The sequence below is a fragment of the Balaenoptera borealis genome, assembly GCF_965194805.1.
Source record: "Balaenoptera borealis genome assembly, chromosome: 2".
Classification (NCBI taxonomy): domain Eukaryota; kingdom Metazoa; phylum Chordata; class Mammalia; order Artiodactyla; family Balaenopteridae; genus Balaenoptera; species Balaenoptera borealis.
The window spans coordinates 72,167,121-72,311,299 of record NC_138867.1 but is presented as its reverse complement, the minus strand read 5'-3'; the positions used below and the strand labels follow the sequence as shown (position 1 = coordinate 72,311,299).

Sequence of the window (144,179 nt, the reverse complement as noted above, 5' to 3'; positions counted from 1 at the left end):
CATTTTTAAAATGATTTGTTACAGACTTCCTTTAATCACTCACCCCTACTCTATGTTAAATATGTAATTTAATCAGTAATTCCATTTTACATGAATTTTTAGGATCTCGCTGCTTTTTGAAATCATGATAGCATAAAATGTTTTCCTGTAATTAAAATGAACAAATTAGAAATATTGATGAATTCCTGTGGCTGAAGCCCCACAGGTAATCTCTGAGTTGCAAAGTCTGCCCTGGTGACGCTTATGTACGAAGTAAGGTAGAAGACAGATGGGACTGATGATGTCAGTGAAATATCTGTGGAGGAACTGGTACCCCAGTGAGATACTGAAGGCAAAGAGGATGAGAAAGGAGAGGGTAATGGCCTGTGTAAAGAAGGAGAACTGGGGTGACAAGGCATTTTCAGAGACTCAGACCGTGGTGATGAGAAGAAATAGGAAATCAGTTGCTTGTGGGAGTCACTGTTTCCCAGGCTTAGGAGGGAGTGAACAGACATTGAGGGTTTTTAGCAAAAGAGTTGCCTACTAAAAGTGAAGTTCTGGGGGATTAACTTGTCAGTGAAGTCTTGAGCTCAATAGAGCGGAGAAAGACAGAAAAACTTCTCAGAAGAATATCAACAGTTTGGGTATGACTTGAGTATAATGGCAGTCATGGATAAAAGGTTAGAAAGTGAGTTATTACGAAAAATTAAAAACAGATTGTACTTGTCAGCTGATCCAACTGGAATACAGGGAAGTCAGAAAGGGAAGGAGTTTGGATTTTCTTTTTTGGGGTCAGGGGAGGGACTCGTGGATGGTATGGTCCACTCAGGTATAGAAATGTTGTGTTTAATCTGATGTGGCATCCAATTAGACTAGTCTTGTAGCAGACTAGGGCTGGAGTCTTGAAAGTGGCCTAGTTCTATGAAGGAGAAAGTGTGGGCTTGTATAACTAACCCTGATCTCAGATGCAGAGCTCAGGAAGTAGACTCGTGTGCCATAAATCTTCCATTGCTATTGTAGTTCCATTGTATCGAAGACTTTTCTCTAAGAGGCCCTTTTGTTCAAATTATCAGGTAAACTTTCTAGTTATGAAAGTCGTTTCAACCTTCACACTGTCAACCAACATACTTATATTCTGTTAAGTTCAACACCAAGAAAAGCTGTAGGTTTTCACATTTATTGTAATGGAATGTTCTTTGCAAAGCTTTAGCTTTGGCCACTTAAATGTCAACATTGTTAACAATACTGTCTCTAAATTAGATACCTACAGGAAAGCTCTTTTAGTTGGAAGACCTTGCATGTTATAATGTTCCTATACTTGAATGTATTAGTAATAAGAGGTAGATTCCAAAGTATATGTGCGTCTAGCCCACTATTCTAATCAGCTGGGTTTAAATTCAGTTTTGTACTTAAAAACTTTATGATTGGTTAGGAAAATCACCCCAAAAATGAACACATCCAAAGAGAATCTTAGGATTTTAGGCATTTAAAATATCTTTCATTAATCTTGGAATTGATTTTAATGAAAACACTGCTTGAGATAATTCTCTATGTTAAAAACATTCAGCTACCTCCAGCCACTTTGTCAGTTTAGCAAGGGATCAAGATTTCTCCTTCCCTGCCAAAAATGGAGCTCTGGGTTTGTGGCTTTTTCCTGATATGATCCTGTTGTGTCTCTTTCTTGGGGCCATGTGTTTGTGTGATGGAAGATAATTAAGAATATAGGCTCCTTTCTCCCTCTGCTTTACACAAGTCACATATCACGCTCCCACGCTCATCTCCATTAGTCGTCCTGGTTTCCTCCAGGTAGATTCTTGGGTCACTGAGAAAGGTACCTCCTATCAGTTGGGGTGTTCCCTTTTCAGACATCCAAAACCTACCAGACAGTAGGCACAGTTCTTCTAACTATTGAATTTCTTTTTTTTTTTTTTTCATATTTATTTATTTATTTGGCTGCACTGGGTCTTAGTTGCGGCACGCGGGGATTTAGTTCCCTGACCAGGGATCGAACCTGGGCCCCCTGCATTGGGAGCGCGGAGTCTTAACCACTGGGCAACCAGGGAAGTCCCTAACTATTGAATTTCTTAAAAACAAAACAAAACAAAAGCAAAAAAAAACTTCTACCTTTCTTTGTCATCAAGCTAGAAAGGGCCAAGAAAAATTTATATTCTCAAAGTCACATCCTTTAAAATTATGATTTTTTAAAGTTATATACCTCCTCAAATAGCAGGAAGTTTACATTTATAGATCCTAGTATTATTGTTATCCCAATGCCAGAATCGTAATAAACATTTGTACATCTAAAACCTAATATATTTTAATTGTTCTGGCATTAGTCAGAATAGGATTTCTCACCAATGCTCACACAAACTAAATAAAAATAATCAGTGGTTGCTGATTTTCTTCCTTTTTACACACTTGGACACGCTTTAAAACACATAGTTGAAGTAGAATCTCTGGTTATTTAAAGTTTACGTGTAACAAAAAACTACCTACATCTCTACTATCTGCATATCTATTTCTACATATCTGAATATACATATACATTGACCTATATCCATATCTATATACTATATATGTGTGTGTATGCATGAGTGTCCACACATATCACATTTATTTATTTTTTTATATCTTAAAATTTGCTCTTTATTTTTATCCAAGTTATACATGCACACATACCACATTTAGCAGCACTGAATTTATTCTTCCAGTCTTCCCAATGTTCAGGCAGCAACATATTTTAAAGATTGGATAATTTATGGTTTTCTTAATACGAAAACTGAAACTTCAACTGGAGTTTAAAATTGGAGTTACATCTAGAGTCTTCACTGTTGCCTCCTTTTTAATTATGGTAAAATGTAAATTGAAAAATAATGACTGAATATTTCATCCTGTCATATTTCACATGGCCTCAAGAGTGTGTGTGCAGAGTTGGTATAGGAATGTTGATAAATAAGTGCCAAGGATTAGCCAATAGCTTGTCCACTTGCTAATGTAAAGCATCTGCTCGGTTGCAAACCTTCCTGGAGGTCAAGGCACACGGGCAGGCTTGGAGGTGGAATTCCTGCAGGAGCCGCCTGGCCCAGGCTGCAGACGAACTCTTCTTGCAGAGGGACCTTACTTTCCCAATAGACGTGCTTTGGAGCTTATCCAAAAATGAGTCCAATTGAGCAATATTGACCTAAACAATTCTTTTTAGCAATACTTGTAAGAAGTTTTCAATCTAAAAATGACGTGTAAAGTAGAAATCTGCATTCTTATTCTCCTCAAGCATTCGCACTCACTACTGGCTTCAACAAGGAAGAAAGAGGAACTGCTCAGTGTATCACTGTATATTGGGGCAGCCAGCCCCCAAAAGCAGTTGCTGAACTCAGTCTCAAATTAAATTGATAGGACGTTTTTCCTAAAGTACCTGCTTTATCGCTCAAGATTTCACCCATGTGCGTGAGATCACTCTCGTGATTGAAGTCCTTCCCTTTCACTTCAACTGGAGAAGCTCTGCAGGAATTTTCACTAGCCCCAAAAGGTTTGCAGTTTTTCAGCACAAGGCTACAGGATGTCTCCTCCTCCACCACCTCTACTAATCACTGTTATTTTCAAGCTATTGTAAATTGAGCACAGCATCCTTTATTCAGGAAAGCTCTCCTGGCTTGTGTCAATTCAGCCACATTGTTCTCTCTGGCAGGTAAGACTAATCCTATAGCTTTTTAACTTCAAACCTAAAAGAGGAAAGCAGCATCGCCAAGACACACGTGAATATCGTTCATCTAAGTCAAAGGGCTATGTTGCCATTAGTGTAATCCAGTCACGAATGCTACCTCGAATTCCTGGGCTTCCCTTCTATTTAGAATGACTTCTATTTTCACACGCTAACACTCTGTGCCAAAATGCAGCCTGCGACTGGCCCTCTGACAGAATCGTGGAGAAGTTGTAATTATTGCTTAGTTAGGTGTCTGCTCCATTAGACCTGCATGAGTCACTTTTGTCCTTTTCTCTTTTTTTTGTCACAAGCCTCCTATCCCTTCAGATTCCTTTTCTCTGTGTAAAGGGTGAAGTCTCTGTTCCCACAGTGTCCTCAGTCCAATAGGTTACAAAGGTACTAACACACTAAATAGAAGTGGTACCCTTGGGAAAATCCATTTCTTCTGAGCTTGTTCCTGTTCCAATGAATGAGGACCTCTTTGAGGTTACAAATATGTTTAGCAACATCTCCATACACATGATTACAGGTTATTTCATTCAGACTCCAAGGAGAAAGGCTTCCTATCCTGGACATGCATGAGGTGATGAATACACTCTCTTGGAACAAGGAAGCCTTATTTAAAGGACTCTTTGTATTCTGCTGAGTACCCTAATGAGCTATCCAGGGTGGCACATCAACGTGGGAGCAGGCAGAGAAGGCCTGTTACCCTCTTTTCATTAGTCCTGCTCTCCTTTGTAACTCTGCTTGTTGTTGTCTCACAGGACTTCTCATTCCCCTGACTGAACAGAAGAAAAAACATGACTTTCATTTTATGGCCCAAACCACCAAAACCATCAGCTTTTATATATGGCACACAGGACATAAGAACCTGATCTCTTGCCTCTCGGCCTATATGAGAGAGTCTCTCCTGGCAGGGATTTTGCTGCTTCAAAGATGGATGCAGAAAATACCAATCTGAAAGCTTGAGGGATATGCTTGTTTGTTACGTTCGCCATATTTAATGATCCTCAAACCACGGGTGAATCAATTCAGATACAGTCAGTCAGGTTGGATCTATATAAAGAAAGTGAATCATTAAGATACTTATCCAGGTAACTTGGGCCCAGTGCATATTTCAAGAGTAACTGTTTGGAGTTTGCATTGTTCAGATAATGCCTCGATTCTTCATTTCATGTAATATTTGTAGACTTGCCCTTAATGAGAATGTTTTCTTATCCTAATAGTCATGGACTTGAATTCACACTGCAGTTCATTTATTTGAGACAAAATTTATAATTACACATCTACAAATTTGTCATATTTTAGTAACATAGAGCCTGTGGAGAAATAAAATCCAGAATTAAATCCACTTTCAGATAAAGGTGAAATAAGTTTCTTGCTTAAAATAGGCAGATATTTAAGGCCAGATGTAAGATTTCCCACATGATTTATGCTGATCTTTGCCTCGAGTCTCCATTTTCCTTTGTATGTGTAAAAACCTAAACTATACACTGGCATGATACTCAGAAACACTGCTACATCTACAGAGATCCAAGAAATAGACATTTAGACCACACGAGTATAGATAATTTATTTTTGTAGAGTGTCATTTGTGCCAAAATATGAAACACCTCATGGTTGATTTGATTACAAGAAAAAGAAGTAAGCGTGTCGCACTATTTCATTCAGCTGGTCGCCACAGACAGATGTAGGCAATTCAACGTGGAGCGCATCCTCAGCCCTTGAATACAATTTTACTCAAGGAACTGAGAAGCTCAGTGACTTTTTATGGCATTTAGCTATACCTTCATTTTTTTTGTGCTTGCCCTGCCTATTTAATACTTTTCCTTTTGAATGACAGGCTGAAAACTTTTGGCAGAGAATATAAACAAATTAGAAAAGTTGTGCACAGGCAAACTCAAAACCTCAAAACACCATTCTCATACTTCTCGAAAAAAGAAAACTGTAATTCTTACCTCAGAATTAGTCAGTCAGTGTAAATTACAGGATGTATTATAACATACACCTCAAACCTGTACCTCTTGAGGCAAGAACACAAAAGCCTTGTTTCCTCCCGCCCATCAGCAGCCCCTCAAACGTTTTGGCATTCCGTTCTATTTGTTTTTTTGTTGCAACCTCAGTTAGAATGAAACCCTTGTGAATGAGGGTAAGCTGCCACTACCTGAGCCCAGATCAGTTTGCCTGGAGTTGGTGTGCAGGAATGTATCATGAAAGATCAAATACCACACGCAGCTGACACATTCTGTGCTAGTCCCTAGCAACTATGTGTCCACTGTATAAAACCTGAGCTAGTAATTTAAACCTCTGTACTTAAAAAGGCAGCTCCCAAAGCAAATGAAAATGGTGTTTGAGGGTGAAGTGATAGGAGCCCTACCAAAATAGGCGATGAAATCCCAAATCCCGTTGTGTATTCCTGTGTTTGTGACCAACGTGCTAATTACACTAAAGAATTAACAGGGAGAAAATGGAAGATTCAGAGCTCTGAGTGAGGCCTGATTTGTATTTACAAGGATAAAGAGACATGAGATGGGAGAAGAGAAACAATGGGTAAAAACTTCTCCATTTAGTCTTGATAATTAGTTAAGAAACATTTAAATTAATAACACAATCTGAGTAATGCAGCATGTGTGGCATATATCACATTTTAAATTAATTCTTGAAATAGTTACTGGTGTCCTACTTTATTTCACTTTTGATAAATTAGCTTACAGTCACTTTTTGATGTGTGTCCCATAAAGTAAAAATTAGTATCTCATCTGCCATTAACTACTCTTCTTGTAGCAAACTAATGTTAACATATATAAAGGGGAAGATTTAAAATAGATATTGAAAGTTGACCCTATTAATTTATAGGTTTAACAATGGCATTTGAGGGGAAGAAAGGGGGAACAACTTTTATTAGCTCTCTCGTATAGCTCTTTAGCAGAAAATCCCCTTGATTGTCCATGTTTGATATAAAATTGGTCACTTGCCTTCCTTATTCTTCATTGATATGATATAATAGTCATCTCTGGTATTTTGGAACTTGGAGAAAAGGCCTGAACTTATAGGACTGCCTTTAAATGGCTAGCTTTTGTACTAGAATTGTGCAAAAAATTTACAATCTGCTGATTACACCGTTAGGGAGCTGCAGCCTCATTGACCTGATGTCATAGTTACCTTTGGAATCCTTAATGTCTCAAGGTAGACTTTCACATGATCAAGGGTTGTGCTTCTAAAAATTCTCTAATTTGATTTTGTCTGGATCTATCTGTGTATACGCATGTGTGTGTGCATGCATGTATTTAAGTTTGAGGAATTAGAAAAAAAACACTTTTGTGTGACCCACTTTTAAAAGCTGTGATCTTTCAGCCTAGTAGTGAATCCAGCTACTTTTCTTTGTGTTTATTATTTTATTTTGTATGCTTTCCCATCAAAAGATGCAACCAAATCAAACATAGGTAACAACTGTAGAGGACCCAGTATAAACTAAATAGTGATCATACATAAAGCTCAGACAAATGATCTAGGCACAATCAAGTGAATTTAAGAAGTAGCTGGAAGAATCATCAGCTTTATTTCTAAGTTTTCTAATTTTTGTCCCTAAAGGAAAGTGTTACAACTCAAGAGTATATAAGCACATTTTCATTAAATTGGTGGGAAAAAAATCAGAAATGTTTCATTTGATTTACAACTCTGTCATCAGTGCCTGCATGTTCATGAGTACGTTCTTTTTAAAATATTTCTTTAAGGACTAGTTAATTATCTCTCACGTCCCCACACCCAGCTCCCCATCTTTGCATTAATTTGTCCATTCTAACAATATATATGTATGTTTTAATCATATATATTTAACCTACTCAGCCTTTCTTAAAGGACATATTTATGCATCAGAAAACCAAATAATTCCACTTTGTTCTGACAGAACAACTTACATTTCATTCAAGTGTCTCTTTTTCGGTGATATTCTTAGCAAGGGATTTTATTTACTAAATGACATTTCTGCTAACCTGGAGAGGAAGATATCCATTCTTCAAATACTGTCATTACCCAGCTTTAAAAAGACTTGATTGTACCATATTAGGGAAACAGTGTCAGATTTTCCATCAAACTTTCTGCCACTGTAATAACTGAGCATAAAAATGATCTTCCAGTGATGCAATGACTACAAAGCAAATTAATGCAATCAAGTCTTTAGTAACAACTCTGTCCATATCTGTTAAATATTTTCAAACTATTCTAAAAAAACACACCCAGAAGGCAAACTAACAGTGAATAGAAACAAAATGGTCAGCAGCGTGTGTCGCATGTTATTTGAATGGAAAGTAATTTATCGCGTCTGAAATAAAAGCTGTTTATTCTTGTGTTTCACTGTCTGTAACAATCTTTACCATTTATCTGTGAAAAAGTGAGAAACTGTACCACCATTAGCATATGAATACTTGACACATCAAATTGGCTGTACAATAACAGAAGGACATTTGCTATTGGTGTATGCACACAGACAAAGCAGCCATTTTGAAAAAAATGAAATGGGGTGGGTGGTTTAACCCTTTACTTATCTTTTAGGTTTCCCACTCCTGATTTTGACCGGAACAGTTTGGCAGTTAGAATCAGAATATTTTTTATAACAAAAAAAGAAATCAGGGGCCATTATGCTTATGATAATTATATTGATACATTCACTCTACTAGAAAAATAGAAGCAGAATGACAATAAAGGAGTTTGTGTGAGTGTCTGCGTGTACATGCATGCGCAGGGTGGGGGGAGGGAGTGGAGCCTGGCGGTGAGTAGACGGTACAGAAATGAAACAATGCCCACGTACAGTTTTATTTCATGGCAACAACATAGTGGGCCTTGGGTCAGATGTGTGAAACTATTTCTCAAAGAAGCTGCATACATAATTGAGGCCCTCGAAGGGTTCCCAGTTGAAGTTGCCAGGCTACGTTCATTTCAAAAGCAGAGCCATTTGTTATCAAATTTAAATTAACTCTCTGCACACTGAACTTGAATTTTAGAGCCCTGCTTACTCACAATTCTTGAAATAGTCGAAAAAGGAGGAAACGTATCTGGAGAGTGGAAATAAGATAGTCGCCACAAGGAACTGCAGTGATTCCTACGTAGGCCTGCAGTGTAACAGTCTTTTACAGATTAAATTGAGAAAGATCTATTTGGAATGACTAGAAACAGATCTGAATTTTCCCATGTGATTTTTGTAGATCCAGATTTATTGCAAAATCTTTTTATTTGTACATCTATATTTCAACTACATTTTTACCTTCATCAAGGGTACTAACTACATTCCCTCCCCCGATTAATTACCCTTTGCTGTGAAACTTAAAGACAATTTATAAAGTTGTACGATAGTTATACTATTTTAATCTAATATGTCAATTTCAGTTCTTCACTGTAATGGAATTCAGACTTTTTCCTAATCTGCATTGCTTTATGCATTATTTTAAGCAAACTTTATGTAACTCACTAGATAATTTTTTTGGTAACTTTGGCAATTGTACATCCATTCATTCAAACAAACAAACAAACAAACAAAAACAAACCTAGTGGAATGTGTAAAATGTCTTGTGTTGGGACCTCTCTACAGCTACACAGAGGAGAAACTTTCTCAGCAAAGAATGGTGTGCATGTTTTTTCACAGGACGCACCGGACATAATTGCACATAATTCTCTGTGTCTGGTAAATATTTAAAGTTGAAGCTATCTCGATTATCAGAATTTTTTCATCACATATAAGTTGCAAAAGTTAATTAAAGGATGGACTTTTATTCCTAAATTTAATACACAAAACTAAATAGTCCATTCTAAATAATCCATGTATTTTTCCTCTCTTTTGAAAAACAAATTTAAAGGTTTTAATCACCATTCCTTCATCCTTATAAGATACTGATTTGCTATAATCAGGCAAACCGGTTTTCATTGTTGTAATGAAATTTTAACTTTCCAGTCTGAAATGCATAGTAAACTTTGCTTTTAAGGAACTAAAAAGCAAACAAACAAACAAAAAACAAAGGAAAGCAAAAAAAAAAACCCACACAAACATGAAATATTATTAAAGACTGTGATGTTAAGTGCAATCTTCCAAATATCTGCTGAAAGACCCCCATAGAACATGAAGAACATTTATTGTTCTCTTTAGAAATAATTAGTACTTGTAGAAGTACTATTATAGCCATAGAAAACAGGAACTGATAATTCTAATGGCAATTTCTGTTAATGATACAAGAATAATTGATATGCAGTGTGAAAGTAGAGAAGAAAAAGATTTATGCAGTTTTAAATTCCTCTAAAATTGCTGAATGAACACATAGAAGTGGCTATTAATCTAATTTCCTTTTCTTCTACTAGTATGTGTTATATTAAAACCACAAACCATTTGGTTATTTAAAGCTCTCTACAGCTAACAATGCTAACGCTCTCTACAGCTAACAATGCTATAAGGTTAGTATGTCCTCCCAAGTGCTCTTTGAGAATCTTGTTTACTTACTGGTGGAAGTGGTGTCCCATACTTGTGAATCCTTGACAACATCAAAACATGGTGGAGAGTGCTAGATCTTCCTTCCTTCCATCCTTCCTTCCTTTTTTTTTTTTGGCAAGACACCAAATCTTATTAAATAGTAAAAGCTTTTCAAAAGATGAAACATAAACTTGATGGGAATTTGTGTGCTTGTGGTGACACATTTCTGCTATTCCACAGCTATACCCCAGTTTATCTATTGACTGTAAAGAGGCTGAATGGTAGAAAAATTAGAATAGATAAAACTTTGTAAATTCTCTTAGTTTTTTTCATCATAGAAGTAATGTGATTTGGCTGCGCAAGATTGAATAATTAACAATATTAGTTTTATATCTAATACTTATATTAGACTTTTGTCCTTTTGAATGTTTCAAATTACTTTTCATATGTAAAATTGTTTTAAATAACTTATCTTTTCTAGGGGATTATCAATATATTTGATTATTAACATTTAGAAGCGATTTCCTACCAATGGTTTGCTCCCATTTATATCTTATATTTTTGTTAGAATATTTTAATTAGTGTGCAGAATAGAAACTTTCAAAAAAGTATAAATTTTCCTTTTCAGCCTTGTTTTTGCTTGCCAAAATGATGTTTTTATTATTCTGCAGAATTATTTTAAAATTTAGAGTTATTTCAGTGAATCTAAGTACTATGTAAGCAACCTCTTTATCCTCCCATTTGATGGCTAGAATTGCTCATTTGGTCCAGCAAGCTTATTTTGCATTTGAGGTTTTCTATTTTGGAATTTGTCAAAATATGCTAACTTTTTCTAAGTCCAAAATTAAAATTTAAACTCAAGTGGTTATTAATGTTTGTTTTATTTGGTAATTTTATCACATATCATAGAAATAAAGTTGGAGATGACTAGATATCAAACTATCTCGAGTGTTTTGGCACATCCATATGATACCCTCATTATTCTGGCGTTCAATATCTTTGGAAATTACCTAGTAGTAGAAAACCGACTACAATATGACTGGAAATTTTCTTATTAACATTCACTGCAAACGGAAGAACTTAAGTTTTAAAAGGACAATGAAAAAAATTCTCATTTCCTTCCCCTTTCTCGTCTTCTCTCTCTCTCTCCCTCTCTCCCCATCTTTTACTTCTTTCTCAATCCGTTTCCTGCTTCTTTTCCTTCTCTGAGTCTCTTAAGCTAAGCCAATCAGCTCACGTGCGTCATGCTCTGGAGAAACTGTGGGACACATATGGCAGGGAACTGGTTTGGTAAACATATGTCTTCTCAGGCATTAGATGTCTTGCCAGGAATGAGATATTCCATTTTGGGGAATGAGGGTGGGAAATGCTTAACCACCTACAGATGTTTTGCAGCAAAAGCGAAAGAATTGCAGTCAAAGAGCTGCAAAATGTGTAATTTGGAGTTTTTCCAGGCTTCTTTTTTTAATAAGAAAAAAGTTAACAGCTTTCCTATTCATCTCTTTTGAGAAAATTTACAGTCGTTTCCCAGTTCTGCCCCATTCTGAAATAAGGACAAAAGGCTGAAACCGAAGCTGCCCATCTGCTCCATAACAGTAATGTTATAATGGGTGCTGTCCATTTTTATGCTATTGCTCCTGTGTGCCCAGGGGACTGGAACTGTTTAATTCACTGATTTCACAGCTCTGTTGTGTGTCACAAAAGGTTAAAAAAAATCCAACACACTTTTTAGCACCCTGTTTACAAGGACTCCCTGTAAATCTAACTGAAGTAACAGATTCCCACCCTACCCCCCATGCCAACCTCTATTTTTCCTCCTGATTTGGTGCATTCAGATAACAGGTAATAGATGGAACTCACACCACGAACTTGGCCTTTACCAAAAGTGGATATTTCAGCTCTGCTGTGACTGTTACTTTCCGAAGCTCACAAATTCCAGGAGTAGATTTGAAAAGAAGGATGTTTGCCTTTAAGATCTCAGGATTAAACAACTCTGTTTTCCCAGAAGTCCAAGAATTAATGCTCTAGATTAGCAGAGAGTTGATGAAAATCTGCAGAGGAAGACTGACCCGGTCTCTTCCTCTCCGCTGGGCAGGAGGCTGAGCAGTGCCACGCACAGCTGGTGTGAGCTGGTGTTTTGCCAATGCCGTAATGAATCCTCTGCTCTCGAGGGCATTTTCCTAGGGAGACAGAGGTAGCCAGGAAATACCCACTTGGGTCTATTCTGTGGTCTTCTCAAAGCAGTGATGTGGGGTGTTGAAGCTGGCACTATATTTGCCACCAGAGAGAGAAGGTGGACCTGGAGTCAAGGATGCTTCTCTCTCTTCCCACCAAAAAGAGCCTCCACGAGAATGTCTCAGGGCATCATATCCTTCCTGCAGCCCACATGTCATAATATGCTTCTCTAATATTTCGGATAGTTAAACTATTAGCCATAGATAATGTGCTATCTTGGTGCAGTTATCACTTACATTTTTATAACATTAACCCAACTCACATCCACCTATGTTGGCTATAAAGATACCTATATATTCCCTTGAAAACTAGTTCATGAGCGAACAAGTGTAAAAGGGAGTGGGGCTCTCTTCATATGCCACTTTAAGAAATATGAGTGTTAAAAAGTCAAACGTTTTCATTTCTTTTTTAGGTAATGATAGCAAATATTTATTTTGTGTTCATAGGTTACGTGAAGCTATTGGATGCTGCAGGCATCGGGAAAATATAAATTAGAAATGCTCTCTGACCTTAGAAGAGTTCCATAAAGTCGTATGTTTGTCTGTAAATACTTCTCAAACTCAATTTGTTCATTTGTTTGTTCATTTATTCATTCATTTATACATTCATCCAAACATTTCTTGAGCATCTACTGTATGCTAAGCCTACTATATTTTCCTTCTTTGAGCTCTCTTAAGTATCTTTATGTACCAGGCAGACCTGTTCCACTCTATTAGATCTGAGAAATCCTTTATTTCATTCAAACTTTCATTCCATAATTATTGGAACCTTTGTTTCCTCCAAACCCCCTTTCCCCAAAACAAAGCAATGTCATAATACCTGGTATCCCAGAGTACTGAAAGATGAAGTTTGGCAAGCATCAGTGTAATATGGAGAAAAGAGGGGCAGTTAGGACTATTCTTGTTGCGTTCATTTCTAGGGGTAATTCTAGTGGACTTGTTAACCAGAATAACATTAATAGGAAAGCAAGTGTGTTATACTTCTTGAACATGGATTCCTTACAGAATCAAAGTTCTGGATCACCAAGTTAGAAGCCTAGAATCCTAGAACTACTGGGCACATTGAGAGAGAGAGAGTAGTGGAGATGAGTAAACTGATTTTTGCATATAAATTCATCAACTGTTTCAACCAGGTAGACAAGGATAGAATTTATTTCTTGAAAAAATTGTTATGATGTTTTCTTTTAAGACATATTCTTTCAACAACATATTAAACCTCTCTTAAAAATGCAGAGGTGTGTTAAATTTTTAGAACTTGAGGTTTGGACAATGAATAAAAAAAAAAATTGGTCTAGCCAATATGCCTGGATACAGGGCAAAATAATGGTATATTCCTGGTCTTTTATTTTTAAATTTGAAAGTTTTGTTTTTACTCTATCAGAGCTAATGTTACAATGAAATATGTCTTTGTGAATAGCTACTTTTTCTGGACCACACAAATTTTTTTGGTGCTCAGGATAAATGATAGTTTGAGCTGTCAATTCAACTTAGGATGCTACGCTGAAAGGAAATTAAAGTATGTACTTAACAGATCATGACAGTAACAATGATATTCTACAGATCTATGTCATTTATGAAGAAAAGGGATCCAACTGGAGAAGTTTATGAATCTCCAAAAAAAATAAAGATCTCAACATAGAACTATTGCTATTATCCTTCTGATATTTTACTGAAAGTGAAACACATTCACCAATTCTCCAAAGGCAATTTCTCTTCACCTCAAATAAATCTTCCTTGTAGGCCATATAAATAGAATTAAGCTAGTTTGTAATGTTTCCAGAATAAACTCATTAACATTAGTCTATTAGAAAATGATATTAAAGGATTTAATTGCCTGTGCATATTAAATATGCTTAAAATTTATGAAAATAAACATTTTGAAATTGAATAGATATTCTGCAATAATAGAAATGTGAATGTGGACTTAATACAAATCCATAAGGTGGTGTGGACACACAGTGCTACAATATATAATGTGTACCGCTAGGAAGCACACGGAAATTCCAGGGTATAGAATCTAGACCAAACTAGGGCAAAACTCTATTTTGAGTAGCATGTGTGGAATTGCTAATAGATTATAAATGGCAATTTAGTTTATTTAGACAATGTCTTTGGATGAATTATAACATTTATGATAATGATATATTTATGATAAAATAATTTACAGCAATAGGCATGGTGTTCTGTTGGCCGGGCACTTACCCCCAAGAGAGAATGTGTATTTGAACATGTGTCTTCACACTTTCAGAATAACATTTCAAACTTGCCTGACAGCTGCCAATTATCAAAAGTTTCTGTGAAATGAAGAATCAGTTAACAATTTAACACTAATTAGGAGCATAAACAAAACTAATGATCAAGAAAACTTAAGTCCCAAAGTCCTGGAACCTATCCTTGACTTTTGTTTTCTCCAAAGCTTCTGGGAGGATTCTTTTATGTTTTAGATTTGACGGCTAGGCAATAGTAAGAAGGAAAACTTGAAACTATTTTGGAAGTCAGGTAAGCATTTTTATATAAATCTTGCCTTTATTCTCACACAACATCTATGCAAGACTGTCTAATACATTTGTGAGAATGGAACAAAATTGCCGGAATAAAATCGGTCCAATTCAGAAAACTGAATCCAGGCTTAACTTTGTAAGGTAATTTTTTTCAAAACAGGGTTCCTCAGGACAGTTTGAGTGGGAACATGAATGATTAGTTGAATTCTAATTTTCTATGTGTTCTGTACTAGGGGCAAAAAATTGAAGAAAGAAACCATGAAAAATATATACATACTTGGGGAAATTTTGGATTACAAATACAAATAGGTTTTTCCAGAAAAACATTAAACCACAGAGACATAAAACTTTGAAGATGCGGTTTGTTTTAAAAAAGCCATTGTGCTTTCTCTCTTCAGTTATTCTAAAAAACAAGACAAAACAAGCTTCATGAAGTAAGATGGGCCAGTTTCTGTGACTCTAACATCTAGTCTAATTTAGAAGGCAGAAGTTTCTGTTGCATAAGTGGTGCTGGGTCTAGTGTTCCTTTGATTTACATATTGCTGGATTGGTTTTTGTCCTTTTTTGACACCATTTTTCCTGTATTTCACTTCCCGGAGAACACCTATGTTCTGCTTGAAGCTGCATAAATAGAACCAGAGCCAAGATTCCATCATGTGATGGGCTATGACCGTTTTACTTTCTGTCTGTGATTCAGCTACAGGACTGCTCGAGATGGCACGCTCTTTGAAGGCAGAAATCGTGCCTTGTCCATTTCTGATTTCCCAGTAACTCATACGTAGCCCATGGAACACAGTGGATGCTCAATCAATATTTTCTGAAGAAATTGAGTTGGTTTCACAAAGCTTATAGAAGACGTCACTTAAACCTGGGCAAGAGGTTTCAAGGGCCCATGCTTGAGAGCAGTGCTGTCTACTGGAAATTTCTGCGATTATGGAAAGGCTGTATATCTGCAGAGTGACTAATCTGGTCACCACTAGCCATATGTGGCTGCGGAACATTTGAAATGTAACTCGTACAACTGAGGAACTGAAGGGTTAATTTCACTAAATTTTTATTAATTCAAAATTTACTTTAAATAGCACCAAGTGACTAGTGGCTAGATAGTTTTAAAGGATCCTGCTCCATTTGTCCCTCAGCTATGCCCCTGCCACCGCGGGACGACACGTCCACTATAGCCCGTTTTCTCCCTTAGAGACCCTGCTTCAGACGCCCAGAACGCCAGTGTTCCCCACCCAAACAGTGTGTTCCCAGCAGGGTAGGCCTGCTGCTGGTGTACGTGCCCTGTGCCAAAGGAGTTTCCAGAGGGTGGCAGTTTGCTGTAAGGGGTGGCTGGGTGGAAGCAGTGTGACCAGGGCTTAGACAAGCAGCTGGACTGTCCCATATGTATGCATGCGGCCCCTTGCAGCAGGGGAGGCTGGGACAGGAAGCTAGGCGTGGAGCGGGAAAGGGTGCAGCTCTCCCTAAACTACCATGTTCCAGCATCTATATTTAGCAGTTTAGTGATTTTATTACAAAATATATGCAAGAGATAAATTAACTCTTAGTACGTCATAGGCATTATGATCCAAATGACCATTCATTTGTTCAGGCCCCAAAATATTTATTGAGCACCTACTGTGTTCCAGGCACTTATTCTAGGCACAAGAGATACAGCAGTGAACAAAACAAAGTCTTTGGCTTTCATGGGGCTTATATTCTTGTGAGGAAGATAGAAAGCAAATAAGCTAAATAAATGTGGATGTGCGTGTGTGCAGGAAAATTAAGGCATCCTGCCTTAAGGATAGAGAGTGACAGAGGTGTTCTTTTAAATAAGTTGTGCAGAGAACACCTTTCTGAAGAAAGATCTGCATGAAAGGAAGAAGCAATGAAATATCTGGGAGAAAGACTTTCTCAAGCAAGGGAATAGCAAATGCAAAGGCCCTGAGGTGGGGACATCCCTACCATGTTCCAGAAATAGCAAGATCAGTCTGCTTGGAGCACAGGGAAGCTGACTGACAGGAGGCAGGGCAGGTGGCTCGAGTTCAGATCACGCCGGGTTGTATAGGCTGAACCAGGAACTTGGATTTATTCTAAGTTTGATGGGAAGACACTGGAGGTTGCCGTCAGAGTTATGACATCTGCGTTTTAAAGAATCGCTCTGGCTGCTTTTTGGAGAACAGGTGGTAGAGGTGCAAGGGTGGAGGTAAGGAGATAATTCCCGTGGCTCTTGCAATAATTCAGGTGGGAGATGCCGGGACTTTGAGCTGTCACAGTGATGTCTCAGTGGCAAGACACTAGTTTAAAATGACACAATGAACTTCTTTCAATCCTGGCAGTATGGCTCTGCAGCTGCATGTGTGACCTCATTTGGAAATAATGTCAAAAGTCTAAATTTGAGATCTTCGTGACTGTGATTGCGGGGTTGAAAGGACCTTTTACTTACCCCTCTGAAGACTCTGGAACTGGCTATATTAGCCTCATAGGAGTGGTCGTACCTCTGTCTACATACCACGGCTGTTTTGTAGACGCCAGTGGAGCCTGGACCCCCTACATTCCAACACTCAGTGGTCTGCTCACAACACTGCTGTTTCCAGTGCAAAGGCCCTGTGGATCTTTCTTGGGGTGACATGAATCTCTTGGTTTAGACATGGGTACAAAACCAGTCTCAAGCACTTTTCATGCCTTCCTGTCCCATCGCCTCTTCCTCTGCTCAGGCTTTCGGGTCAAGTAGAAAGATGTGGTCACACTTTGTGGAGAGAGGGGAGGATTAAACTATGCCAAGGCCCATATTTTCCCACTACAAAGTCAGTCTCCTCTAAACAACCAGCTTGAAGTAGCTTTCCCTAAGTTTTTCAAAATCTCCTGTAAAAGACAAGTAAAACTCTTTTTTTAAAAAAAGGAAAAGAACAGTTTTGTACATACATTTCTATGCCTTTTCTGAAGGTTTTTTATATTAATTTTTGTATTTTTTGAGTCACCCACTGTGATGTGAAATTTTTTTCCCTTCCTACTTTTCTCCAAGGACATAATATTATTGCAGCCTTTCTACTAAAAGATAAAATTACTGCCACAAGTAGCACGAAGTCACAGAGAGATCATATTCCAGATTGAATAGTTTCTGAACAAAGAGGATGCTTTTTAAAGATTCTACTAAATGTGACTTTTCAAGGGCCAGTGTAGGCAGTCTAGACACTAAAATTACTTAGCCCATCTGCAGATGGGAGGGGCCATGGCTCTCTGGGATGACCCCTAGCTATACACAGGGCAGTGGGCTGACAGTAGGAAAGAGCTTACTGAGAGCTAAACTTCAGAAACATTAGTTCTCTTTCCTGTCCTATCACCTTGATTCTCAGTGACTTTCATATATGAAATATTACGTGGAAACATTTTTTAAGTGTTCTATTTATCTTGTAGTTTCGGTGTTTCAAAGTACTCTCACATTCATTGCAAAGAAACATATATGAAAGCATCTTGTAATTTGCAAAGCACTATGCAAATGGAAGTTGTTAGAATTGTTACTGCCTCATTTTTTTTTCTCATAAAATCCTAGGAAAGGCAGGTGTTAATACAACCCTCATCATATAAAAAAGAAATTGGGACAAGATCAGAAGATGTTAGCTCTGTGTCCTTTTAGTGAATGATTTGGGGCTTACAGAGAGCCAGTTAAACATTCTTTGTATCAACTTTCTTCTAACCATAAAACAGGTTTGATGGTAAATCTGTTTATGAATAGAAGAAGGATACTGTGAAGCCAGGAGGGAAGTGACATAATCCAATTTGCATTTGCAAAGACACAGAGAAGACATTGCAAAAGAAAAAAGCTGGAGGCAGAACCAGTTAGTAGGCGTTTGCAGTAGGTCGAGAGAGAGAAAAAGGTGGAGCTTGGTGAGGTTGGTAGACACTGGGGTGCAAAGAAATGTAGGTATTGAAAAGACATTTTGAAGGTAGCATTCACAATTCTTGTGATGGATAGGAGAGGTTTCTGGACATGAAAGGAGAGGTTTCTGGACATAATAGGATTGTTGGTGGTGCCACGTCCTAAGATATAAAACAAAAGAGGAGTTACGGTTTAGGGAAAGAAGATGATAAGTTATAGTTTGGACATGTTGGGTTTTAGGTGTTTGGGGGGCATGTGATAGAAGTCCAATAAGCAGTTGGATATAAGAGTCTGACATAGAGGACAACAGATCTTTGCTGAAAATCTAAATTTGGGAATTAGCACGTTGATGGTAAGTGAAGATTATACTACCAAATTGTGTGGAGCAGGAGAGGGTCTCTTATCTTGTGAACCAACTTAAATAATGCACAAAACCTTTTTGTATGCATCTATGTTCATTTTTCTGGAGAATGAGTGCATCGCTTTTTTTTAGATTCTCAAAGGCATCAGTGACTCCAAAAAAGAAAAAAAGTTGAGAACTTCCAGTATAAAGTGAGAAGAGAGGAGGGCCTGGGACCAATCACTGAAACACACCCATTTGAAAGAAATAGTATTACAAGTATGTTTTGAAGGAGTGGCCAAATAGGTGAAAGGAAATTGAGAATCATGTAAGTCAAGGGGTGACAATGTTTCAAGAACACAGGTGTTGCCAATGAGGTCAAAAATTGCCAAAAGCTCAAATAAAAGAAGGATGGAAGGGATCCATTGGGTTTATCTTCAAGGTACTTATTGTGACCTTGTCAAGAGCGATTTAAAATGAAATGGTGGGAACAGAACTCTTTATGTTGAGGGGCAGATGAGAAGTGAGAAAGGGGACTCTCAAATTTTAAAATAAGAAAAGCCTAGAGCTTAGCTAATTTCAAGATTAATAACCAGGATTGATTTTTGTATTTTTCAAAAGCGGTAAATCAACATTCAACCTTTCTTGTACTCATTCTCCTTTCATTTTTCTTGGAACTCCTGCTTATTTCCCCTTATTATTTAGTGACATTCTGTTTCCTCTCTGAAAGAAAAGTCAAAGAAAAAAATCTGCAAGCAAAACCTTGTCCTTAGGCCTATATATAAACTAAAAACAGTAGAATTTATATTGGGTCCTAAAAACAGACAGACAGATGTATGTTTTCATAGCTACAAGACAGTACTCAAATGATAATTGAACTGAATTCAGTTATATTGAGAGAATCACCTGGCTGGATAACGGGAACAAACTCAGTAACTTCAGAGTTTGGGGTTTTCAGGCAAGAATCTAGACTAAGTCTAAATCATGCCCAAACGACTTATTGTAATTATCAACCAAATGGTTTGAAAAAGAACATCCTGGTAAACCAAAAAATGAGTTGTTCAAATTTTTATTTTTTTAAAAGATTGCTTTGGCATCATAGAGGCAAAACACTGTTAAAGATAGCTTTTTAAAAATAAAACTATTCAGTGAAAAGGATGAGGATTATGCTGAAAATGTGGTTTGTTTTCCTTGATAACACAAAGCTTTAAGACACTTTTTCTATGAAGTCTATTAGGACGGAATTGAAAATTCTTCCCTCCCTTCCTCCGCATACTACCATCTTAGTTCATGAAATACTTTCGTGTGCTTACTCTTTCATATGTCTGTTTCACTCGACTACATCTTAAGCCTCTTGGGAGCAGGCAGTGTGTCATATCATCTTTATATTCCCAATCACTAGCACATGGGACATAATAAATGCATCGAATAAATAAATGATTTTTTTACCCAAGTTTATGAGTCTCATTTTGAATTTCCACTTGTGCAATAAGAATTGGAGTTTTTCTATTGCCTTGTAGTTAGAGATGACTATTTTTCCCACAATGCATTTGGATCATTATTAATAAGACAATGGAAAAGAAAATGTCACAATTCACTTGAAAGGCAAAGAGCAAATAAACAGCAGTTAAATAACAGACATTAAATGTTGCACATATGTCAAGTAATAACAAGAATACTTTTCCTAGAATTTGAAACACTGATGAGTGAGATTGTTATGGCATTAGAATTTTTTTAGGCTAAAAAGGAGCCTGATGCAGATTAATAGTTATGTGCATTAAAAGAAAGAAGAGAACAGTGAATTGGTAGAATTAGTTCTACTGACAGAAGACTCCATGACTTCAAAGCTTGTTATTTGACATTGTACAAGAGTGATTGGAATGCATATGGCTGGGAAAGAGAATAAGGAGTTTTCTTTAGTTGCAGTAGCTACACTTTTATAACATCCTACGTCCTTGGGGATCACAAGTGGACCCCTTCAGGAAGGACTTACTACAACACTAAAACAAAACATAATTCAACAAAGAACAAGATATGTACCCACCACTGGGTAATTCACTGAATTGGACATTTATTTATTTGTCCAACTCTATCTTTGGTCATAATGAAAGGGGCAATGAAAATTTTCAAGTGATTCTGATCTAATTATAATTAGCAATGACGCATGGAAATACAAAACCTCTTTTTCACATTCTAAAAAACTTTAATGTGGCAAGATGCACTTGGTTAACATTAAAAAACCAAAATTTGTATAACATGCACCCAAAAATTCTTGTCGAATTTTAAAATATGGAATGATGGTTTTAGCATAATCATGTAGGGTCACCAAGTTATACATCTCTGCAATACTTAAGAGAATTTACTAAAAAGTGTCAAGAAATGACAGTGGTCTTTTGTCTATTATGTCATCATACATCTTTTGGGTGCCAGGCCCTGATATCACTCCTCTAGCGATAACAAGCAAAGAAGCACTTTTAAAGATGTAAAATGTGGGGGTTTTTTTTCTCTATAGAAAACCATGCAAATATTCATCTGCTTATTGGAATTCTGAGTGCACTTTTCTATCTATAACATCTGCCAGGAAATCTTACAAGAACAAGTTTGCTTGTGGAATTTCTGACCCTTGTTCTTGGATGATATACTGTGATGTCAATAATATTTGCAGCTACTGTGTGAACAGCTTTTCCTACGGAGATTCTTAAGTCAGAATCTGAGAGTGAGGAGAAGGTTCTCTTTCCCCTGATCACCTAAGCACTTCAAAATGAAGTTGCTATGATGGATTTTCCATCGTTAAAATTAAAGTACTTGGCAAAGAGTTACCTCAAGAGGATGGCTTTCTGCATGCACCTCTACTTTCGGAGTGAAATGGTTAGACTCTCTCCCCAATCCTCCCACCCACAAAAGAGAAAACAGATCCTATTGAGTGCTGTCTTTAAAAATGAAGATTTGAATGTATTGTTTTATTTTATCTCAGTTATCCTTCCATATTTATATAGCTAGCCCTGACCTCACCTGACCTCCAACTCAAAGGCCAACCGCCTGCTTGATAGCTCCACTGGAAGTTTCACAGGCGTCTCAAACTTAACAAGTCCAAACCTTGATGCTTGGCCTGCCCCTTCCAACCACTTCCTTTCCCATAGCCATCTCCCTTGTAGCCAACTGCACCACCATCGACACAGGAGTCCAGGCAGAAAATCTAGGAATCATTCCTCACTAAATAATTCCTTTATGTGCAGTTAACCCTTCGGAAATCTTATTAGTGGCGCCTTCAAAACATATCCTGAATATGTCCGTTTGTCAGCGTCTTCATAGCTACCACCTCAGTCTACACCACCATCTCTCACTTGAGCGATGGCAAAAACTGATCTTCTCTCTTCCACCTTGGCTGTTGTATAGTTTAATCTATGCTCAGTAAAGAGTCTTTTACAAATATGAATTAGAGCGGACATTTAAATAAAACCCTCGAATGGCTTCCCACTGCTGTCGCCTTCCACAGCCTGTGTGCCCTACAGGATTTGTCCCTCACCTGCCTCTCAGACCCCGATTCATTCCCCTCTTCCTCTCCACTCACTGTGTTCCAACCAGAGGGCCCTCCTGTGAACACACCAAGCTCACAGCTCCTCAAGGCAATTGGATTCCCTCGAATGCCCCAGATGTCCACATTTGGCTGCTTTTTTGGGGGGTGGTACAGGGGGTTGGTCATTTGGGGGTCAACTCAAATGTCACCTCCTCAGATGTCTTCCATGACCACGTAATCTAAATCTTAACCTGAAAACTTTCTATCCATTACCCTGTTGTTGTTATTTTTCTTCTTAGCTTTATCATAATCTGATATTTTCTTTTTTATTTCATTGTCCAACTCTCTTAGCTGAAAAATATCCTCCATGAGCACAGGCATTTGATCTGCTTAACCCGAGTAGCCATAGCAGCTGGAACAGCTTTGTCCCATAGTAAACGCTCGTTAATATTTGCTGAATTTATAAATAAATGGATGGAGCCCCAGAAGTTTTAAATAAGTGTATTTAGAAATTTAGCAATGAATAACACTATACTAAAAGTAACGTGAGGCTGAGCCCTTGTGGAATAATTAATGTTTCAACTGCAAATGGCCTGATAAATCCAGGTGACAGTATTTCGGTGGTCAAAATACATTGTACTAGCTCTGGGAAATGGATCCTGGAAGTATCATCATACACAAAATCAAAACTTTTGAGGTTGTTGGTTGAGATGAACCATTTAAAATTTAAAAATCTGGGAATGGGATAAAAGAGACTGACCAGAGAACAGATACATAGAATAGAGTGAGAACTGTTCAAAGTTCTGACAGTGAATGATAACCAGGGAAGTAGAAATTCACCAGGTGAAAAGAGCAGCCTTTAAGAGAATCTGTATCGAGGCTGACTTGAATTGGGTTGTGATTATGATGAAGGTTTAGGAGGAAGATCAAGAATTATTCTTATGTAATAATGTCTTATAAATACAGTAAGTATTAGAAAGAATTCTCTTTTTAAAAGGATCTCTCACTTTTGATCATGATCGGTAACTCTCACAGAAGCAGAGAAGATAATACTCTCAGAGTATGAAAAACAAAGCCTCCAAAAGCAAAACACATAGTGTATAAAATTTGTGAAAGGAAGGGTGATATCCTGACAAGGTCCAAAAAAGGATATAAAACATTAGATGGTGACCTGGACTCATAAGAGTCGATACCAAATTCAGAGTTAAAGACACACACAGACAGTCCTAATTACCCGTGGCAGCATGGCCAGTGTTAACCCTCGATGCTTCTCATCACCCAGCAGTCAGAATTCAATGTGTGAATTTGGAATAGAAACTCATTTCGCTCCCACACAACATAATTATGAGGTAAATTTTCTGGAAAAACAATGCATGTAATAGATTCCAAAGTCGAGTGGAAGTGATTTTTAAATTATTTGCTGTTTTGGGGTTATTCAAAACAACCAAACGTTGATTTCATAGCTATAGCATCACATATTTGAAATGAATGAAAGAATAAATGAATTTATATACAGTGAAACATTAGATTGGGTGGTAATTGGCTGCAAATAGAAAGATGAGGCAGTACGATATATAAGTTCTCATTGCTAGTATAACCGCGTTTTAAAATTTATGAATGTTATATATAACATATGTATACATATATAAAATCAAATGAATTTCAGGCTAGAATGCACCTAATACGTTATCTGTCCAATCCTTCATCATTGTGGGCTTAAATATTCAGTTTTATCATTAAACATGTACTCAAACATGTGATCAAAATTACTGTGTAAAGTGTGACTAAGGAACCTTAACCTGGAGAGGTTCTGGGTTTTGCTCAAGGTCACACTGTTGGTTTAGGGTGGAGCTGGCATGGCTCTTGACTCCTATGGGAATAGTCTCCTAAGAAAAGTACATCATCATATCTATCATTAGATAATCCAAACCTATTTAGTTAGAACTATTTGAATACATTATTTCTCTATCAGGTGATTATTTTTAATTACATTTGAATTACCTTTTCATTGTCTTCTAAAAGCACCTGTTAGGGGAAAAAACAAGAAGTTTAGGCCATGTTTCCCAACATTCTATTTACAATAATTCAATAAAACCCTAATATTTGAAGGGAGTATTTTTTATTTTTATTTTATTGAAATACAGTTGATTAATAATGTGTTAATATCTACTGTACAGCAAAGTGATTCAGTTATACATATATAAACATTCTTTTTCATGTTCTTTTCCATTATCACAAGATACTGAATATAGCTGAATATAGTTCCATGTGCTATACAGTAGGACCTTCTTTTTTATCCATTCTATGTATAATAGTTTGCATCTGCTAATCCCAAACTCCCAATCCATCCCTTCCCCACGACTCCTTCTTGGAAACCACAAGTCTGTTCTCTACATCTGTGAGTCTGTTTCTGTTTCATAGATAAATTCATTTGTGTTATATTTTAGATTCCATATATGTGATATCATATGGTATTTGTCTTTTTCTTTCTGGCTTACTTCACTTAGTATGATAATCTCTAGGTCCATCCATGTTGCTAAAATGGCATAATTGGTGAATAGTATTCCATTGTATATATGTACCACATCTTCTTTATCCATTGACGGACACAAGTTGTTTCCATGTCTTGGCTATTGTAAATAGTGCTGCAATGAACACTGGGGTGCCTGTATCTTTTTGAATTATAGTTTCCTCTGAATATAAGCCCAGGAGTGGGATTGCAGGATCATATGGCAACTCTACTTTTAGCTTTTGGAGGAACCTCCATACTATTTTCCATAGTGGCTGCACCAATTTACATTCCCACCAACAGTGTAGGATGGTTCCCTTTTCTCCACACCCTCTCCAGCATTTTATATTTGTAGACTTTTTAATGATGGCCATTCTGACCGGTGTGAGGTGGTACCTCATTGTAATTTTGATTTGCATTTCTCTAATAATTAGAGATGTTGAGCATGTTTTCATGTGCTTGTTGGCCATCTGTATGTCTTCTTTGGAGAAATGTCTGTTTAGGGCTTCTGCCCATTTTTTGATTAGGTTGTTTGTTTTTTTGTTATTGAGTTGTATGAGCTGTTTGTATATTTTGGAAATTAAGCCCTTTTCGGTCGTATCATTTGCAAATATATTCTCCCAGTCTGTAGATTGTCTTTTCATTTTGTTTATGGTTTCCTTTGCTGTGCAAAAGCTTGTAAGTTTGATTAGGTCCCATTTGTTTATTTTGCTTTTATTTCTATTGCCTTAGAAGACTGACCTAAGGAAACATTTTTTAAAAATAAATTTATTTATTTATTTATTTATTGGCTGCATTAGGGCTTCGTTGCTGAGCGTGGACTTTTCTCTAGTTGCGGCGAGCAGGGGCTACTCTTCATTGTGGTGCGCGGGCTTTTCATTGTAGTGGCTTGTCGTTGCGGAGCACAGGCTCTAGGCGCGCGGGCTTCAGTAGTTGTGTCATGCAGGCTTCAGTAGTTGTGGCATGTGGGCTCTAGAGCGCAGGCTCAGTAGTTGTGGCTCACAGGCTTAGTTGCCCATGGCATGTGGGATCCTCCTGGACCAGGGCTCAAACCCGTGTCCCCTGCATTGGCAGGTGGATTTTTAACCACTGCACCACCAGGGCAGTCCCAACCTAAGGAAACATTGGTACAATTTATGTCAGAGAATGTTTTGCTTATGTTCTCTTCAAAGAATTTTATGGTGTCATGTCTTATATTTAAGTCTTTAAGCCATTTTGAGTTTATTTTTGTGTATGGTGAAAGGATGTGTTCTAACTTCATTGATTTCATTGATTTACATATGGCTGTCCAACTTTCCCAACACCTTTGTGAAGAGACTGTCTTTTCTCCATTGTATATTCTTGCCTCCTTTGTCGAAGATTAATTGACATATAAGTATTAAGTTCCATATAAATTTTAGGATTATTTGTTCTAGTTCTGTGAAAAATATCATGGGTAATTTGATAGGGATTACATTACATCTGTAGATTGCTTTAGATAGTATGGCCATTTTAACAATATTAATTTTTGAAGGGAGTATTCTTAAGTTCCAGACGTATCTTTATTCTCTGGCTCACCTAACTATGGAAGAACTTGTATACTTAACAAAGTTATACTGTAAATTCAGCATCCTTAAGGTAAAAAAATATGTTTTAAATATGCTATAAGAATTTGTCACTTTATCACAGATTTTTTTGAACCAAAGGTATATGTCTTTATTTCTTTTAGGAACTCTGGAACACAGAAGCGACTGTTGACACCTGATGTCCTTTTGGCAGATGACCAGATAGAATCAGCATTAACAACGTGCAGAAAATGCCAAATCCAGGGGAAATGACAGATGTGCCAGATGATTTAATATGGAGTAAAGATAAAGGTTAACAGAAATGGTCTTTCCCTCTTAGTTTGCAAAATAAGTTGAAAGTGCTTTTTGCCTTTGCAAAATACTTTACAAAGCATGGCTTTAAAATGAAGATAGTGGTTTTTATACATGTTCTGTAAAAGCACTGTTATATACCTGATAGTCACACAGCAGTTTCTATTGGTATATGTTTAATAGTGAAAAAGGATATTTAAACCCAGTGTTTGGGAAAAAGCTAAATAATGATAATCAGAAAATAAATTTCTTCCACTAGGTTGAGCAATCTTAATCAAACCTGAGAATGTTTCAGGGATAGGCTCATAGCCAGTCCTCTTTTCTCACTTGTCACCAAGGGAGCTTGGTGGCAGAAGAGGTAGGATGAGCATGAACCCAGCATCAGGCCGACTGACAAAGTACCGGTTGTTGCCTCTGTACTCAATTATTCCTCTTCCCTTTAATGAGGTGGTCTTAATAACTTTCCTTCAATTTGAAAACTACTAAACAGCCAATGCAGAGAACTTTAAAAATGCAGAAAAGCACAAAGGAAAAATGGAATTGAAAAAGTCATCATCAAAATCTTCCTACCCAGATATAATTCCTGTTAAGATCTTGGTATATCATCACCATTAAGTTATACCATATATTCTGCTTTTACTTTTCTTATCAATTACGCTGTAACCAATTTCCCATCTCAATAAATATTCTTCCACAACATCCCTTAACGTGGCTGCATGCTATTCCATTATATGGGTCTACTCTAACTTACTTAACCAGTCTCCAATAATTAGAGATCTGGAAATTTATTTGGGGGTATTATTAATAATGTCAGCACATTAATTTTTATACTTTGGTATTCTAACTTTTTTCAAATAAGGATACCAAGTAAAGGAAGAATAATTAAGGAAGGAGCATCTATTCTGTTTTTATGAATAAATGCACTCATTGGAATGAGTGGTTACAGAAGTTATGAAAAGTGTCTTTTGTCATTCAGCACAGCTTGATATAATATTGAAATAATCATTAAATTAGTTCTAGTTTACTAAAAGAGACCGGACTGGATTTTTTCAACTCTGAGTTATGGCTCTACCATGTAATCACAGTATTAGAAAAATCAGCACAATTATTTGTTGCTAAAGTTTTTATTCTCAATAATAAATGTAAAGTTTGTACAAGAATCTTCTTTAGAAGCCTATTAAATACAGAGGCACTGGGGTTGGCCTTTGAATTAAAGTGAAGTTGGAAAAAAGTTATGGATCCCTATGATCTCCTAATGACAAAGGGAACCAGTAGGAATCATATTTTGATGCCATTCTTGTATCAAACCATATATTTTTAAATGATATTGCAGTTTTTCGTAAAAAGGAAGGAGTTGGAAAATTTTAACAGGAAAAGGAATAAAGACTGTTCAACTACAACACCTGTTAATGGTGGCTAAATACAGTGATACAGTAGAGCTCTATTCAAAGGTGGATATAGGGAGTAAGGATAAAACCCAAGTAAATACATTTTCCGAAATATAATGATTTTAACCATAAGATAACTGAATTTGTTAGCAAACAAGGTTCTCTCCGAGTTTATTATTTGTAAAACTACAATATTCTTTCCCCCCAAAACAAGACTGACTTTGCACCTTACTAAACTATTATATGTGAACTCGAACACACACACACACGCGCACACACACACACACACGCAAAGAATGTCTGCAAATCTGTAAAATCTTTCTTTACTGCCTTGACGAGTTCCACTGTAGTCAATTATCTTTATAAACTAGAACATTATGAGTAGGGAAGTTCCCATATTAGAGTGATGAAACTGTTAATAATTTCATATTGGATGCTATCGCTCTTCCAGGCACATGTATTTCATAGCCAATAACACAAAATCAAGAAGTGCATCCACACCAGGAACACATTTTGTTGCTATCTTCTAAGAAAGGAGAAATTATTTCTTTTCCTGGAATTAATTTCTTAACTCACAGCTATAGTAACTTCCATTTTCTTTCACCAGACCTAATACAAATTCCACACATATTATGGATCAGAACATAAGCTTTTTGAAAAGTCTATATGAACCAGCTGTTTGCAAGTTTCCTTTTTTGTTTTATTGGTTAGCTGCAAACAGGTTTTTACATAGACCCAGAAATTCAGAGAGAACTCTCTGTAGCCACGTCTAGCCCACGGTGTGGTATGATATTGGAAGAAGAGTACATATTGTTTGCAAGACCAGATTCTTTAAAGCAGATGCACAGTACAATAATCTGATAATAAATACCCAAAAGAAGCTGTACATTATCCCGTCTTTGAACACCTTTTTCATTATACAGAGCATGCAAATACTGTGTGCATTTTGAGACTATCATGACCAGTGGATAATGATGTCAGCAGCACTACAGTATTAAAAATATGAAAAAATATTCCCATTGCTTTTACTCTCTATTTGGAGTTAAAATGTTAGTATCAACTTGAAAATGCTATATTCTTTGTTACCAGAATATATCTCCATAAGCAACCACTGTTTAAGACACTAAAACACCAGCATATATATATGTGTATATATATATATATATGTTATGTATTTATATAAAGAAAGTTACATGCTATTTATATCACAAGTTAAACTCATACTTACTGCTTTTGCAAAGGATTTTTGAATTATAATGACAATTTCTTGGTTTATATGCAAGGTGATTTTTTTCCCTGCGTCTGTTCCCAATCTTTATATTCTCTAATCATACAAGCAGAAGTGCATGTGATGCACAATAAAATGTTAGCCATAAAATCTGAAATAATTCTTGCATCTTGATAATACTGTAGTTTAACACAAAAGCAATGCATTCAGCCTTTTCCATTCCCTGAAAACCACAAACCCCTATTAGCCCTCTCAGTACACCTGCAGGAAACAAGGTTGGTAATTTTAAAGAAGTAGTACAAAATTCTAATAACATAATTGGAGGGATTCCAATTGAATCCCTGAAAACAGTAAAAACAACAACAACAACAACAACTGTTTTTCCTTACTGAAAAACAGTAAGGAACTTAATTTCTACAAAGTAAGTCTCTTGGATAATCATTAAACAAAAACTTACATAGATTAGAAAATGAATAAATGAGTAAATAACCACAGCAGCCGTGCGCTTTATAACTATCAACCTGGAGTCAGATAACCTGAATATGAGTTCTAGGTGGAGAAGAGGAGAAAAGGGAGTTTATGGATGTTGATTGTCTCTGCTCTGCTCTCTCCTAGGTGTTTGTACGTCTCATCTCACGTCTCTATAAGGCAGACACTGTGTGTTCCATTCAACAGTCATGCAAATGGAGGCTCGGTGATTTGATGTAACTTGCTCCTAAGTGGCAGTGCTAGGACGGGCACCTGAATTTGCAGGCAAGAGCCATCCTTGGTCCATTACAATATACTTAAAATTGAACTTTTTGTATTTTGTTTCCTCAGGTGCGAAAGAGGGACAGGAATGCTGCATTACCTACCTCCTAAGGTATTTTAAGGATCAAATGCAACATGCAACAACTTTCAAAACGCTGTGGAGCTCTACAGAAATAAGAATGAGCGGAATAAACAGCTAGGTTTTATTAGCAATAAAAGCCACAGCCCATACTCCACAGCACTTCCTTCTCCCTTTACTTTTTCCATTTGTTCTTCTAACACCTCTCCTCTGATTCACCACTTCCCTCCATGGTTAAAATCCTTCTTTTTGGCAGCTTAAATTTGCCCACTAGGAATACTGAGCTTGGACCCTAGAATGTACCATTTTTCTCTCTTCCTGCTTAGTCTGCAACTCACTGTGATAGGGCTTTGCCCCCCACACCCCCCGACTCTACTGAAACCCTCAGTTTCTTCATAAGCGCATTTGGTGCCTTTGTCCCAATTAGGAAAAATGCATCCCCTCCTCTGGGGGATGATTTCATGAGCAGAATGAAGGCTGGTATCCTGGTTCAGTCAACAACTTGTACAACTATCTTTGGCCAGTGAACAGTGCTTTGGCAAGGTCATCAACGACCTCTTACTGGCAAAATCCAATGGACATGTTTCAAACTTCATCTTACTTCTTTGTGACACTTGACACTGTGGAGAATTCCCTCCTAGAACCAATCTCCCTTCCAAGTGAAGCTGATATCAATGTTTCCTGATTTTCATCCTAAAGTTCTGGCAGTTTCTTAGTCTTCTTCACGGGTTCTTTTTCTCTAGCTCAGTGGTCCTAGACCTTTTTGGCACCAGGGGCCAGTTTCGTAGAAGGCAATTTTTCCAGGGCTGGGGTAGGAGTGGGGGGGGATGATTCAGGCGGTAATGCGAGTGATGGGGAAAGGCAGATGAAGCTTCGCTCGCTCACCCGCCGCTTACCTTCTGCTGTGCGGCCCGGTCCCCAACAGGCCACGGACCGGTAGCTTCGGTGGCCTGGGGACTGGGGACCCCTGCTCTAGCTGCTTCTAGGTTCTATCTGTCTTGAGCCTCTTGTTTCTCACTCCATGCCAATAATGAGCTATCAAAAGGTGACACTATATGGGGTTTGGGCTAAGTTTTGCAGCAGGCTGTAATCTTTGGATGCAAGGAACCACCCAAACCCGGCCCTTGGTGGAAGAGTCGGCGTGCTCTGAAATACAGCATTGGTGTCACTCCCATTTACATGGTTCACCCCACCTCCCTTGTATCACTCCACCCAGTAGGGTCCTAGAGGATGTCCTATGGCCATAGTGTGGGGAGAACTAGTGGTGACCAGGACCATCCCATTCATCTTCATAACTAGCACTTGTCACAAGGCCTGGTACACAATAGGTAAGGGGAAAGTTTCATTGACCTGAATGAATGATTCTAGCCATACCACTGGGAGGTGCTGAGTGACCTAGGAAAGGCCACTTCAAACCCTCTGGATTTCAGATTCCTCAGGTGTAAGATGGGGAAAATAGTAATAACAATGCTTTCCTGGGGTTTGTGATTTTGAGAATGAACAAATATTTTTGAACTTTGAATTGTTATACAAATGGAAAGGTTAAAAGATTAGGAAATTGCCTCTGTTTTGTTTGTTAACAAACGTGCCTAGAGTGTAATCATTTAATGACTAAAAGAAAAGATTCAGTTTTCTCGTTGACAATTTTTTGTTCAATAAAGTGGATAACCTAAATGGTAGGAATTCATATTATTTTCTATGGAATTCAATTAAGTTACTTTCAGCTTGAATCAAGCAATGATAACCTTTTAACAATTCTATGTTTCCTGAATTCATCCTGAGGTTGAATAATGTACTCACCTCTGCTCTGTCATTTCCCTGAGTGGCGCATGAACTTGTGGCTTCTGCTGTCACCTCTGTGCCGCTGACTGTACCTATTGCCATCTGGCTTTTGTTCCCACGAATTCTCGAAATTGTTCTCATCAAGGTGACCAAAACATCCTTTCTGCTAAATCCAGTGGACACCTTGAGCCTGCACCTTCCTTGACCATCTTAGCAGCGTCTGACGCAGTTGACCAGCCCTCTTCATTGAACTTTTGCTTAGCTTGGCGTCTGTGATGTTGCACTCTCCTGATTTTCCTTCACATTTAAAAAAATTTCCCCTGTTTCCTTTTCTGCATTAGTTTTCTCTAGGGGTTATATCCTGGGTTTATTGGTTTTTACTCTACATCCGTTACGCATGCAGTCTCATGCATTTTTAGGCTTTTACTTATGATCTACATTGGCTATTCTCAAATCTCTTCTCCAGTCCAGACCAGTCTTCAGAGTTTCACAACCAAATAACTGTCTTCTCGACAAAGCCAGTTGTCCACAGACAGTTTAAATTCAACGTGTTCAAAATGGAACCCTGAATTCCTGGTGTAATGAATGGGCTCATGTAGAAGTTCAGGTTCCCTGCAGGGAGAAGACACCAGCTTAAGTGTCTTGTCAGCAGAAGGAACAGAATTCAGAGCGGCTGCACATGCCATTCCTCCCACCCGGAATCCTTCCTCCATGCCCCATCCTCTGGTACCCTGCCATCTTTGTTCAGTTCATTCCTACTAATCCGAAATTTCTAATTTCGATGTTACCTAGTCCTGGAAAATGTCCCTGACCCTCAAAATCTGAGTAAAGTGCCTTTCCTATGTGTTTTGTCAGAAATCAGTCATTGATACTTTTCCGTCATTGATGTTTGTCACATTTTATTGAAATCATAAGCATTTCTGTCTCCCTCATTAGGTTTTAAGCTCCCTGAAGGCTGGGACCAAATCTGTTGTGCTGTCTCTGCAACCACAACTCCTAACACGGTGCCTGGAGTGGGGAGTTCTCAGGAAGAGGGGGTGGACTAAGCACTCAACCAAAAGACATCCTCTACACACTCCTGAACTCTACCCAGGCTGCTATCGTATAGCCTAAAACACTTTTTTACACTTATTTTTTTTTAATTTTTTTTTAAACTTTATTCTATAAATTTATTTATTCATTTATGGCTGCGTTGGGTCTTCGTTGCTGTGCACAGGCTTTCTCTAGTTGTGGTGAATGGGGGCTACTCTTCACTGAGGTGCGTGGGCTTCTCATTGCGGTGGCTTCTCTTGCTGTGGAGCACAGGCTCTAGGCACACGAGCTTCAGTAGTTGTGGCACACAGGCTCAGTTGCTCCGCGGCATGTGGGATCTTCCCAGACCACGGCTCGAACCCATGTCCCCTGCATTGGCAGGCGGATTCTTAACCACTGCACCACCAGGGAACTCCTACACTTATTTTTTTATATATCTTTCTAATGGACTGTAAGCGGTTTGAGGGCAGAGGCTATGACTGATTCATATTTTTATGTCGCAGGGCCTAGGACAGCACCTAAGACAAATGAGTGCTCAGTGAAATGTTCATTTACTGCATGAATAAAATGATAGAGGGGAAAAGAACTGGAGTAATCATCTAGCCTATTATCTAGCCTATTATCCTTACGTGTGTTCCAAGGAGCACTAATCCTATAACACATTTTACATGAGGGGTTGGCAAAACTTTTCTGTAAAGAGCCAGATAGTAAGTATTTCAGGCATTGTAGGCCCTCCATTGTTGATTTTTTTCTAACTCCCTGACTTTGTAGAGGAAACCAGACCCAAGGAAGAAAAATAATTTCCCCAAGGTCACAAAACTGTTCATTTCAGAAGCAGCAGTGAACCTCCAGATTCCAAACTCTCACGGCAATGTTTATCCATATGAAAACTTTCATCTTCTTTATAGATGTCCCACTTCCCCTACGATGGCGAACCTCAACACCTCCTATGAAGACATGCCCAGTCCTTATCTGTGCCCTGCAGGCTGCCATCTGGATTTTATTCCCAGTTGCAACTACTGCTTTTCTGTCTAGCTAGAGGAAGTCAATTGACTACTTGACTGTTGAACTGATTATTTATTTGCTCATTTATTAATTTTTTCTTTTAACAGAAGTATTTAGCTGGCACTAACAAACCAAATTGCCATCTCATATTTGTTAAATATTCATTAAATCTCCACATATTACTATGCCTTTTCTTTTTAAAGAAATGTTAGAAATCTTTGATGATAGCAATATTATCATCTTGCTGTAGACAAGTGTCTGTTACTGTTTTAGATCCTGACAACCTGGGCCAAGGTGACCGTGTTCAGTTCCTAGTGGGGAAATGTATCCATTCTCTTGGCAAGGATGTAAGAATGCACAATGGAGAAGGATTTCTAATTTTTCGGACTGAGAACAACTTAGTCTCCTAGCTACTCGTGACTTTCTCCAGAGGTGTCTGTGGTGTTTGATTCTGTTCCCAGCTATCAACAATGGATTAAAGAAATGAAGTAATAACATTAGGATTAAGTGACTTTTCACTGAGTTAAATTCTCTGTAAAGCATTACACCTACAAATTTCACTTTAGACATGTTGTCAATTATTTTTTGAAAGGACAGAAGGAAATATGTGCCACTTGGTGTTTTTCTAGCTTCCTAACCTTTTCTTTGCTCCTTACATTGTCCTCTTAAGTGTATCCTGACCCTAGGTTCCCTCCCCACCCAGCAAACTCAGAACCCCAAAGCCCCCTTGGCATCCTCCCCAGCGATGGTTGAAGGCTGCTTCAGGGTAAGTTCTGTGGGGACCGGTGGTCCCGCAGTGAAGGGAGAAGGAAGGGTCGCTCCCTTCAACCTCTCCAACAAACTGCTGTGCTTGCCACACCCGGGCCAGAACCCACTGTCAGAGTGCATTCATTTCTTTCCTTGCCTACCCAGAGCTATTGCCTCTGTTCCAAAAAGTTGTGTTTTTTTTTTTTTGAAATGGAGATGAAATGTAGAAGTTATTGCTGACTTCTGAAGTTTTGCTTTTCCCATTGCTGCTAAATTTTTAAAAATAAGGTAGATGTAGTTTTATTTCCATCTGTTTTTAATTTTAGTAGAGGTAAATTGTGTGCCTATCTATCTATCTATATCTATCTATCTTCTCATGGTTAACAAGAGGTGAGATCCAGAGTCAAACTCCTTAAGTTTAACTTCTTATCCCAGCACCTTCTGGCTCCATGATTTTAAGCAGGTTATTCAACTTCTATACTTCTCAGTTATCTCATCCTTAAAATGGGGATAATATTAATGCCTTACATCTAGGGCTGTTATAAGATTAAGTGAGATAATACTCACAGAATGCTTGGACCAGCATGTAATTTGCAGTAGTAAGTGTTAGTTATTTTTATTATTGTTATTATTATGATTACTGGTACTTTATTATTATTTAAGAAGTAAGTTCTGGGTCTATTGTGAAACAAAGAAGGAGATAAATTCTAGCAGAAGCAAAGGGAACAGTAGTAGGAAGAAAAAGGTAGATATGTCTAAGTCACCAGGAAGTGAACAAAAGGAAAAAGATATAGACCACTTTTTTTTTTTTTCTCCAATCAAACCACAAGAGACTGTAGCACATCCTTCAACCAAGCCCCATCTTTAGGTTTTCCCACACAAGGGGATTAGATTCTGTAGATGGAGAATACTCAGTTGAGGAATTCTATGGTTAAGAAGGCTTCTGAGGACTAATTTAGTTAACTCACTATTATGCTTACCATTACTTCTATGGAGAAATGCATTCCAGATTATAAACAAACCAAACTAGAAAAAAACTTTTGAAATGAGACCCATCAGTAAACTAGGACAGCCAATAAAATACATTTCTGATTGAGAAGTAGAAAGGAACATTGGTGCCATTTAGATGGTTATGGTCTTGTCACCATCATGTTAGATGTTTTCTTCAGCTTTTTTTATAAAAGGGAAATCAACATGAATTTTAGAATGTTAATTCAATTTCAAACAAGGGTAGAAATAATGTCTTTGCTAAAAATTTATAATTGAAATACTTCATTATATTTGTCTTTCTAATGGAATAATAAAAACTTTAAACTTTTATTCAAATGAAAATTCTTGAAGTATATAATGAATTTGTCATTATAATGAAAATCAAGAAATATTTCCAATTTTAAAGACATGAGAAAAGGAGCAAAATCAAAATGATGATTATCAATCTTTGCAGAATAATCTGAGGAAATAATTATTCCAAAAGTGTACAGTTGCTGCTGACATTGAGTGCTGTACAATGTAAATGTACAATGTTCTTCTTAATTTTTTTTCAAATTTTACTTTTAGAAAAATTATAATTTAACTTTTCTTGGTCAATATATCTTGATATTTACATGATAGAAAAATAATATACTTAAGGAAAGATTTAGTTGAGATTTCAAAAGTTCAATCTTTTCAATTATTTTCAATTTTATGCAGATAATAATAAAATACTATGGAACATTGGGGTAGAATATCTTTTTTTAAGCTAATAGTAGCTCATGAGGTATCTCAATCATTTTTTTTGGTATTGAAATTTGTTAATTATATTCCATTGGGTAGATGCAGATGGGATGGAATAGATTGTGTTTCTAGAATGGGAACACTACATCTACAAACAGCAAGGCCATTATAGCAGAATCACCTTTGGAGATACAATCCCTGAGTTACACTTTGCCAAGGGCTCTTCTAGTGTGGTAGTCAGCCCCTAAGATGGCCACGAATGATCCTTGTCTCTTGGTATTTATGCCCTTATGTTAATTCCTTACATAATGAATAGAGTCAACTTGTGTAGCAAGTAGGATACAGGCATACCTCAGAGACATTGCAGGTTTGGTTCCAGCAAATAAAGGAACCACCTAATATTGCAGGTTTATTCCACCGCAATAAAGTAAATATATCAATAAAGTGAGTCACACAAATTTTTTGGTTTCCCAGTGCATATAAAAGTTATATTTATACTATACTGTAGTCTATTAAGTGTGCAATAGCATCTAAAAGAACAATGTGTATAATTTACAAATACTTTATTGCTAAAAAATGCTAACCATCATCTGGCAATGCAGGATTGCCACAAACCTTCAATTTGTAAAAACAATATCTGTGAAGTGCAATAAAGCAAAGCACAGTAAAATGAGGTATGCCTGTACTGTGGAAATGACAGAATGTAACTTCTGAGTCAAGGTCAGAAACATTGAAGCTTCTATCCTGTTCTCTTGTATCACTTGCTCTAGAAGAAGTTAGCTGTTATGTTGTGCAGACACTCAAGCAGCCCTATGATGAGACCCATGTTCCAAGGCACACCTCACACTTGAAGGACCCTGAACCAGAACCACTTCTGAATTCCTGCTAAGTTTGAGGAAATTTGTTATGCAGCAAAAGATAACTAACATCCTCTATCTTCAAAACACCTGTGGGAATTCCCTGGCAGTCCAGTGGTTAGGACTCTACACTCTTACTGCCAAGGGCCTGGGTTTGATCCCTGGTTGGGGAACTAGGATCCACATGCCGTACAACATGGCCAAAAACAAAACAAAAACAAACAAACACCTGAATTGTGGCCTGTCTTTGGCCATGGTTTCTTCTGGCTACTATTTATACAATTAATAACATCTTTCAGGTTGCAGTGATGCTTGCCCTTCGTCATGTCAAATGTCTTCCACCAATCTCTACATGTTGCCCTTTAGCCTCTGTTTCCTGCATTTCCTTGAAAGTTTACATTTTAACATCTAGCCTATTAGGGAGTTTAGGTGAAACCTCCAGAACAACCATTTCCAACATTTGGTTTGTCATAATTACTCAAAATTCTTCACCAGAAATAAAGGCAGAACTAAAAGCAACTAAGGGAAGTACCATTAAAGAAAACACAGAATGGCATGTGAATGTTCACTGGCTGAAAGCTTAAAGTGGCACTCATCATATGTATTGGCTGACTGGTGGTGAGAAAAGACTATATATTCTTTTTTTTTTTTTTTTAATTTATTTATTTTTATTTTTATGGCTGTGTTGGGTCTTCGTTTCTGTGCGAGGGCTTTCTCTAGTTGTGGCAAGCGGGGGCCACTCTTCATTGCGGTGCGCGGGCCTCTCACTATTGCGGCCTCTGTTGTTGCGGAGCACAGGCTCCAGACGCGCAGGCTCAGTAATTGTGGCTCACGGGCCCAGTTGCTCCGCGGCATGTGGGATCTTCCCAGACCAGGGCTCGAACCCACGTCCCCTGCATTGGCAGGCAGATTCTCAACCACTGCGCCAACAGGGAAGCCCAAGACTATATATTCTTTATATTATATTTGTATCAGTCAGAATAGGTTAGATTTTGCTGTAATATAAACAATCTGCAAATCTCAGAGATTTTATAAACCAGATTCTTTCTTTCTTTCTTTTTTTTTATACAGCAGGTTCTTATTAGTCACCAGTTTTATACACATCAGTGTATACATGTCAATCCCAATCGCCCAATTCATCACACCACCACCCCACCCCCCCCGTGGCTTTCCCCCCTTGATGTCCATACGTTTGTTCTCTACATCTGTGTCTCAGTTTCTGCCCTGCAATTAATTATTATTAATAATAATGAGATTATTTCTTGCTCACTCTATTTTTCCATGGGTTGACTTGGAATTTTGCTCTGTATCATCCTCACTTGAGTCGAACAGAAAAGTAGTTGGAACATTTCCAGTCACCATGGCAGAAGGAAAAAGCTATAGCAATTTATATTCACTTTTACTCAAATTCTATTGACCAAGTAGTCACATGGCCATGCCTAATTTCAGTGAAGAGGAAATACAATCCTATTGTGTCCACAAGGAAAATATTTTATTAACAGCACATATGCCACAATATGTATACAAATTAATATCAAATATTTCTGAGATGACTATATGGGCAGTGCTGCATGAGACAGACTTATAATGTGACTTTTTTCAGGCAGAGGGGAGGAGGGGTTGAGATGGAGACGAAATGCAGTAGAGAGAGTACAAAAGAATCAGAAAAGGTTACAAGGACAATTAACTGCGTTTATTTGTTATTTTGTGTATTAAAGACCAAATGTCTTAGGGCACAGGGAAGAGGAAAGGATGATAGTAACTAAATGTTTGAAGAATCAATGGATGAATGAATGAAGCCCTAGAATTCTGCGTATTTCATTAATGGCTCCAGGACCCTATAGTTGACCCAGTCCTTGTAATGGTCTCTTTATTGACTGGCTACCAACCCTAGGGTGCTCAGTACTAGCAGTGACCTCGGTCAGTCTTGAATCCTTGAATCCACAGAAGATTGTGTTTATTCAAGTCTGGACCATACTGACTTTGGCACCTAGTCAGCTTGGCCATTTCTCAACACTCTGAAGACCTTTCCCAATAAAGTTGTGGCATTTTCTTCCATTGCAAAATTCATGAGAGCCATAACACCAGCCACATGGAATATCTACCATTAACTTACGAACACGATTACAAAAGGAATATATTTTCTTTGTATAGTCATTATATTGAGATAGATGATAATTCTGCTCATATCTTTTCTCTCTTATTTTCCAATTCTTTGACGTACTCTACTTTCTGAATCATTTTCTTAACTTTACCTTTTTACTTTTCTGTTGAATTTTTAATTAACACTGTATTTTTCATATTCAAAAGTTATTTCTTTTATTTCTTTTTCATAACGTTCTGTTCTTGCTTCTTGGACACAATTTTTTTCTCATATATCTGAAGATACTGACTATAATAATTTTGAATTATTTTTCTCTGTCCTTTCGGTCACTATCTTTCCCTCTGTCTTTAGATTTTCTGTCTCTGTCTTTCACATGGAAGACTTTGCTTATGTGTCTGGTGGTCCTTAGTTGCCTAGTCATATTTTAAACATAGAACATTATAAAGCTGAGGGAAAACTCTGCATGTACAGTGAGAGCTTACTGATGACTAGACTTCACTGTAGGACTAAACCAGCATTTTCTTGGGAGAACCCAAATTTCAGTTTGTATAGGTCTTTTCTTGGGGACCATGCAATTTCTCTAGAGACTTCTCTTGAAGTCTCCTACCTAGGAAAGCATGTTTCTGGTTGCAAGCATTTTGAGAGCAGAGCCAGAGAAGGGGATAGAAGTTTTACAATTTAGTATGAAACTTTGATTTATTTCAGTCCTGTGTGTTAGCCTCAGTCTCTGCTATGCCTGGGATCCTTGAAACCAGAGCCAGTATAGTTCATTTGCTTTGGAGAATAACCCCCTCTCTCCTGCTGGGGAGAGAGTGAAAGTAGTGTGTGTGTGTGTGTGTGTGTGTGTGTGTGTGTGTGTGTGTGTAGGGAGGCAGGAGATCTGGGAGTTCACCCTGTCTGTATTCAAGCTTTCCACCCCTCTAGTTTCCAGCCCTGCACTCCACCCTCCCTTCTGCATTCAGTCTCTCAGGGCTTTTGGGCACACTCCTGGCTCCGTTCCTCTGATCTGTTTATACTTCTCTATCTGCTTTTCTTCCAAATAGTTATTGAAATCCCATGTTCACTATTTTTTTCTTTCTCATTTTCTTTTCTTAGAGGCAAATACCTTTGCTATTCTTTTACTATCATTTTGGCAGAGGTTGTGAAAGGAGAAGAGATAAGTGCATGTAATTAGTTCACCATTTTTTAACGAAGAGCCCTTTTGGTTTTTTCTCCACAAGCGTCAAGACAGTCAGAACTTTTCACAAGAGCCCTTGATCCTTAAATTCCTTTGCCTCCACCATTTTGCAAAGTAGAAAAACAAATTTACTCTTTGACCTAGTAACATGGATGAAAAATCTACATAAATAATTGTCCATGATAAAGGGCTTTCCTCTTCAGCTGTTTAATAGTACACCCTATGCACACCCACCACAATATTATTTTACGATTACATAGTTTAAGATTATCAAATAGGTTAAAAGTGCTATTAGCCTCTGAATAAATGTCATACTGTTTTGCACTATTTTTTTTTTTAATGGACCACAAAAAGGTAAAGATAGAAAAGAATTCTGTAAGTAATTTAATTTTTTTCTCCCAATCTTTTCCAATCTCTCTGGAACCATTTAAAACAATTAGTATTTCAAGATCTCAAATTTCAGCATTTCATATATATATATTATAGTATATATATAATTTTCATTTAATAATGTAATAATATAATTAATAATTATATATTAGCATAATATACAGTTATAATTATTAATTGTTACTATATTAATTATAATTATTAATAAATAATAATCTCTTTGCTTATCATCTTGCTTTGTACCCAAGGTTAAAGCACTGCATGTAAGTAAATGTTGATTGCTCAGTACTTGCTTTGTTATAGAAAGGTATTTCAGTAGAATGTTTAGAAATATTCCTGATGTATATGTAAATTTAGACTATTTTCTGATCACAACTGCCAGACTGACACCCTTTCAAAGTCAGTAACTTACCTATAAATACAAATTTCCCAGTAGAAGCAGTCTCACAGTTTTCAGTAATTTATCATTATTAATATCATTGCAAAATATTTTTAGAACATATTCTAGAGCATAAGCAAGTTTTCATCTTAGGGAAATTATAATTTGAAGTATGATAAGACAAATAAACATAAAACAATATAAATAATTGCTAGGATGAGGAACAAATATTCTCCCAAAAAAAACCAATTAAAGATGTGAAAAGGGGTTGACCCAGCTGGTAGGCACTCCTCTCACAGATGAGAGCATCACTGGAGAAAATACCAAGGATGAAAAGCTGAATATCTCCCGTTTCAATAGTTGATCATTTTCCCCACCCTTTGTCTGACCCAGAAAAGCAAATTAAAGCAGGCAGGAAATGAAAAGGTGTGGGTTCTAATAGTGGGCCTGCTTTACTTGGGCAAAGCACCTAGGTAAACTATCACTCATTTTTCTCCATCTCTAAAGTAAGTTTATCACTTTCTTTATCACTTTTAGCACACCAGTAACAGCGAATAGTGTTACATGAGTCAGGTAAAAGAAAACCTTAGCCAAAACAAAATGAAAATATTTTGAGATTAAAAAAAAAAAAAATAGGCTTTTCATTTCAAATAAACCTAAGGCACTACAAAAGGACCAGATAACATTATCAGCATCCAGCTGGAGCACCCGTTGTTCTAGAGTCTGAATTGAGCATATCCAGAAGGTCCCCAGGCTCTTAGTTCAAGCTGCTTCAGATTTAACAACAAATAAGAGCTTCAGATTTCAAGATGCTAAAGAAAGTGTGTTCTAATAAATGACTGATTATAAGATTGGGAAAAGAAAAAGTTTGTTCTGATTAGTAACTATTTTCACTCTTTTATTTCTATCGTAGAATGCTGGTTGTTTATAATATTTTACCTAAAGTTTTGCTTCCAAAGTTGTGTCAAAGACCAAAAACATAGGATCATATGAGTATGTAAAAGGAAACAAACCAAAGGGTGACAAAGAGTAAAAATACAGTCAGCCATTGTGAAAGGCAGTGTCTCATCTCTAGATTAATAATGTCATGAGTTTAGGACTTTAGGGGCAAGATAAATAAATTTTGAGACTCCATTCCAGAATATATAGACACAGTTACACTGAAGTACAGAACTCAAAGATTCTCAATCTTTTTCTCCTCAAAGTATTAGGCAACTACCTGACCGCAGATCCGCTCCCCTGCCCCACTCACGGAGACACACACAAAGGAACACTTGGAAACAGAGCAGGGCTGCCTTCATCCCATAAAGATGATGGCAGTTTTCCCAAGAATGGCACTTAGGGTTAGAAAAACCAATGATGAAGAATGCCTTAAAAAGAAAATCCACAAAGAGATATCTGACCCTCACCTCAGCTGTGGGCGCTAGAGAGAAGAGAAACAAAGATCTAGTTATTCAGACAACATTAAAACAAACACATGTACAACACTGATAAGCGTTTTGCTTGAAGAGAGAAAAGAACAGGAAGGGCTGAAAGTCTCCACACAGACCAATCTGTTTGATGAAAACATATTTCGTTTTTTCTTCTGGTCTCCTCTATAAGACAGTGTACAAAGTGCTCATTTATATATTCTTTGTTTTCATCCCAAAGCTGGAAGATCAAAGAGTTAATAAAACCTCCTTGCTATAGAAGGTCATTACAAAACTAAATGCAGCAATTCAAAGTGGAAAATAGAATGAATGCCAAGGAGATGTTTAGAGAAGTAACATTCTAGATGTATTCTTTGAAGAACATTTGCAGACTCGTTTGATTGCTTTAAAGCACGCAGGGCACAATGCGCGCTGCGCGGAGCTAGCATTGGCTGGCGGTTGCGTGCTTCGGCACCCCGGCCAGGCCACTTGGAATCACAAGCGTATTTGATCGGGAATTACCTAATATGGTGGAAACATTCATGAGTATTTTACACAGCAGAATGGTATTAAAAAACTTCCGTGTTTTTTCCCTTAAGCCTAATTAAATGTCCAAACATAAGACATGAATCTAATCATTTGAAAAGTAATTCGAAGCACTATTTTTCCAAGAACTGAGTTGGATGCCAAGATAAGAGATTAGCTTGATGTTTTCCATTCACTATTGAGATCCTTCTTCTTTTTCTTTATTTCTTCTTTTTTGTCCTTCTTTAGTTCTGACATGCTTAGAATGGGAGGAAATACAGAATAATAGAGAGGTAGGCTTGAAAATTGTCAGTATTGCCATATTGATTTATTCAAAAGAGACAGGCTGGTACACTGGCTTTGCATTTCAGTGTGACATGTCAGAATTTGCCATTCACTGTAGCCCTTGAATCTCAGCATTAGGACCCATTAGGTTTCTTCCTAAAAAAGAAGAGCAGAACCGTCTAGAACATCAGAAATGACCATCCTGCTTGTGGAGCCATGGCTATGTGGCAACATGCAGGCTGATGACTGAGGTTATTTAGAGTCTCTGACTGAGGTATAATCAAACAATTATTTTTTCACTATTTAAAAACTTGGCAGATACAGGTTGTTTTCATTTTGAGGAAGAGGGAGGTCTTTCCCAAGATAATTTGGGGGTGGATTGGAAAACTGGCAAAGCTAGGTGTTCAGATAATGATTCCACTCAGAAGAGGAGTATAATTAAATAACAACATAGGAACATAAAGATATGAGATTAAGTTTAAGCAATGAAACTTTTTAATTATTTGGGGCAAATAATTGACCTATTCTATCATAAAATGAAACTGTTTGGAAGTACCGTTGGATGTTGTGCTGATGCCAATAGTATTTTATTTTTCTTTTTGCATCAGTGGTGCATGTCACCTTCCTGCAAGGCAACCAGTTTGCAGATCTGGCCAGAGGGAAAATTACTGAACAACAAAATGAAAAGGAGGCGTAAGTCAGCCCAGATCTCTGAACCCTAGGAAAGGCAACTTCCCTCCCGCTCATGAAAGAGGACGATTGTGCTCAGTACCACTTATCCGGTGCCAACAATCTGGTAAGCCCTCTATTCAGCACTACACCAAGGCTACAGCAAGGTGACCTGGAATTTGGGGCCGAGGTCAGGGAAAGGTCACTGCCTGAAAAATGGAACTAGTCAAATGGAAAGAATCCTAGGAATGGGTGAGGTTAGTTACCCACAAAAGTAGCCCAATCCAAGAAATGGCATAGAAAACTATTTTTTATGACTCCAAAGTTCTAATTCTTTTAAATAATCTTGCTGCCCCTTGCAAGCTGGTGCTAGGATGCTCTGAAACATGGTCATAGGAATCAGCATTTTGTCACTAAAATTCCTACAGATTTCTTCAACTCTTCAGGTTCCCCAATTCTCTCCTCCCTTTCTTTCCCTTATTTCTGCCACCACCCCAACTTTAAAACTAAAAACCAGACACCATCACCCTGTTATCTGAAACTCTCTCTGCAAGCTGGTCACTTTTCCCTTCCCCAACATCTTCCTGGTGCCTCCCTGCAAAGGCAGAATGTCAAATACACTGATATGTACTTGATAACGTTAGGGGGTCACGGTATGCCATGAGTGCCCATTTGAAATAAACCCTTTCAAGGTTAAAGGAACCTTAATGCTTGGAATATTTGTTTGTCCTTTCATCGCTTTTCTTATCTCTTGTGATGCATATGAGTGCTTACAAGGTGCCTTTTAGGCTCAGGGTTACTTATTTTAAGCCTTCCGAATTAAAAAGCAAAAAAACAAGACAAAAAAACCCAAAGATATTTCTTCCCCTGGATGGCAATGTGAAAACATTTCACAAATAAATCCACAGATAAAACTATATCACTTTAAATGTGAAAAGACTAGTACTTTGAAAGGAGTACTTTGAAAAGGATTTTTATTTTAAATAGGTAGCCAGAGCTGGTATGTGCAACTGAAATGTTTACTATTCATCTGGTTTCTTTTTCTAAGAAACCCCAAAATCATAAAGTTAGAAAGTATTCAATTACTTCTCTTCAATGTGTAAAAGGACAGAGAGGGAGATTTCAAGTTCTTTTTGTTTTATATTTGTTGTCAAGAATTCATATAAGAAAGTCAATTTTATATAAAATAATTTCACAAAATTACTTTTAAGAGAGTCAGTTTCCATAGATCAATTTCAGTAGGTCATATAATTCTTTTAATATGAGCTCCTTACTTTTATTAGTGTGTTATAAATTATTTATCTTGGAAAAATACATTAAAAACAGAATTAGAATGTCTTTGGTTTATATAGCTCACAGCATTAAGTTAAAATAGTATAATACATGTTATACAGAGAGAAATGTAAATGTGGCCTAAAAGAACATTTTGAGTCAGTTTCACATTAAACATTGAATAGAAAAGTTGACTTATCTTAAAATAAAGCAAGTCACTACATCACTCTGCTACAGGCAAACGTTTTGTTTGTAAATAAAGGTGAACTGACAGTGCTTGAAAGTGTAGTTCATCAAAATCACAACAAGAAACCAAATATTATGAACATGTAAAATTCCATGTTTATTTAATATCCATTACATAACTGGTTCATTGAAACCAGACTTTGTAAAGACAAATAACATTTCTGATGAACATGAACAATATCATATAGTTGAAATTCATCCTGTATTTTCACATGCATAAAGATGTCATGATGCAAGAGTTTCAACAATAAAGACCTTGCCGTGAATTGGCATGGCATCTCTCAGCGCTTCAAGGCAGCACCAGCCCCATCAGCTTGAGAGGAGAGCTTAGCAGCTTTTCATTCATCAAGGGGTTCAGTGGTCAGCATGTCCGCACTCAGCTGTCGTGGAACCTTCCCCCAATATCTGAGTTGGTGTCCAGTGTGGTCTGTGTCATGGGTACCTTCTCAGAGGACACATCCAGAGCTTAGGAAGGGTATTCCTAGGACAGAAAAATAACAAACAAAGCAAGAAACTAAAGGGAATATGCAGTTAATGTAAAAAGGCTCACTTTAGTCAAGGAGAAGTATGGTATGCTTTACAATATCAATGATTGTATTTTTATAGTTGCTCATATTTATTAACATTTACTATGTGCCAGGCATGATGTTAAGCACTTTTTTTCATTCACCATCTTATAAAATACTTTGAAATAAGCACTATAAGGGTACTTTAAAATAAGCATTATAATTATCTCTGTTTTTTAAATAGGCAGATGAGCTTGACAGAGGTCAAGAAACATGAATGTGATTCACGGTATGTAGTAGAACCAGAATGCCCTTTGTGGTATTAAACACAGTCCAGGGAAGGCCAGTTAGCTTCCTGTGCCCAACATTGTGGGTGAGCTGATAGCTTCCTCAAAGCCTTTCGTAGCCCTTTTCTGCCTTGCTTTTCTTTACTATGGAGGCTGGAAAACTAAAATTCTTGATATTCTAAAAAGACCTCTTTCTGTCTCTCTGATTATATTTCTCTTTTTCTTCCAATTTAAATAATTCAAACCACAACACAGCTTTCCTTGCTCCTAGGAGTAACCATGTGATAGACTTCAACCAAGGAGAAGGTGAAATTGGTAGCTGGGGCTTCCCAGAATTTTTTTTTTTTAAAGAGACAGACTTGGTTGTACAGCAGGTCTCTAGTTATGAGGGTAAATCTCATGTTAAGTGTTCTAACAGGAAGGAAGGAAGGAAAAAAGAGAGAGAGAGAGAGGAAGAAAGGGAGGAAGGGAGAAAGAAAAAACAAAAGAAGAGAAAAAGAAAAAAAAAAAGAAAGAGACATACTCCTGGTCTCTTTGCCCCTCCATCCTTCTTCTTTATCTATCCTGGGTTATCCATCTTCATATTTGTTAATACATAAGGGGAAAAAAATCCTTTCTGCTAAGCCATGTTAATTTGGTACTTGTGGCTGACTATACTGATTACCTAAAACTACTTTTTAAAGTTTTGTGACTTATTGAGGGGGTGGGAGCAATAATCACTAGTATTTGTTAAATAAAAGGATAAACGATTGAGTCATATATCTTAATTGTGGTGTATTCTATACCATATTTATACAATTAAATTAATGTTGGGTGACTTTCATATGAATGCTAAACAGTAGCACATCTGAAATAGCTATCAGTTCTTCTTGCTGTAAGTACGCAGGTTAAAAAAATAAGATAAGCCCTCCTGGGTTATGTGCACAGAAAGATGACTATAGACTTGATCAGAGGGCTCCAAAATCCAGAATTGAACTCATTATCAGGCCCAACAGAGAAAGGAAGGAGAAGAATCCAGGAGGGAAAATAAGAAATCTTTGCAGAAGGTGAGATACTCAGATTAAAAATTTTTTTCAATTAAATTGAACAACACCCACTTTCTAATCCACTCCCCGTGTTAATGATTGAAATCCCATCTCCAGCGCTCATTGGGTGTGTGATCTTAGACAAGCTTGTTTCACCTCTCTGAGTTACCAACTGTTTTCAACCATAAAGTCAACGTTTTGCAACCCATCTCATAGGATTGCTTTTAGGATTAACTAAAGCAGTGAATGTGACTTGCCTAGTACTGTGCCTGACAGTAGAATACAAGTAACAGACTTTAATTCCCCTCACCCCACCCCGGCCCCGCCAATCCAGTTCCACATCACTCATCCCCTTTGACAGAAGTTTGACTTCAAAGACTGCTGTCTAATCTCTGAAAGCATTTTTCCTTTTCTTACTTAATAGCCCAGTCACCATAAAAAGACCACATTCTGTTGGACACAGATTTTAGTGAAAGAAATGCCTCCTACGAAGATGTAAGCTTCCTGAAGGTAATAACCATGTCTTATCAATGTTCACATTCCTCAGAAACTTGAGTTTCTGAAGAATTTCCAGTTAGGATATCTGAACCAAAAAGAATGTTTGAGCCCACTATATCAACATTTAATGTTTTATCAATCCAAATGACACCTTTTTAAGGTACAATCTTGTCAGCACTTACTGTTCATTAAGCACAATGCTTGAGGACTCATAAAGCAACAGTAAACAAAAGCAGCCCCATAGTATGGATGATAATATGAAGGAATAACAAAGCAAAAAAAAAAAAAACCCAAAATATTTTATAATATAATAGTTGTTTACTGTGAACTATTCACTGTGCTAGGTGCCATCATACATTAGAAAGGAAAACCAAGGGTCAGAGACTTGACTGGCCCTGACTAAAAGTGCCTTACCCGAGTTCGTCTTCAGACCTCTCATTTCCTAATGTCTGAGACCTGTGCACTTCACATACTGCATCCCAGAAGACATGCCAATTATGAATTTATGGACAAAAAATGGTTTGGTTTGAGGACCTTAATTATTCAGATCTATAACATCAAAATTATTCATTGCTAGTAAAAAACAATAATAATGTCTAATATTACTATTGCAACATACAAAAGTCTCATTTAATCTTCACAACATTTCTGTGAGGTACATATCATTACCTTCTCATATGAATAGATGTTGAAATTCAGGCAGAGGAATGGCCTTTCCCAAGTGACAGACCTTAGACCCACACACTGACCCCATCACCCAGTCCAGAGTTCTTTCTACCATACTGCCATATTCTGCTCTCCATGCTACTTTGCCTGAACTTCAGTGAAAAAAGGGCAAAGGAAGGGATGAGGATGTGGAATTATTACCATTTTGGTCCTTCCTCCTTCCATTATCTCAAGTGCTTTCTGCTGAACAAGGATTTTTTAAAAACTGGGTGTCTTCTGAGAAGGCATTCTGATCAAGTATGGATTCAGTAAAGCAAGTCTTCCCACTGAGCATGGTTGGGCAAATATTAGAGTGATTTTCCAAAGGTCCTTAGTTCAAGCTTGGTTTTCAGTGCGTCCTTTTTCTCTTCCTTAACATCTGTTTTCAAACCAATAGTGAGTAATCACTTTATAAGCTAGCATAGCTCTGGGGTATTTAACAGGTGCTGGAACTCATGTCTAGGTCACCAGTTCAGATCCAAAGATATATGGTTCCCTCTTCTTCTAACCTATGACTTCAAGCAGTAAGACCCGACCAATATCTTTCAACTAGTATATTGTACCACAAAACCATTCTTCCCTACTTTGATTTAGAGGTGCTGGTGAGGAATCAACTAGGATTGTTACCACTGAGAACTAGCAGGGCAGTAACCATCATACAGTCCATTGACACATAGCATGTCTTTTATGCTGTTAGAGGCAGGACAGCTGGATATAAGCAACCAGGTAAAGTAGGATAGCATATATTCCTTAAAAAAAATTCGTTTTGAGTTTGGGAAAGGTGAAATTAGGGTGAGAAGCAGAAAGAGAAGCAAGGAGTAGTTGACAAAGAAAGATAATGATGATCCAAATTTGAACTAAATCAGAAAGAATGACAAAATGAGTCAATAGCGAAACATGGAAAGGAGAAAGAGTCAAATGCCAAATGTATCAACTTTGAAGAATAGAGAACCCGGGACAATAAAGCAGAAGGTCAGCTAATTCAGCACTCAATTATTCTTAATTAGCTTTTTGATGATCTTTAAGTATTTAACAACTTTGTCTTCAGGTATTATTAAGGAAAGACGCCTGAATCAGGAAGACTCAATAATATTTACAGATAATATCCTGGTTCCTGGAGTGGACAAAAGATGTAAAGGTGTCGTTCACAGCCTAGCACTTGCAAAGGCTTGTTTCTGTTCGATTGTGCCATACCTTACATATTTCTTATTTTACTCCTTCTTGAACCCCTGTTTACAATTGTGAAATGCCATATTAGCAAGAGTGAACACTTCTATTTCACTGTTCTCACTAACAAATATTTACTAATTTAATCTTTGCAACAAACCTCTAAGATAGGATCTATTATTATCCCCATTTTACAGATGAGGAAACTGGCATAGAGAGATCCGGCAACTCTCCAAGGTCATGGAGAGTGAAGCTAAGATTCAAACTCAGGCAGTTTTCTCCAAGTCGTTGCTCTTAACCATTACACCATATTTAACGCAGTTAAAATATTTTATAGTTTTCTAAGTATAAAACTTTAGTTACAAACAAAGCTATAGGTGTGTTTCCAAATATTTAGTGGTTCTGTAACTTTCCTGAAAAATACAAGTTTTTTATTCAGAAACTATGATTTAATTCCTAATCTATTTAGGTATGCAAATTATATTTTTAGAAATAAAAAGGATAATATTATTTTATCTACATAATTATAATAATTACTATATAAATATGAAAATTTCATGAAGAACCTAAAAATTGTAATATTTTAACTGGCTTTGTTCAAAAGCTAAGCCAGAGCTAATGGAGCACCTCTTTGAGGCATGCCTAATTTACAAATAACAAAAGACTCCTATATTCCTATCATCATTTCTGGACACTGTAAACATTGTTTGTATTAATGAAAACGCTAGTTCAGTTGGTGGCATTTCAAACAAGGAAGCAGAGGCTGTACTCTGGAGCTGAACATAAACATAATTGGAAAAGGTGATGATGAACTAAACCATATTTACACAAGCATTTGAAATTATGGCTCGTGAGTCCTGTAGAATAATTTTCCCCTTTAAAGACAATCACACACAGTACCCTATTGGTTCATTTCTTGGCATCTTATTCATGCTATAAATCTCCCAGTTGGGTAGGAAATCTAGTCCATATATCACCACCATTTTTCAAATTAAGCTCATTTCCCTTGCTGAGTGCTTAGACGAAGTAAAATCTCAGGATTTCTCAATTTGTTTCATTATGTTTTTGAAATCAGAATTTCAACCACTGGCAATTAGAATGACAAACTCCTAGACTTTATATCATGGTAGGGGAGGAATGTGCATGGGAGTGTGTGTGTGTGTGTGTGTGTGTGTGTTTCATTCATGTGCCCAAAAAGAGACTATTGCAACGATGACAAAAATTTAGGACTAGAGACTGGTAAATTAAGTATTCTCTGAGAAAATGCAAATTTAAAATGAGGTGGACTTTACCTCAGTTGCATATTTATTTACCAGTCAAAGTCATAGAAAACCCAACCTCATTTCAGGCTTCTTGAAAGGTAAACCAAAAAAGGATTAAGCATCTCTGATAAAAGTGTGCAGATATGGCTGGAATGCTGAATATTACAGATAAAAAAAAAGAAACTTTCTACACTTAAAAAAAAAACAAAAAAAAAATACCAAAACTTATTCTGACCAAAAATCATTTCGAGGCAATCTAATGAGTAAATTGTGAACATATCAGCCTGAAGCTTTCCTGAAAGTTGCACACTTGGAGTTTCCATCTCTGGCCTTACTAGAAGCATGAACTTTCCATCTATATATCCCAGACATATACTCTCCAAGAAGACACCAGCATAAAGTACACTAGGGTAGTGGTTCTCAAAATGTGATCCAAGAACTCCTGGAGTTCCATGGAAATCCTATATATGGCTTATGATTTAAGCCAATCAGTGGCAATGGCCATCCTCTTTGTTTTGGCATAAGCTAATATTTACTTATGATCTACAGTAAAATTAGACATCAGCTCCTACTGCCTCATCAAAGAGAGCATTAATTCTGATGAATTACTCTGAAGGGTATGGCTGGAGTAGGAGTAGGCAGTGGATTCTTGGCTTTATCCAAGTGGCCTGAAGATTGAAGTATTTTTCCAGGCATGTTCTTGGACACCCACTTCTATGGCATCCTGAGATTTCCAGACTACTATATTCTTTGAGAAAAAGTTTATCCATTCTAAAGGAGGTAGGTTTCAAATGACTATATGGGGTGTAGTTTCCATTGGAATGATTTCTCTTAATCTTGAGCTTTTACCATTCCCATTGCTGCAGTGCCTGCCCAAAGGGACCGTGGTTCCTAAAGTCTTCAGACTGCCTTTCAGCACATTAACATATTCTTCCCAATCTCACAATGGTAGCACCTTAAGGGAAGGAGTTATGGACTTTTTTCTTTCTTTTTATCTTTCTTTTGTTGTATGCCTAGCACCTAAGAGTCTGCTCCATAGAATGATCTTAAATGAATACATGAAGATACCTAAAGTAGATGATTTGCTATAGAGTGATACTTGATTACCTAAATGTAAAATTATTATCACAAGGAAAGTAAAAAACATAATCCTAATGTTTTTTAGAAATGTCTAACCACCTCACGCCCTGCCAAAATGTTTCCTGATACAAAGGGCACTTCTGTGACAACCTCACTCCCCTGCATAGTCATTTGAGAAAGAACATGGGCTACCACTTTCACATCATTGTCTCCCTGCCTCAGATATATGACACTACATGAATCTAAAAACCTTCTCTCAACCCCAAGCTTTAGACCCACTAAGCTTAGGCGTCATTACCAATTCCATGCCATTTTATGATAGCATCTAGACCACAGTGCTTAAGCATCTTACAACAGGCTCTTTCATGGGCACTCGTGTTTTGGAGAAGGTGACCAGTCTGTCACCATTCAGGGCTCCCAATGTCAACTCACTTTTCTGCTGACACCTTTCTGGCCCATCAGAGATTGTAGAGGAGAGATAACTGTGAAAAGACTATTTAAGTCTGATCATTGAAGCAATTAAACAATGCATCAGATTAAAATGGTATCACTATCATCTTAACAACTTAGACTTCTTAAAGGACTGAAGGAGAGAAAGAAATTTGATAAACTTTGACTTCAAATTTGAGTTTTTGAGCTATTTACCTCCTGAACTTAAAATTTCCAACTTGCATCTGTCCGTACATCTGCATAATTATTCCCTCTATGTGGAATTTTCTTCTTGGCCCCTCCAAGACAGCAAACTCTGTCTTCTGGGACCATGTTCAATGTGATCTCCTCTGTGAAATCTTTCCCAGTTTCATCATTAAAACACACTCTTATAATTAATTTCTTTTTTTTAAATTTATTTTTATTATTTTTTTTGAATTTTATTTTATTTATTTTTTTATACAGCAGGTTATTAGTTATCCATTTTATATATATTAGTGTATATATGTCAACCCCAATCTCCCAATTCATCATAATTAATTTCTTACACACATTTCTCCTTGGTCAAATTCTAAGGCCTGTGTCTTGTTCATCCACATTTATCTACATGTCTACATAACATTGAGTGTTAGATATATTAGATACTAAGCAAACATTACGTTCAATGTAAATAATTAATGAGTGCAACCACCCGTCAGAGATTTCAACTCCTTCTCCCTAAAATGGATGTAGAATTAAGCCATGAAAAAGCAAACCACCTTAAAACTTGATAATTTTTTATTATTATTAAAGAAACCATTCATCAAGGAGGGATGAAAGATAAATTTCCCCTTTGGCCTTACATCCTTGTCCTTTCAGACTGGGCAAAAACCAAACACATTATTATTCAGGATAATTTAATTCTCATGGTTCTGGGCTACTTGATTATAATTATCTGCTGTAGCACTAATAAAGAAGAGAAAAACATATAAAAGGTAAAGCCATCTGCCTTGACAAAACCAAGTTCCAAACAATTCCAAGGTCTTCACTTTTTCATGATGATTATATATCCGAGGGGTCAACATTAGAACAGATTTCAAACTCCTGCTCATTTCCTCAAGCAAGTATGATGAAACCAAAAGATCAAATAACGTTTTCAATTGATAATATCTCACTACAAATTCTTAATTTTTTACAAATGAATTATTAAAGTTGCAAACGGTAGTGGCTTTCTTTAAAGAATTAGTTAAAGCTCTCTTTAAGTAGTTAAAGCTCTCTTTAAGTACTTAAAGGATAATAGAGAACAAGAAAACTCTTCTGTAATTGGTTAAAGGGCAAAGGTATGTGTGCTGTTCACAGGGGGTGGGGGGTAGTGGTGGAAAAAATCCAGGTGACTTCAATTCAACTAAATAACATGACCCCTATTTGCTGAGTAGAAGAACCAAGCAGTAGGCCAGTGAAGGAGGTCTGACATGAAAGATGGATGACTGCTGAGTCAGAAACCCTGGAAACAAAAGTAAGTGATTTTTTTTTTACCAAAAAGAATCAATACTTTATATAGCTAACTAAGCTGCCTTCTCCTCCATCAGCTAGGGTACAGGTAAACATTGAAGATATTGCAGGTTTGGTTCCACACTGTTGCAATAAAGTGAGTATTTCAATAAAGTGAGTCAAAAATTTTTTGGTTTCCCAGTGCATATAAGAGTTATGTTTACACTATACTGTAGTCTATCGGGTATACAATAGCATGTATAAAAAAATAATGTACATACCTTCTTTATTGCTGAAAAAATGCTAACCATCATGCGAGGCTTCTGCGAGTCATAATCTTTTTGCTGATGGAGGATTTTGCCTCGATGTTGATGGCTGCTAACTGATCAGGGTGGTGGTTGCAGAGGGTTAGGGTAGCTGTAGCAATTTCTTAAAATAAGACAATGATGAAGTTTGCCTTGTTGATTCTTCCTCTCACAAATGATTTCTCTGTAGCATGAAATGTTTTTTGATAGCATTTTCCCCACAGTAGAACTTCTTTCAAAATTGGAGTCAGTCCTCTCAAACCCTGTCACTGCTTTATCAACTAAGTTTATGTAGTATTCTAAGTCCTTTGTTGTCATTTCAGTAATCTTCACAGCATCTTCATCAGGAGTAGATTTCATCTACTTTGTTTTCTCATCCATAAGAAGCAACCCCCCACCTGTTAAAGTTTGATTATGAGATTGCAGCAATTCAGTCACATCTTCAGGCTCCACTTCTAATTCTAGTTCTCGTGCTATTTCCACATCTGTAGCTCTTCCTCCACTGAAGTCTTGAGACCCTCAAAGTGATCCATGAGGGTTGGAGTCAACTTCTTCCAAACTCCTGTTAATGTTGATAATTTGATCTCTTCCCATGAATCACGAATGTTCTTAATGGCATCTAGAATGGTGAATTCTTTCTAGAAAATTTTCAATTTACTTTTCCCAGAGCCATTAGAGGAGTCACTATCTATGGCAGCTATAGGCTCATGAAATGTATTTCCTTAATAAGACTTGAAAGTTTAAATTACTCCTTGATCCATGGGCTGCACAGTGGGTGTTGTGTTGGCAGTCATGAAAATAACATTAACCTTGTACATCGTTCTCAGAGCTCTTGGGTGAGCAGGTGCATTGTCAATGAGCAGTAATATTTTGGAAGAAGTCTTGTTTTCTGAGCAGCAGGTCTCAACAGTGGCTTCAAATATCCAGTAAACCATGTTGTCAAAAGATATGCTGTCATCCAGGCTTTGTTGTGCCATTTAGAGAGCACAGGCAGAGTAGATTTAACATAATTCTTAAGGGCCCTAGGATTTTCAGAATGGTAAATGAGCATTGGCTTCAACTTCAAGTCACCAGCTGCATTAGCCCCTAATTAGAGAGTCAGCTTGTCCTGTGAAGCTTTGAAGCCAGGCCTTGACTTATCCTCTCTAGCTACGAAAATCCTAGGTGGCATCTTCCAGTAGAAGATTGTTTCATCTACCTTAAAAATCTGTTGTTTAGTGAAGCCACCTTCATTAATGATCTTAGCTAGATCTTCTGGATAACTTGCTGCAGCTTCTATATCAGCACTTGCTGCTTCACCTTGTATTTTGGTGTTATGGAGGTGTTATGGTTTCAACCTCATGAGCCAACCTCTGCTACCTTCAAGTTTTTCTTCTGCAGCTTCCTTACCTCTCAGCCTTCACAGAATTGAAGAGAGTTAGGGCCTTGCTCTGGATTAGGCTTTGGTTTAAGGGAATATTGTGGCTGGTTTGATCTTCTATCCAGACCATTAAAACTTTCTCTATATCAGCAGTAAGGCTGTTTCACTTTCTTATCATTCATGTGTTCACTGGAGTAGTGCTTTTAATTTCCTTCAAAATTTCCAATTTTCCTTTGGATTTAAAACTTGGTTAACTGTTTGGCACAAGAGCCCTAGCTTTTAGCCTATCTCAGCTTTCAACATGCCTTCCTCACTAAGTTTAATTATTTCTAGCTTTTGATTTAAAGTGAGAAACGTGTGACTCTTTCTTTTCAATTGAACACTTAGAGGCCATCGTAGGGTTATTAACTGGCCTAATTTCAATATTGTTGTGTCTCAGGGATTAGAGAGCTCCGAGGAGAGGGAGAGAGACAGGGGAACGGCGGGTCAGGGGAGCCGTCAGAACACACATGACATTTATCAATTAAGTTTGCTGTCTCATGTGGGTGTGGTTTGTGGCACCCTGAAATAAATGTAAGAGCAACATCAAAGATCACAGACCAGAGATCACCATAACAAATATAATAATAATGAAAAAATTTGAAATATTGTGATAATTATGGAGATGTGACAGAGACATAAAGTGAGCAAATACTGTTGGAAAAATTATGCCGATAGACTTGCTCCATGCAGGGTTGCCACAAACCTTCAATCTGTAAAACAAAACAAAACACAGAGTCAGTGAAGTGCAATAAAGCAAAATGCAATAAAATGAGATATGCCTGTATATACTTTACTCTCCTTGAGACTCAGCTGCCTCATCTGTAAATGGGACCACTGTAACATCCTTCACAAATGATAAGGATAGGTAGACCTGAGATAACAATTCTTTCTGAACTCACCTGGAAAGGGTGAACACTAAGATAGAGGATGCTAGTGGGAATTGCATTATAGAAGAAACGTCTGAATGGAAGGCTGAGTATTGGAGTCTATTCCAATTACAATAAAACTATGGGATGACCTGGTGTTGATAAATAAGTAAATAGCTCTTTGTGTCTGAATCCTCACAGATGGACCAGGGGATATTTTCAGGACATATAAAGCAGTTGAACCTCCTAAGCAAGAGCAAAGATATAAAAGTCATTTGTGGGTCACAGAAACTAAACTGGCTCCTACTGACACACATTGCTAAAGAGGCATTATGGAGTCTTCACAATGGTGTTATTTAGGCATTAACAGAATCAGCCTAATTACTTCCCATTTCAACACTTGGACTTTATACTTCATTACTAGCTGTTAGTTATCCCTTTAGACAACTTAGTGACACAGATGCCTATTAGTCCCATTGTTGCAATAAAAGAAACTGAGGCAGAGAAAAGTTAAGGAATTAGCTCCCACCTGGCTGGAATTTTTAAGCATATTAAATGCTTACTCTGTTTCACCTCTTTCCAGATACTGTATAGACAGATCATAACACCCAGTTGACTGATGAGCCAGCTGGATCCTGCTGCCCACCTCTTCTCTTCCTCCACTCCCCCAGCGAGAGACAGTCTTCAGTTAACAGAAAATAAGTGGACAAGACGATAAGAGGAAACCTTTTATTTATTTATTTTTAAAGTCAATAGTCCAGTGACCACTCTGTCATTCTGAAATTTTGTTCCTCATCCTCTAGACTATATACTCAGCTGAGTGGCCAGTACCTTTGGAGGCCTTGACTCTCTGTTAGTAGAAGGAAATTGTGCCTACATTCCTCTCAGGCCTTGCAGAAATACTTTTTATCAAGAATCTTTGGATTTCACAAAAATCTCTAGAATTCTTTTCTCAGACTGCAAGTTTAATTATAATTTAAGATTTGCAAGACACATAATTTCCCCTTAATTTAAATTTCTTCTTATTCTAGTAGCATTTTAGTTTTGTATATCAGTGAAAGCTTGTACATGTTTAAAAAAATGATTGTTTAGAAAATTAGGCTTGCTATGTTTCCAAGTATTCAAGACTTATAAATTTAAAACTAAAACAAAACACATTTTATTTTCAAAAGAGAAAAAAACTACTTGTTTAGTTTTGAATTTAAACTTTAAAGTTTTATGCTGGGGAATTTTTTTTCCCACTTTTCTTTTTAACTAACTCATGTCTCACGAATCTAGTTTAATTTTCCTAATATTTATAGTTCCTGTTCAATAACCTTATCTAGTCATGGGAGTGAAGAAATATGTTTTATTGTTTTGCAAGTTCAGACTTAATGTGCATTGTTCACAAAGTGATGGGGAAAAGGCCATTTTGTGGAAAATGATTCAAACTATCACTTTGCAGAAATGATTCAAATAAAGAGGTGATATCCACTTGGTGAGTAGCCTGTGGACTGCACTCGTGACTTTGGGATTTTCTGCCCTCTCAAGGCTTTGGGTTTCCCACCTGTCCAGTGAGGGAGTTGTTCTTCAGCCCCCTCAGAAGCTTTATGATTTTTACCACATAAGTGACTATAGCCTTTATTTAATATTTGGGCTACTGTGCAAATATCACTGCAGTAATTTTTACTTAGTTTTTATCTTTTAATTAACTTATTTTATTTTAACTTAAATGTGTTTTGAAAGGAAGTTTTGTTTCCCTGTCATACATAGAGGGTAACCTGAAAAAATTAATTTAATGAAAACCATACAGTATTAAGTTCTAGCTCCACATAGTTGCCTGAGGCTTGCCTTCTATTTCTTAAAAAGAAAGGGAAAACTGTTAGATAGTTCTTTGTCAGCACCAGCCTGAGACTTTCTTCTTGATATAATTAGAAGTCTCCAAAAACCTGAAATGCAGTGAATTTCTCATTGTGTCATCCAGTATTGATATGTCTCCTAAAATTATCTTGTACACACTAGTGGTACACATCCCTCCACCTGGGAAACACTGGGTTGCATGTTGTCCAAGGCCTCGGCCAGTTCTAACAATTTATTATACTGCAAATCAGTAGTTTCTGTTTACAGGCACACAAAAGACATAGAGGTGCATTCCTCTTCTGGTGCTTTGAACAGCTAAGATGCAAACATCTCGTAGGAAGAGCTGACTTGTCTCTACTCCATGACTCTGGGTAACTTGTTCAGACACGAAAAGGTAATGAGGAAGTGTGCATAAGAAGTGGTCAACTTGATTTGGTTGTTACAAAAGACCTTTATCTAACCATCAAATTGGAAAATGTCATTAAATCAGTCAAACTATTTTTGACAGAGCCGAAAAGCAAATGCTGTGATCAGTTTAACAGAGTAGCTGTATTTTGTTTGTTTTTGTTTTATTTTTTAGAGCTAATGCTTTTTCTTTTTTGTATTTTGATAGCAAATTGATGCAGTTTGATAATACTGCAAAACTTAAGCATCTTTAACATTGTCTAACTGCCCAGTGACCATTTATGTGATGAAAGTAAATGTCTTAAAAACTGAAATGAATGGCTATTTCCACTTATAACTTTGTGTTTGTTTTTTTGCTATAAGCTTGTACAGTAAGAGCAAAAGCCTCAGTTCAAAACCTTTGCTTCCTCCTTTGTAGAGTGCTGCTAGAGTTACACAAGTGACCAAAGCTTAGAATCTTTTTGTTACCCAGCATGAAGTAAAACGAGTGATTAAAGCTGACTCACATAGAAAGTAGCAGTGGAAAATTAGTGGGGAAATTCATTGTTAGTTTTTTACTTCTACTGCCTACATAAAAAACACCATACTGACAACTGAGATATCAGTATTTTTCAGTAACCCATTTTACTTGGCAGACGCCCCAAAGAGTTCCATCCATCTGCCTGTGACTTGGAGGTGATACTTTTCATAGTATTAAAGCTGGTGCTAGTCACTTCAGATACTCACTTCTGAGTGAGGGAGAGGTAGCTCACCCTCACCAATAGCAGCCTCAAAAAATCCCCCTGGCACCTGCCACTATGAGATTGCATTTTCAGTTAGTGCAAACTTCTGCTGCTCCCTTATGCCTTCACCTACTTAATTCCTACTTCACTCTGCTTAGAAAACAGTGAACACAGCCCAGACCCACAAGTGGCAAGGCAAATTACCCACAGTATCTGCAAAACCAGACCCTGGGGTGGAATCTTGAAATTCAGTAGCTTGGTGTTTTGGAGAGCAAGGGCCTGGGAACCAGGAGACTGGATTCCAGGTCCAGCTCCATGACTGACTCTGTGACAGTGAGCAACTCAATTATCTTCACTGATTTTCAGTGTCCCATGCTCTAAAAGAAAGGGTGGGAAGGGATCTGGATAGCCATTTCTTACTTTAACATCCGATGATTCTGTCTACTTCCTATGGTATTACACTGATATCTAGCATTAAAAATATTGTTCAATAACCTTGGACTTTAAAGTAGCAACCCAGTCTGGCAGAAGGTTTTAAAAAGAATAGGCAGCATAAACTCTCATCAAGTCATGCACTTTATTAAGGACTTAATAATAGACCCACAATAATAGACCCACAATTAGACAGACAGGTATTTCTGGTTTACTGGTTAACTCATTGACTCTGCTAGGTATTGACCTTCAGAAAACTAAAGAATGATAGATATCGACTTAGCCATTAAGTAGTTGATCTGCAAACATACCTGCATTAATATTTTATTGATTGCATTTCATTTTAATTGTAGTGTGGTTAAAATTCCAATGAGATAAGTATCTTCCTTTACTGTGAAAACCCCAGAGAACAGTAGCTTCGAAACATTTATCATAACAATAAACATAGACTATTACCCAACAGTTATGCTTAAAGATGCCTGTGAGTGACTAGACTAATATAGGCTTTCATGTGAAACCAATGATTTGCATGGCACTTCACTGGGACGTCATGTTTCCACAGATGAGCAGAATATTCCTAACCCAGAGGGCTAGCTGGGAAAATACACCTAAACTATGATTTACTTTTCTACAGCAGCTCCATCCTACAACCTAAAACTCAAAGCCAAAGACTATGTTTTCCAAACATGTTGTCAAAACCAAAGGAATATATTTATTTATTTTAAATTTGAGCCAAAATATGATCATTTGTAATCACACAATTTTAAACTCTGATATTCTTTTTTCCAAGAGCAGTGGTCGATTTTTCGAAAGGTAGCAGGGAATAGTAATTTCAATCAGCCAACACCTGTTGATATTTGGCTCTTCTAAATAAATAAGTGGTAAACTTCAATAGGAGTTTGGCTCAGCTTATTATTAAAGTTGCTCCAGAAAAATGATCTTCAGTTTGCTGGAGTTGCCTTCCTCTGGTCATTCAATCAGCACACTATTGAGAGCCTACTATGTGTCAGGCAGGTAGTAATCTTCTCATGTGCATTCCTTATCACACTATATTTTTCCAATGAAATCAAATAAAAAGCATCTGGTGACTCAAGCTTAGAACCATATTTCAGAGGCCAAATATCAACCCACTCCTGCAAATGGAAAAGAAAAGGAAGTCGGAGCTAGTAACCATGAAAAAGTATTCTGTCCGAGATCCCAAGATCTCCTTCAGCTCTGCCATCACTTTCCTGAATTCTATACTTTCCACGCCTCATTTTCTTCAGAGAGAGGAGGCAACCTAGCAAAGAGGAAGAACACTGCCTCCGTGGCCAGACACATTTGCTTTTGAAGCCTCACTTCTCCATTAACCAGATGTGGAACCTGGCAAGTTTTTAAAACTTTTTTAAGCCTAAGTTTCTTCTCTAAGTTGGAAATAATAATATCCTACTCAAGGTTGCTGCAGGGATAAGATGAGATAATGTGAGTAAAGCTCTTAGTACTGCATTTGCAAATGATAAGCACTCAGGAGAGTGTAGCTTCAATTTAATCTTGTCATTAGCAGAGCATAGAGATGACAGATGAACTAAGATTTATTAAGTTCCTAGTACTCCTTGGGCAAAAAAAAGGTTCTGGAAATTACCCTGTCCCCATTCTTTCCCCACCCTCACCTCACCCCGGTTTCTTCTTTATGAATTTGAGAGCTAATTCTCTAGCTTATTACCATCACTCCCTTCATCTCCTCTTTCTAATTCTTCATAATTCGTTTTAGAAATATCACTGTACATCAGCATAACCATCAGCAGAGAAAAACAGCAAAAGAAAAACAGTAAAAATTCAAATCACTAGCTAAAAGTTATTTAGTAGTAGTTACTTCCAGGTGGTGGAATTAATGATAATTTTTATCTTCTTGACTTATGCTTTTTTTTATGTTTTCCAAACTTCTACATTGACATAAGAAAAGAAAAAAGAAAAACTATATTTTAAAAAGTGTGTGTGTGTCTGTGTTTTGTAGCTGAGGGAAGTTGCTTATAAAGCTCAGTAAAGAGTGGTTGTAGGGGATTGTCTGAAATAACTGGAGCATGCATGAGCATCAAAAGAGAATTATTTTTTAGCCAAAAGCCCAGGACTTAGGGTTCAAAGACGTTGATTTCAATCCTAGCACAATGATTTAGTAGCTGTATGACCTTAGTCACTTAACATTTCTAAGCTTCATTTCTCTCATCCATAAAATGGGGTGGTAATATCATTCTCCAGTAATTCCTTAAAGATCAAGCAACATTGCATGTGAAAAACGTATGATATATGACACAGAGTTAGAGCTCAAGTGTGTTAGTTGACTTATAACCCGAAGAGTATCTAAATGCTTTAAAAAAAAGTTAACCGGAAAATTTAGACAAAACTCCTGCACTCATTAAAATTACCTCATGCATTTGGATGTTCCATCCATACCTGAAGTGTGACATAGTAAAAACTAAACTTAATATTCTTCCACATAATCCCTTCCCAAAGTAGCTCCCTTTCTTGTATTTATTAGCACTGTTGATGATAAGATCCACTTTATAGTTCCCCAAGCTAATAACATCAATTCGTTCCAACTTCTGATTTTGCAATATTTGATCTGTTGCTTCTTCCAGTTGAGGTTTCCTCTGAAATATTGGTTTGATTTCACTCTTTTTCTCTCCTTCAGCGTTTCTCAACCTTAGCTCTATTGACATTTGGGGCTGGATTATTTTTGTTGTGGGGGTCTGTTCTGTGCATTGTAGGATGTTTAACAGCATCTCTTAACCTTTTGATTTGTGGACCATCCTGGACCACATATTTTGTGACCACCAAATATGTCCCTAGACATTGCCAAATGTCTCCTGGGAGGAGAATCCACTCCCAGTTAAGAACCACTGCTCTTCTTGGCTCATATCCCATAACAATAGCACTCTTGAGTTACACCATAGGTCCACATAATACTAACAGTAGTGATAGCGACTTTAAAAAATATTTACCCCAAATTTAGTGTTTGAATCTATTTGCTATAATGAATCTCCATGTAATTTCCAGAGAGTGTACAAGAAGATGCAGAGTATGCTGCATTCACATCTCAGCTATTCTCTGAATAAGACAGCGCTTTGTGTTTGCCTGTTTTGAAGGTGTTATGCATTATTAAGTGAAAACGTCTCCCACATCACTAAACCTCACTCTGGAAAGTAACCATTTTTTTTAAAATGGCCTCATTTGTTTATTTTATTTTGTTAATTGCATTCAATATGTATTTTTCCATATTATCTTCTTGTCTATTTACACTAGAACACATATTCATTGTGGTGTAGAATGAAAATGCAATATGTACCTGATACTATCTGTGATCCACACCAACACATTCACTAATGTGCTCATTAAATGTTAAGTAAGCAAGTATTATGTGGTTTTTATAATGCATAAATCCTTAGTAGATTATTATATACATGTTTAAGTATGTTAATGATGTTTAGAGGAACTGGTGGGTTTTCTACATGTACTAAGAATGCATTATTATTATTATTCCCATTTAAAATAATTAAATATTTGCTTTTGCTACACACAAATTTGCCTTCCCACATGTTTTTCAGAAGTAGCTTACATTCAGATAATTACGAATGCCTGTAGTTATATCCCTGGAGTATTTACTATGTTACACTTTGTGCTACGTATTTTATATACATTATCTCTTTAAAATAAACTGCCTCAGCAGAGACACCTAGAAGAAAGAATAGAGAATAGATGTGGAAGAGGGGTAGAAGACTTCATTTTAAATTTTTTTAGAAAATATGTATGTAATTCTGGTTCTTAGTCCTGACTGAGATAAAAAACCAGCTGTCCTCATTGTAAGGATAAGACATTCCTGTCCCTCACTTTGCATTTACTCCTCTGTCCTCCAAAGTCTGGCTTATGTTCCACCATTTAATTAAAACTCTACCAGCCATATTCATCAACAGCCTCTGTGGTAAACCCGGTGGGTTTCAGTCCTTATCCTAGTGACTTCCTGACTTTTTGTTTTTAAGATCACTTAGTCTTTTTAAAATACTCTATTCTCTAATATGTATCCTCAAGCTAGATTTCTTGCCTGATCTGCAGACCCTAAATTTATCTGCACACCGGACATGACAACTTAGATGTCTTAGGAACACGCTTATAATTCGGTTATTAGAAACTGAATTCATCACATCTCACTACCCCAAATCTGCTTTTCCTCCTGTGTTTCCCATTTCAAGAAATGTGTTCATGATTACCTCCATTTCTTGAGCCAAAATTAAGGCATGATCCATGGCTTTTCCCTCTGCCTTAGCTCTATTATTCAATTCAGTCATCAAATCCTGTTAATTCTATCTCTTCAGTAGCTCTTAAACCCATCATGTTTTCACACTCCTGCTACCATCTTAGTTCTGAATCTCATAATCTTTTGACTATTTTATGCAGCAGTTTCCTAATTGGCCTTCCAGGTGGACAAGTACATATTAAAATAAACTGTTTATTTTCCTGAATTGACCAAGTACGTATGCTTACATAGGGAAAAGAAGACGCTTGACATAGCTGTCAGACCATGCATGACATGGACTGGTACAGCAAGACTGCAGTTTGCTGGAGTTGCCTTCCTCTGGTCATTCATTCAGCACACTATTGAGAGCCTACTATGTGTCAGGCAGGTAGTAATCTTCTCATGTGCATTGCTTATCACACTATATTTTTCCAATGGAAAGAAGGAAAAGACATCTGCAGGAAGAAGGCAGTGAGAGTACCAGTAAAGAACAAGCAGACATTAGGTTCAGGGGGGTGGTGAAGAGTAGCTAAATACGATTACCAGGAGTCATACAGGAAATGCCAAGCACTGAGGTAAGAACAAGAACCAAGGATCAGTGACTATTGAAACAAACCAAGGTAACAGACAGATAGAAACCAGGGGGCAGCAGTAGCAGGGTTTATAGGATTCTGCAGAATATCTTATTTTTCATACAGGCCATTTTTAATGGACCAGATGCATACTTGCTGGTTCTTGTACGATGGCATCTTAAAAGATGTCATGTAGTATCTTTCTTGAGATACATGGTCTCAAGAAGTGGGGGTAAAACATTTCAACTGTGTATCAGATTAGGAGATTAGTGAATTGAGCCATAAATGGTCAGTAGAAGAGAATAACTGAGTTAGTTCATTTGAGGGTAAAAGTAACATTTATGTCTAATTATATGTCTTTTGTATCTCCTCTACCTCAGCTTCGTTCTAGGATCTCTTAAGGCAAAGAATTTTGCCTTTAACCCATATCTATCTGTCTCTGCTTATAATTCCTGCTTGGGCTACATCAGGCTTCTCCATAGTTTAATTTTGCTTACTTTGAAAGAGGATTCTGTACAATTTGTTCCTGCCACTTGCCATCGTATTAGAGAAAGTGTTGACATGATATGTTGATCTTTGGATAGAATATTAAACAACCTGTAAAAAGAATTAGGTACAGATAAATAATGTATATAGCAAAGGATGTCATTTTAGGTAAAATAAATACATGGAATTTGGAATTTTCTAAAATACTCCAGTAACTTTCCTTGGACATCGATTGAAGTAATATTTTGTTTTCCAATCAATATTACTTTCTTACTAGTAATTCTCATGTTCTAGGTTAAAAAATTACCGTCTCTTGATTTTGTATTTTTAAAAATTTTAGTGAAAGCAGATAAAATTTTTCACTGTCTATCCAAATGTTACAGATCTATATAAATAAAAATTTGAGATCATATTCCTTGGATAGTTGATAGATAAAAGCAATGAATGAAGTGTAATTTGGAAATTGTATTGATTTTTCCAATTTAATGAAGCCTAATGCACATAAAATAAACATGGAGATTTGCAAGGTCTGTTTAGCTCTTCATTTTGAAGTGCTGAATATTTTTATTACTTTTTTCTAACTATAGCCTCTAACTGATTTTGTGGGTTCCATTGTCCTCAGGGGTAACTCTGAATGCTATCTTTTAAAAGATGAGGAGTTATGGAATGGATTATATGAAATGCTATATAGTGAAGAGTAATTCATAATGATTATGATAGCCATTAATTAATAAATCCATTCTAATTATAATTACTTATGTTAATGGATCAATAAGAGAAAAAGGAGGGTCTTTAAGTTGCAGGAGAGTGGGCATGTGGGAAGTTAACAGAGGATAGACCTTGATAAAGCTATCAGTTACATGGCTTGTCCATAAACATTTGTCACATGTCCTTTGAGAAGACAAGATTCTTTTTTCTGATGAGACTACCCATGTCCAAATGGTTCAATGCCGACAAACTCTTGCAATATTTCCTCCAGACTACATGGCGAAACATCTCAAGGAACAGCTGGTTGACCTTACTAATGATCTGATTTCCTGTGAACTAAAAAAAGAGTATCGCACAAGCAAGGTGGCTGTGTCAGGACCTAAAAAAATGAAGGGTCTGAATTAACCAATATGTGTCTGGCTGATATTGCTATACCATATCAGTTTCTAGTGTTCTGTTGTCTCCAGGAAAACTGTCTTACATTTTAATCATACTTCATAGTTTGCAAAGGATTTAATATATATTATAACACTGGACCCTGAAGAAAATCCAATGAGATGGGTAGGGTAGATTTTTGCCAAGATATATAGATAAAAAACAGACATCTGGAAGTATCATAAAAATGACGCCAAATTAAATCTCCCTTCAGGTAAGGAGTGTGGCCCGGATGAGAAGTTGATTGAGCATCTCAACCAGAGGAAGCCACAGCTGAACACCAAGAGATGATTCCACACAGAGAAGAAATCAGCTTTTTCAGCGATCTTCATCTCAATATCAAAAGATCCTTCGTGCTTTTCCAGCAAGAGTTCCCAGTTCCAGGAACCTAGGTACGGGTTTGCTGTCTAGGTATTGGCTTCTAAACAGCTTGATTTAGATGCCTTTCCCAACAGTCTGAAGGGGAAGGAGATGTATTCATCTCATTAGATTACATGGAACATGAGAAATCAGGTGGAGGGAGGCTGTGGTGGGGCCTCTTCAAAACCTTTCCAATTCCTCTATCACTGAACTGGTCCTGGTTAAAGGCAACATTTTGTACTAAGAGGTAACAAGAGAAAATAATCTCACAGACACTGTAGAAAGAGAGATAGTTAACGTTGTACCTAAAGAGCTCTTTAACCCTAAACACAGTCAAGAAATAGTGAGGGGACTTGCCTAAAGCAACTGTATCTTCAGGGTTAAGACAAGGTCTTGGTCACTGACTGACAGTAGCAACAGCAAAAAAAAAATCATTGGCTAAATAATGAAGTGAGAGCAGAGAACGAAAGAGGGAGGAAAGAATACACGAAAAAGAAAAATAGGAGACATGGAAAAGTACAAAGTTGAACTTTAATTTTTTTTTCCATTTTGAAAAAGTACCCAGAAAAAAAATCATAACCATAGCTATTATATATAGGTTTAAAATTCAGGAGTTAGCTACATACCAACATAAGTTATAAATTTATGTCCAAGATCAATGGCACATTTTTCTTTCTGCAAATCTTATTTCGGAATCCCAACCATGCGGCGTGAGGATTGACCCTGGCAAAAAGATGGACATTGTTAAAAACTAAAATGTACCTAAGACTCTAAATAGAAATGTCTTCATTAACACATTTTTAATATTATATCTCTAAAATCAGAATAATAAATCATAATATGACAGGATGGAAAAACGTTTGCATTTCAGGTCCTGTAAAACACGTGTATTTCTGCTTTCAGTAATACATTCTACTTGCTGAATAGATTTCAGTTTCAATTTCATTGACATATGTTTGATAAACCTAAAGTTTTAAGCATGTTCTTTTAGTAAAATGTCAATTTGCACATATATTCAATTTGCTTCCAGTCTTTTTGCCATGCATTTATTGACTTTTAGCTCAGTTCCTGAGGTTCTTAAAAATTATGTAGGGCTATTTTTCCTTCGTCCCTGATATGGGCACTGATCTAACTCAAGTTATGCACCTAGAAATTTAGTTGTAAGTAAATAAACATAATATTCACTGTAATAAAAATAGAACAATAAAAATAAGAACCTGGAGTTATCTCAGTCCTTTATACTGTACAAGGCACCTTGACAGGTGACTCAGTCATCCTCTATTCCAGAATAGAGTTGCAATATGGTGATTTTGCCCCTTATTGTATATTTTAATAAATTTTTTGCTGTAGCAAATTGAAATCAATCAGCTCACATAATGAGATCTACTTGAGACAAATATATTCAGGTAATTTTGTTATTTTGCTAACAGTATCCCCCCATTTACCTCCTTACTCCATTTTTATCACACTCAGTAATAAAGGGAAGAGAAAACCTTTGGACATTTTATGACAAAACACACAATTGTTAAATGGAAATGTTTGCTGGATGGATCCTATTTTCTCTAGAAAGAAGTATCTTTCATTTTACCTCTACCTTGAACAATTGTCTGGAAGTATTCTGATGTTGGTTTAGTCACCTGCCCTAAGTCACATGGTTTGTAGCACAGGTAGAGACAAAATCTAAAATTTGTGGTGTTCACCTCATTCAGGACTGTATCGATTTTTAACAGGGAAAAGTGGAAAATTATTTTGAATTAAACCAGGGATCATAAACATCAGCAAGGAGATGAAGAGGACATTCTCAATCCCCAAAATCTTTATGGTCAACTGTACATGGTCCCAATTACCTAGAGAATTCTGAAACCCACTGTCTGAATTTTCTTTTTTTTTGATAATGTCTAGCATCCCTTCTGATTGATTCCTATATCCATTTTAATTGGTCCATTTATTGTTAACAGCTTTAGTGAAGTAAAATTGATATATAACACACTCTTCATATTTAACTGTATATTTTTTAAAGTTTGCCGATGTGTATTCACCTGTGAAAACCATCACCACCATCAAGACAACAAACATATCCGTCACCCCCAAAAGTGTCCTCATGCTTCTGTAATTCCTGCCTCCTGATCCTTCCCCTTGGCAACTACTGATCTGTCTTCTGTCACTATACATTAGTCTGAATTTCCTAGACTATTATATAAATGATTTTGGTCTTGCTTCTTTCACTCAGCATTATTTTATTGAGATTCTTCCATGTTGTAAAATGTACCAATGGTTTGTTTTTTGTATTGCTGAGTAGTATTCCATTATTTGAATATACTACAGTTTGTATATTCATTTACTTGTTGATGGACAATTGTATAAATTTTTAGGGTTATTAGAGATATGCAGGTTTGGGCTTTAGATAGATGTACAGTTATGATTGCATTCTGTCTCTTCATTGCATTCATACTCTTCTAAGCCTAATTAGCAGTTCATCATAGTGTAAATTTTGAAAGAAGTATTTCTTTTTCACAAATGACAAAACATCAACATCTCAGGATTGGTAAGCTATTACATTTCTTTTGTTTAATTTAGGCTGGGTCTATATATTAAAGAAATTGATCATCTCCATCAGTCAGCAAGGTGTTTGATTGACCTGAGTATTCAAATTAGTGAAAATGGCTGATCTGAGAGCTTTGAGAATAAATATAGCTTTCTGCTGAGTTTCATTGATTCTTTCCCTACTTGTTCTTTTGTTTCTATTTGTTGGAGGAAATTATGTAAAACTTAAGCATTGCTAACCTTTTTTTAATAAAAATTAATTATAGCCTTATATCTATAACAAAGAGTGAGAGATATATATCATCAGGGAAAAAACTTCCATTTTTATTTTATAATTTTAAGAAGTATTTTAAAAAACTAAGAATGGAATTTTTTGAAATTTGAAAAATCTCTTGAAGTTATTTTTTCATTTGGTTGAAGGGTATAGGACAAAAATGGGGCAGTATACTAATTTCATTCATTGGCACTATAGGAATATACTCATATTTCACAGGTATACCATTATTAATGCCCAATCCTGTAGTCCTTTTTCATGCAGAACTCCCACTGGAAGTACCACATGAGAAAGAAATGTAGGATGAAACCTGATTATTATAATTCACAAGACTAATTATGACTTTGAGTTTTCCTGGATAAGCTAATTCCTTCTGCACCCTGGGATCAGTAAGCACAAAAGTAGTCTCACAAGGATTTCACTGCATTTAACATTACATATATTTATAAATAAACCCAGAGACATTAAAGAGTACTTTGGCTCTCTGCTCTTTTCTTTGTGTTTTGTTTTTAAAGTTATAAAAAGTTTAAGTAAGAGAATGCCACAGGTGTAGTTTCACTGAAAGATAAAATTAAAAAATAAGGCACACACCAATCACGTATTTTTTTTGGCACTGACTCATTTGTTTTAAATAGACTGTTTATTTTTATTGGCATCACTGATGAATAAGACTAAAGAGGAACATGGGAAAGCAAGGATTAAAGAGAACTTGAAAGAAAGGAGAACCACAAACAAGAGTTGGAAGGAAAATAGAGAAAGAGGAGGACTGCTGTAAGATAAAAGAAGGCTGGCAGGAGGGGCTCTGCTTAATTTTCCTTCTTTTAATTTTTTGTGGAGAGCTTTGTGAGTGACAGAAAATGATTAGATATTCTTGAATGATCTGAAATCTGTGTTTGATTTTTTGGTGTGACAAATCTCACTAACAGTGATTCCAGAGTTTTTTATGATGCCACTATAAACACATCCCTCCAACAGCCTTTTTTATTCAGTCACCCATTGTACATCTATCTGAGAGGGAGTTTCTTTGTGTACTGAGTAATTTCCATGTTGTGAGGTTTCTTGTCTTCAGTTACCTCCAGTTTTATGCTTTAGTCAGAAAACTCACATAGCATTCAAAAAGGAAAACTCAAAGCAATATAGACTTTTGTGCCTTTTACAAAGAATTAGAGCTGTGTGCCCCTACCAATATAGCAATATATTATATAAGGTCAATACTCCTTTTCACACGCCTCTAATACAGATGCATTTTATGAGGTGGAACAGCAAACACTGAATCACTCTAGTAGAGATACACAAAACAAGTAATTATCGCTAGTTGCAGAAAAATAATTATGCAGTTGTGTGATGAAAACCAGTTTTTAACTGGGAGGAGAAATTCTACCAAAAAAGCATGTGGAAAGGCTAAATGTTGTGCTCTGGAAAATAAGCCATTCTATAAAATCTCCTAATGCAGCTGTATCATCCAGAAGAGGTACCATACTTTTTTTTATAATAGCACATTGCACACTGGATGTAATACACTATGCTCCTATACAAGGCACATATTATTACTGCTATTTTCTGTTGACTTTTCTGTCAAAGTGACCATTTTCTCTATTATTAATTTATCTAATATTTTAGCAAGAATACCCTTTATTGTCACTTAATGCTTACCAGGTAGTCCTTGATTATGATTCAGGAGACACCTAGGATCACTAGCAGTTCTTATTTGGAGTCAGCTATTACTATCATAAATGTTACTGCATATTATCTGTGTCTAAGATATATAAAATAGCATTTAGTTTAGGCAAAAAAAGCTAACAGGGCTTTGTTTGTAACGCAGCATACTTTTCTTTACATGATATAGGACACCAGTGAGATGTGTACATTTTTGCAGAAGGTATTTATCTCAGATATCTACAGTGAGTTCCCTCTGCCCTGACATAGACCTAGCCCCCATTGAAGCCAAGAGGATTTTGTTTCCTTACAGTTAAGCATGGCTGTTCTGGGCCCTTTAACTAAATCCACCACCATGAATGAACTTAGAGCAGAAACAGCAAGTACAGCTACATTTAGGCTTATATCAGCATTTCTGTTTAATACATTTTAAAACTATATTTTAAGTAATGTGGAGGTTATGACATGAAGTGACAAAACCCAAGCATGTGAGCTGTGTGAAACTATCTTTAGCCAGGATTCCTGGGCCAACGTAATAAAGTATATGGGCTAAAGAAAGAGGCTCAGCTTTGCCTGCGAATTTTCAGGAGTGTGAAGGCTCTTTTTAAAGTCTTAATATTAAATATATCTTATCTATACACCTTAATGGCATCTGTGACCAGCAAACACGCCTGTGAAGCTTGAGGAAGTTTCCATCCTAATCCTTTCAATTGCTTCTTGCTGCTTTGTCCCCTGTCCCCAGCCCCACAGTTGCAAACTGGCCTCTATACCACTAAAAATGAAAAGAACAAACCAACGAGACTTCCTTTGGGGCAATTTCTATGGTTGGGTTCAAGTAAAATGTAACTTTTCTGACCAAGATATTTGGTCAAGATAGAACCCTTAAAAATCCATTTTATAATATGATGACCAATACAAACAAAGGACAAATATATCTACATCTAGCATATCTGTATACATATATCTATATACTCTTGTAAAATATAGACCTTGCTATTGGTAATATCTTCGGGGCATTTATTAATTGTAAATCTATCTTTATCTATCTCCTCATTTCCTAATCCATTCTAGAGCTTGATAGTATTAACAAATACATATGTTGATGTGATATATTTCACTACTGTTAATAATAAATTATTATCTACTATATTTAAATGTTTTGGTAGACTAATAGTTTCCCTCAACAACTTTAATGATACAGCATAAGCATAAATTCTCAAATTGTGTACATTGGGTTTTTAATAGACATTAAATATTACTAAATATTTTCCTATTTTGCAAATTATTTTATTTTAAAAGAGGTAAAGTTTTCTTTTAAAACTTGGAAAAATAAATATTTATTGCTAATCTCATATACTTATTTCAGCTTAGAATATATTAGTGATTATTCTGGTTATTTAATATTAATAATTGCTCTTTTAAAAAAGTTGATCTCTCATTTGGGGATTGGGTTTTAAATGTAATGTTAAGATTAGCATGATTAAGTACTTTGAATTCTTAAATACTCATTTTAACCATTTTTAACAAAATCTAAGTTGAATGCTTTTAAAAGTTCTTCTAAAACCATTGTCAGTTTTATTTTGTAAAATCTGCTTCAATAATTAGTCTAGCCCTGTGAATGAACTGCTTTTAATAGAGTGATGGAAAAAGGGGGGAGGGGAGATGCAGGAGGAGAAAAATGTCAAGTGAATCAATATGATTAATTAAATTAAATGTGGATTCATAAAACTCATATTCATAGATTTACACAGTATATTCACAGTGACATTTAAAACATGTTTTAAAAATCCCTAAATAAAGTCCCATGTACATGAAGACATTTTCCATCTTTAAGAAAATTTTTTAAAAACTTAACTACATAATAGAATCATACAACTTTACTGCCAACTACTGTACATTTTAATAGTTTTTTGACAGAGAAACAGGAAGAATTTTAATATGTAAAAGTTTTAAAGGAAATTAGATGTATTTTTGCTACTTTCAAAGATGTTTATGCTTAAGCCAATAGATAATCTTGACTGCTAATGTAACATAGGTTTCCTTGTTTTAAATGTGTACGAAGGTCATTTTCGTGTTAACCCATTAAGCTTATGACTCTATGCTGTTCTTCTATTGGATAACTACATTGTTAAACTTAGCAGGTCAAATATTTATAAAAACAAAAGTTAATTTTCACTTTTGTTTAAAAAAGTGACATACCATGTAGAGGAAAGGAAATGGTTCTTAGGTTTCTGAAATATATATATATATTTTAAAATTCAAGTAATACAAAAATAAAATACCTGAAGCCTACTTGTAGAACTACCGTCTATCTATGAATGATAAAAAATGACAACAGGGTCTTTAACATGGCACAACACTTAAAACAAGAGATTTGGAGAGAATATTCAGGTTCAGACGGTACTTAATGGTGTGAATTGTATGTAAGTCAATTTAACTTAAGAAAATCAATAGTCTTTAGGTATTAATTCTGAGTTGTTTATGATTACTTCCTCCCCAAAGTCTGTTAATGTTAGTGAGTTTCTCCCCCAATACTGTGTTTCAAATTAGTATAAAGCTTTCTATTTCTGCTTTCGTGAGGGGTATATTATATCGCTTTCACAAAAATCCAGTCATAGCTTAGATATTTTAACAAACGACAATTTTTTTTCCCTGTAAAAAAGGTTCCAAGATAAAGATTTTACATCACTGAGAAAATGGAAGAAAATTGAGAGAATTCTTTATTTCCTTTAGTAGCCTGCTGTTGATAATGAAAAACAAGACAACAAATGCAATTGGTAAAACAAACCCCAAAGGAAGTTTCAAGTATCTCTAACAGGGGAATATTCATAGTTGTAAATAGCTCAATTTTATCTCTAGAACCTAAAATATGTATCCCTACCCCCCCCCCCAACCCAATCTTGCATCCAATTTCAATACTTCAGCCTTATCAAAGTAAACAAGCTATTGTAAGAATAGAAAATCCAGCTAGGTTGGAGGGCTGCTGCCACTTCCCTCTCTTCCTAGCACAGTTTGGTGCCAATAGCTTTTGGAAAGGGGAAGAAAGAAAGGTCCGCTACTGCGCTGTGTGGAAGTAAAGGGGCAGAGGGGCATCACTTCAATCTCTTGGCTCTGGTCCTTTCTCACTCTCGCATCCCCAGAGAAAAGAGATGCTCTTCATTCACAAAACAAAACAAGAAAATCTCTATAATTATTTTTGGCTCAGCTCCATTGAAATTCATTCTCCTGGAAGCATCTCTGTTTTAGATTAAAACAATGCTTAGAATATTCATTCTCTTCTCTCTCTCTCTTTCTTTCTCACTCACCACTCCTGCCTAACACCCACCCCCAAGCACCACTCCCCGCACCCCCCTTCCCACCATTTTTCTCTTGCTTTCTTATTTCTCAGTCTTGGTTTCTCTTGCTCTCTGTCCCTGCCTTTGGTTGAATTTTTTTCTCAGTCATGCCAAAGTTATATCTCAGAGGTTTTTAATATCAATGCCTACAAGTGCCTACTCAAGGTCATCATGTTTAATGTCAGTTGTTCAAGTCTCATACCTTCTTCCAACCTGGAAATTTCCCCAACCTTATGTCCCCAATAATATCTTATGGTTGTTGATTTGTGATCTGATGTTTCAAGCCAAAAAACAGATCACTTCTAGTCTTATCTTGTTCAGTAAAATTGGGAACAAAATTTACTTTCTCTTTCCTCCAGCCTTCTCTTCAATACCCAATCCTCAAAAGATGGACAAAATCTTCATTGCCCATAGGACATGGTAGTTACTGAATTCCAGTGGTAAAGCATGGAAAATTATTATTTTAAAACTCCATTAGTTAGTTACGGACAAAATTTAGTGCCCCAAACCATATAACTATTAAAAATGTTTTTTTCTATCACTAACTTTAACTTTTATTTTGTTTTCCTTAAGGGCAAAACATTTTTACCATTTTCCTTTTTGTTAAGGCACACACACACACACAAAATTCAGCAAATGGAAAGTAGAATTCCTGCTCCAAATAGTTTGTGTGTACATATTAATAAAAGTTATTAATGTGCTGTGAAACATGGGATTCTCTTTCCTGAAACAGTGGATTCATTTGGGCTACTACTACAAGGCAAGAATTATACTTATGATGTTTTACATTTTGTGGAATTCCAATTTCTTATACCTTTTCATTCTTGGTGACAAAAATTTTTGATAAACCTTTCATAGACAGAGGTAGATCTGATACCTACTTTCATTAGCATTAATGTGTCTTTCTATTTCTCACTTTCTAATTTGAATAATTAATTTGTGCTTGTTTCAAATTCTTGGTTGTTAGCAAAGGCATCCAACCTTAGTACCTATCACCCGTGGAGTGTGCATCATATTTAGGGGTGCATTTCTGCTCCTTTGAACACTGAATATTTTGTGTGGATACTGTAATCACATATAACTAAGTCCTAGCCTTCCTGCACTATCTTGACAAACAAAACAAAATTCTGACAGTTGCCCAGATGTGAAATGTCTCTGGGATTTCCAACCTGACCAATAACAGAACAGCAATCTTGTAAGCATTTATTTAAGAGTTTGGGAATCTACTTCTAAGACCTCTCAAGAACCCTGATTACTGAACTCTATTTGGTTTACCGAATAAAGAGAGGGAAAGAAAAAAAAAAAAAAGGAAAACCACACACACTGCCATTAATTACACTGTAAACATTTAATAAATATTCTTTCTTTCTATCCTTTGCCCTTTGCAAAAGGAAAGGTGGTAATTTACATGTACTATGCCTCTTTCCTCTCATTGTTCTGTTTCTTTTCCTTCTGGCTTTCTTTTACTTCTGTAGAAAAGAGGTGGACATGTTTGAGAAGATAGAAATGTTTACCTAGTACATTTTTTTTCTTCATATAAAAAAACAGCCTAGGCACTTTCTACTTTGTCTTATGACCTTTGTTAAACCTCTAATTCTGGAAGCTGCATTTTAATTACAAAATATTGTAAAGGGAATATAGTAAGTATACACCGCCCTTGATTCTTAGCCAAATGAGAGAAAATTTAACAGCAATGTATGGTTGCAGGAATGGTTATGTTTGGGATCCATATGCATGTTCAACTCACACATTCAGGCAGTGCAATAAAGCAGGGAAAAAACAGCTGATACACAAAAGGGACCGTCTAGACAGTACCCCATCAGTCTGGCTAAATTTGGTGCTGGCATTCCCAATGGGATTGTAATATAATTGTTCTGGTGTCTGCGTTCATTCCCCCTGTCAAACACCATTCCAAATATACATCCTTCTCCCCCCAACCCTATTTCTTCCATAAATATGAAGCCCAAACTCTGCCATGCTAGAAAGAGGGTTAGATGGCCCAACCTTAAGAAAACATTATAATTAAGCAAAATAATGTTATTTAATTCCTTTTAAAAAAATCCTCCTGTTACTTCCTAACTCCAAATAGAATTAATTTCAGGCCAATTTAAATAATTTAAATTAGAACATGGAAAAATTTTAATGCAAATACAAATAACCTTGAAATATTGAGCACTTTAGATGAAAGCAAATAGGTCTTTTTACCCCTTTATATTTATTAACCTCTGTTAGAAAATTTAACAGAAATCAGAGATGTGAAAGTATAATGATGGACATGGATCATAAATTCTAATGAAGAAAAAGCTAATGAAAACAATGTTAAGTGAAAGCACTGAAAAATGCAAATTGTGTATTTTTTTTCTTTCTTGGGTTTAAAAGCCATAATATTTTTTTCTCTCTAAACATCTTTTGAAGGTTAAATTTCTGTTAATTTATATAGGAATTATTTAATATATTTGGTTTTTTACAAAGAGAAACCAGAAATATTTATACACTGATTTGTAGTAACTATCAATTAATATTTTTAGAAATGTTCTGGTTTAAGACATTGGGAAAGTGAAAAGCACTACTTACAGAATAAAGTAAATGAAAAAGCCCAACATTAAAATGAATAAAGCACAGATTATTGACAAAAATGCTTATAATCTAAGCACTTTCAAACACTGAAATGAAAGCTGTCAGAATCCTTTTTTTTTTTTTAAGGAAAATGCAGATTTTAGGATTGCCACATAATATATTAACCAGATATACTTATTTTATTTTATGTTCTAAAGTGTCACCTCTGGGTATTGTTTAGATATTAAAATTGACCAGGAAAACTTTTTCAAAAACCTTTTATTCTTTTAACTCCAGGAAAAATTATCTTGGGAAAGAGGTTGGGATGTTTGTTTTGTTTTGTTTTGTTTTATTAATTGTGGGCCTATATTTGTACTTCTATTTTGGAGGTTAATAATCCTTTCCCTGATCCTGTATACAGAAATTTGTCTCCCATCTCTGCGATTCTGAGATGCTAGATTACAATCCCAAATGAGCGAAGACAGTCTCCCCACCCCCACCGGGGACCTCTCTAGCTAGAGCAAATTCAAAGAAAATACTTCAGGCACTAGATCCTGGCTTTATGCAACTTCAGGAGGCTGAGGCCAGCCCACCAACCAAAACAGGGCACACTAGAAATGGCTGTTCCAGGAAGGAGCAAGACACAGGGCCTCAACTCGCACAAAGACAGAGCACAAATGCCCAGAAAATCACCACCAAAGGGATCAGGAAATATTCAGATACATTTTACAGATGTCTTAAAATTCTCAGGTGGAAATGAAAGATTAAAGATTATAAATGTCTTAAAATTCTCACGTGGAAAAATGAGATTAAGAGATGGTATCCTTACATTTTTAATTTAAAAAAAATAGTGATTTTATATTTTTTCCTTCTTTGTATGAAATTATTCTTCTGACTTTGCACGTGGGTACAAGAAACACAGCCGTTAAAAAAGGCAACATATTAATATTTGAGCAGCGTCTGCCTGAAGCTGGGTGGTTTGCTTGTGACTGTTTTTTATTCACTTTATTTTATATTTTTACAATATATACTGGTAGAAAGTGAAAGAAAGGCACGCCGTGGGCCTCTCTGAGATGAAACAGTGTAGCAGAATCTTGAGTTTTATACTTGGTTTTCAAACTATCGAAGAACATCCTATGAGACCTCTTAGGTCTTAACTGGATTAAAATGAATATATTTGTGCTCCGGCTCTTTTCAGCTAACTAATGTGCATGTGAATTGAGAGTGTGCGAGGGAGCGGGTGAGAGCAAGTGTATGTGACACTGGGAGAGGCTGCGGGCTCGGGCTGAGGTTGCCTGTGTGAAGGAGCGTGCAGGATATTGTGGGCTGCCTCCAAAGAGGGAGACGAATGAGAATTAGCAGGCCTTGGGCTCTGGTGCGTTTTGTCTTGACGGGAGCCAGAAGAGAAGCTTAGTTAGGAGACGAGGAGGGAGGAGAAGGGTGGGGGGGAGAGGGTGGAGAAGGGGGTGTGGCGTGTGTGTGTGTGTGTGTGTGTGTGTGTGTGTGTGTGTGTAAGCGCTGAGGTTTCAGTTATGCTGAGCTCTGGGTTTTTGTTTTGTCGGTTCCTAGCCTAAACAGACTGGAATTTCAGGTTCAGGTTGGAGTGCATGCATGCGGAGGGATGGTCGTTCGAGTTTCTTTTTCTGGCCCTTCCCCATGGTTCCTGCTCCGAATGTTACTGCGGCTCCAGGGGGGGTGTTGGGGGGAGCAGCAAGGGATGGGGGTCTGTCTGCAGCTGCCCCTCTCACACTTGAATAAAAGAACTTTTTTTTTCAGGGGTAGAGGAGCTGTGAATACCTTTCCCAATAAGAGATGAGGCATATTGAAAACTATATTAAATTACCCTGATTAACAATTTAGCCACGAACAGGGGAGCTTTGGGAGATCTCTATAGGCAGGACTGGGGGCTATTCATGCCAGCAGCTAAGAGGTCGAAAGGTTTCTGAAGTTCACAGGCTCAGAGCCTTTGTTATGCTAACAGACAATCTCAAATCAGCTGCCTAGTGGAGTGTGAAATATAAATGATTCCTTGAGAACTTCCAATAAGTTGTCACTCTTGCTCTCCAAATACCAGGACAGGCTGCTAATTTCTAGCAGGCCCTTTTGCAACATCGCTAGCCCTAAATGAATGCCTTTGTAGTTCAAATATTCTTTTCAAGGGAGCTGTCCTATCATCATAGCCCAAATGCATCTTGGTTTTGACTATTAAATGAAAATCAAGGCTCAGCAGTGCTTGACTTTTCCAAGCAGCCCGACGTTTGGGAAGGGTAGTGGCAGCTCTCATGCACAAGTTAGCACCCACTGCAGGAGGGCCAGGGCATTAATAGCAGCCAAGACCCCAGGAGTTACCCCAGCTCGCATCCCCACTCTCTATCAGGAACAATGCTCCGGGAGAGATTTACGTGGCTTCCCTCAGGCTGGACTACCTTCTTCTTTCAACCACACCAACGTTTCTCTGATTTATGAACCCTAGAGTGTTCAAGAGGACAGCCAGCTGACCTGCCAGCATCTGACTGGTCACTTGGAAGCATCAACTTTGGAGAGGGATGTATTCATTCATCAGGGCAGGAGAGGCCAAGGGGAAGAGGGCAAGGTGTGTGTCCAGGCCATGCCCCTAGTATCAGATGCCTGTGGATATTATTTTATCATTTGCCCATAAGAAGGATATAAACATGGCTTATGATCTTGGGTATGACCTTTGAGCATGTCCAGATGGATAGAAAAAAGGTCCAGGCTCTCGGAGTCTGAATTACAAAGCTTTTTAAATAAGAAAAACCACTCCCCATCCTAAACCCCAGACAAGTTGGGGGGAGTGAGACTGAGAATCTATCTTGGAGAGTGTGCCCAAATCAAACATTCTAGTGAGAAAGGACAAAGCTAATTTATGTGAAGAAGAAAACACAAAAAAGAGAGGACAGAGACCAAAGGAAATTAGAAAGCCATCTGTATCAGTCTTCACAAAGGAAGGGATAAAACCTTTACAGTAATAACTTGGGTCCTAAAAATTTTGATATTTCTGATTCCACGTCCTCAACTTCTTTACTGAAATACAAAAAAGTCCATGATATCACAGAAGTCTCTGCTTTTTCCAAACAGAGCAGGTTTGATTTCTGGCAAGGAATGGAAAAAAAAAATATCAAATGGACTGTATTTCTTGATATATTCTTAGAGTAAGTTTATAAGCATATAAATACATAGAAGCAATATATTTTAATATACCCTTAAGTAACTTTATAAAGCTTGATGATACAGCTATACAGAAAAACAAGGGCCTCGATTACCTTTCATCTTCTTCCTCTCACTACAATGATTTACAAGTATTACCACAGTGATTTTAAAATATTACCTCAAAAATGGCTGGGGAGTTCATTTTGATTGGTATAGAAACTGATTTAAGTAAATACTTTTTTCTGCCTTAGGTATATTAAGACTTACCACTATATATTAAAAAATTAATTAAATATAAATAAGAGTGGTGGTGTAATGTGCACCAGTTTTGAAATCATCTAGCTTACATGTTTAAATCTTGTTTTTCTTAAAGCCAGGATACAACGTACAATGGTAGAGGACTCTGGGATTCAACTCAGAGAATTTAGCCGTCAGAACAGGAGAGAGTTTAGGATTCAGATCCTTATTTGTTTCAGATCCTTATTTGTTTCGCCCAGTAAAACAATCTGCAAATCATATTGACTAGAAAAATTAACTCAGATTACTGACACAAAAGGAGTAAAAGTTTGTGGTTTCTTCTGTCAAATACCAGAATTAGACAATAGTTCGTTATTGATCCACTCACACCCTTTTCGGAGAGACTTAGGATCGTGGTTACCCTTATTTCAGAGATAGCAGAATGGTTGGCTTCAGATGCACATCTCATTAGACAAATACGAAGGCAACACTGATAGCTAAAAGTTCAACGGATGTGACACAACCTGCTTAAATTTAACTCTTCACCCCCTTTCCATTTTTAAACATTTAATTAATATTAAACTGTAAGTATCTGCATGTTATTGACACATGCTGGACATTCAAAGGAGAAACACCTTCCCTGTGCTTCCAAATACTTATTTTACCACTTCCAAGTGTCCTCTCTCTTTCTCGTCTTTAACACATCAAAACAGGGAAGAAAGCGCTTTTGTGTTATAACTACAGAGAAAACATTGGAGAATGTGTCAATGCTGTGAATACCAGCACCAGTTTGGGGGCCGGTTTGTTTTTCCCCCTGCCGGGGTATTTCTTTTCCCTTTGCTTTTGAGTCTTTAAACTCTGGCCACTTTGAGAAAAGCAATGGTTGAAATGAAAAGTTAGGACAAATTGCGCGAAACCTGTGTGTTGCCAGAATATGAGCAAGATGAAAGCAGTGTTGGGACATTACAGAGCCGGGGCAGCTCTCTACACACACACAGAAAATTAAAATAAAATAAAAAATAAAAGCTGGTCTTTTAAATTCGTCCTTAACTACTTCAGATCTAAGAGAAAGGGAATGCGTGTTTAGAAAAACAAGTTTCTAGGGTTGTCATTGCTGCAGAGTGAGGGTGTTTGTGTGGGCAGAAAAGAATGGGGAGGAGGAGGGCAGATAACTTTACTGACATATTAATTCTTTGGATAGCAGTAAATGAATGGTCCAAATAGACATTTGTTTCCCTTAATAGGTTTTGTACAGGTCTCTTACAAGCTGTGGCATATGCTTCATTTATATGTATATTTATTTAGAAGGATAGAGAATAATAGGTGTAGTTTGTCTATAGTCGCAGTTATTATTTAAAGTCCAAAGAGGTTACAACTTTTTCCTACTCCAAACACGGATACAAAGGTCTCTTGTACATGCCTCCTGCATTATGCTGAAGGCCAATTAAAAATGAAGATAATATTGTAACTATCGAGCCTTGGGATGAGGAAGAAAGAGGCTAAAAGGCAAAATGACTCCAAGATGGCTGCCTCCGCCTTCTTCCCCCTCCTCACGGCCTGTTTTCCACATAGGAATTCATGTAATATTTTGTTTACAAATCACACTGTAGGTCATTTGTGAATGAGGCAGTCTCTGAGGCACCAGCATCTACCTAGCATACCCTCATGATGCCGTCGAGGTATGGAGAGAGATTAAAATGCAAACATTCAAATGTATTTAGATGTGTACATAGTGATTGGACTCACACACATACACACTTGAATGTGTGAACAACACACACGGCTGCAAAAGGGATAAAAGGCTGAAATCCTTCTTAATTCTTAGGACAGAAGGGCAAAGGAGGACGCCAGGCCGCCACCTTCCTCCTTCAAAAGTCCAAAAATGCACTGTTCATGGTCTGGATTTGATTTCGTAAAAAAGATATATCTTACTGATGACTCTCTCATTAGGCGGACTTCTGAAGTCTGGGGAGACAAGATTTCCATAAATTATCTCTCTAACTCATCTCATGCTGGTGCAAAATGCAAAGCTAAAATTGTTTGTTTTTTTTTTTAATTTTTTTGCATTAAAAAAAAAAAGAGTGTACCATGCTCACCAGCTTCCTGACTGACATGTTAAAGGATTAAGAGCACTAGTAATTACTGCTATTAATTATAATAAATATACTCAATCATAAAATCCCACCCATAAAGCTAAACTAAAAATAATGTCAAGAATAAATAAAAGTATATTTGGGGCTTTCTAACAGATTTATAGCAGGTTACTGTGTAGACTGGAGTGCACTAGGCATAGAACAAAGCAAGTGGTTTAGTTCCTATAGGAAATATATTAAAAAGAAAAAAAAAAAAAAACCCACAACCCTTTATCTAAAAGCCATCAGGGACAAGCACTCAATACAAGTTAACAAGCAGGAACTGATAAGATAACATTTATATGAGGTCAGAAGTCAAATGCCAGTCAAAGGCTTTTAACCTCTTGGGTCATAAACAGGAATAGTTAAAAGCAAGAGGTAGTTATTTATCGGATTTTAAGGGTACCTTATCATTGCCGGAGAATCACGGATGATGAAACTAATTAGGATTTATAGAAAAAGAACTTTGTAGCTGTTCAAAGAAAATTAACCTACCGTAATTCTTCAGTTGGTAGGGAGAAAAACAAACAAACAAAAAAATCCCTTCTTTTTGGGGGGAAAATAAATCGAGCAATTTAAACAGATTTAGTAACAAAATCTCTCTCAGAAACAATAATTTATAGCTAATGTACATATTGATTAATATATGGTGAATAATATACCTTATAAATTCTGTATTAACAATCTAACCACAAAAATAAGCATTGCATAATTTATTTCCAAGTTTTGATCTTTTTCTTTTACTCCCCTTTCAGACCTCCTAAATTAGACAGAATATAACTCTGATATCACAATCCTTCTTGTCTCAGAATGCCATCATTTATAAATTGAAAAAAATATGTATTCTAATAGCAATTATTTTAAAACATCAAAATATCAAAACTACTTGATTAAATTTTTATCTTAATCTAGTCCAGAGAAACAGATGTCTCTTTATTTGCTGTCAGAATATTTTCCTTTGTTTTGATTTTTGTCCTTTTTTGTCTTTTCTTAGGCTGATATTCCAAACTCCCAAACAGTTCCTGGTCCTAGAGTCCGTGCTGGCTTATATTTTCAAAGCATACCACCCCCTTTTTTTCTCTATTGCAATAAAAGAAAGCAGATCTAGATATTTCTTTCTAGAGAGAGATAGAGGGATTGTTGTTAGGCCTGCTAAGGCCCACTGTTTCTTTAAACAGAGTCCACAATACACTAGGCGAACATTGTGGATTTAAAATGCTTTTAAATATTTATCAGAAGTATTTTATCATCATATTCAAATGACACCTGGAGTGCACTCACCTTTATTGACAATCTCTGTTCTGAAAGTCCATTTGCTTCCTTAAAGCCCCCCAAGCAGAACAAGGACTACCCGTTTTCATTCAGTTAATGTTTAGTAAAAAACCAAGCAACCTTAATCAGCATGCTGATTGCATCGTCAACTAACAAATAATTTACTACTCTGAGCATTGCATTCCATTAAAAGCTCATTAAATTTTCTGTTCTCCAATGGGAGGTTTAGCTTTTGAACTGCATGCTTTTGCTTCGAATGATCATTCATTCAATTTTTGCAAAATGTTGTGGTTTTTTTTTCCCTAAAGTATAGGTGAGCATTTCAATACCTATAGACTGCAGACCCATGGAAACACAGCCCAAGGCTTGAGTATGTTCCATTTGATTTACAAACTCTGTTTCATAAAAATTCAACATAATCTCTTGCACTTTTAGGAAATCCTGAAATCACTGGGTGTATCTGTGGTGATGTGTGACCCAAACGTAGCCCCAGAAATATTAATACAGAATATAAAATATCAAATCCCTTTTAGAAGCTTAAATTTTCCATTTCTACGTATTATAGTTATTGCTATTTTTATTATTTTTATCCTTATAAATAGCTGTTTTCTACTAATTCAAAAAGGAGTATGACACCACAAAGCCCTTACCGTATTGTATTCGATGCCAAACTTAATACCTCGGGTGTGTGTATGGGGGGAGGGGGCGGGGGGGGGGGGCCTAAGAAATCCACATTTTCTGGGGTTTACCCATTTTTTTACAAACTCAGAATCCCCTGCATGATTTTCATGCCCAGACTCGTCTAGGAAAGAGTATATTTATTATTTTTAATTTAGGGAAACGTAGGAAAATCTCCAGCCCCCAAGTTAACATGCATCTTTGGATTGCTAATTGCGCTCATTGCAAATTTGGGTCATCTTGCATGAGTGACTCTAATGTAGGGCTGAGATTGCCATGAAGCGCAGTGGATTCCTGATTCCCCGCGCTAATCCTGAACTCGGTGATTGTGTCAGGTGCAGTTCTGTATGCTCTAGCAGCTGGCTCATCCTCATCAATGCAAATAAGGCAACTCCTACAATCAGAGCCTTGCGAGTGTGAAGCCTGATTGCTGAGGGCAGGCTAAAGCACTACACAGACTCTCACTTTCAAATCACGCTAAGTGACAAGACAACTGCAGTGTCCCTCCAGCTCAAAATCAACCTTTTGAAAACAAAACAGGAAGACGAGGGTGGCTACAAAGAAGAGGAAAACCCCAGTGTCTGCGAAATGGACTTGTTTAGATGGGCTTTATTTAGGTACAGAGATAACGTAAAGTGCATTTCGACGAATAATTCTTTAACTCCTGTTCAAGATACTTTGTTTTAAGGGCTGCAGGGGATGCAAAGGTGAGGGAGACACAGTCCCTGCCTTTGAGGAACCCTACTATTTGACTGCAGAAAATTGTAAAAATTAACATAGTAGCAGAATCATTATTAAGGCGAAGTCACCAAAATCTTAAACGAAAAACCACAGAGCGTATTTTTACAGGAACTGCTTAGAGATGGCATTATGGCATAGACGTTAAGAGCAAGATGTTGGAAGCTTAGGGTTCAAATCCCAGCTTTGTCACTTACTTGCTCAAGTTATTTCACCTTTCTACAACCTTCACGTCATCCTCTGCAGAATGGCGGTGACACAAGCACCTTGTAGGGATCTTAGAAGAAGGAACTGAGATGATGTATGTAGCACACGTGCCACAGTGCTTGGCACATAGTAAGTGCTCAGTAATGTCAGCTGTGATTATTCCTACTTCCTCCTTAATGTACAAAGAAGGGGGGAGGAGGGGATCCAGAAATAGCAATGTGCCACAGTTTGAAAGGCACTTATTTGATCTGGCTCTAAATTCCCACTTTACATGTAGCACTTACCCTGTGCAAGTGAAAATACTGTGAACGTGAAAAAGCCCTGCACCTCTCAGTGGTGTCTGGACAACCCTGGCAACTTGGAACATGAAGGAGAGAAAAAGAAATCCCTGTGCTTTTCCTTTTCTTCTTTTCCAAACACGTGTGCAGACTTCCCCTGCATTTCAGCCCCACCCTCTTTATTTTACTGCCTAATCTATAAAGGAGGATTAAGGGCAACATGCTGCTTTGGCATAGAGCAGATTCTGGGTGAGGACCTGTAGGTAGAGTTTAATGAACACAATTTTCTAGCACTGTGAGTGCATATTTTTAGCTACATGCTGGGCTCCAGTGTTGGCTCTTGAGACAGATGAACAGACCCTTTGCTCAGACTTGGGTGTTGCTCCAAGAAGAACCTTTTTCAGAAAGTAGTCGGGAAGAAAATGTCTTCTCTTTCCCTTACTCCTAATTTGCAGCCTGTAGATTTGGATTCCAGGTAACTGGTCCCAGTAAGTGGCACGGTGACATGGAGATACACCACTGTGGGAAGCAAAGGTACTTCTGGGCCGGGGCGGATCTGCTTTCTCGCTAGAGGATGGCTGGTGCTGAAGTGTGCATCGCCATGTTCCCCCTTGGAGAGCAGGCCAGAGGTAGTTAACCTTCCTGGGGGAGGCTTGGCCTAGACAACATCATAGACACCATATCCCCCCTGGAGTTACCAAACAATAAAACTGCTTCCTTTGCCAAACACAAAGAATGGTCTGGAGTTGGATATTAGCAAACAGCAAACCACATAAAGAAGAAAGGGCGTGAGGGAGGGAGAAGGAAGAAAAGGAGAATAGGAAGGAAAGAAGGAAAATTACATGAAGATAAAGCATAAAATAAGATCTCTTTTCTGCTTTAGTTTGCCAGGGAGAGGGCAGCCATCCAGTCTTGTCTTGATTTTAGCCAGTGCCTTGGTGGGGATGGGGGAGGTGGAGAAGAAGGGGTTTTGATGTGATGCCAAGCAGGGCAGGGATGAGGCACCAGCTCTTGTGGAAATAGCTGAGACTTTAAGACCTTGGCATTGGGAGAGTGTGATCAAGATGGTGAAGTGAGTTGATCTCTTACATTCCTGCTCAGGACCCTCTCCTTCTCTTTCTAATAGGATTAACAGATATTTTCCTAAGCAGAAATCAAAATGTGTCAAATCATCTGAGACAGTCAATTTGTTCACAATGCCCACATTCTTGCAGTACGGATGCAGCACTATTCAAAAACAGTTTCATTTCAAGAGATACAATGCAGCGGAGAGGTAAACATTTATCTTCATAATCTTACACTCCTTTCAGACTGCTTAATTTTTCCCGGTGATTTTCCCCTCCTCTTTCACTCCACCCCCAAGCTCAGCTTCAAAACATTTTGTACAAAAAAGACATGACTTCCCCAGAGGATTCGGGTCTCAGTGATCCTGATGATGCAACGTGTGCTCTCCATTATTCCTGTGAGCTCCCTGAATATGTTCCTGCTTCCTGCCTCATAGCTTCTGTCGTCTCTGTGTTTGCATCATTTACAAATCCTCCTCGAACACCTGCAAAGGTTACCTCCACCTCTTCCTCCCTCCTCATCCCAAGTTATCAGGACTCCTTTGCACCCCACTCCACCCCCATTCTTTCTCCTTTTATTGTTATTATTGCTATTATCCTTCTCTCCACCAGCACAGCCCTCTGCGGCTTCTCCTTAGGGAGGCATTAAGTTGCCTTCCTTTGTGCTACCTTAAAACTGCTTGTCCTCCTCCGGCTCCCTTTGAACGCAAGGACCAGTGTCACCTTTGGAACAATGAATGAAAGTAGTTAGAGTGGGGTTCCAACTTCACATTCCTGAAACTCTCTTGTATTTTCATTCCCCCCTCCTCCTTCCTTCTCAGTGAGACCCCGTAAGATGGCAGCAATTAGAAGCTCTGAAATGAATAGAAACAATAGCTACTGGTATGTTTTATTCTTGAGATCTGAATAGTAGACATTTAGCAAGCAGAATAAAGTCTCATTTCCCCCCCCTTTTTTTTCTTACCATTTGTATATTCAGTGTATATGTGTAGTTTATTTTTCAGTGGGTTGTTGACAGTGTTTTCTGTAATAATGTGTTTTCCATTGATGTATTTTAGGTGTCTACTTAACTATAATGCTCTATGTGATCATGGTGTCAAAATATAATGAATTGGTCCATTCTACCTAGAAAGCCCTCTCCACCATTTTCCCTTCCCACCTGTTAAAATCCTACCCATTCTGCAGGATCCAGCTCACAGTCAAATCTCCCCTGAGCAGTTGTCCCAAATCCTTCCAGGAGAATTCTTCTCCCTCCCTCCTGGCTCCCATTGGGAGTATTGATGCCTCCGCTCTGATTGGAGTCTGCTTTGAAATCCAGCTATTGTTGATATATGTTTACACAACTAGATTATGAGGCGGAGGACAAAGAACTTATGTCCTCCTTTCTGGACCCTCTGCCATTCCTAGGAGGGTGCCTGGCACAGCAGAAGGGCTCTGTTACCTGAGTGTGAAGTGTGGATGACTGCCTGGGCTTTGAGCCTGAGAAAAGCCCACCAATTCCAGTTGGGGTCCCTCTGGATCAGGTGAACATCAGGCCACTTCTGGCCCACTTCTCCCACCCCATTTCCACTTATGCTTGACAGTGATTTTGAGACTTTCCTACATTAGAATTTTTAATATTTTTTCATCTAAATGCTCATCTTTAGTAAATACATAACTAGATGGATTGTGAAGTGAGGGAATTAAAAAGTGCCATCTTATATCTGAATGAATAAATCATTTATATTAGCTCTTCTGTTTCTAGGCTGGTCTGGAATTGGCAACAAATACCAGGACATCAGTACTCTTTGACATGGTGTATTCATTAATTTATTATTTTTTTAGTGCTCTGACAAATTGTTTACTGTGAGCCAAATGTCAATTAGCATTGGCCTGAAAAAGGAGTTACTGTGCTACACGTGTTTGTATTTAGCTTTCGAGTCATCCTGATTATTTTGGCTTTTATTTGCACAACATATTTATCTTCAGAGACTCACCAACAGCACCACACACACAAACACACACACACACACACACATACACAATACTACTTAAAATTTTAACATTTTCTTAAAGCCGTACCTTGCTGGCAACCCTATCATTTTAGTACTGAATTTTTTTCTCCTGATAAGGCAAATGACACTTTAGCCTTAGTTAATGTAAAACAGGAAGGTGTTAATCTCATTTTCAACATGTCGGCTCTTCCAGGTAGGGTATTAATACGCAAGATCCCCTGCTGGCAGACTCAAGAGAATCTTTCTGGCTGTGAAGTCAAGTCCAAACCCAGTAATTTTTGCTTTCCTTTATTGTATGTGCTAGGTCTGCTTCATTCACTGAAAAAGATATATCAGTAGCTAAATGCATATAAAGAAGCAAAGAGATGTTTGCAAACTATTGACTGAACTCTGTACTCAGACACTATGGTAGGTTGGCTTTAAAATATTCACACACTACAAACATTTGGGTATGTTTGATGATAAATAGCAACTAGGTAAGGCATATTTAAAAGACCCTCTGAGATCTGTAATTTTGCATCAGAGGACTCCAGCCCAATGTCACCATTTACTTAGTTTAATTTGCACTCTTTAAAACAATAATTGTAAAGAATTAAACAAGGAAAAGCATGGACCATGTTGTAGGAGGTATTACAGAATTCCATGTCCCACAAGAAAAAGGTATTGAAGTAATGTAGGAATCGAACTTTTTATTTATTTACTTTTTGGTCAGGATGTAGATATGAAAGAAAACAAGGTTTTCGTGGTATTGAATTGGTATAGACAGTGTTAAGAAAATTTATTTCCCCCAGAAATTATTAGGTGTTTGGGGGATTTGTCCTACTTACTCTATTCCTACAAACACTAAAGGGAGTTTTTAAAGGACAGTTTCAAAAGAGGTCAGAGACAGCAAAAAAAAAAAAAAAAAAAGAAATCAATAACTACAGTGAATATAAAAGAATATTAAACTTAAGCTTTCTTCTTTGTAGATATGATTAATAGGTTTTTCAAGAAAATGTCACATGCTTCCAACTTAAGGAAGAATTAGAATTAGCATTTCAGTCTCACATGGGAATGGGATTTTATGTGGTTTGTAAAAATCATAGATAAATAGATTATAGATGTTGATGAACTATTAGTTTATTTGAGCTAAGAATATGAGAGAAGCCGAAGGACTAAAGCCAGATGATGCCATAGGCAAAAGAGAAAAAAAAAAAAGATCATTTTACAGGGGTGAGCAAGTAAAAGAGTAGTGGCTGTGAATGAAAAGGCAGGGGACCCTGGAAGCGCACAACCAGCAAGGCTCCTAGTGAGTTCAAGAGAGATTTGAGAGGAGAACCAGTGATAATGACACTTAAGAGGTTAACTTTTGCACCATGTCCTCCAACTTGCTAGTCACAGGTTCTTGTTTCGTGGCCGGGACGAGTATTATTATGCCCATTTTCCAGATGAAGAAACAAGTGCAGAGAGACCGACTCCTTCGAGTCACACAGAGTTATGTGCAAGCCCCAGCACTGTGATTCTTCTTCCTCCTCCTTTTTTTTTTTTCTTAGTTTGAGATGGGGGCTTGAAAACTGTGGAAGGAAGGGAAGAAAGATGAACCAAAAAGATGTGAAATAAGGACAGGAGCATCACAGAGGAATTCGGAGTGGTCCAATGTATCCGGAAAAATAAGGCAGAGAAAAAGTGAGATGATAAGATTCTTTTCTTTTATTCTTCTCCAAGTTAATAACATGCACAGTGCCTGTTTTTATTCATCTCCTGCCTGTATATATTTTCCCACACACCATTCTATAGTTATATAATTCATTTCCTTGACCACTGGCTCAATACTTTATCACTTTACCAGTTTCTTTTTGTAATAGCTTTTTATACTCCTTGCCAGTGAAGGTGTACCCCCAGAAGAAGAGGATGACAAAAGGAAGGGGAAGGTGGGCAAGAGAGACCTGGTAAACAGGATCACTGTTAGAACTACATCTCCCTTGTTCCATTTCCCCAGTGGGCATAATTATGCATTTCCCCTTAAGCATGAGGCCATGCTATTTTCTGTGTTTAGCTTTTACCTGGAACATGGATGAACTCACTTAAAAGTATAACAGGATTATATTCTAGCATTGTTCATTGCAGCCACGTAACTGATATTTTATATATTGCATCTTAAATCTCCTTCTGGAAATGTAACACAGTTATAACCTGTATAATTTGTATCATTGTTGACATTTTGATTTTGTTTGAAAACAATTTAGTACAACTTTCACTGAAGATCTTAAGCCTCACAGGTTAGCAGGCTTGGGGTAAGATGTGGAAATAGTGGGAGAAAATAACTCATCAAAGCAATTAAATGACTTGCATGGGATCACACAACTGGCTGAGTCTGAAATAGAAACTTGGATTTTTATTCTAGGCTCTGCATCCTATACCTTGCTTCCCAAATTCAATTCAGTCAGTGCTAAGGGCTACAGAGGATTGCTTTGGAATTCCCTGCTCATGGGCTTATTCTTCTAGTAGGGTACATCCCAAACAGTTCTAGAAGGAAAAATTTAAAACATCTTTTGGAGGGAGAGAAATTCGAAGTCAAAAAACCCCAAATCCCAAAACAAACAACCCTACCATCTGTTTGTTATTATGCAATAACAGAGATGAGGTGCAAGCAAATCTTTCGCTATAAGTAGTGAAGAAAAGACAAAACCAAAAAACGTTGGCCTTATTTTTCTGCCTGTCAAAATAAGTAAGGAAATAGACAGTCGAAGAAAAACATGGGCACTAAAATGATTTCCTTACTCAAAGCTGCCATCTCCTAATATTTTCCCAGTCAACAAATACTGAGTACTCATTTCCTTTTAGGCAGTGTGGTAGAGTCCTGTGAAGGAACAAAACAGACATAATCCCCGCCCTATTGAATAAACTAATTTGGATTCTACTTTCAAAATATAAGCAATTTACTTATCAGCCACTCATACTTCAGTATGAATTACTTTAGATGAATAGTTTTCTTGATTCTTTGTTCTAGGAGGATGTTAATTAGCAGTATGTCAGTTTTATTGTTTATGGGGAGGATTCAGGGCAGTAAACAGAGGAAGAACAATAAAAAGTGGTAGATAATTTTAGACACTGGAGAAATTTGGGAGGGCATACCAGAATGTGATGCCACAGTAGAAAGTTTGTGGATACCTTAGGTTCTGGATAGCTAGAGGAAATTAGGTAGGAAGGTGACCAAGGAAGACTTTGTCTCCTAAGGATTTTGGTAGCAATTTCTTGACCCAGGAATCTGTGAATTTATAAACTTGATTCGAGAACTCTGGATTTTATCAACATTGAGTGATATATGCAAAATATCACCTTTTGGTCATCTTTTATGGGTGGTAGTTCTACGCTCAGAAAGATTAAAACAAAACAAAACAAAAAAGACTCTTGCATGCTCTTATACAGACTATATCAAAAGCCCAATAATTGATATTTGAGGTAGGTTTCGGGCATTTTCTTGACATTTTCCACCAAAGTATCCCTTAAGTGGTAGTAGAGGTAGAAGTTTCAGGTGGCAAAACTACATCAACAGAATTAAACTAGTGATGGCATGGAATGGGAGGACTGTTGCGGATAACCCAAAGCAGCAAGTTTGAAATGTCTTTAAAATATTGTGGTCGTTTTCCTAGATAATTTAAGAAATTGTTGAATGCTACCCTATAATACGTCCATGTTTATTTTTCAAGACAACAGTGCTTTAAATTACGTACTAGTTATTAGTAAAACTGACTCTTTGGGAAGAAATGTTTTGATGACTGTGTGGGTTTCAGTCTGCCTGCACACGCCTACACGCGCATGGGTATGTCTAGAGGGGTTCGCCGAGGAGGACACTAAATGCGAGGTTTCGGTTGTCTGAGCAGTCACAATGCCATGATTTAGTTTAATTAGGTGCACTTTGAATTTTCTTGTAAGGGTGATTACCTGTCTCAGGATTCCCAAAAGGATTTTCCATGATCTACGACTGACTGCCAGCAATATGGGCTCAGATGGTTAGGATAGGTGGAAAATATGGGGCCCAGCCTTCCAGGTCAAAAAAACAGCATGACACCCTGGGCAGGTGAGGAAATGAGTCTAAGTGAAGTATCCTTGCCAGCCAGTTCCCTTATGAGCTATTGACAGAGTTGTGCCATCCAAAATTTCTTCCTCTTCTACCAGACAAAGCGGGCTGGGTGTGAGAGAGTAGGGAACACAGAGAATCTGAGCCACCTCTGCCATTGTCTAGGTTCCTCATCCCATCGATATTTATTAAGTATATGGCAGACATTGTCTAAGACTCAGGGGATATAACAGTGAAGACAAAGTCATGGTAGTAGGCAGAACACTGGCCCCCAAAGATGTCCCCGCCATACTTTCCCAGAACCTGTGACTATGTTACCTTACATGGCAAAAGGGACTTTGCAGATTGATTAAAGGTACGGACCTACAGATGGGAGACTCATCCAGATTATCCAGGTGGGCCTAATTTACTCACAAGTCCTTAAAAAACCTGAGAACCTTTCCAGGCTGCGAGTTAGATGAGACAGAAGAAGGAAGATTCAAAATGTACGAGGGGGGCTTCCCTGGTGGTGCAGTGGTTGAGAATCCGCCTGCCAGTTGTGGGGACGTGGGTTCGATCCCTGGTCCGGGAGGATCCCACGTGCCGCGGAGCAACTAAACTTGTGTGCCACAACTACTGAGCCCGCGTGCCACAACTACTAAAGCCCGTGTGCCTAGAGCCCGTGCTCTGCAACAGGAGAAACCACCACAATGATGAGTCCCACGCACCGCAACGAAGAGTGGCCCCCACTCGCCGCAACTAGGGAAAGCCCGTGTGCAGCAACGGAGACCTAACGCAGCCAAAAATAAATAAATTAATTAATTAAAAAAAAATGTACGAGGGACTCAACTGCTATTGCTGGCTTTGAAGATGAAGGAAGAGGCCTTAAGCCAGTGAATGCAGATGGCTTCTAGAATCTAGAAAAGGCAAAAAAATGCTTCTAGAAGCTGGAAAAGGCAAAAAAATGGGCTATCCCCCAGAGCCTCCAGAGAGGAATACAGCCCTGCTGACACCTTGATTTTAGCCCAATGAGATCTGTCAGATTTCTGATCTCCAGAATGGGAAGATAATATGTTTTGTGTTGTTTTAAGCCAGTAAATCTATGGAAATTTGTCATAGCAGCAATAAGAAACTAATACAATCCCTATCCTCTTTGTGCTTGTATTTTAGTAATACAACAAAGTAAATACAATATAATACAATAAAAATATGCAAAAGGTCGTTTAGATATTCTAATAAGGCTGTGATGGAAATGAAGTAATATGATAGAGACTCTAATGGACACGACTAAAAGCTTTTCAATGCTTCAATGCTTTGAGAATGCGCCACTGTGTAAGTGTTGGTGTAAAGACTAGCTTCCCACATAAGAGTTCTTTGATCTGTCTCCTTTGAATCTAAACTAGAGCACAGGCATACAACTTGGGTTCCATTAATTAGATACACCCATGCTGGACTTTGAATCAGGTGCTGTGATGCAAAAAAGGACAGTTTGGGAAATTTTTCATCTCACCTCTCCATCTTTCCCCTTCCCCTCCCCCTCGCCCCCCCCCCCCAATTCCACAATAGTAGCTGAGGCTACAAGGTAGTACATGGCATAAAAGAGCCAACTTGTCCTTAGCAGCTAGAGTTATTCCTTTATGAAATCAGTTCTGCAACATAGTTTTGGGTGCTAGTATAGGCAAGGAAGAATTTTCCTTTACCCTTCTAGATTCTTTTGGCTGGTCTATTAATTCAATTGACATAAGGTTGACAGGAGAAAAACAAATTTAATTACATACGTATGGGAGTCCTACAAAGACAATGAGAGGCTCCCTGACAGCCAGGCAATTGAGGCTTATATGCCATTCTGAGCCAAGAAGGACGTCTAGGGCTTCAAAGGGAAGGAAGACAATTCACAGGAAGATGGGAAGAGCAAATGTTTGGTACATAAAACGTTTGCCATGCCATGCAGAGACAATGGGATGGGACTCAGAGGACTTTGGACAAATAGGCCCTGTGGGGTTCCCAGCTTACCACTCCTTGCTCATAACTTTTTGTAGTTAGCTCTGGTGATAGTTCTCTTCCTGGACCCGGCCCTCTACCTAAATTCTTTTAGGCAGTTAACGGGGAGGTAAAAAAAAATTTCTTCCTGCGTCATTTGGGCTCAAAGTAATCCATATTCCAAAGTGGCACATTTGGGGAAGGCTTGTTCTAAACCTCTTCACTAGTCTGGAAACTTAACTCAAGCTTAGCTCTCCAGCCCTTTCAACAATTCAGTAAGCCACAAAATATCCTTTTATTAAACTCCTTTTTTGCTTAACCAACCGGTGTCACCTTTGATTGCTTGCAACTGTAGGCCCTGATGGAAATAGAGAGTAATCAGAAGAGACCAACTTGAGACATAGAGTCAGGGAGGTCTCTCTGCAAAGGTGATATTTGAACTGGAGCAGAAAGAATGTGAGGGAGCAAATAATATGAACAGCTGGGGGAAAGCTGGAGCTGAAGAAGGAAGTACAAAGGCCACTGTAAGGAACTGGGGTCCTGGAGAGAGCAAGACAAACAAGGCCCCAGCTTTGGTGGAATTTACCTCTGTTGGTAGTATTTAGACAGTTAAAGGTAGGCAAATAATGAGTAACATAATTTCAGATAGTGATGTTATAAATAAAATGAAAGAGAGAGTTACGGGTTGCAGGCAAAGGACTATTTTGGATAGGGTGGGCAGGAAAGGCTTCTCTGAGCAGGTGATGTTACTCAGAGATATAGGCGATTTATAACTTAGAGAAAAATCCCTTGAGTACACTATTGGGACACTTTGCTTAGAGAAGTGAATTTCATAAGGGTTCTTAAAATAAAAACAAATATTGCAGGGCTGTCTTTGCCAAGGTTAGCGATGTTGGGAGACTCAAACAGATGCTGCCCCTAGAGACAAATTAAAAAAAAAAAACAAAAAACCTTATTGTCCACTTTATTTATTTATTTATTTATCTATTTATTTATTTGTTTGTTTATTTTTGGCTGCTTTGGGTCTTCGTTTCTGCGTGCGGGCTTTCTCAAGTTGTGGTGAACGGGGGCTACTCTTCGTTGCGGTGCACGGGCTTCTCACTGCGGTGGCTTCTCTTGTTGCAGAACACAGGCTCTAGGTGTGCAGGCTTCAGTAGTTGTGGTGCACAGGCTTAGTTGCTCCGCAGCGCGTGGGATCTTCCCAGACCAGGGCTCGAATCCGTGTCCCCTGCATTGGCAGGCAGATTCTTAACCACTGCACCAACAGGGAAGTCCCGACAAAGTTTTTAAATGTCAACTGATTTCATCTTTTTTGCTGATTTTCTCAACCTTAAACTTGCCAAATACATGACTACATTTTTAGGGAGAAAATTCCTTACATTATGAACATTTTTCTCCAACTACAGATCAGCTTAACTTTTGTTTTGGATAGCTGCTACATGAACAAATACTAAAAACAAAATACAGAAGACAAAGACAATGTTGGTTCTTCATCACTTTGTCAGCAGCTCTTCTGGTTTGATGGGCTAGACTGTCAACAGTGGAATAAAGGCAGCACTAACAGAAAGAAACCTCAGCTTCCAACAGCAGTGTTCCAAATAATCTGTCTGCAGGTGGAAGATGCTAGTTTATGAGAGCATGAATAATTAATTATCAATGAAAAGGCATTTACTTCTTTCACAGTCCATATATTTATTGACAAATAAATGTTCTTTGTCTCCCCAGAGGAAAGAATTATTCTCTAAAATTGTTTAATCAACTTACTGACATGAGTCAAAGCTTTGAGGGGAAAAAAACAAATGTACTTTCTCAGATAGATCCCAGAAAGGATAAGGCAGGTGGATCTTTGGTATGTTTGTTTTTCAGTAGCGTAATTATATGGAATATCTTTTCCCCACAAAACCAGAAAATTTTTCCAGCAAAATGTAAACAGACTTACTGGTAAATATGGCAAAGTGAATAAATAAATCTACTTTTACTTTTTTCCCAAACCCCAGAAATGGCAGTAAGAGACATTTTTAGGAAGCACAAACCAACAAGGACAGAGAGAACAGAAGAGCAGAACAAACAGAACAAACAAACAAGCAAACAAACAACCTAGAGGCTAGAAAGCAAGTGAATGAGTGGTAAAGAGAACTTAACGGACCTGAGAATACAGATCCTGAAGCCAACAAAGAGGAAACCCATGGACTCACTCAGTTTTACAGCAGAGATTAGCAGCACTAGATGCTTCTGGAATGGGATCGAAGGGGGATGGAGAGATGGGTAAAGTAGAAGGATCTGCTGAAAGTCTAAAAAGCAGCCAAATCCCTCCACCACAGCACCAATTCCCAGCACCTAGGCAACCATCACCCCCCTCTCTTCCCCCACCCAATGCCACAACCCTGTCAGAGGGCTGGAGATCTAGTCTCTGGGGAAGGTAAGACATAGGGTCTCTTGGCTGGGTGGGGGTTAAAGGGGAGGCTAGGATACAAAAGCAGGGAAAATAAATAGAAATATGCATGCTAAATGCTGAAAACCTTAACACTCTTTACCTACCCACCTTCCAGAATAGTAGCTGGCAGACTTTTACCCTCAGCCAGGAGATTTGAAGATCTTTACCTGCACAGTCTGACCAGCTCAAAAGAAGAAGTTTAAAGATACCAACATTCTATGCCCCCCAACTAAACAGCCAAGCCAGATCACCCCAAAGTAAAACTGTTAGATTAGCCACTTCCTTACTTCCAGCTCAGCACCCCTACACACACACACACGCACACACAAATACACACAGATGCCTATGTCTTTATCATTGGAGAGAAATCTTTAATTTGAAAGATAAAGATACCAAAATAAAGCAACAGATAGTAGCAACTTGGAGGAAACACATTCTCTACGTGAAGAAGAAAACCCCCAAACAAAATAAAACATAAGTCACATCATTAATATCCTCAGAAGGGTAAAAAAGATATGGCAACCATGAAACAAGAATAGGATACTATAACAAATTAGAACATTAAAAGAACAAAACAAGGTATTGGAATTTTAAAAAATATATATATTTATGTGATAATAGAAATTATAAGAACTGGAAGATTAAAATTTCTGAGGAAATTTCCCAGAGAGTAGAACAGAAAAACAGATGAAAAAAAGAGAGATGACTAGCCCAGGAGATCCAAACTCCAAATAAAATAAAGAACAGAAAAAACAAATAGGGATGGGTGAGGGAGGAGATGTATTCATTTTCTGTTGCTGCATGACAAATTACCACTGACATAGCACCTTAAGACAATGTACATTTACTATCCCACAGTTTCCATGGGCCAGGAGTCCAGTACCCTTAGCTGGGGTCCTCTGCTCAGGGTTTCACAAGGCTGCAGTGAAGGAGTCAGCTAGGGCTGGGGTCTCTTCTGAGGCTCAGTGTCCTTTTCTAAAGCTCATGTATTTCTTGGTCGAATTTATTTCTTTATAGCTCTAGAACTCATGGTAGCTTGCTTTTTCAAGGCCAGCAAGAAAGAGCAGCTTTTACCTCTAAGTCCTGTTTTAAAAGGCTTATCTACCAGGTCAGGCCCACCCAGGATAACCTCTCTTTTGATTAATTTAAGGTCCACTGATTAGGGATCTATACTACATTTGCAAAATCCCTTCACCTTTGCCATGTAACATTATATAATCATGGGGGTGCTATATTATTCTCTGTGCCATATTCTGTTGGTTAGAATCAAGTTAACAGTCACATCTACACTCAAGGAGAGGAGATTCTACAAGGGCATGTATACCATGGAGTGGGAATCATGGGGGCCAGCTTAGAATTCTGCCTACCACAGGAGAGGAGAGAATAACTAAAGATATAATACAAGACAGTTATCAAGCTTGATACATGATTTTCCAGACTGAAAGAAATCACTGAATGCCAGCATAATGATAAAGATAGATCCACATCAGACTTTCAGAAAAACAGTGAACCACAGCAAGAGCTGATAAGCTTCTACTGGGGGACATGTCACAAACAGAAGATCAGAGATGAAAATAGCATTGAATTTCTAAATAGAACTACTTCAACCTCAAAGGTAATGGAGGAATGCCTTCAAAATTATGAATCAAAATGATTTCTGCACTTGAATTCTATACTTAGAAAAACTATCAATTTAGGTTCAGGATAGAATAAAGATATTTTCAACACATAAGATCTCAATTATTTCTGATGTACCTTTTCTCAGAAGAAGGCCTGAAAATTTACTCCATCAGAAAGGGGAGAAAATCAAGAAGGAGAATACAGGAGAATTAGCAGAGGTATAAGGCAAAGAGAATCCCAAGATGATGGTAAAGGAAGATTCCAAACAACCATAATGCAGGGTTGAGAAAGCAACACACTCAGAATGGGGAAAGTTGGAAGGCTTCAAGAAAGATTTCTTCTATAAAATGAAATTCAGAATGGGGAATGAAATTGATAGAATGTTTACTGCATCTTAATGTACTTGAGAGAAATTTAGACAATTGACACAGAGTTTTGGCTTGAATTGTGATAGATAAGTCAGAGAAAACTAGGAAAATGGCAACATAAAATGATTATCAAAAATTGTGCAGGAAAAAGAAAGAAATCCTGATTTACAACATGGCACAGCTATGAATAATGTTTACATAGTAATAATAATGTCAACACAAACGTGGGGTATAAATATATATGGAGAATGAGAGAATGGGAAGGTCGTGCAGGTATTATAGGGGCATGAGGAGGGAAGTGAGCTAGATCTTCAACTTCCGTTGCAATAGATCTGTAGATAATACCTGAAACTGTGGAAACAAGAAGAGGCTATGCAGCATGCTATTTGGATTCATGGAGGTGAATATCAACAGACCAGCTCAAAATGGTGGAAGTATTTTGGAAAAGAGAAACTAGAACAGGGAGGGAGGGGGCAGGAGATTACCATTTCTCCACAACACGGCTTATAAATTTATTCTACATTTTAAACTGTGCGTATATGACTCTGATGAAAAATACAAAATAAGCACAAACAGAAATTATTAGATAAAGCAATTATCTATATAACTGCTTTACTTATCATTCTAGATATACTGACTATTTAATTCCTTATATGTTCACTACAGGGTAATATTCATTTCGTTGTTGTGTTTTAAAATCAAGTTTACCAGAACTTAAACATCAAATGAATTTTTTCTTTTAAAGCTTTTTCTTTAAGAAGTTAGACACTTGGTCCAAAGTTGTTGCAACTACCCGAAATATTTTTGGAACTGGTTTTAGAATTTCAAAGCCTGTGGCCAACTTCTTTAAATAACTTCAAATGTGTCAATTCATGGATTTAACGTTTCGAAAGAACCAGAAATCTTTTGAAATCACATTAGATTTGAGTGGTCAAGCTAGCTCAAGCTATTCTGGGTAAAAATCAAGGTATGAAAATAAACTAATACAACCGATTTTTTGGATGGCTTATAAAGTAGCTGTAAAGGGGACTTTAAAAAGGGGAAGGATTCCAAAAGTATTTTGTCTTTGATGCATAATTATTATAATATGTGTATGAGGCTACATGTTTAGTAAGGTACTCTCATAAAGAAGTTAAGGATATTCTTCATGAAGCACACAAACAAAAATCTCTATTAGAAACCTGCAGATGATTTTAGGGGAAAAATGCCAAATGAGATAATATTGCTTAAATGTGGTAGATGTTCCCCTCTCTTCTAAATCCAAGTAAGACTGACCCACCCACTGAAGTTAGAAGAGAGCTTTATATAACTATAACTTATTTTCTTCTCTCTAGAGAAGAGATGTGACTAGAAGTATACCCATGTCTTTGAATGGACTTCTACCTGCTTCTAGGTAAGTTTTCTAAGACAAGTGGAACAATTGCTGTCTCATGAGCTCTGGTATTGCTGCATTGGTGAATCCAAGCCCTCCCTTCCTTTCTTCAATGTTAAGTGACATAGCTAACACGGTATCAAAGTATTCCACTCTTTCTCGGAAATGCCTAACTGAACCTCACCAATAGAGGACCTCTGATACCCCATGGATGATTTTTTTTTTTTTATTAGGCATCAATTTTATACACATCAGTGTATACATGTCAATCCCAATCGCCCAATTCAGCACACCACCATCCCCACCCCACCGCAGTTTTCCCCCCTTGGTGTCCATATGTCCATTCTCTACATCTGTGTCTCAACTTCTGCCCTGCAAACTGGCTCATCTGTACCATTTTTCTAGGTTCCACATACATGCATTAATATACGATATTTGTTTTTCTCTTTCTGACTTACTTCACTCTGTATGACAGTCTCTAGATCCATCCACGTCTCAACAAATGACTCAATTTCATTCCTTTTTATGGCTGAGTAATATTCCATCGTATATATGTACCACAACTTCTTTATCCATTCGTCTGTTGATGGGCATTTAGGTTGCTTCCATGACCTGGCTATTGTAAATAGTGCTGCAATGAACATTCGGGTGCATGTGTCTTTTTGAATTACAGTTTTCTCTGGGTATATGCCCAGTAGTGGGATTGCTGGGTCATCCCATGGCTGATTTTGATCACATTCTCAATTGTGGGGACCTTGTGGGCATCCAGCTCTTCCTACTGAGTAAACTTTTCTAAGCTTAAGAGAATATAACCTGAGTGAATGAGGAGACTGCCAGCTGTCCACTAGTCTTCTTTCCTCTTGGGCCAAAAAAAAAAAAAAAAGACTACATTTCCCATCCCATCATGCAGATAGTTTAGCTAATGGAACATGAGTAGAAGAAATATGTACCTCTCCCAGATTTGGCCCCTTCTGCCATCTGGACACAGATGATGAGGAGGCTCTAGGGGATGGTGGATCCAGAAGTTGGAAGGAGCCTAGGGTCCTAGATGACTGCTTGTAGTAGAGCTGCCCCTGCCAACCTAGCAGCTGCCCTGGACTATAATATAAAGAAGAAATAGTTTCTTTAAGAAAATTTGAGTATATTCTTTAAGAGAATTTGAGAGTCTCTTTGTTACTGTAGCCTAGTCTGCACTCACTAATAAACTTGGCTTCTCACCTGGAATAAGGGACCCAATTTCTGACCCTTGAGAGCTTACAGATGGAAGAACCCCTCTTAAGCCAGAGCTTCCTACTTGAAATATGAAAAATGGAAATGTGTGCTTGTTTTAGTTTTAGTTAATACAGCTCTTCTAATTGGTAAATTATTTTAAAATAAAAGATATATTACTTAGAAGTAATTTTTTAAATGTACAAACAGAAAACATGATTCAATGCATTGCTATCCAAGAAATAAAAGTAGGCTATAATCTCAAGAAGACATGACAGAAATATAATTAATATAAAAGAAATGTGTAAATTGATGTGTTAAACATTATCAGAAGAAAGAGTGTATTTACACAGGGGGTTTGGCTGGAGTAGGCCTTAAAGGCAGAGAAAAGGTAAAGAAGCCTGTGTGATTTGCTGTGACCAGTGTAATGTCTTTCTAGCATGAAAGTAAGATCCTGAGGTCAGAGATTAGCAGGCAACAAGGTCACAAACAGTATAATAATAATTATAATTAAATGGCTCTGACTTAGAAAGAAATAGGTATTTGTGGATAGAGAGACAGCAGAGAAGAAAGTAGAGGAGAGAGAGGATGGCCAATCAGTAGAGCAGAGGGGAATGTGGAAATCTGGTTTGAGGTTATTGGCAACTGTTCACTCGTCAGGCTCCCCATGCCTTCAGAATGTATTCTGCATGAAACATGAAGCCAAAAAAGAGTGGGTCTTATTATTGTTGTTTTATTTTTTTCTTCCAGAATTCCTGCTTTTTTAAATAAACTTTTTATTCTGGAATACTTTTAGCTTTACAAAAGAGCTGTGAAGATGGTATAGAGAGTTCCCACATACTGCACACCCAATTTTCTCTAGTACTAACATCTTACATTAGTATGGTACATTCCATACAATTAATGAACAAATATTGATACAGTATTATTAAACTAAAGTTCGTACTTTATTAAGATTTCTTTAGTTTTTATCTTGTGTCCTTTTTATGTTCCTGGATCCCATCTGGGTTACCACATTACATTTAGTTGTCGTGTCTCCGTAGGTTCTTGTTGGCTGTGACAGTTTTTCAGACTTTCCTTGGTTTCGATGACATTGACAATTTTGTGGAGTACCGGTCAAGTATTTTGTAGAATGTCCCTTAATTGGAATTTGCCTGATTTTTTTTTTTTTTTATGAATAGACTGGGTTTATGGGTTTTGGGAGGAAGATCACAGAGGTAATGTGTAATTCTCGGTGTATCATATTAAGAGTACATACTATCAATGTGACTTATCCCTGTTAATCCTAACCTTGATCATCTGTTCGAGGTGATGTTTGTCAGGTTTCTCCACTCTAAAGTTACTCTTTTTCCCCCTTTCCATACTGTATACTTTGTAATGAAGTCACTATACATGGCCCACATTTAAAGAGTGGATGCTGCGTTCTACCTCCTTGAAGGATGAGAAAGGCGAGCATCTAGATAAATTACTTGGAATTCTTCTGCACAGGAGATTTAGCTATTTCCTTTTATTATATATATGTTATATATATATATATATATGTTATATATATATATATATATGTTATATATATATATATATATATATATATATGTTTTATATATATATATATACACACGTATATATAATCAGTATGGACTCACCGCTATTTATTTTATGCTGTTGGTTACAATCCAATACTATTATATTTATTTAGTTGCCAAAATTTTTCCAATTTGGCCATTGAGAATTCTTTCAGTTAGTTCCTATCTCCCCTTGACATATGCTCATTATGTCTTTTTGGTTTTGCTTTTGTTTTCAGCACTTCCTTTACTTTTGGGCACTGTAAGATGCTCCAGACTCATCTTGTATATTTCCTGCCCCAGTCTGGGAATTGACCATTTTTCCAAGGAGCCTTGATTCCTTTTATTGGAATGGTGTTAGGAAACACGATCTGGGCCCTAGGTATGCTCATTTCCACTGGGGTGCCCTTGCTCTAGGTTCTGTCAGATAACAGAGCAAAGAAATACATGTGTGTACACTAATCCCTGTATATGTACGTATCTATAAACCTCTCTCTCTATATCCATCTATCTCTATATTAAGCTAAATATGCATTCATATTGAAGTTGCCAACTGTAATCCATTACAGTATGACTCATTCTAGCCTTCTTCCCTTGCTGATCTGAAACCTCCCACTACAACAGTGAGGAACCTGGCTCCTGCCATCCATCATCCAGTTGCTTAATTGTTCAATTCTAATATTGTACATGTACACTGGTTTCAAAATTGTTAACCCATAACCCCATTGGAAACTTGATCAACTAGAATCCAGTGCTTATGGACAACTGCTTTTGCCTTACAAATTCTACTAATTTCCAAAGTTTCTTAGGTCAGAAACTTATTCCCTGACTACCTTTACAAAAATTTTTCATACATTTGTAGTACAATTAAATTCTTGCCTCATGATCTGCATTCCATCCTGGGATCCCCTGACCTCCTAAATGATATTTTAAAATTTGTGCTCATTAAGGTTAACTCTTTGTGCTGTAAAGTTCTGTGGTTTTGACAAATGCCTGGTGTTATGTAGCCACCATTGCAGTAGCATACAGAAGAGTTTCACCACCTTAAAATTCCCCTGTGCTTCTCCTAATCAAACCACCCACCTCCCCCAAACTTCTGGTAACCACTGATCTTTTCACTGTCTCTATATAGTTTTGCCTTTTCCAGAATGTTATATAAATGGAATCATACATTCTATAGCCTTTTCAGAATTTCTTTCACTTAGCAATATGCATTTAAAATTTATCTTTGTCTTTGCTTGGCTTGACAGCTCATTTCTCTTTATTGCTGAATAGTATTCCATTGTATGAATGTACAACAGTTTGTTTATCCATTTACCTATTAAAGGGCGTCTCGGTTACTTCCAATTTTGTGTAATTATGAGTAAACACGCATATACAGGTTTTTGTGTGGACATGAGTTTTCAAATCAGTTGAGTAAATACTTAGGAGCATGGTTTGCTGGATTGTATGGCAAGATTATGTATAGCTTTGTAATAAATAAACAAATTGTTTTCCAAAATGGCAGTGCCATTTTTCATTGAGAGTTCCTACTGTTCCAAATCCTCACCAGCAATAGATATTGTCATTTCTGGGGGATGTTAGCCATTCTAATAGGTGTGTAGTGGTATCTCATTGCTGTTTTAATTTGCATTTGCATAAAGACAAATGATGTTGAGCATTTTTTGATATGTCTACTTGCTGTCTGAATATCTTCTTTAGTCCACGCTTCTTTTTAATATAGTCTTTCCTTAGAAGGAATAAAATATCATATTGTATATTTCCTGAGCCCAGAAGCCGCCATTGCTGAATGTTTGACTGGATTTCATGTTTTTTTAGTTACAGTCACATTCTAATTTATCCTGACTGGTGTTTTCAGAATGATCAGAATCTCTGTCTCACCTTTAGACTTAGTATCTTGGATTACTTCTAATGCCCTAATCTTTTTCTTTAACTGTTAATTTGTATTAGTTTAAATCTCAAAGGGCAATCTTATTTCCAAATTCTTAAAGTTAGAAAGAAAGAGACGACTCCATTGTTGCCTCATAAAAGTCCTACACTTCTCTTTCTTTAAAAATATTATTCTATTTAACGATAGCCATACTTCAAATATTTTAGCACTGGTTGACTTACATCATAGGTCTCCTTTCATTATCCTAATATTTTCTTTTAAGCTTTTGTTTAGTGCAGTGGTTCCCAAACTTTGGTGTGTATCAGAATCTCAGAGAGCCAAAAAATAACACAGTGGTACAGGTTCATTAAGATAGGACCTGGACCTTTGTATTTTTATCAAGATCCCCTGGTGTTGTTGATATCTACCAGAGTTTGAGAACCATAGGTTTGGTGTTTGGAGCTGAGGGCCAATCTAACTCTGAACAGAAAACACACAAACAGCATATCTAGAGACTGATAATAGCTTCAGAGACCAAGACTTTTGTCTTGCTATGTCCCTAACCTAATACTTCACTGGTTTTTTGTGCAAGATTTTTGTCTAGTGTTGAAATTAAACATCAGTAGACTATTTTTACAGTATAAGATGATGTTAAAAACTGGCTTATTCTGCAAAGTTCACCAAAGGAGCATTTTTAAACCATCCGGACACATCATACCAGCTTAAATTAAAACTGTTAAAAGATGTGCACCAGAATTTGCATTTTAAGAAGTACACTATAACATACAGGGTAGACAATCCATACGTCTTTTCATATTACTGGTTCACTACTCTTATATACAATAAAAATTAAATGGCAGTTTGGTTTTTTTTATAGCAAAGCATTAACCTAAATTGAGAAGACTAGATTCAACAATACAGCATTTTATAACCAGAAAGCAACGATTTCTCAGATATTTTTTCTTTAAAAACTCAAGTCTTCATGTGCTTTGTGTCCTTCTAAGCTATGGCTAGTATTCAACATAAGTTAAGATGGCACAGTTCCGTGCCAAAGAAAAAAACTTCACCACTTCAAAACATTATTTGCATATTCATAAGATTCTACCTTCAGGCAGAGACATGAGCTCTTTTTCTTGCAAACTATTACAGCAATAGAAATATACAAATAAGCATCAAGAAAAATGCGAATAAGGATTTAAAATGAAAAAATGTTCACTCACCAGTGCACAGTTCAATATCAGGTGGAGAGTATGCTTGCTTGATTGCAAAGTAAGTTTTAAAGGGAAATAATTGTGCTTATTGTTCATATAAATACTTAAGCACCATTATTGCTAATAATTTCTAATACTGATGAGTGTACTTCTGAGCAATTGTTTGAATTTACTAGAAAATATACTAACATGACTTTTTTTGGAAAATATACTTAAATTTTACCTGAGGGGCTATTTTTTTTTAATCAAAATAACATACCAAGGCTGGTTGAAAGCACTTTGCTTTTTCAAAGGTCTCTCCAAACTCAATTGTAATCCAGAAATGAGTATTTTCCCATGAAAATATCAACTGCTTGAGCCACATTTGCCAGAAACTAGATTATGCTATTCATTTTACCAGTTAGCTAATAGTTACTCTCATGAGATATTATATTTCCTTAAATTTTTGCTGTGAGGATAATTTTATAATCACTACCAAGCAGATATAAATTTTTTCATCCTTTTAAGAAATTTAAATTCCTCCTCTTAATCTTATTTTCAGCATACTTGGATGTATCTAAACTTTGTCCTTAGTCAGTCAATCCACATCAGATAATTTCCATCTTTCCTCTAAATTAAAAGAGATCTTATTCCTTCCATTTAATACTAATCCTGGAAAGCAAGAAACACATGAAAACAACCAAAATCTTTAATGGCTTTGATTTGTTAATCACTGAAAAATTTCAAACATTTCTACTTGACCCCTCTGAAGCACTAACTGTTATATTGTGGCGTAAGCAAAGCATTTTGAACAGCTGTAGGATGCAAATCCTATTAGTGAGGGAGAATCTTTCTAAATCACTTTTTGTGTATAATACTTATAATTATTAATTGACTGATTAGGAATAAAAGAGGTCCTCCATAGTTAAACAAAAAGTTGACTTCCTTAAACATAATCATGCTATTCCATTTCAACAATTCTAATAAGTCAGTTTGAGGTGAGGTTATCACAATTTCCATAAACTAAGACTGCCTGAAGTTGTAGCTGGCTTAAGAAACCAAAGACAGCCTGCTGCAGTTGGCAAAAATGCTGATTTGTGAGGCCCAGGTTATTATTTATTGGTGCCTAGACTTAGAGCTTCTTTAACCTTACACTTTAACTTCAGGGCCTCCCCAAAGGAACCAGTTTCGGGGTCAACAAAGTCCTTTGGTTGTATTTTCATCCGAATTGAGGATCAGTAGGTGGGACGCCATGCCTCAACCCTGGAATACATTAAAGAATGGCCGAGAGCACTTCTGCACAGCTTTTGAAGCTGCCATCAGGTTGTTAACTCACTCCCCAGCCTCAGAGCACAGGGTATTGACTTTATTCTTTACACGGGTTCCTTGCAAAGCAGTTGAGGGGGTTTAAAATTCCATTGCTGACCCATAAGACCTTTGCTGATCCTGTTCCTGTACCCTGGGCAAACTCCTTTCCCCATTCATACACTGCAGCTATATGTCTATTAACTAGACATATTGAAAGGGACTTTAACTTTTCTTCAGTACACATCTGGAACAGTTCTCTCAATTTAAGTTCTCATATTCATGCTAAGACTTTGATATATGCAGGCCATAAGTGAGAAAATAGACTACATTTAACTTAATTAAATTCTTATTGTCATTCTCAAATACCAATTTTAAAGGATTTGAATGTACCTGAACTGTAAATATTTTTTTAAATAAAATAACCAACTCAAATGATATATGAAGAAGAAAATATCCAAAACTCTCATATGCATTTCAGAAGAAATAAAGTCCTCTCATGGGAGTTATTGTTGAAACTGTATTCTTGTTTAGTAGTTAAACCAAGTCATTACACACTGCAGGTCTTTCTTGTACATCCCACATTTCTCAGCAAGAATCCACTCTTTGCTTAACAACTTTATTCTTCATTCAAGAAAGAAAAATGGCTTCACCATTGATAAGTAAATTAAAAGTTAGCTTTAGAAAACAATAGCCATTTCATAAATAACATGGAGAGAGTAATTTTCATACTTGTCTGTCAAAAGATAAGTCTTGAGTCTGCCATTTGCTTGCCTAAAATACATAAAGTTACTTCATGATTAGTCACATATGAGACTTTATTACAATTCTAAAACTTGAGTTCTTTACCCCCCAAATTTAGAAAACACCAACTTGTTTGGCCTAAGCACCACAAAAAAGGGGCTTTGGTATTTTGGTGCCAGAAAAAGAATGATTAGTTGAAGAGGAAAGATGATTTCTGAAACAAATTCAATGTATGTGTTTGTTTATATGTATGTGTGTTTATATGAATGTACATATTTATTTATCGGTTACATTAAGAGAAAATACTGCTGACATGGATTACTATCCTCACATGCAGATAGAGCTGAAAAGGCTATTTCATAATCAACAATATATGTAGAAGTATGGATGAGTGAAGTTTGGTTTGTGGCTACAGCTCTTTTGTAGACCCTGCTGCTGTTTGTGTCTTTGCCTCTTAGACCCTGTCTACACCTAAGGACAGAGCATTCTGACCACCAGCACCAACATCCATGCACCATCTCCAGGGTGGCCAGATTGGCAGAGACCCAGGCATATTCTTCATCTTGATTAATCTGCTGTATCGATAAACTTAGCTGATTGAAGAGTTGTAGTCCAAACTGTTCTCAAAATGTTCTTGGACTTCATATATGAAGATACGAAGAAGCTATTTATAATTTTTAACTTAAAGGACTAAGATAGTTAGATAACTTAGTTTTGCCAAGAAAAAAGAAAAAAGAACTTCGGAGAATTAGTCAGTGTTATAGACTGGATGTTTGTGTCCCACCAAAATCCATATGCTGAAACCCTAGCTCCCAATATGACTGCATTTGTAAATACGGCCTTAATGGAATTAAGGTTAAATGGGGTCAGAAGGGTGCACCCTAATCTGACGGGATTGGTTTACTTCTAAGAGGAGGAGAAGACACCAGAGAGCTTTCACTCTCTTCCCTGTGAGGACACATCAAGAAGGTGGCTATCTGTAAGCCGGAAAGAGAATCCTCACCAGAAACCAAACAGGCTAGCACTGTGTTCTTGGACTTTCCAGCCTCCTGAACTATGAGAAGAAATATTTCTGTTGTTTAGTCCCCCCAGTCTGTGGTATTTTGTTGTGGCAGCCCGAGCACACTAATACAGTCACTGAAAATATATTCCTAGGCACCCTGGGAGACAGTAGAGCAGAGAAGAAAGCAGAAGATGTGATTTGGTTTGACTGTAAGTTTATTATATATAACAGGTAATGGCTACATTATCTGTCCCATCCAAACTTAAGCAAATAGGCAGAGCAAAGAAAAGTTTTTAACTATCAGTGAAGAAGGCAGCATTACACCAGAAATGAGTCATTTAAAAAGTGCTCTGGAAACAAGTCTCCTACTTAGGTCCCTTTATTGATACACTGTACTGAATTTCTGAAATTGCCTAATTCCAGAAGGGAACCAAAAATTATTAATACATTCTACACAAATTTACCCTGTAGTCTTTTAATATTTTATTGTTTAATTATTTTTTGATAACATAATAAGCATCTGCAAAGCCCTATTCAAAATAAAATGTGGCATTTATATTTATTTTTAGTTGGAATACTTTTTGATTAAGTAGAAGAATATCAATATCCTGGGGTATAAATAGCTCTAGCTGAGAGCAAACAAAGGCTTTCGGGTGCTGTGTAGTACTGAGCCAATACGGTTATCAGAAATTTGACTTCTAACAAAAGACATCAGTGTTAACAAAATTGTTTAATTTGCTTAGGCCGGATGAACCTTGTGCCTCTGCAAATGATTTCATGAGCTTTATGTTGAATAATGCTCTAGAGAGATACTTTTTTCTCCATTTATACCCTAGTAGGAGTTAGCTTCTAGTTTATTTCAAGTACATAATATATGTGAAAAAGTGCTTGCAAATTAGAGGAATTATTGTAACACAAGTCTGCCTTAAGACATACAGGCACTCAAGTTAAACAGGAATTACATTCCTTAGCTAACAGATTTATGGAATGTAATGAAATTTTGCTACCGGGTAGTAAGGATAGGCGGCATAATCTATTTCAATGGAGAATCGAAAAAGTAAGTAGAAGACAATGTTGAGAAAGAACAATGAAGTAGGAGTCAGAAGCCCTGTATGACCTTGAACACTTGACTTCTCTAAACCTTAGTTTCTTTATCTGTAACATAGTTATTCTAGGCCATATTACTATTAGGATCAAATTATAGAATAGATGTGAATGTGTTTTATGCCTTTCCAGAGAACCATGTTAATTAATAAAATGTTGTTATATAAGAGGTAGGGGGCTATCCTACCAAGGCATGTGAAATAGGGTGAAAGGAATATTCTGTGATGTATACGGTAAGATGTGTTAATGAAGAAAATCCTTGCTAAGAGTCTCTGTAAAACCCAGGTAAGTGTTCTGGGAACTGTCTTAGGGAAAGTGGATATAGCAAAGCTTCTCAATCACAGTACACATGAGAATCACCCAAATCTGGTGAAAATACCAATGCCAGGATCCTATCCACCATGCATATTTAACATAACAAAGTTCACAAGGGATTTTGAGAAACATCTTCATTTAAGAATCACTGGTCTAGGGACTTCCTGGTGGTCCAGTGGTAAGACTCCGTGCTTCCAATGCAGGGGGCCTGTGTTCCATTCCTGGTCAGGGAACTAGATCCCACATGCTGCAACGAAGAGTTTGCGTGCGGCAGCTAAAGATCCCACATACTAAAACATCTTGCATGCTGCAACTAAAGATCCCACATGCCGCAACTAAGACCCTGCGCAGCCAAATAAATAAATATTAACAAAAAAAAAGAGTCACTGGTCTAGAGCAGAGGTCAGCAAACTTTTTCTTTAAGAACGAGATAGTAAATATTTTAGCCTTTGCAGGCATGTAAGATGTCTTCTTTGGTTTTGGTTTCTTACAACCCTTTAAAAAATGTAAAGATCTTTTAAAATTCCCCAGCCATACAATAATAAGCCACGAGCAGAATGAGATTTTAGAGAATGAAAGAACTCACGTCATAGCTTGTAAATTAGTACATGATACATATACAATATATTGTCACTCTATGGATGATTATTTTTTCATTACTGAGAAATCCTTCAGTGTAGAGCCTTGTCTTATTCAGCTTTGTATCCCTGGAGTCCAGGACATTTCCTGGCACATCACGGTCACTCAGTATTTGCTAGATGAATGAATGGAAGAGAGAAGGTCTATTAAGAAATACTAATATTAGAGATGATAGCATCTGCAGAATCTTTCCAATGATAGAGGTTATAGTTTCCAAGTTAATTTACAAACAGTAAAAAAATCAATACAAGCAGTAAAAACAAATAAAAAACAAAACCATAAAAAGACCCCCAAACCCCCCAAAAAACTCTACTGGCTTAATATTAATATTTGTTGAATTGACTATGTTAAGCAGCTGTTGGCATAAATCTATTTTATCTGTTGTTTGGAAGAAACATGGCCCTGATTTTGTGGTATCTGGGGGAAGATGGAGGTTCATTTCTTGGGTGCAATATTTAAGGAAATTTCTCTGGAGACCAAGTCTGGGGATGGGAATGCAAATTTACATTTGAGAAGATCATAAGGTTGTCTCTAAAGGAGAAATTTGTTTGGGGAGACGTTTGATTTCTAGCATGATGTACTTAAGGCTCTGGATTAGTACTGGGTATTCTAACTTAGTTAAGTCTTTAAATGTGGTGAGTCATACGAATGCATTGTTTATTTAATTCAAAGCTATTTTTATTGAGAATATAAACATGGTGATGAAATATGACACGTCATAGTGGATTCACAGTCATCTAATTGGCTTAAAATAGGTCTTTAAAGAATTAATTGATTTTCCAGCCTTACTGACATATAATTGACAAATAAAATTATATATGTTTATCATGTACAACATGATGTTTCGATATACATATACACTGTGAAATGATTAATACAGTCAAGCTAATTAACATATTCATCATCTCACATAGTTATCTTTTCTGTTGTTGATGTAAGAATATTTAAGATTTACTTGGCAAATTTCAATATAGAGCATATATAATATAGTATTATTCAAGTATACAAGACAGTATTAACCATAGTTACTGTGCTGTACGTTAGCTCTCCAGAACTTTTTCATTCTGCATCACTAAAACTTCATACCCTTTAATCAACATCTCCCTACTTCCCCCCGATTTCAGCCCCTGGCAACCACCATTCTACTTTTTGCTTCCATGAGTTCGACTTTTTAGATTCCATATATAAGTAAGAACATACAGTATGTGTCTTTCTGTGTTTGGTTTATTTCACCTAGCATGTTGTTTAGTTTCATCCATGCTGTCACAAATGGCATGATTTTTTTTTTAAGGCTGAATAATATTTCATTGTATGTATATACCACGTTTTCTTTTTTTTTTTTACATCTTTACTAGAGTATAATTGCTTTACAATGTTGTGTTAGTTTCTCCATATATATACATATACATATATCCCCATATCTCCTCCCTCTTGCGTCTCCCTCCCACCCTCCCTATCCCAACCCTCTAGGTGGTCACAAAGCATCGAGCTGATCTCCTTGTGCTATGCTGCAGCTTCCCACTAGCTATCTATTTTACATTTATACCACATTTTCTTTATCCATTCATTTGTAGACGGACACTTAGTTTGTTTCAGTATCATAGCTATTGTGAATATTGCTACAATGAACATTGGAGTACAAATATTTCTTCTAGATACTGATTTCATTTCCTTTGGATATATACCCAGAAGTGGGAATGCTGGATCCTATGGTAGCTCTATTTTTAATTCTTTGAGGAATCTCTATATTGTTTTCCATAATGTCTGTACTAAGTTACATTCCCACCAACAGTGTACAAGTATTCTCTTTTCTTCACATTGTTGTCAACCTTTGTTCTTTTGTCTTTTTGGTAGTAGTCACTCTAATGGATGTGAGGTGATACCTCATTGCGGTTTTGATTTGCATTTCCCTGATGGTTAGTGATGCTGAGTAATTTTTCATATACCTGTTGGCCATTTGTATGTCTTCTTTTGAGAAATGTCTGCTCAGGTCTTTTGCCCATTTTTAACTCATATTATCTGGGTTTTTTTTTTACTATTGAGTTTTACGAGTTCCATATATCTTGGATATTAATACCATATTAGATGTACGATTTGCAAATATTTTCTCCCATTCCATAGGCCTTTTCACTCTGCTGATTATTTCCTTTGCTCTGCAGAGGGTTTTTACCATTTGTCTTTTTTTGCTCTTTTTGCCTATGCTTTGGGATCATATTTAAAAAAACAATCATTGTCCAGAAAATAGGTCTGTTTTATGTAGTTCTGCCTTCTAGATATAAAAATCTGATATCTTATCTCAGATCAAACTGAGTGTCCACCTTCTTGATCTGATTATGAATTTGCTTTCTCTACTGAGGTGCATTGTCTTTATTAGTAAAACTTTTCAGTAGTTTCATAGCTCACATTGCCTAGATTTCTTTTTACAACATGTATACTCCATCTCACAGGCCAACATCTTTTCGGGCATTTGACTATCATTCATTAAAATTCAAGTGAACATTTCTTTCTGAATTGCTGCAGGAGCCTGAGATCAGCTTCACCAATGCCTCAGGTTCCCTGAATATACGTTTTTCCTGCTTCATGGCTGTTCCCTTGTCTCTAATGTTCCCTTGATTTTCTTAATAGTATCAGTTTAGATATTGATAATGTTGAACTTGACCTGAGCCCTGTGCTCCTGGGAAAAGTTATGATTAATAAATCTCACCCAGTCCTTCCCCCAGCTCTTTTATGTTTCAAGAAAAAGCTTACTGCGAAGAACGAAACTTTCTCTTCTTAGATAAGAATCACTGATGCCCTCCTTGTTTACCTGGGGTGAGGCCAGACATAGACCCTCCAATTTCCCATTCTTCATCTCATAAATGATTTGTTGAACTGTTTGTCCCCACTGACCAGTCTGGACAGAATCCTTGACCTGACCAAACTTTAGTCAGGCTTCTCTCCCTCCCCCAGGCACCTGAACTTTGCTGCACCCCTGGAGCTTTGTAAGGCTTTGAAGCAGAACAGTCCCTCCTTAGCAGCCTCTCCAGGTGATCAGCTGACTGCAAGAAAAGTCCTTCCTTGATCAACTGTCCCATCACCCCACCTGCTCATCTCACTCCCCCAGACCAGTTTCCCTTTAGCCTTTTTCTCCCTCCCTATAAAAAGAAAATTCCTTTCTTGCATGGCCTTTCAGATGTTTGCAGATCTTGCAGTCTGAGCTTTCTCCTATTGCAACAGTTCCCTTCCCCAACTGCAACAACCCCTTTAATAAAATCTTTATTTATTCCAACAAGCTTTCTTACCCTTAAGACTGGGTTAGATGCTTCCCAGAAGAATTCCAGGGCATCATGTGCTTATCCTAATCAGAGCACTAATCACACTGCGGAACAGGGCAAGTGTTCTTGCCTTGATTCCTCACTAGAATGTGAGCTTCTTGAGGTCAGTCTCTGTGTCCAACTTACTTTGTAGCCTTGATCCCTCGTAGAGTTCTAGGACATTTTAGAGGTACAAGTAAGCCTTAAGTACTTAATTATTTAATTAAATTAACAACCAGCTTTTTTCCCTGTGAAGATGGACAACTGCTCTGAGAACCTGTTTCTAACCAGTCATTTCCATGGATGAATGAACTAGGGGCACGGGAAGGGAGATCACAATGAAGATTATTCCCCTACGTCTGTGTAAGAATAACTTTAACACCCAGAAGGGGTGATTTAGATTAGACAAAGGTTTGCCATCCTCCACTGTCCCTTATAAAACTATGTGGGAAAGCAATTTTGATTATTGTTTTAGAGGCCATCAGTTCTAGAAAAATATCCCAGAAGAAAATAGGGTTTTTTATTCCTTCTGGCTCAAAATAGAGACTTATATACTTCTGGAGATGGAAGAAATACTAGCTTCAATTTATCAAACACATAAAATGTTAACTGTGCCATTTGATCGAACCTTTATGACATACATCACCAAGATATGATTTATATTACACCAGAAATGCTGCTTTCTCATTCCCTACTTCAGTCAAGAGATCCAACCTAGCCTCAAGGACTCCAGCTTAAATCCTCAAGGAAGATAATAAAGTAGGCTGGTTCCTATATTCAGAAACTGTCCCTGACTTGAATCAAAATGTCTTTAGGATGCCAAATTTTGTTTGCTTGTTTTTCTAAAAGAATCCTCCGTTTCTGTTATTCCGATTCCTTCCCTAAGTTTCTGATGCATTATTAATCTCAGTTAGATCTGTGACTTTCTGATACTCAAACCATTTGCCTGGGAACTTGTCTGATCCACCTCAGTGCTTTGTGGCAACTTAGTCTATCTCAGTTCTCACTGTCTGGCCCTGAGATACTACCCATTAATTTCTAATCCACTCATGCACCCCCAATCCATAGCTAATCCTGAACCTGATGATGGCTTTACTCCAGCTCATACTGACATTCCACAGGTACAGGCTGCTCTTCTTCTTCTTCTTGTGTAAAGGTCCCTCCATGCTCACTATGGCTCTTTGTTGGCTACTTGTCTTGCACTTTTGCATGCTGCTACTCACAGTTCTAGAAATGTACCACATAGTTCAGAAATAAAACATCTGGAACACATCTACATATTTTAATTTAATTTAAATTCAATCAAAGTAATAAATGTACATAGTGTAAAAAGTCATTGGAGAATACAGTATGGAAGGGGGGGGGGGGGAGATTACAGTGGAGAAACATGACAAACTCTACCCAGACTGATGATCAAGTCCAACATCAACAGTGATAAGTCATGTTGACAGTACATACCCCTGATATGATATGATGAAAAGGGTACTTTACTGCTGAGGTCTTCTTCCCCAAAGCCCATAACCCTAAAATAATCATGAGGAAAACATCAGACAATTTCCTTAGAGAGGCATCCTACAAAATACCTGACCAGTATTCCTCACAACTGTCAAAGTTATTAAAAAAAAAAAAAAAGTCTGAGCAATTGTTCCACTCATGAGAGGCTATGGAAACATGACAACTAAATATAATGTGGTAACCTGGATGGGATCCTGAAACACAAAAAAGACATTAGGTAAAAACTAAAAAAATCTAGAGTATGGACTTAGACTAATAGTAATGTACCAATATTTGTTCATTAATTGTAAGCAAGGTACTATGATACTAAAGTACAATGTTAAATAGTAGGGGAAACTGGGTGTGGACTATATGGGCACTGTGTAATCTTCTCAAGTTTTCTGTAAATTTAAACTGTTCTAAAAAAAATAAAGTCTATTTTTTAAAAAGGGTAAATGGCATAAATAATTTATATGACTCAAAAAAAAAAAAAAAAAAAAGGAAAAACTGCAGTTCTTGCCATCATGTCCTAAGTGGCAACAATTTTCAACTCATTGAATTTTTTCTCATGGCTTTACTATATTTCTAAATAGTATGCTTTTGTGGAAATTTTTCCATTTATCCTTTTTTGGACACTTTCCACTGACTTCCTGTGATGGCAGATGAGGACTTAGCTCTCTTCCACCATCTCTTCTTCCCATTATATTTATGTCACAAATCTTGGCTCGTACATGTTCAGTGTTCACATTACTATAATTATGTAATCTTGTTCACTGTTAAGCTAAATTGTGTTCTGATTACTTTTTCTTGTGAGGCGCTGTTTGCTTTTTCTGAAATTAATAATTGTTTCTTTTTTTTCATTTGCTTGATTCTCTATGTACATATTGCTAATTCTTTCCCAACACTCCAAAAGTTACATGATTAAAACCCTCGTGATATTATTTTCTAGAATAACAGACATCAGAAAACCAACCAGTTTCATTTTGTCCTCGTATCTCCCTCCTGCAGACCTCTATTTCCTTGTTCTACTCTAGATGCATGCCTCAGCTACCAGTCTAGGACTTCTCTTTGTCATCCTTCCAATGAGTTCCATGGTTTTTGGATCAGATATCGTCTTTCTTGGTTTATTTTCTCATTTAGATGTAGCACATTCTTTAGTACCTTTTTTTTTCTTCTTTCAATCTTTTTTTAAATATAAGATTAAGATTCCACTTTTGTCAACAGTATGCATGCACTTAGTCTGAAAAGAAAAATAGTTTTACAGGTATGTTAGGAAAAAACACAGTCTCCTTGCTTGAGATCCCTAGAAAACTGGGTTCAAGGAAAAAACTTATGTTATATATATATAAATATAGATAGTGGTACAATACCAGAAACCTAGTAGTGAGAGGAAAATAAAAATAAAGATGGGAAAGAGGGGGAACAACACGGTGTTCATCACCTAGCTAGTCTCAGCTTTGTGGTAAGTGCAGCAGATTTCTTGGTCTGTAGGATGTCTTCAGAGAGGTCATAGGAAAAAAAACAAGTTATGTAACAGTTTTTGTCTCCCCTTGCTTAAAGTTTGCTCCACTGAATATCAATTCCTCAGCATTTCCAGATTGTGCCATCCAGACTGTCTAAGCAGCTGCTGGGGAAACCAGAAACTACGAATACAGTGGTGACATCCAAGGTTTAAGACATTGCACGCATAGTCAGCCAGTGAGTGGGTGTATGGTAAGAGCACTCTCTACCTGCCCACCAGCAAGCTGCACTCTTGTGAGCCCTGCCAAACACTAAGCTTCTGGGGGTGCATGAATGCTGATTAGATCCAGTGGCTTCTTGCACTTCACTGGTGACAGAGGTGAGCCCAGGGGAAGGAGGTGAAAGGCCCCTTCCTGCAAGAACCAGTAGACACTGCATCAGTCCTCAGCGTTCTGCGTTGTAGGCAGAATGCCACAATGACATGGTCCTTGCCATGGAGGTGAGCAAGGCTGTCTCCTATGATTTTCAAAACCTTTTCTCTATGGCCCATGAGAATGCAGTTGGTGTCAGGTGATCTAACTGAAGAATCATCAATAGCATCGTGCAGGTTGCTGGTGAATCCAGGGAGCTCATAAATTTGATCTATCTCATATCTGCATCTCTGCCTCTCTGTTGCTCCTCACAAAATGCAAACACTTTTACCTCTTTAAGCTGATTGTTTTCATATTTACTTCCTTTGTGTCTAAATGATATTATTGAAATGCCAACTCCTGATTTCTTAGTTTGAGGCATTTTCTCTTAAGTCCCACTGAAGAAGATGAGAACTTGGTTTTCTTTCTACCCTTCTGCTTGTATCACATGAAAGCACCCTTCAAACATTCAAGCCCCACCCATCCTGCCAATGCAATGTAATTTTGGCTAAAGCAGTAATCAGTGTTTATCATTTAAACAGTATTAAGGGGTGGAACTTCCAGAATGGCAGAGTAAGTGCTTCTGAAAATCCACTCTCCATAAAAGCAATGAGAACAAAGGCAAAAGTTCTCAAAGCAACTTTTTCAGAACCCTGTAAATTAACTTGAAAGAATCTAAGGAGTGTTTATTCAAGAAAAACTGCTGAAACTTGCTAAGAACATAAGCTTCCTGCATTTTAACTTGCCCTCCTCCCATCCTCCCCTCCCCAGCTCCACAATAGCAGCCTAGCAGCCACTTCATGAAAGGGCTGATCAGGTGTGCAGCTCCTTAAAATATTTCTTCCCCAGAGAATTGCTACTATTTGATATGTATGGAGGTTTGTAGAAAATCCTTATTCAGAGGGTTAGTCATTATTTGACTAGACTCAGAGCTTGTTCAGTGGGAAAGGTCTTATCCTTAGGGTGTTTATCAAAAACAATCAGAGGAAATTGTTCAACATGGCAGCTGCCTGAAGCAGCAATACCAGTTAGGGGAAACAAGATAATGACCAAAAGACTTTAAAAGAATATCTGGGAAATAAGACCATTTGCACGCCCAGAAAAAAACCTGAGAACACCCTTATCTCTCACCTCTGTGGAAGAAACCTGAGAACATCCTTATCTCTCACCTCTGTCTGACCATAAGGTTCTGTGCAATCAGGAAGTTAAAGCTAACGCAGGGTGGTAAACTGCCAGAGCCCCAATATACACACAGAGACCTTAGGCAAAAAATAGATGTCTTATTGGTTCAAGGCATTTAAGGAAGTCTATGTCCAATCATTAGCTGACTACAAAGATAACAAAGGAGAGATGTCAGTAGCTAAACACCACAATATATACAGACTTGATAGAATTTGTCCAGTAAAATTCAATAAACAAAAAGTAGCAACAAAGTAACAGCAACAATAAACTCTAGAGGAAGTGGGTTCCTGAATTCCAGAATTGTCCCATTATATCTTTGTAAATGTCCCCTTTTCAATTAAACTTATGAGACATACAAAATAAAAACGAAACAGAACAACAAAGCCCCACAAAAATATGGCCCAACCACAGGGAAAAAAATAGTCAATAGAAATCGTCCTTGAGGAAGCCCAGATGTTTGGGCTACTAGACAAAGACTTTAAACCAGCTCTTATAAATATTTTTAAAGAACTAAAGGAAACTATATCAAAAGAATTAAAACAAAGTTTGAGAATAACATCTCACTGAACAGAGAATATCAATGAAGAGACAGAAATTATAAGAAGATCTAAATAGAAATTTTGGAGTTGAGAAACAAAATAGCTGGAATGAAAAATTCACTAGAGGGACTCAACAACAGATTGAATTTGCAGAAGAATCAGTGAATTTGCAGGTAAGTCAATTGAGATTATTTAGTCCTAGGAATAAAAAAGGAAAAATGGAAGAAAAATTAATAGAGCCTAAGAGACCTGAGGACACCATCATTTCAAGGGATCCTCAATAAAATATTTAATTTGTCATCAGAAACTATGCAGGACAGAAGGCATGGGGATGACATACTCAAAGTGCTGAAAGAAAAAGACTCATTCAAGCATTTAATATCTAGTGAAACTATCCTTCAAAAATAAAAGAGAAACAAAGACATTCCCAGATAAACAGAAACTGGAAGATCTGTGACTTAGAAGGCCTGAACTACAAGAAATAGTAAAGGGAGTACTTCAGGCTGAAATTAAAGAACACTAGACAGTAACTCAAATCCACATAAAGAACAATCTTAAAGGTAACTATATAAAAAATATGAAAGACAGTGTAAATATAGTTTTGTTTGTAACTCTTTTTTTCCTCCTAACTGACTTAAAAGATAACTGCATAGAGCAATAATTATAAAACTGTGTTGATGAGCTTATAATGTAGAATATGTAATTTATATGACAATAATATAATAGCACAAAGGAGGGGAAAGGGAACAAGAGCTATACTGGAGCAAAGTTTTTGTGTTGTATTGAAATTAAAATGGTACTAATCCAAACTAGATTGTTTAAATTAAGATGCTAATTGTAATACTGAGTATAACCACTGACACAATAACTCAAAAAAAAATGACAAGTGAATTAAAATGGTATTTAAAAAATATCTATTTAGCATACAAATAAAAGGAAGTAGTGGAGGAATAGAGAGACAAAAAAATCTTAAAAAACAAATATCAAAGTGGTAGGCATAAATCCTACCTCATCAGTAGTTACATTACATGTAGATGGATTAAATACTCTAGTCATAAGGCAAGGATTGGCAGAATGGATTTTTTTAAAACCCCATAGTCTAACCATGTGTTGTGTAAAGAGACCCACTTCACAAAGACATAAATAGGTTGAAAGTTAAAAGTATACAAAACAGAAACATCATGGAAACAGTCACTAAAATAGAGCCGGAGTGGCTGTACTAATATACTTTAAACACTATCTCAGCTGGGCCAGGAAGGAAATCATGATTACTCTCTTTAGTGCTTAACTTCTATTTGTCTAGAACTAATATTTTTCTTTTCTTATTTGCTTAATTTTCTATGTATTTATCTATGATTACATCCAAACTTCTATCAAAAAGTCTACATTTGCTCTCAAAATGTTCAAATGCATCAGATACTCAGAAATTAATATTTCATCTTCCTAATGGAGTCTCTGAAGAACCTTCTGCCATGCTCCAATATGAATGGGTTATCCTCTCTATCTGAAATTTTCATCCTGAGATCTCCCTTCACAAGCATCATGTTTATTACCTTCATCTCTGTTGGGTTGGAAGTACTGTTTTTGGTTTGCCATGTTTCCTTGGTTTGTTCCCTCATTTTGGTAGAACTCAGCCTCCAGTAGCCTCCTGAGAGAAGGGAACAAGGAAAATACATTTTTTAGAACTTGCCTGCCTGAAATTTATTTATTCTACCCTGAAACTTGATTATAATCTGGCTTGATATAGAATGTTAGGTTAGAAGTCATTTTCCTTCAGAATTTTGAAGGTGTATCTCAATTGACTTTGAACTTCTTCTATTCCAATGAGAAGTATGCAACAACTTTGATTTTTGATTCTTGTTATGTGACATATTGTTTTTCTAAAACACTATCTCCAGTGTACTAAAATTTTATAATAATATGTCTTGGTATAAGTCCATTTCATCTTTTTGAGGGGGCACTCTGTGGGATCTTCTTAATCACTTCCCTAAGGACGTAAGGTAAGGATTTAACTTACATGTAAAATTAGGTGATCAGTGCAAGGCACACAGGAATAAAATACAATTACCAAAAGCTAAGTGTCTCCTAGTCACTGATCTAGGAACACCATGGCATAGGTAGTTTTTGGTTAACTCAAGAAAGAGAACGAAGGGGTGTTTAACACAAATGAATTGTTTGCTTTAACAGGTATTTAACCCCAATTGTAGTGACTAAGGCAATGAAACAGAGAGATTGGCATAATGAAGTTTTTATGGGTAAAGTTGGTAGTTCTGAGTGATTTTAAGAAAAGGTTTCCTCGTGTCAAAGTATAACAGACTTTGTAGCCTTAATCAAATGTTCTAATATGAAATAGTCTTTCAGACTCAGAATGCCTTTTATTTTTTTTTCATGTCTACAAACATCTGTCATTTTCATCTCAAACATATATAAATATTTTTTGTAAGGTATAAATCCTCTGCAAAATTTTGTTAAATTTAAACAGGATTGGAATAAAATTTAAGGAAATATGTTCTTTTATCAAAATCCTATTGCTAAAATTTTTCCTTTTCTTTTAAATTTTTTCCAGAAGCTGAAATCAAAGCATTCATCCTAAAATATACTACTCTGTGTGCATGATTCTTTTTTTAGAGGATATACTATAAAAGTAAAAAAGATTAAGGCAGAAAGGAAGGGGCTATGTTTAACTTGAAAATTTGGCAACTATTTTGATTGGATATCATTTTATTTGCAGTATTTTATCTCTTTAAATCTTGCAACATAAAGATAAATAAATTATATGTGGGCAGAAAAATATTTAGTGTCAGCTTTTCCAAAGTACACTTTTCTTCTTTTCCAATCTGTGACGATTGACAAAGGGCATTTTAAGAGGTTTTATTCATTCCTTCTTATCTCATCTTGAGAGATGAACTTGGTAGGCACAACTATAGTTAACTGTTCTATTCCCAGTTACTTTAATTATTAGGGTAAAAAATGTTAATTCCTAGAAGCAGTAATACTTCAACAGTTTATTGAACTTCACCAGAGGGAAAACACTTCTAAGGATATGGTTCATTAGGCCTGTGCTCTCAACCATTAAATGTAGACATTTTTATAGAAACTAGATAAATGACACAAAGCAAAAAAAACTTTAAAGTGAGAAATTTAACATGTCCATGATAAACTTTCATTATCTTGATGTTATTAGTGAAACCAAAGGCTAGTAAGTATTGAATGAGCCTTGCAAACTCAGTTTTTAAAATCATATATTCTTTGAAAAATAATTTTTGGTTGCAAGATTTAAGAATATCACATTTCTAGATTCTCAAAAGATATTCTTGAACTTTCTCTTATTCAACCACTGAAAAATTGTTAATTTGTTAAGTACATAATGAGGTTACTTGGTTGAAACAGGAAGGAAAAGAAAAACAAGGTTGAAAAAGAAAATGAAGTGGTAACTGCTATAGAAATTTGGAAAGGAGACAGAAATTATCAAAGATTTGGAACTGTATTTTAACACTGACCAACTCAAGGAACAGATATGGGACTGGAAGTCCAACTGAAAAGTATTTATTTACCTGAATCACTACTGGTAACAATGTGCCATTTTGAATTGAGAGAGTACTCACCTCTTAATATTCTGACACAGTTTTACCATTTATTCTCACATCTAAAAATAAAAAAAGTCAAGTTGTCCTGATCTTTTGAATTTAGCATTTAAATCCTGAATTCCCACCAAAGGGTACATGTTCTTCCGAGCAGAATAGTCCTAAAGATTTAAGATTTTAATTCTATTTAAAAGGAGAGCCCTGGCATTTTTCTTCCCACTTAACCCTCCTCCTCTCATGACAGTATAGTCTGCAATAACCAGCTGAGTGATAAATCATACAGAACCTAAATTAATACCATGAGACTTTTTAATGTTGACTTTTAACTCACAAAAGCACACTATCATATGAGAGGATTATACCACCAGACTTCAAATAACCACATTAATAACTCTATTATGATTGTGTTAAAGTGTATATAAATGGTTTGAATGACCACATGCTCTTGAAGGCCATACTTCGTAAGCATAAATTAGTGAAAAAACAAATCCCCAAGGTGCCGCCAGGAGTGATCTCCCAAATTATTTCAAAGCACACAATTCCTCTGGGTAGTATTCACTGTGGAAGTTGTTCTCATCATGACAAATGCTAAAGTTGTCCATGAAGGGCTTTCCTTCATCCAGTGCAAAGCAGAGAGCAGAAGGAGACAGAACTCATATTTATATAGTTCTCACATTGTAGCTTTCCAAACTTTATTATGAAAATTTTCAAGCTTATAGATAAATTCGAAGAACAGTAAATTTATATTTATTTTTAAAATGTTTTATAATTGTACTTTTGATAACTTTAATCCAGTAATTATTTATGAGATTTCATATGTTCAAGTGTTTGAGTGTTTGTTTAATCGTCTGTTAATTTTAAATTTTATTGCTTTATAGTAAAAGAATGAGGTATGTTTAATTTTAACTTTTTAAAATTATCAGTGTTTTCTTATGGTCTTATATATAATCAACTCGTATGAAGTTCCATGAATTCTTTTTTTTTTTTTTAACATCTTAGTTTCTGCTTTATAACAAAGTGAATCAGTTATACATATACATATGTCCCCATATCTCTTCCCTCTTGCATCTCCCTCCCTCCCACCCTCCCTATCCCACCCTTCTAGGTGGTCACAAACACCACACTGATCTCCCTGTTTTATGCGGCTGCTTCCCACTAGCTATCTATTTTACAATTGGTAGTGTATATATGTCCATGCCACTCTCTCACTTTGTCCCAGCTTACCCTTCCCCCTCCCCGTGTCCTCAAGTCCATTCTCTAGTAGGTCTGTGTCTTTATTCCCGTCTTGCCACTAGGTTCTTCATGACCTTTTTTGTTAGATTCCATATGTATGTGTTAGCGTACAGTATTTGTTTTTCTCTTTCTGACTTACTTCACTCTGTATGACAGACCCTAGGTCCATCCACCTCACTACAAATAACTTAATTTCACTTCTTTTTATGACTGAGTAATATTCCATTGTATATATATATGCCACATCTTCTTTATCCATTCATCTGTTGATGGACACTTAGGTTGCTTCCATATCCTGGCTATTGTAAATAGAGCTGCAATGAACATTTTGGTACATGACTCTTTTTGAATTATGGTTTTCTCAGGGTATATGCCCAGTAGAGGGATTGCTGGGTCAAATGGTAGTTCTATATTTATTTTTTAAAGGAACCTCCATACTGTTCTCCATAGTAGCTGTATCAATTTACATTCCTACCAACAGTGCAAGAGGGTTCCCTTTTCTCCACACCCTCTCCAGCATTTATAGTTTGTAAATTTTTATTTATTTATTTATTTTTTAGTTTGTAGATTTTTGATGATGGCCATTCTGACAGGTGTGAGATGACATCTCATTGTAGTTTTGATTTCATTTCTCTAATGATTAATGATGTTGAGCATTCTTTCATGTGTTTGTTGGCAATCTGTATATCTTCTTTGGAGAAATGTCTATTTAGGTCTTCCGCCCGTTTTTGGATTGGGTTGTTTGTTTTTTTGATATTGAGCTGCATGAGCTGCTTGTAAATTTTGGAGATTAATCCTTTGTCAGCTGCTTCATTTGCAAATATTTTCTCCCATTCTGAGGGTTGTCTTTTGGTCTTGTTTATGGTTTCCTTTGCTGTGCAAAAGCTTTTAAGTTTCATTAGGTCCCATTTGTTTATTTTTGTTTTTATTTCCATTTCTCTAGGAGCTGGGTCAAAAAGGATCTTGCTGTGATTTATGTCATAGAGTGTTCTGCCTATGTTTTCCTCTAAGAGTTTGATAGTGTCTGGCCTTACATTTAGGTGTTTAATCCATTTTGAGTTTATTTTTGTGTATGGTGTTAGGGAGTGTTCTAATTTCATTCTTTTACATGTAGCTGTCCAGTTTTCCCAGCACCACTTATTGAAGAGGCAGTCTTTTCTCCATTTATATTCTTGCCTCCTTTATCAAAAATAAGGTGACCATAGGTGCATGGGTTTATCTCTGGGCTTTCTATCCTGTTCCATTGATCTATATTTCTGTTTTTGTGCCAGTACCATACTGTCTTGATTACTGTAGCTTTGTAGCATAGTCTGAAGTCCAGAAGCCTGATTCCTCCAGCTCTGTTTTTCTTTCTCAAGATTGCTTTGGCTATTCGGGGTCTTTTGTGTTTCCATACAAATTGTGAAATTTTTTGTTCTAGTTCTGTGAAAAATGCCAGTGGTAGTTTGGTAGGGATTGCATTGAATCTGTAGATTGCTTTGGATAGTATAGTCATTTTCACAATGTTGATTCTTCCAATCCAAGAACATGGTATATCTCACCATCTATTTGTATCATCTTTAATTTCTTTCATCAGTATCTTATAATTTTCTGCATACAGGTCTTTTGTCTCCTTAAGTAGATTTATTCCTAGATATTTTATTCTTTTTGTTGCAATGGTAAATGGGAGTGTTTTCCTAATTTCACTTCCAGATTTTTCATCATTAGTGTATAGGAATGCAAGAGATTTCTGTGCATTAATTTTGTATCCTGCCACTTTACCAAATTCATTGATTAGCTCTAGTAGTTTTCTAGTAGCATCTTTAGGATTCTCTATGTATAGTATCATGTCATCTGCAAACAGTGACAGCTTTACTTCTTCTTTTCCAATTTGGATTCCTTTTATTTCTTTTTCTTCTCTGATTGCTGTGGCTGAAACTTCCAAAACTACGTTGAATAATAGTGGTGAGAGTGGGCAACCTTGTCTTGTTCCTGATCTTAGTGGAAATGGTTTCAGTTTTTCACCATTGAGGATGATGTTGGCTGTGGGTTTGTCCTATATGGCCTTTATTATGTTGAGGAAAGTTCCCTCTATGCCTACTTTCTGAAGGGTTTTTATCATAAATGCATGTTGAATTTTGTCAAAAGCTTTCTCTGCATCTCTTGAGATGATCATATGGTTTTTCTCCTTCAATTTGTTAATACGGTGTATTACATTGATTGATTTGCATATATTGAAGAATCCTTGTATTCCTGGATAAACCCCACTTGATCATGGTGTATGATCCTTTTAATGCGCTGTTGATTCTGTTTGCTAGTATTTTGTTGAGGATTTTTGCATCTATGTTCATCAGTGACATTGGCCTGTAGTTTTCTTTCTTTGTGACATCTTTGTCTGGTTTTGGTATCAGGGTGATGGTGGCCTCGTAGAATGAGTTTGGGAGTGTTCCTCCCTCTGCTATATTTTGGAAGAGTTTGAGAAGGATAGGTATTAGCTCTTCTCTAAATGTTTGATAGAATTTGCCTGTGAAACCATCTGGTCCTGGGCTTTTGTTTGTTGGAAGATTTTTAATCACAGTTTCAATTTCAGTGCTTGTGATTGGTCTGTTCATATTATCTATTTCTTCCTGGTTCAGTCTCGGAAGGTTGTGCATTTCTAAGAATTTGTTCATTTCTTCCAGGTTGTCCATTTTATTGGCATATAGTTGCTTGTAGTAATGTCTCATGATCCTTTGTATTTCTGCAGTGTCAGTTGTTACTTCTTCTTTTTCATTTCTAATTCTATTGATTTGAGTCTTCTCCCTTTTTTTCTTGATGAGTCTGGCTAATGGTTTATCAATTTTGTTTATCTTCTCAAAGAACAAGCTGTTAGTTTTATTGATCTTTGCTATCATTTCCTCCATTTCTTTTTCATTTATTTCTGATCTGATCTTTATGATTTCTTTTCTTCTGCTAACTTTGGGGGTTTTATGTTCTTCTTTCTCTAATTTAGGTGTAAGGTTAGGTTGTTTATTTGAGATGTTTCTTGTTTCTTAAGGCAGGATTGTATTGCTATAAACTTCTCTCTTAGAACTGCTTTTGCTGCATCCCATAGGTTTTGGGTCATCGTGTTTTCATTGTCATTTGTTTCTAGGTAATTTTTTATTTCCTCTTTAATTTCTTCAGTGATCTCTTGGTTATTAAGTAGTGTGTTGTTTAGCCTCCACGTGTTTGTATTTCTTACAGGTTATTTCCTGTAATTGATATCTTGTCTCATAACATTGTGGTCTGAAAAGATACCTGATATGATTTCAATTTTCTTAAATTTACCAAGGCTTGATTTGTGACCCAAAATATGATCTATCCTGGAGAATGTTCCATGAACACTTGAGAAGAATGTGTATTCTGTTGTTTTTGGATGGAATGTCCTATAAATATCAATTAAGTCCATCTTGTTTAATGTATCATTTAAAGCTTGTGTTTCTTTATTTATTTTCATTTTGGATGATCTGTCCATTGGTGAAAGTGGGGTGTGAAAGTCCCCTACTATGATTGTGTTACTGTCGATTTCCACTTTTATGGCTGTTAGTATTTGCCTTATGTATTGAGGTGTTCCTATGTTGAGTGCATAAATGTTTACAATTGTTATATCTTCTTCTTGGATTGATCCCTTGATCATTATGTAGTGTCCTTCTTTGTCTCTTGTAATAGTCTGTTTTAAAGTCTATTTTGTCTGATATGAGTATTGCTACTCCAGCTTTGTTTTGATTTCCATTTGCATGGAATATCTTTTTCTATCCCCTCACTTTCAGTCTGTATGTGTCCCTAGGTCTGAAGTGGGTGTCTTGTAGACAGCATATATACGGGTCTTGTTTTTGTATCCATTCAGCCAGTCTATGTCTTTTGGTTGGAGCATTTAATCCATTTACATTTAAGGTAATTATCGATATGTGTGTTCCTATTCCCATTTTCTTAATTGTTTTCAGTTTGTTATTGTAGGTCTTTTCCTTCTGTTGTGTTTCCTGCCTAGAGAAGTTCCTTTAGCATTTGTTGTAAAGCTGGTTTGGTGGTGTAGAATTCTCTTAGCTTTTGCTTGTCTGTAGATGTTTTAATTTCTCCGTCAAATCTCAATGAGATCCTTGCTGGGTAGATTAATCTTGGTTGTAGGTTTTTCTCCTTCATCCCTTTAAATATGTGCTGCCACTCCCTTCTGGCTTGCAGAGTTTCTGCTGAAAGATCAGCTGTTAACCTTATGGGGATTCCCTTGTGTGTTATTTGTTGTTTTTCCCTTGCTTCTTTTAATATTTTTTCTTTGTATTTAATTTTTGATAGTTTGATTAATATGTGTCTTGGTGTGTTTCTCCTTGGATTTATCCTGTATGGGACTCTCTGTGCTTCCTGGACTTGATTAACTATTTCCTTTCCCATATTAGGAAAGTTTTCAACTATAATCTCTTCAAATATTTTCTCAATTCCTTTCTTTCTCTCTCCTTCTTCTGCGACCCCTATAATTCAAATATTGGTGTGTTTAATGTTGTCCCAGAGGTCTCTAAGACTGTCCTCAATTCTTTTCATTCTTTTTTCTTTATTCTGCTCTGCAGTAGTTTTTTTCCACTATTTTATCTTCCAGGTCACTTATCCGTTTTTCTGCCTCAGTTATTCTACTATTGATTCCTTCTAGAGAATTTTAAATTTCATTTATTGTGTTGTTCATCATTGTTTCTTTGCTCTTTAGTTCTTCTAGGTCCTTTTTAAATGTTTCTTGTATATTCTCCATTTTATTTCCAAGATTTTGGATCATCTTTACTATCATTACTCTGAATTCTTTTTCAGGTAGACTGCCTATTTCCTCTTCATTTGTTTGGTCTGGTGGGTTTTTACCTTGCTCCTTCATCTGCTGTGTGTTTCTCTGTCTTCTCATTTTGCTTAACTTACTGTGTTTGCTGTCTCCTTTTTGCAGGCTGCAGGTTCGTAGTTCCCATTGTTTTTGGTGTCTGCCCCCAGTGGCTAAGGTTGGTTCAGTGGGTTGTGTAGGCTTCCTGGTGGAGGGGACTGGTGCCTGTGCTCTGGTGGATGAGCCTGGATCTTGTCTTTCTGGTGGGCAGGACCATGTCCAGTGGTGTGTTTTGGGGTGTCTGTGACCCTATTATGATTTTTCACAGCCTCTCTGCTAATGGGTGGGGTTGTGTTCCTGTCTTGCTAGTTGTTTGGCATAGGGTGTGCAGCACTGTAGCTTGCTGGTCATTGAGTGGAGCTGGGTCTTGGCATTGAGATGGAGATCTCTGGGAGATTTTCGCCATTTGATATTACATGTGACTGGGAGGTCTCTTGTGGACCAGTGTCCTGAAGTTGGCTCTCCCACCTCAGAGGCACAGCCCCGATGCCTGGCTGGAGCACCAAGTCTGTCATCCACACGGCTCAGAATAAAAGGGAGAAAAGAAAGAAAGAAAGAAAGAAGAAGATAAAATAAAATAAAATAAAAGTTATTAAAATAAAAAATAAAAAAAAATTTTTTTTGAAAAGTAATTAAAAAAAGGAAAGAAAGAAAAAAAGAAGAGAGCAACCAAACCAAAAAACAAATCCACCAATGATAACAAGCACTAAAAACTATATTAAAAAACAAAAAAAACAGAAAAAAACCGTACAGACCGAACCCTAGGACAAATGGTAAAAGCAAAGCTATACAGACAAAATCACACACAGAATCATATACATACACAGTCACAAAAAGAGAAAAAGGGAAATATATATATATATATATATATATATATATATATATATATATATATATATATATCATTGCTCCCAAAGTCCACTTCCTCAATTTGGGATGATTCGTTGCCTATTCGGTATTCCACATATGCAGGGTACATCAAGTTGATTGTGGAGATTTAATTCGCTGCTCCTGAGGCTGCTGGGAGAGATTTCCCTTTCTCTTCTTTGTTCGAACAACTCCTGGGATTCAGCTTTGGATTTGGCCCTGCCTCTGCATGTAGACGCCCTCGCCTGAGGGCATCTGTTCCCGCCCAGACAGGATGGGGTTAAAGGAGCAGCTGATTCGGGTGGCTCTGGCTCACTCAGGCCGGGAGAGGGAGGGGTACAGATGCGGGGCGAGCCTGCGGTGGCAGAGGCCAGCGTGATGTTGCAACAGCTTGAGACATACCATGTGTTCTCTCAGGGAAGTTGTCCCTGGATCACGGGACCTTGGTGATGGTGGGCTGCACAGGCTCCCAGGAGGGCAGGGGTGGATAATGACCTGGTCTTGCACACAGGCTTCTTGGTGGCTGCAGCAGCAGCCTTAGTATCTCATGCCCGTCTCTGGGGTCCACGCTGATCGCCACGGCTCGCGCCCGTCTCTGGAGCTCCTTTAAGTGGCGCTCTTAATCCCCTCTCCTTGTGCACCAGGAAACATAGAGGCAAGAAAAAGTCTCTTGCCTATTCAGCAGCTCCAGACTTTTTCCCGGCCTCCCTCCCAGATAGCCGTGGCACACTAGCCCCCTTCAGGCTGTGTTCATGCAGCCAACCCCAGTCCTCTCCCTGGGATCCGACCTCCGAAGCCCGAGCCTCAGCTCCCAGCCTCCGTGTGCCCCACCGGCTGAGCAGACAAGCCTCTCGGGCTGGTGAGTGCTGGTTGGCACTGATCCTCTGTGTGGGAATCTCTCCGCTTTGCCCTCTGCACCCCTGTTGCTGCTCTCTCCTCCGTGGCTCTGAAGCTCCCCCCTCCACCACCCGCAGTCTCTGCCTGCAAAGGGGCTTCCTAGTGTGTGGAAACCTTTCCTCCTTCACAGCTCCCTCCCACTGGTGCAGGTCCCATCCCTATTCTTTTTTTTTTTTTTTTTTTAAACTTTGGGTTTATTTATTTATTTATTTATTTATGGCTGTGTTGGGTCTTTGTTTCTGTGCGAGGGCCTTCTCTAGTTGCGGCAAGTGGGGGCCGCTCTTCATCATGGTGCGCGGACCTCTCATTATTGCAGCCTCTCCCGTTGCAGAGCACAGGCTCCAGATGCGCAGGCTCAGTAATCGTGGCTCACGGGCCCAATCGCTCCACGGCATGCGGGATCTTCCCAGACCAGGGCTTGAACCAGTGTCCCCTGCATTGGCAGGCCGACTCTCAACCACTGCGCCACCAGGGAAGCCCCCGTCCCTATTCTTTTGTCTCTGTTTTTTCTGTTTCTTTTGCACTACCCAGGTACGTGGGGAGTTTCTTGCTTTTGGGAGGTCTGAGGCCAGCGTTTAGTAGGTGTTCTGTAGGAGTTGTTCCACATGTAGATGTATTTCTGATGTATTTGTGGGGAAGAAGGTGATCTCCACATCTTACTCTTCTGCCACCTTGAAGCCGTCTCCCCATGAATTCTTGAAAAATATTTATCCTCTGTTGATGGGTTACAGAGTTAAAAATATACATATACATGTAACAGTTAAACTTTAAAAACTATGCTGTTCAGTTACCATATAAACTTATTAATGTTTTACCAACTCAACATATCAAATACTAATAGAATTTTTATTGTCTATTTTATAGTTGTTTATACATTTTGATGATAGGTTATATACACAACCACTTATGTCTGTTATAGAGTTATCCTTTATAAAAACAAAATAATCAATCTTTACCCTCTTTAGTGCTCTTTCCTTACCTTGGGTTCTACTCTGACTAGCATTAATAATATCTGCTTTTGTTTTTCTTTTGTCCTTTTTTTTTTTTTTTACTTTGTCTGACGTAGTATTATTTTACCTTAAAACATTCTTATTTTGTTTGACAGTGTGACTCCTTGTAAAGAGCACATAATTGACTTTGTATTTTGACTCAATCTGAGAATATTTATGTATTTTAGTTGAAAAATTTAACCCATTGATTGTTACCATCATAGCTGACATCTTCGTACATGTTAACATGTCATTTTGATTTTGTTTTTATGATTCTTTGATATTTCTATTGATTCTTAGTTTTATCTTATGAAAACTAAAATATACCTAATTATTCTAGCAATTTTGATAATATCCATTTTTATCATTCTACTAATGATTACCATCATATTAAATAAATAAATTCGTGTTTCCTTATTGATTACTGTATCAAAGAAAGTATAATATGTAATACAAAGAAATTAATACCCCTATCCACCCAACGTCTGGGTTATTCTTAAATGTTTTTATACTATACGTCCTTTTTTTAAAGTGATCTTTGCTTCTTGTTTTGAAATCATTTTAAAAACTTTTCATTAATTCTATATTTCATTGTCTCTGATGTTTACAACTAATCCTTCAATGCCTTATTAAGTTTTATATTTGCCTTGTCTCTCATTTAGCTGAAATATATCTTTTATTTTTTATCAGTTTATTTGTTTATTTTATCTCAGTTTATTTAAGGAGAACAGATGAGTGGCATATGTCCTAAGGCCTTTCATAACTGAGACGTATTTCTACTGCCTTCACACACAAATTTGTTTTTGTATGAAATCCTTGAGCCTCAGTCTTTTTTTTTTTTTCCTGAAAACTGTGGATGGTGTTCTGTTTTCCTCTAGTTTATTATGAGATGTTTATTTTGTTTATTATAACGTGTCTAAGACAAGCTCAATTCTTATTCTAGGATAGGAAATCTGTTTTATTTTTCCTAAAGCCTTTAGGATCTTTCCTCTTGCTTGGAATTCCCTACCCAATGTCATGGGAGTATATGTAAAGAGCAGTCTCTTTTTATAGTGATGTATTTTCATTAAGGTGAGACTGCTCAATCTATATATATCAGTCTTTCTTCAGACCAGAAATTTTCTTCTATTAGGTCTGAAGTGTCACTTCTCTTTCATTTGTTCTCTCTCTTTCATTTGTCCTCTGCATTCTACTTCTATGATCTTCTCTTTTGTAGTTTAATTTTTCCTTTTTTTTATTATAATAGTTACCCTAGGGTAGCTTCCTTATTGCCAGAACATTTTTCTACATCTGCAATTTATTACTTATGACAATGTCTTCAATTCTGCAGATGCATTTTTTTATTTCTTTCTGATCTTTCACTTTGTTCCCAGCCAACTCCACTTTCATCCCAGTCTGTTGTCTCATCTTTTACTTCCTGATTCATAGAATCTAAATTTTCCTGGATTTAGGGAAATACAGGGAAAAGCTTTAAAAAATTTCCTGTAGTAAATGTTCTTCAAAACTGTGCCGTCTATTTGTATCATAAAAGTGATGTTTGAATTTGACACTGCAGAAAATTTTCATAGGCCTCATTTTTTTTTTCTATGCATTTACAAATTAGGAAAAATCTATCTAGTCCAGTCTTCTCCTCATTGTCTATCTGGTTGTTCTTGGATCCATTGTCTTAAATATTAAGATGGAGGGCTGGCTGATGTGTATAATTTTTATCCAACTTTCTGGATATTTAAAGTCTCTTTACTAATGTGGATCTGCTGGTCAAAGAAATACCTTGATCCTGCTGCCTGAGTATCTTACTATGACAAATGTGGTTTATGCTTGGATAATATGAGGCAACTATGAGTTATTCTCTTGCCATGGCTCTTCCTGGTAGACCTCCTCTTTAACATATCCAGATATAAATTGACACCCACTTTAAACTTCTGAGCCCTCCCAGCTCTTCTTTTGGAGTTCCTATCAAGTTAAATAGAGAGGTGAAACTTCAGGAATGGGTGTGGGGAGAAGTGGAGCGTGAGGAGATTGCAAATAGAACTGTCCTCCCTAGAAAGCACCTTCTGCCCAGTGTGAAGATGGTTTGCTTTTTGATGGTTGATGTGGACCTCTTGTCTTTAAGGTAGGGAAACACACCATAGGTGGATATATGGAAATCTCCCACTATTTTTCACCCAGAGCCTGACCTGGCACTATAGCATCCTGTGCATCCATTTTAGAAAATGAAAATTTCCATTATTCTTGCTCCACTGTATTGCCTTTGCTCATTTGTCAAAGATAAGTTGACTACCTTTATGAGGTCTATTTCTGGGCTCTCTATTCTTTTCCATTGATCTATTTACCTATTATTTGGCTAATACCACACTGATTTGATAACTGTAGCTTTATATAAAATCTTGAAATTGGGTAGTGTCAGTCTTCCAACTTTGTTCTTCTTCAATATTATATTAGCTATCCTGGGTCTTTTGCCTCTCCATATAAACTTTAGAATCAGTTTTTCGATATCCATAAAACAACTTGCTGGGATTTTGATTGGGATAGCATTGACTCTATTGATCAAGCTGGGAAGAACTGATATCTTGACAGTATTGAGTCTCCCTTTCCATGAACATGAAATACCTCACCATTTATTTAGTTATTTGAATTCATTCATCAGAGTTTTGTAGTTTTTCTTACACAGCTCTTGTGCATATCTTGTTAGATTTATACTTAAGTATTTCATTTTGGAGGATGCTAATGTAAATTGTGTTGTGCTTTTAATTTCAAATTCCACTTGTTCATTGTTGGTCTATAAAAAAGTAATTGACTTTTGTTTCTTAACCTTGTATCTGGACAACTTGCTACAATATTAGTTCTAGGAATATTTTTGTCAGTTCTTTTGGATAGACAATCATGTCACACAATACACAAAAATTAATTCAAAATGGATCACAATTGTTATAAAGCAGAAGCTAACACACCATTGTAAGGCAATTATACTTCAATAAAGATGTTTAAAAAAAAAATGGATCACAAAACCAAATGTAAAATGTAAAACTATAAAGCTTTTACAAAAAAATATACAGGAGAAAAGCTCTGGGACACAAGGACCAGGCAAAGAATTCTTAGGCTTGATACCAAAAACATGATTCATAATAGAAGACTGGTAACTTGATTTGATAAAAATTTTAAACTTTTGGTCAGTAAAAGACTCTGTTAAGAGGATGATAAGAGAAGCTACAGAGTGGGAGAAAATATTTGAAACCACGTATCTGACAAAAGATAGGTGTATCTTCGACAAAAAGATATTCTGCATCTAGGATATATAAAGACCTCTCAAGACCAACACTAAAAAGGCAAGAATCCAGTCAGAGCATGGGAATTGTAAAAGACATGAAGAAACAGTTCATCAGAGAAGATATACAGATGGTAGATAAACACATGGAAAGATGCTCAGCATCATTAGCCATTAGGGAAATGTAAAAAAACCATAATTAAGTATCACTAAAAACCTACCAGCATGGCTTAAAAAAACAGTGACACCACCGAATGTTGGTGAGAATGAGGAGAATCTAGATAACTCATACACTGCTGGTAGAAATGTAAAATATACATTAGTGGTACAGCCATTTTAGAAAATAGTTAAATAGTTTAAAAATAATAAAATAATTTAATAGTGGTCTTAAAAATCTAAACATGCAGATATTTTCCAGCCTAACAAATGTACTCTTGGGCATTTATCCTAGAGGACTGAAGACATAAATTCACACAAAAACCTGTATATGAATATTTATAGTAGCTTTATTTGTAATAGCCAAAAACTAGAAAAAAAAACAACAACAGATGTCCTTTAGCAGGTCTATGACAAGACGAACTGGTACACCCATACCATGGAACACTGCTCAGCAATAAAAAGGAGCAAACTATTGAATCACTCAATAACCTGGAATAATATCACCAGAGAATTATGCTGAGTGAAAAAAAGCCAATGACAAAAGTTTGCATATATATGATTTCATTTACATGACATTCTTGAAATGATGAAATTATAAAAATAGAGAACAGATTAGTGATTCCTAGGAATTGAGGAAGGGGTGGTGATAGGTGGGAAGTGGGTGTGGTTATAAATGGGCAAAAGAGGGCTCCTTGTGTTGATGGAAATGTTTTGTATCTTGACTGTATCAATGTCAATATTCTGGTTGTGATATTGTGCTATATACTATACCACATTGTACTAGTATCATGTTACTATTGGGGGAAACTGGGTGGGTAAGGGGTTACTGGATGTCTGTATTATTACTTACAACTGCATGTGTATCTACAATTACATCATAGGAAAAGCTTTAATTTTAAAATAAAATGTTTTATAAATAGGATATTTGAACATTTACCAAGAAACCACAAGAGTGGCAAAATGGAAAGATTTTTAAATGGAGGTGGGGAGGGAGCATAGAAGCCGGAGAGGGAAGAGAGCCTTCCAAAAATAAAGAAATGCTCATAGGCAATATTCATGCTTACACTAATGTACACATAAAGTACAGTCAAGTACTTGCTCAGGCGAAATGAACTGACTCAGATCCTCCGGTTGTGACCTACTAAAAGATTTTGTCCTGAGAGAAGGAAGGATAGAAAGTGAATCTCAGATTGATAAGCACTCTTTCTCCAGGGCATGGTTTACTTACCTCAGTATGAGACATTTGGAAAAAGACCCCATCTGAACCTTCTAGGATTTAACTTGACTGAAATGCCATCTGATTTGCTTAGAGGTTATTTATTTTGCAGTTCTAAGCATATTAACTGAAAATTGCTGTGAGTTGGGAATTCTGTGTTTTTCACCTCGTCTTTAGCTGGTGCTAAACAACTGTAAAAAAGCAGAATTTTCTGCAATTATTCATATAGCTTAACGGAGAAATTGATGGCTTTTTCTTCTCTGGCCTCTGCTACCACTTTTCTACATTTCATGTTATATAATATCCACTTCACCATTAAATTGCTACAGCCCTAATGTGATAGTTCTAATATGATGATAATGGCTAATGTTTACTGAGAACTTACTACATGTCAGACATATGCCAGGCACTATTTAAATACTTTACATTTATTAAACTCATTTAATCTTCCTAACAATCCTATGGGTTAGATTTTGTTATTATCACCATTTTACAGGTGAGGTAGAGAGAGGTGAATTAATTTATCCTAAGTAACACTGGTGCTACAAATAATGAAGCCAGGAAACAAATCCAAGTGATTTTAACTCTAGAGTTCATACATTTAACCACTGTGCTTTATTGCCTTCTGTGAAACTGTACTACATAGTGAAGTATGACAGTCCTGTAATAACTGTATGATACAAACATAAGATGTGACAGCTCCTGACTAGTTGTATCTTGCATTTTGGTGTAGCTGGGTGACTGAATTTTGTTAATGGTATGTGGGCAGAAGTGATACACATCATTTCCAGGACTGACCATAAAACCTTCTGACCATGATTTTTCCATGTGCTTTCCTCATCTTTTGGCTGAAGGGTAAGGAGTTCAAGGACCTAGAGGAGGGCAAAGCCACAAGGTGAAAAGAGCCTGAATCCTTACATTGCTGCTGATGAAATAACTGCTACACAGAAATATCCATGCTGAACTCTTGCTTGAGTGAGAAATAATTTATTGTTTTAACCATTTAAATTTGGCATTGTTTCTTGTTAGCCAATCTTGAAGAAATATAAGATGTTATTGGTAGTATTACTGAGTTCTCTTCTGTCTTTAGCTCTTTTTTTTTTCTTTTGTATCAAACCAAACCCTTAATTCCCCAAGATTTTGTTCTCAGCCCTCTTGTCTTTGGTCTCTTTACTCACTCACCTGCTCAGTAATTTCATGCTTCAATGGTTAATTCATATGAATCCCAAGTTTCTCTCTTCTCCCATTCCTCTCACATAGAGGTTATCTTTTGGTTACCTCTCTCTAGATGTCCTCCTCCTAGCCCTTCAGATTTGTGATGCCTAAAACCTACCTTGTCTTCTTCACTAATTTGGATACTACTGTAACCGAGCAGGACGCTATAGGGCCATCCCAGAACAGATCCTCCCACCATGTCTTCTGCCTGCCTCTTGTCTGTAGAACAACTTTAGCCTCCTAGGCCTTCCCCAAGTTCCAAAGAATAAATTTAATCAGAGAAGTGAGAAAATGCAGAAAGAAAGGAAAACAGTCAAGCAAGACAAAATAATAATAGTTTAGCCATTAAACAAAGTCAAGGACCTTTAGTTCCTCCTCAAGGGCTTTAGATAATATTCTGAGCCATATCTTGCAGCTACTGAAACCCCCAGCAGGTGGAAGGAGTTAACTATATGCTGCCCACAAGCATTAGACCCCAGACGGATTGAAACCAGAAGGTCGAAGATGTTGACTCCCAGTTACCTCACCACCACCAAGTCAGAGGAATGTCCACAAGCTGATCACACATCCCACAACCCCCCTCTCTCACCCTGTCTTTAAAAATCTTTCCCTGAAATCCTTCAGGGAGTTTGGACCTTTTAAGCACTGGATACCTGGATTCCTTGCTTGTTGCCCTGCAATAAACGCTGCATTCCTCCACCACAACCTGCTGTCACTAGATTGGCTTTACTGCATGCAGGCAAGCAGATCCAAGTTTGGTTTGGTAACACTGCCAACCTGACTTCTCTGCGCCCAGACTGGAAACAAAATTTAAAAGTTATCTTTGACTATCTCTGTTCTCTGTCTCTCTCCTCACGATTCAATCAATTGTCCTAATATTCTCCCTCTAGAGCTCCTCTCTTTCCTGGACTTTCTATTCCATGTCTACTGTCACTATTCTTTTCTGGATTGCATAGCCTTCTCCTGAATTTTGTAATATCCTTCTAACTGGAATTTGGATTCATATCTGCTTCACTCCAGCCTCTTTATTTCCCACATAATCAAAACTTTTTTTTTTTTTTTAGAATTTTTTTTTTTATTTGTTTATTTATTTTATTTTTGCCTGTGTTGGGTCTTCGTTTCTGTGTGAGGGCTTTCTCTAGTTGGGGCGAGCGGGGGCCACTCTTCATCGCGGTGCACGGGCCTCTCACTGTCGTGGCCTCTCTTGTTGCGGAGCACAAGCTCCAGACGTGCAGGCTCAGTAGTTGTGGCTCACGGGCCTAGTTGCTCCACGGCATGTGGGATCTTCCCAGACCAGGGCTCGAACCCGTGTCACCTGCATTGGCAGGCAGATTCTCAACCACTGTGCCACCAGGGAAGCCCTAATCAAAACTTTTAATCAAATCATAGCGAAGTCACCAATGGATATTAACTGCTGTAATAATTTTAAATGTCACAATTTAATATTCAAAGTCATTGAGACAATAATAAAAATAATTTTTAGCTTTATATCATTCTCCTATATCCCAGTATATACCTTATGCTTTAGCTAAGCAGTATAACATTAATCTAATCAGCCTAGGGTTTTTCCAACTACATGTCAGGATCTTGCTATTTCTACCCACACTTCTTGGTTTATGGAATAGTGCCCTTTTGTCAAAGTCTATCCTCAAATACCACTTCATTCATGAAGCCTTTTTAAGAAGCACTTTTTATTATGAAAAAAATAAATGGACGAAAAATGGACAAAAATAATGTAATGAAACCCCATGTACCCATTAGAATAGCTCAATAATTATGAGTTCATGCCCAGTCTTTTTTCATCTCTACCCCTACCCAACCTCTTATCAGATCCCAAGCTGAACATAATCACTCCATCCTCTTTGTTTCTCTCTTGTAGCACTAATGTTGCACGTGAGCATTTAATAACTATTGGCATACACTTTATACTCTCTCCTAGATTTAAAGTCTGTTGAAGGTAAGGTCTGCATGTTGCTGCCCTTCAGCACCTATCCAGCACAACATAGTACCCTGAGTCTAAAAGGAACAACAACAAAAATTTTAATTTGACTTGAAATATCTAATGCTATTTTAAAAGAAATTATTTTCCCCAGAGTTAATAATTGTATCTTTTGACAAAATTATCTCTATACAAAGCCAACATGAGCACCAATCCTATTTTTAAATTTTCTGAGAAGGCGATCCATGGGCTTCTTTAGTAATCCAATGCCCTGTTTGGATTATCTCAATAATCACTCAATTCTATGCTGAGCCTCAGCTCAGGGTGACATTGGATAAATCATGTGGAATTAGCATAGTGAATATATTCTCTTTGCCTGTTTCTTTATTAGCAAATTGCATCTTCCCATTCTAGCTCACAAGAGAATTATGAGATTAAATAGGGTAGTCACCTATTGATTATACAAGTTATGAACCATTCAGAATTTTTTTGCCCTTTTTAGATCTGTCATCCAATTTTGTGTTTTTATTATTCACTAGCTCTCCCCTCAAAGGATGATGCAAAGGGAGAAATGGCATATTAAGCTTAAATTATTTAGCAGTGGGGTCAGTTAAAAATTTGGTAGGGTGGAAAATTACAGCCATTAACTAAAATGAAGATCATCTGCCCTTCATTAACATGAATGATAAAGAATCATCTGTGAAGCATTTTGAATTCCTTAGAGAAAGTCTTTATGTTTGTTTTTTTTTTTTTTGCATCTGAGTGTATGTGTATTTTTATCATGGACATCCTTAAGTTTTCAATTCTGATATTTCACTAATACAAAAATTTCATCATACCTTAAAAGTACATATAGAATTGGAACATGAACTTCACAAAATCATTCACTGTTTCCATAATTTCTAATGCTGAGAATGAAATTGTGGGTTGTATTTAGTTTCTATTATGCTTATGCACACTTTGAAATGAAATACTAAATCCAACATTAAGTCAAAATTGGGATTATATAAAAAATTATGCAAAAAACTCTTCCTGAACAGTTATATTATGCTAAGTTGATGTGAGGGAACAAGTTACGTAGGTAACAATGAGCCTAGGGAATTATCCAGCATTGTCATTTCAGGATGTTTCTGTAGTTTTCTGCTTATTTTATGTGCAGTAACTCTGATAAAATTATGCTATACTGGGTGAGAGGGAGTGTATGATCAGGCCACCCAAGATGGCTGTTCTCTTGCCCTCCATACATCCCCTGTACTTCAGGTACTCCAATACTAGATGGTAACTTGGAATTTTTGTGTTTAAATTTTAAAACAGTGAATCAGAGTGTGTATGGTCAGGCCACCCAAGATGGCTGTTCTCTTGCCCTCCGTACATCCCCTGTTAGACCAGTGCCTGCTTCACCTACACCCTCCTCACAAGACTGACCTTTCTACATACTTGCCCCAGGCCCCAGCTGGTGATTGTTCTAATCTTTAGATCAGAACATCCCCACCTTGAGAGCTTATCAAAGGGGCGGTGAGGGGAGTGCCCTTCTGCTAGTTTCCCTGGTAACAGATGAGCCAAACTGACGTCATTTCCCCCTATTACTGGTAACCTCCCCCTCCTGCAAAGACTGTGGCCCTTGTGCCACACACGCTGGGGTGTCGCTCAGGACCTTGCTTCAGACATGTAAGATCCCCCCCGCCATCCATTAAACCACTGATGTCTCTGTCACTGATTCCAGGCTCTTTCTTCAGTCTTGAAGCTGGGCAAGTACAGGGCTTGCAGGCCTGCTTGGAGTGCAGCCCAACAGGGAGTTAGTGGGAATAATTACATATTTCGGTGGTATTGGTTAATCTGGAGATTTGCAACAATCTAAGGACACACCTTTATAAAGGCCAGGGTGCTTTATCATTGATGAGGGAATATGGAGGACATGGAGAAGTCATCTAATCCTCTTTACTTGTGTTGGGTAATGCCCTAAAATTGTTCAGGGAAGCTTGGGGGCCATACTGAGACATGTTGGGTGCCCCATCCCCATGTCAACCAAAGCAGTTCTGCTTTCATTGGTCTTAGTGAAACGTTGTACATGGTTGCTTCTTTTTTATTTTTAAATTTAAATGCTCACTACTAAAAATACTTGAAAACTATTCATCACCACCACCCCCACTCGCCTCTAAGATTTCACTTGAACTTAAAGACTCTCTGACTTATCAGTTAGGATCCCGTTTTGAAGTCCAATTATAGATTGTATGATTATTAGTACATGCCTGAGTTAGATACTGTCTTTCAAAATCTTCATTCTGAATTCTTTTAGTTACCAGTTCTTTACACTAGGTAAATTATTGAGTTCCTTTCCTAAGAATTTATTTTTAAATTATAACCCTCCCCCTATTTGCCTCTGAATCTTCAGTTGTTCTTCACTGCTTGACAAATTATGGGCAATCTCTGTATTCTGACATTTAAAGTCCTCAATCACATGGCACCTGAGCTATCTACCATTGCACACCACCACACACCTTGGAGTGCAGCAGAGTTAAAGGGCCAGGGCAAGTTCTCACGCATGCAGGGTTGAATGAAATCTCATAGCAATAATATCAAGCAACCATATCTCTGCTATTGTCTCTGTTAATGCTTCCCATTATTAGCCCCAAGTAACTAATCTTTTAAAAAAACTCTAATTGAGGGAGAAGAAAAATGTTTTATTTTTCTTCTCCCTCAAAAAAACAAAAAATGCTTCTTAAGTTTATGACTAACCTGTTTCTTAGTTCTGTATTTCTTCTGTCTTTGAAGAAATAGCCTATTTCCTCCCCATTTAAAAAAAATTTTCAGGATATACAAGCAATATATTTAACATTAAGTCTGATGCATCGTTATAAGGTTAATAAATGCTTAATAAAATCACCAGTTTGTTTACTTTCTGAAATCAAATAAGAAAATAAAAATATAATTCCTTTTTTATACGTATAAATGTAGTACTTCTGTAAGATGCCAAATGAAGGATTGAAATCCTTCATTTATGACCCAGATAAATAAAATAAAGGAATAAAATACAGAACTCTGTCATAGTTATTTAAGCTATTAAGTATTTATGCTGTTAAGTTTTATTTTAGGAATAATTTAGAGGAGGCATTTTTCACATTTACAACCAGGAAATTTTAAATCAAAAGTTTAAAAACCATGTGGTACATTTTAACTTAATATTAACTACAATTATGCAAACAATTAGACTTACCTGTTTTCTGTTTAGTTCTATTCCTAGAATACTTCTAATACAGTCTTAGTGACCAAGTTTCTAGACATAGCTTGCAGTTTATCAGCTTGCTTCTATTTAGTAATCATTAGAGCATTTGGATGCATTAAATAGAAATATGAGGTATACCAGATTTTGATAATATATACAATTTACCTTCAGTATGTGTGGTGATTGCCTAGTGACTATATTTATGCATAATATATCTCTATTTATATATGTCATATATAAATACATATATATTTTAGAAA

The 144,179-nt window shown here is 37.0% G+C and overlaps 2 long non-coding RNA genes across 3 annotated transcripts; both read right to left on the bottom strand.

The window, feature by feature from the left end:
- Positions 1-40,479: 40,479 nt before the first annotated feature.
- LOC309622545 lies at positions 40,480-94,895 on the bottom strand. Of its 2 annotated transcripts, XR_014240958.1 has the most exons (4): positions 84,398-94,895; positions 65,723-67,937; positions 54,697-56,832; positions 40,480-46,467 (listed from the first exon to the last, which is right to left on the bottom strand). It is a non-coding gene; the product is annotated as an uncharacterized lncRNA (long non-coding RNA). The 2 variants fall into 2 exon arrangements; XR_014240959.1 differs by lacking the exon at positions 40,480-46,467 and having other exon boundaries at positions 54,679-56,832.
- A 19,426-nt stretch (positions 94,896-114,321) lies between these two features.
- LOC309622600 lies at positions 114,322-120,627 on the bottom strand. Its single transcript, XR_014241016.1, has 2 exons — positions 119,929-120,627; positions 114,322-119,890 (listed from the first exon to the last, which is right to left on the bottom strand). It is a non-coding gene; the product is annotated as an uncharacterized lncRNA (long non-coding RNA).
- Positions 120,628-144,179: the final 23,552 nt, after the last annotated feature.